This window comes from Nelumbo nucifera, chromosome 5 (genome assembly GCF_055504915.1).
Source record: "Nelumbo nucifera cultivar China Antique chromosome 5, China Antique-T2T, whole genome shotgun sequence".
NCBI lineage: Eukaryota > Viridiplantae > Streptophyta > Magnoliopsida > Proteales > Nelumbonaceae > Nelumbo > Nelumbo nucifera.
The window spans coordinates 34,148,246-34,252,938 of record NC_142653.1 but is presented as its reverse complement, the minus strand read 5'-3'; the positions used below and the strand labels follow the sequence as shown (position 1 = coordinate 34,252,938).

The 104,693-nt window shown below is 40.4% G+C and overlaps 7 protein-coding genes across 11 annotated transcripts; 4 read left to right on the top strand and 3 right to left on the bottom strand.

The window, feature by feature from the left end:
* Window positions 1-10,611: 10,611 nt before the first annotated feature.
* LOC104599877 (actin-101-like) lies at window positions 10,612-13,431 on the top strand. The gene is made up of 5 exons (XM_010262622.3): window positions 10,612-10,824; window positions 11,456-11,526; window positions 11,640-12,033; window positions 12,148-12,761; window positions 12,871-13,431. Exons 2-5 carry the CDS (start codon window positions 11,467-11,469, stop codon window positions 12,934-12,936), a joined length of 1,134 nt encoding a protein of 377 aa, XP_010260924.1. The 5' UTR covers window positions 10,612-10,824; window positions 11,456-11,466; the 3' UTR covers window positions 12,937-13,431.
* Window positions 13,432-25,154: 11,723 nt separating this feature from the next.
* On the top strand, window positions 25,155-28,072 carry LOC104599879 (histone H3.2-like). The gene has a single exon (XM_088889131.1). It carries the CDS (start codon window positions 27,368-27,370, stop codon window positions 27,776-27,778), a length of 411 nt encoding a protein of 136 aa, XP_088745257.1. The 5' UTR covers window positions 25,155-27,367; the 3' UTR covers window positions 27,779-28,072.
* A 21,157-nt stretch (window positions 28,073-49,229) lies between these two features.
* LOC104599882 (ubiquitin interaction motif-containing protein) lies at window positions 49,230-56,775 on the bottom strand. 2 transcript variants are annotated; one of them, XM_088886999.1, is made up of 8 exons: window positions 56,547-56,775; window positions 55,822-56,429; window positions 54,531-54,609; window positions 52,359-52,513; window positions 51,545-51,671; window positions 51,229-51,414; window positions 50,590-50,661; window positions 49,230-50,473 (listed from the first exon to the last, which is right to left on the bottom strand). In XM_088886999.1, exons 2-8 carry the CDS (start codon window positions 56,289-56,291, stop codon window positions 49,646-49,648), a joined length of 1,917 nt encoding a protein of 638 aa, XP_088743125.1. In that variant the 5' UTR covers window positions 56,292-56,429; window positions 56,547-56,775; the 3' UTR covers window positions 49,230-49,645. The 2 variants fall into 2 exon arrangements, with proteins under 2 accessions (XP_088743125.1, XP_010260928.1); XM_010262626.3 differs by having other exon boundaries at window positions 56,630-56,752.
* A 16,521-nt stretch (window positions 56,776-73,296) lies between these two features.
* FBP (Inositol monophosphatase family protein) lies at window positions 73,297-77,964 on the top strand. Its single transcript, XM_010262627.3, has 13 exons — window positions 73,297-74,023; window positions 74,131-74,301; window positions 74,812-74,859; window positions 74,943-75,017; window positions 75,102-75,163; window positions 75,263-75,329; window positions 75,506-75,619; window positions 75,954-76,040; window positions 76,159-76,229; window positions 76,329-76,394; window positions 77,118-77,204; window positions 77,286-77,361; window positions 77,677-77,964. Exons 2-13 carry the CDS (start codon window positions 74,143-74,145, stop codon window positions 77,788-77,790), a joined length of 1,026 nt encoding a protein of 341 aa, XP_010260929.1. The 5' UTR covers window positions 73,297-74,023; window positions 74,131-74,142; the 3' UTR covers window positions 77,791-77,964.
* A 367-nt stretch (window positions 77,965-78,331) lies between these two features.
* On the bottom strand, window positions 78,332-88,917 carry LOC104599886 (protein WHAT'S THIS FACTOR 1 homolog, chloroplastic-like). Of its 4 annotated transcripts, none has more exons than XM_010262630.3 (2): window positions 86,916-88,917; window positions 78,332-78,460 (listed from the first exon to the last, which is right to left on the bottom strand). In XM_010262630.3, exon 1 carries the CDS (start codon window positions 88,198-88,200, stop codon window positions 86,947-86,949), a length of 1,254 nt encoding a protein of 417 aa, XP_010260932.1. In that variant the 5' UTR covers window positions 88,201-88,917; the 3' UTR covers window positions 78,332-78,460; window positions 86,916-86,946. The 4 variants fall into 4 exon arrangements, with proteins under 4 accessions (XP_010260932.1, XP_088743498.1, XP_088743499.1 ...); XM_088887372.1 differs by lacking the exon at window positions 78,332-78,460 and adding an exon at window positions 81,513-81,899; XM_088887373.1 differs by lacking the exon at window positions 78,332-78,460 and adding an exon at window positions 84,489-85,331.
* An 8,348-nt stretch (window positions 88,918-97,265) lies between these two features.
* Window positions 97,266-97,968, bottom strand: LOC104599884 (histone H3.2). The gene has a single exon (XM_010262628.3). It carries the CDS (start codon window positions 97,871-97,873, stop codon window positions 97,463-97,465), a length of 411 nt encoding a protein of 136 aa, XP_010260930.1. The 5' UTR covers window positions 97,874-97,968; the 3' UTR covers window positions 97,266-97,462.
* A 2,449-nt stretch (window positions 97,969-100,417) lies between these two features.
* Window positions 100,418-101,395, top strand: LOC148791388 (uncharacterized). The gene has a single exon (XM_088888159.1). The coding sequence runs from the start codon at window positions 100,418-100,420 to the stop codon at window positions 101,393-101,395; it is 978 nt and encodes a 325-aa protein (XP_088744285.1).
* Window positions 101,396-104,693: the final 3,298 nt, after the last annotated feature.

Genomic DNA, 104,693 nt, shown 5'->3' with positions numbered 1-104,693 from the left:
ACTTGTCACTTCTTCTAATCAATACTGTAGATGGACTTATGTGATGGACATCGATGGAGATGGAATTAATTGTTTAATCTCAAATTAAATTTAAGTTAAACATCATATGTATGGTTCAAAGTTGCAATAACTGACTGATTTAAGGGGCGTCTCAACAACAAATGACCAATGTAGAACTGGTCAAAATAAACATCCAAATTCCTAAATCCTAATCAAAGCTGAAGTCTAATTAAAACAGGGCGAAGTCTAACCAGTGGGCCGAAGTTCTGAGCCCAGACCCAAGTGGCCAAGTGGGCCAAGCTTACATCCATTTTCCTTCTAGAATCATATCCAATCCAACTCATCAAGACATCAACCATTGCTTCCACCGGTAAAAAGTGCAACTGAGCAAAGCTGTTGCTACTAGAGCATTCATGAACTATAATACAAACGTACCAGAAAAGAAATATACTAGTACTTCAATAATAGCTTGACATCGAACATTTCCTCTTCTTTTCATTTTTAACAGAAATGCATCTAACCATCGGATGGTAAAAATAGGGCCACATTGCCCTGTTATCATGTATGAAGTTTAAGATTTTCTATCTCCACTCATCCACCCTTCAAAGGTCTTCATTTCCTATTAAGAAGACGTCATTGGGTAGACAAGGAAGTCGATGGTTGCAACGTGAAACGTGAAGATGGGTTTTGATTTCTGAACCCCAGTTTAGTTGATATTATTATATTGATTTGGGCCTTCTTAAGTGGGCCCCCTGAAAAGGGGTCCAAGCATCCAAACGCCTGCCAAGTGTTCATATTCCATATTCCACTTAATTGGATGGGTCAAGGCTGATATTTCCTTAAAGACTACTCTGACAGACAACTAATTCATAGTCATTATCTCATTATGTATACATATATTATATACATAGTTAATGACTGCCGAAGAAGTTGTAGAAATTGTCTAATCTCGATTTTTTTTTTTTAAATCCATGAAAAGTGCATATCACCAACCTCAACCACAATCACAAAGCAGTCAGATTAAGCAGGTTTACTTTTGGAAATTTGATTAGAATAGAAGATTGGCGCAAACTTCCTTATTATTACGTACTATTTTTTCAAGTTGGGAAAGGTAGTAAATTAAGTGGTATGAGATGCAATAAATAGTCGTGAGTAGTGCCGTTTAGGTATTGAGGTTATTTGGTCAAATAAGCAATTGACTATCATTCCGTGTTAATTACTTCTCCTCTTCAAAGGTGGGTAAGTAATTTATGTTTACATTGATAACACGGTTTCCTCTCTTATCTCTCTTTTTATCCGGCTAACATGTATTGTACAAGAACACTAGAACTTTATTTACCCAGACAAATGAAGTCTAGAAAACACTTGCTCGGGTATACGTACTTACCCAAATAAATGAAAACAAACAGGACCTTAAGACCAAATATGAGATGCCTTCAGCTCAGTCTATATACCCATTTTTTTTGGAAGAAAGGATTTTTGTAAAATTGCTTGTGTTGATGGAGTTCTCCTAAGTTTCAATAAAATAGATAATGTAGGCTCCCGACAATATAGGGTCTTGGGAGTGATAGATATATGCCACCTTACTGATATCTATAGATACATAGAAAAGCTATTTCCAATATTTGAACCTGGTCACCTAGATCACAATGCAGCAACACAACTGTTGTACTAAGGCACATCCTCAAAGACAAACAATCTACTTAGTAGAGCAGCAATTGACAGTTTAAATTGAATGCAAAGGGAGAAGGTGCAACTGGCTCAATTGGTAGAGATGAGATTTCTTGAAAGTAAAATGATGTGAACACTTTGAGAGTGTGTGCAGTTGGATGCCTTGCATTCAGAGTATTTGCATGATTTTTGCATTTTAGAGATCTAAACTCCAGTTGTTTAAGTGTATGGTTGGTTGCAGCAAAGACTTAGATCAAATCCCAGGGGTTATGAATTTGGGAGATAGACTGCGCACCCCTTGTGTAGTCCAAAAAATAAATAAATACAAAGGGTAGGAAACAATTAAGAAACTAAAATCACTCAGCCACTCAAAGATGGGGTTGGGCCAAAGCAGGATGCACATGAGGTTCACTGACATCTTTTTTAGAGGGACACCAAATGACCATGGGAACCATTGGGTCCTGCACTCAAGAGTCAAGAAGACAGATAGAGATAGATCTAGACAAGCTGTGATCTGTTCCTTTTTGAGAGAGAGAGAGAAAGAGAGAAGTGGTGGGTGATGCAAAAATACTATCAATTTTGGTCATTGAGTCATTTTGATTATTAGCTTATTTAGGGGTCAACTATGATGCCCAAAAGACATAATACTGAAAAAACTCTTAACCAATCTACATATATCATAAAAGAGAACCACCAATCAGGTGATATGTATCATAGTTTATAATAGGTTTTGATTGGTCAAAGCTCTTTGAATGTTATGTCTTTCCAGTAGCATAGATTTTTCTTGTATTTCGAATTTGTGTTAAAATTTAATATAAAACTATTCTGAATTTTTTTTCAAACTTATTATATAAAATAAGCATAAAATATAAATAATATAGTTCAAAACTTTCATTAACACTTGTATTTTTAAGGTATTTGACCAGGTCAACATTTTTAAGAACCCAACAACCAAAAAGAAGTTGTTTCGATTGCTGGTTTCTGATTTTGACGCTTCAACCATCTGATCCAGCCTAGATCTGAAAAAATTGCTTCTAGTGGTCATTTTGGATTGCCGCTGGGAGGAGGGGCTGATGAATTCATGAACATCTTTTATATATATATATATATATATATATATATATATATATATATATATATATATATATATATATATATATATATAAATATAAGAAAAATATATTTTATAATATATATTATGAAAATATATCTTTATATTCTATATAATATAAGAATATACTATACTATATAATATAATCAATCTTAATGGTTTTAGTCAAATTGAGCCAAGGCATACAGAAATTTGGCTTGGCTTGACTAGATTGCACCCCTATCCGCTGCTGCACTCCCATGTGACACCCAATGAAAGGCGGACCTCCTTTTAATGGAAATTAAAAGCAGTTCACAAATTCCCATCTGTTGATTTTGAATTTAATTCCATTGCTGAATTGTCTTTATTTCATTGTATTTCATTGGAAAATGGCAACGACCATGTCTTCTTATTCTTTTTCCCTTTTATTTGATCTATTCTTCTTTTCTTTCTACATTCCTCATCAGTTGAATAGTTGTGCAGCAATTAATAAAGACACTTGATTCCTAGAGAAAGAATGCTCCACGATGTATGAGGTCTCCTCTTACCTGGTTTGGAGTGTTGTTGGAGAAGGATCTTCTCTGCTTTTGTATGTTAATATACTGCAATTGACAATTTTCTTGTTTTAATCATTTGTTTTCTTCCAAGGGTCCATTTGGTTCATGGGAATAGAGATTTAGATTCAGAATCAGAATGATTCTGTAGAATGGCATTCCCCAATTTGAGGGAATTGCCATTCTCTACCCTCCCTTGAGAATGAGAATCCATTGCAATTGAATCCAATTCCAATTCCAGTTGAACCAAATAGGCAGAGAAAGAATAGAGCATTCTGATTCTGATTCTGATTCTGACTGTTAACCAGACCGATCTTAATCTTTCTTATTAAGGGAGAATTGCTTAGTTGAGACCTAACAGTCCAGATTATCTGAACATGATGGTTATCTCAGGAGCTAAATCTATTCCACATACATACATTCCTTATTCAGTCGTAGTCATATGAATGTCTCAAGAAGTAAGCATTCAATTCCTTTTTTGTTCTTGTTATTTTCCTTCCTCTCCTTTCTTCTAAACTTTAGCTGTTTAATTATCAAAATTAAAATTAAAAAATAAAATAAAAGAAAGAACTTTCGGTTGCCCAGTCGGCTGAAACTCTCCATCATGAGAGATGATGACGTGGCTGACAAGTGGAGCCCTTTGAAGCTGTGAATTAATAATGAGTCGGTCCATGAAATTAAAGATTCGTGCGCCACCATTGTTTCTTAATTGGCTCAGCACTTGGACTGATAAAACTTAAAAGTCATCCTTCTTAATATAAATGCTTCTATATATCGAACCAGATGGTTTGTCCCCACTTCAGCCAACCGAAAAAGAATAGCCCCCAAAAGGGGTTTGATAGACAAGACTGAAACTTGCCATGAGCAAAAGGTGGTGGAACCACAACTGTTGGGAGCATTTTGGGCCCCATATAAACTAAGCTGACAACTACATCACCTTGGGATCTACTTTGGTTGGGTGGAAATTAATTTTAAAATTGTTTTTTATTTGTGCAAATAAATTTCCAAGAAGAAACATTTTTAAGATATTGTTTTGTTTTTGGTGTTTAGTGGAAACCCAGGAAAATTAATTTTTCAGTTGTTGAATCAATCAATATTGGAACAAGTCCAGTTATTAAAATAATGGTGGTGCCATTAGTCAATATCGTTTTAATTTGCAAATATATCATTTATATACCTTCTGAGAACAACTAACCCCAATCTAAATGTTGCTTTATTTGCAAATGTTGTGATTTTAAGCACTACAATGACAGTAAACTTGAGTTGGATGATTATATCATATAGTGGGTTTGATCCTTACATTATTAGAGTTGGTAGATCCAAACCCACCAAGCTGCATTTCAATTGGAAGGGAAGCAACAATTTTTGAGTAAAGCATAAGAATGTATGAGAGGGGCCCGGGGGGTGGGGAGAGAGATTGATTAATGAGAACAATAATAGATAATCAAGTTGAAGGGGCTACATGGGTTAGGGGCAGATTGAAAAAGGACTAAATGGTTCAAATTATCATACACTCCGATGTATCCAAAGGGGTGTATCGGTAATTTGAACCTAATGCATCATATTTTTTAAGTTTTATTTTTCAAATTTCAGAAGAGACTTATTTTAATGTTATTTAACTACTAAAAATAAAATATAGGAGTTATTGTATCAAAATATTTTGAACCTTAGGAATAATAAAAAAATATTTAAGTGCCAATAATTTAACAAATAGATATAGCACTAAACATAATGAAATATTAAAACAGGATTAAGGCATCCGACCCTATATAGTTGGGACAATATTTAGATGATGATGATAACAAATATATTGAATATGATCAAACCCACCAATTATGATACCTAATTCAAAAAAAAAAAAGCTCCTTACACACAAACATAGCTGGCCCTTAATTTTTGCATACTTCTTAGGTTTAAAATTTCAAGCTCATTTCTGTACGCTTCAAACACTTCTAGGGGCTGTCAACGGGATGGGTCTGGGTCGGGATATGGTAGAACCGGTCCCAAACCAACAAGGCAACAAGAAATGTCAAGGTCTTGGAACCGAACCAGACCCTCTAGGGTCTGTAACTTTAGACCTAGAACCGAATCAATCAGGTTTCTGGTCACCGGTTATAATAAACCTGCTAAACACACACACATATGGCTCAGATCGGATCTAAGACGGTTTGAGACATGGTAGAACCAGTCGCAACCTGATAATAATTGAGACTAAAAAACAAGAACTAGAACCAAGCCATTGGTCTAATTCTTGGAACTGGAACGATACAATCGGTTCAGTCCATCGAGTCAGACCCGACCCATCGAGGCATCGACAGCCCTAATCCCTTAATTGTGTTTCCAGTAATTTTTATTTCACTTGTAACGTCGAATTTACGGACTCACTTTTACAATTATGTCATTTGGAGGCCTGAACTTGTATGTTCCCCTTCCCTCCACTTATGATGTTGACAACAATATACAAGCTAAAGGGACAGACCAGGCCTTTGCTCTATTTCCCAATCAAATATTCAATTGCATAATTTATTTTGTATTTTACTTGATCATTATAATATAGTAGTCTTCTCACTTTAGTTTCTTAAGAAGTACACTTCTATTTCTCAAAAATGGTGGTACATAGATGGTGAATAGTATAAATATGGCTGCAAATGGAAATACCATTTGTCCTAATTTGAATTCAAATACAAGCTGAACAAGGCAATCCAAAATTGGCCTATTTTATAATTGGATTGAATATGGATCCATTCAATTTAAGTTGATATAATCCTATATATATACATTTAAATGTAAAATCTATGATGCTGAAAAGACATGAAACCAAAAAAGTTTTGACCAATCAAACCCTCCTCCCCAATGAATTTTGATGAAAACTTACTGTTACTATTTTTATGATGTTGATTAATTGATTATAAGTTTTTCTGATATCATGTTATTTAGGTATCATAGTCTGCATACTTACCTGCACACAATAGATTGAAGTAATTTTGAGTCATTTTATTCACAATATACAATACTAAAGTATTTTCTAGCTCATTTTTATTAATATTTTACTTATTTAGTTTAATATATTAATGGTATATAATATCTGAATCCATCCCAAAATAAGGATCTACGTTAATCTGATTCAAATTCAACCCATTCGCTCTCATAAATATTAAATTGGTGGAAGATAATCCTTTTCAGTCTTGGGTGGTTATACCACACCTCGATTATATTACTATAGAAAATTATGTATTAATTGGTTGATAGCTTTTGAGAGAGAGATTACAAAGAACCCTCTATAAAATAACAGTATATGGATCATGAAGGGAAGCCATATGAAACCAACAAAACATCATTTTTGAATATACGTACGGCACATTGCCCATTGCCCATTGCCCATTGTTTGATTTCAACAAAAACAAAAAAACGAAAATCATGAAGGGAGGCACCCTCCAAGGGATACACAACGGTGTAGGCCATCCCACAAACCCATAAACACTTCAACCCATGTGCAGGCAGGATTTGATCCCAAATTTCCAGTTACAAGATCTTATTAATCAGATTGAAAGGAAAGATAAAGCAACCTAGCGGCTTGATTCAAAATATTGATACGCTGGAAGGTATGCATGGGTACATATATAAGGGTGTCAATGGACCGGGTTTAGACTGGACTCCGTTCATTCCAAAATCAATTTGGACGGATTGGATGAACCAAAAAGATATAGTGGATTGGATCAATTCGGTCCAAAATATTATTATATTAGATCTGGTCTGTCTATAATAAATTTATATTGGATTTGGTTAGATTAAGCCAATATCTAATCCATTGATATAAGGTAAAAATATAGGTGTCAATGGACCAGATTTGGGTTAAAACCAATCTAAATTAAAATGAATTTGAACAAATAAGATGATCCAAACATTGAATTGACCGATCCAAAATGATCCAAATTATTCGTTGGATTAGATTGGACCTGATCCATTTATAATGGACTCACATTGAACTGGATTGGATTGAACCAAATCATGTCCAATCGACACCCCTAAGTACATGCCTCCCTTTTTTTTAAAAAAAAAAAAGTTCGGGAGCTGGTCTTAGTTCCGCTTACCCTTTGAAATTGGTCAAAAACCCAAAAGAGTCTGAGTATTAGTAACCTGCCAATGCAATATGTTGTTAAATTTTGATCCTTGATTTAAATAACTTTGTTTAAATTGGTTGTATAACTCCTATAAATTGGCGATGCTCTCTTGATAATTAGGTAATTTTTGTTACAATAATGACCCAATTTCTTATTACATGGATGTGATATTTGTCTTTATGGTAATGCTGGAAAGACATGATACCGAAAAAACGTGCAATCAATCAAGCAGATGAATTTTGATTGTTATAATTAGTCCAAGCCTTTTAAATATCACTTCTTTCTGACATAATAGATTTTTCCTTTTTTATATTCTTATTTTTTTTAGCAAAAGTCATTTAAATGGCATTTCCTTGCGTAAGAAAAACTATTTAAAACACTTTGCCAACTCTGCTAAATTTCGTGCCATTGTTTTCCTGTATAATATAGGCTTCCTAAGGAAAATCAATGTTTCATTTTTTTTCTTAAGCAAGGTTTTTAAAATCGAATCGGATAATAAATTGGTTAAGGTCTGGTTTTTGGGTCGAATGGTCCAACCATTTGAATCAAACGGATGGTTGGTTTTGACAAAAAATAAAAATAAAAACAAAAAACAAAAACAACCAAAATCATAGGACTGTTCAAACAATTCGATCACCTAGATCAGCAGTTTGATGACCAAATCTAAGATATTTTACAAAATAATGGTTATAGGGTAAAATGGAACCAATCACCTGACTAATTCCCTATTTTTCGGTCCGACCGTTCAATCCGGTCCGATTTTGAAAAGCATATTCCTAAGAGTGAAATAATATTTCATTTTCGTTTACCATCTATGAACCTGATGGAGCAGATAGCTGAGGCTAACTCGGCAAATGAGTTAATGAGGTGGTTCCACAAGCCATTTATACTATTTGATTGATAGCCCGAACCCCTTTTGGCGTGTCCATTTGCTGAGCTATTAATTATTCATAAGTTTATAACCATGAATGCCATTTGCTGAAACCACGGGGAATTTCATTAGATTATTTAATCCACTACCACATTGACTTAGGCATGGCAGTGAGGCACTGTCTGACTCGTGAGATCAGAAAGACGGGTGGCGGTGCCGGCGGCAGTGGAAATGGAAACCGGGCAATTTGGGTCCTGTTTGGCAATATTTTCATAAATTTCTGCCTTACAACAACAATTTATTTCTTATTCTTGGAGGACAAACTATTTTTTAATATCAGTTTTGTAAATCCATCCACATTAAGCATAAAATTAATCATACAAAACGCGTGTCATGCCATATAGGGGGGCTGGAGGCCTAGGGATTTAAATCAACACTCTATTCACTTCTTGAGACAAGATCTATAGTAATAGGAGAGGTTTCACCAAATTGGCATATAGTAAATTGAGTTCGTGAAGATAACAACAAAGGAGAAGATGCTTTTAGGAAGAAATAACAAAGTATGAAAAAGTTTTAGGACAAAAAAATAGAGCATACAAAGTTAGAAACACCAACAACAAAGAAAACCTTACCTGTGTATGAGATTATGACTAGAAAATGGTTGTTGGAGATAGGGGTGGATTCGAGCCGAGCCGAATAGTACCAGGCTTGAGCTCGAGTTTAGCTCAAGTCAAAAATTCATAAGCTCGAGCTCAATTTTGAGAAAAATTAAGAATTATAATAATTAATAATAATAATATTTTTATTATATATATTATTTTCTATCATTATATATATATATATAGTCGAGCTCTAGTAGGCTCGAGCTTGGCTCATTTAATAATCGAGCCAGTGAATTGGGCTCGAACTCGAGCAACTCGTGTAAAGCTCAACTCGTTGCCACCCCTAGTTGGAGATGATAAATTGGTCGTTCGCTGTTGGTTCTTAACACAATGTGGGTTTATAATAGGAGCACTGGGAACCAATGAAGAAGATTGCTTGAGGACTAAGGCTTGGAGGGGTGGGGAGTTTATGTCGTCAATGAAAATGACGATGTTGTCCATTCTCTCACGTGGGAAGGGCAAATATGTGTTTGTAAATAAATTGGAACGATGTGGGAACCGCGCATTCGTTGAGAATGTGTTATCCGAGAGTGTCGATTTGTCACTCCCAAGGCTGCATTTGGAAACGATGCAAATAAGTGTGAATGCAAATTGTAGAGTGTAAGACGGTCCATATAAATTGCAAAGTTGGGCTAGTTTTGCATTGACAATTTTACCTTTTTACCAAAAAACTTTTAGCCGTAACGGATGCAAACACGAATTCCAATAAAGCATATGCCTTTTTTTATCAAAAACCCACTTGAATGCAAATTTATTTATTTTTTATTGATGTACTTTTACATCTTATTATCAATGCACATATTAAAAAATGTATTTTCTGTTATATGTTGCTAAACATGGTAAAAGTAAATTAGAATGCAAATTTACCCTGAACCAAGATTTATAATCCATTTGCATAGTTTCCAAACACATCCCAAAAAACACAATTTTTAGGCATTATTCTCATTCAAGAATGACTTGTTTCTCGCGTTTTTTTTTTTTTTTTTTTTGCCAAATATATTTCTATTCGAAGGAAGCACTGAGAACAAGAGAAACACTCCCTCACAGCTTTACCAGACAAGCCCCAAATCAAATCATCCCTTCTTCCTTTACGAGTAGGACTGTATGCGAGTCGAGATCTACTGATCTACTCTACTTATACGGGGGCTGAGACCCATCATTGATGGTACCATAACGACAATCATGTCTGCCACGCATACCACGTATAAAGGAAGTACGACTACATGCCTTCATCCACCAACATGCAATTTAGAATTTACTTGCAAAAAATAAATAAATAAACAAAAATTATTTATAGAATTCAAGCCAAGCCAAGCCGAGCCGAATTGAGACCAGAGCCTAGACTCGAGAGGATGGAGAATTTTCTGTAACCGGCTGGGCCGGCGATTAGTGGTTGTCAAGGGAAAGCACACTGACTGGACGCACGCCAACCCGGACGTCCCGTTCTGGCCGCCCAATTACGTGGCAAAGGTCAGTCGAGACCGAAAGCTAGAACGGTCGGTGGGGATCCAATATGACCAGGCAATCGGACGGTCGTGGGATCGCAAAGGCTGTCAGCCAGGTCATCCCATCTTTTCTCCTGGTCGAAATGATTCTTCCACTTTTTTTTTTTAATAAATTTGGTTTCATTTCATTTGCATTTAAATTCACACCCCCGATTTGGCCTCTTCGCCTGCCCACTATATAAATATATATTGTCCATTTAGCCTTTTACTTCACCGTTTTCGGTGTTTATTCCGAGAAGAAGAGGCAATACAGAGACGGAGACAAAGCTCATCGTCCTTTTGGATTCTTCCGTCTTGATAGCGGAAGACGAAGCCGTGGTTGCGCTTGGATCCTAAGGTTCTTTTATTAGGTGAGTTATTTCCTTTGTTTTGAAGTATTCCTTATTCTTTTTGAGAAATGTGTGGGGATTGGAAAGATTCAATTTTTTTAGAGGTATTTTTTGTGAATCATGCAGTTTCATTAGGAAAAGAATCAATCTTTTGTCACCCATCTTTTACTCACTGTTTTTTTTTTTGGAAGATTTTGATCTTCAGGATCTTTGTGCATGTTAATCTGATCATCTTGTAGTGTTAGCAATTCTGGGTTTCTTCATATATGCTCAACTTGTGAATCCTTCTCCTAAGCTTTCTGATTTGTTGATCTATTGCTTTCATGCTATCGGATTTTGATCTTTGGGAATTCTCTGTTTGAGGTGATTATTTGTTTTTTATTTTGATACAATATGTTTAGCCATTGGAAAAAGTTATATGATTTTGCAAAACTAATCATATTTTTTTTTTCTTTTTCAATTTGAACTTCGAAACCTTTTGGGTTTGCTAATCGAGAATGCTGAGAATTGATAAAATATAAAATATAATATATATAAAAAATAATTAGTTGATCTTGCGACACTGATCATAGTGGATTGGATCATTTATTATTGTTCTTTCTATCTATCTCTCTCTCTCTCTCAGCACTCAACACCTTCCTTTCACATACAGGTCTATAAAAGATGGCCGATGCTGAGGATATTCAACCCCTCGTCTGTGACAATGGCACTGGGATGGTCAAGGTTAGTGAGTCATATTTTGATAAGTTGTATTCCTGTATCCTTTTGTGGGATTTAAATGGGCTAGTTAGATTCATAAACCTTAACCATATTTTGTAATTTGTATCCATCCACAGGCTGGATTTGCCGGTGATGATGCTCCCAGGGCAGTGTTTCCCAGTATTGTTGGAAGACCTCGACACACAGGTGTCATGGTTGGGATGGGGCAGAAGGATGCTTATGTAGGAGATGAAGCCCAATCCAAGAGAGGTATCCTCACCTTGAAGTATCCCATTGAGCATGGCATCGTCAGCAACTGGGATGACATGGAGAAGATTTGGCATCATACCTTCTACAATGAGCTCCGTGTTGCCCCTGAAGAGCACCCAGTTCTTCTTACAGAAGCACCCCTTAACCCCAAGGCCAACAGGGAGAAGATGACCCAAATCATGTTTGAAACCTTCAATGTGCCTGCTATGTATGTTGCCATCCAGGCCGTCCTCTCTCTATATGCCAGTGGTCGTACAACAGGTTAATTTGCAATTCATACCACCCTGTATATATATTGAAATCTTCATTAATTTGAGTTGGGGTTGGTGTTTCTTCATGTACTAAAATTGGGTATTTGTTTTCAAATTTCAATAGGTATTGTGCTGGACTCTGGTGATGGTGTCAGCCACACTGTCCCAATTTATGAAGGGTATGCCCTCCCTCATGCAATCCTCCGGCTGGACCTTGCTGGTCGTGATCTTACTGATGCCCTCATGAAGATTCTCACTGAGAGAGGATACTCCTTCACCACCACTGCTGAACGGGAAATTGTCCGTGACATGAAGGAGAAGCTTGCCTATGTGGCTCTTGACTACGAGCAGGAGCTGGAGACGGCCAAGAGCAGCTCAACAGTGGAGAAGAGCTATGAATTGCCTGATGGGCAGGTGATCACCATTGGAGCTGAGAGGTTCCGATGCCCAGAGGTGCTATTCCAGCCATCTCTGATTGGAATGGAAGCTGCAGGCATCCACGAGACTACCTACAACTCCATCATGAAGTGTGATGTTGATATCAGGAAGGACCTCTACGGCAACATTGTGCTCAGTGGAGGTTCAACCATGTTCCCGGGTATTGCAGACCGTATGAGCAAGGAGATTACAGCTCTTGCTCCGAGCAGCATGAAGATCAAGGTGGTGGCACCACCTGAAAGAAAATACAGTGTCTGGATTGGAGGGTCAATCCTTGCTTCTCTCAGCACCTTCCAACAGGTAAGCTTATGCTAGCTGTTTTTGTTTTTGTTTTTGGGTGTAAGTCTATAATCAATTATCGGTTATGGTATTGACTCTTGTATTTTTATGTGTCAAATGGGTACAACAGATGTGGATCTCCAAGGGTGAGTATGATGAATCTGGTCCCTCGATTGTTCACCGGAAGTGCTTCTGAGTTCAACCAGAGTGTTGGTGGTGAGTCGGTTTCTTTCATGCAGTTGGCTTTCCGTGTCATGTGTCATGTGAACTTGAGCGAGTTCTGGGGAGTTTATGGGGTTAATTGGGGACTGAGTAAAGAGGGGTATAGCAATATCATAATTTGCTGCTTCATAGTTTTTTCATAGAACAACACGCCACATTCTTAGTAGAGAGGACTGAGAAGCCAAAGTCTATTTGCGATGGTTGGCTGGAAATGGAGCGCAGATTATAGATACTCTTCTTCATTCGCTATGTCCTCTCCTTGTAGTAGAAGGATCTGTAGTAGGCAAGAGAATTGATGCTTTCTTTTTTTTTTTTTAATTTCTTTCTCTTATTTACTGGGGAGGAGAGTTTTGGGACAGCTATGTTAATATTTATTGTATGAGAAATTTGATTGTAGCGTCAGTTTGCGGTTATGAACTATTATTAAAAAAAAAGAGATAATATATATATTATGGTTTAAGTTTTCATACCTGTTGATATACGTTTTCTTATTTCCACTTCATTTCAGAAGCATTCTGGGAAAATAGTGCAAACACACTACTCTGTTCCAACGTTTGCTTCCTGTTGTGAATGGTGTGGGCTGGTTGTTTTGAATCCAGGTCCAGCTTCTAAATGATAACAAATAAAAGGAAATACAGAATCTGAAGTGAGCATTCGGTTTGTTTGGTTAAAAATCGAACTTTGCGAAAAACTGAACAAACCGAATCTAAATTATTTTTCGGTTATTTTGGTTGATTTGGTTAAAGCCGAATCTGCTTGTTACTCTCCATCTTTCCTATGCATTTGTGCAAGTGCATCAAAAATTTACGATACAAAGTTTAAGCAAAACATTTAAAAACTAAAGAATCCGGTGGGCGGTGGCTAATACTTGTACTCAGAGATTCAAATGGTTAAGAAGAAAACAAGGACTGTAGATTAAAAGGAAAAAATAGAAAAAAAAAAATTTGTGTTCAGAGATTCAGATGGTTAAGAAGAAAACAGGGAGTGAACTAAAATGAACTGAAAAACTAAAGATTAAAGAAGACCTCGTCGGACTAATGGGTTTTGGCCTATGGTTAATAATCTTTGACCTTTTCATTATATTTGTATATTTACCAAATTATTCTTAAAAGTTTGGTTTTTTGGGTTTTGACCAAAGGTTAATGAACTTTAGACTTTTCATTATATTTGCATGTTTATCAATTTATCCCCTAAAAATTTGGTTTTTTCGGTTAACTGAACTATTAAATCTCACCAACTGAAACCGAAAACCGAAGTTTGATAAACCAATTTTTAAAATCGAAACCAAACCAATTTTCAAAATAACCAAACTGAAAACACCAAAACCAAATTTTCAGTTCGGTTATTCGGTTTCAACCGAATTATGCTCACCCTTAATCTGAATCGATAAGATTAGGAGAGTAATCGCAACAAATATATGTGTCTACATATTCCTTAGTCATAGCCCTCTTTGACAAGATGATTCAAGTGTAACGTGGCCATAACTTTTCCCAAGGTTGTGTGGTGTATTCTTTTCCACCACGGATTTTGGACAGAAATGGCTTTAATGAACCCACTCTCCATCTGTCGTGAATTGCAGCACACATAGGAAATCCTGTTAGTCTAGGCTCCGTGAATTGCAGCTATACATCGAAAATCCTGTTAGTCAACTGATGCGCTACTATGGTATTAAAATCCAAAGACCAGGCACAGGGCAACGAGTCTTTGCTAGGGGGCTGTAGATCTAATGATAAGGTATTAAGTCAGTATTAAATAACGAAGCCTGTAGGCTCATGAATTTAATATTGGCATGGAAACTCTTCATTGATTCCACAGCCAACAATTAAAGCGTTCAGTAAATCCGAATTTCTCTGATTATATTAATTTATACCAAATCCCTAGCTTCATGTTCACGATACTCTGGAATGACTGAATTGGGATCTCTTGCCAACAAAAGTGAGATCTATCGTGTATGAGACGTCAGGTGTATGATGATTTTGGTAGGGTGTTGAAATGAATTTTGTTGACAAATGACTATTGCTCTTTCTCTCTCTCTATTCAGACATGACCGTATACATGCACCGACTGTTTGATAGAGGTCATGTTCGTTCAGTGGCTTATTAACTTCCATTTAGTGGAAAGGCTACAAATGCACGCAGGAAGACGACGTTCATACCCAACAGAATGCGCTCCACATGCACATCTCAGCATGCATTAAAAACATCTTCCATACTTGTCATTGCCCAAATTTAATTGGGATGTGGTGTGGGGCACTCGTGCGACATCAATGCAAACTCTCATTTTGTGACATTTTCATTTGGATGAGAGGTCAGAGAAGATAGACCAAAACCAAATCATTCATGGACTCAAACCATCCATGCCTGGTTTTTAGACAATTCTTGTACACATCTTCGCCTCTAAAGTCTTCCCTAAGAAACAACAAATAACTTTAGAAATGAACTAAGTTTTTTTTTTTATTTTTTTTTTATAGACATTGTCCAAGGGTATCGACGATACCAGAAAGAAATTATATCTGAAAATGACCAATCAATAGATATCATAAACGTATTAACCAGTATTATCAAAATTCAAAAATGTGTTTTGATGGGTGAAAGCTCTTATGGTACCATGTTTTTCCAGAATCATAGATACTCCCTTATCTAAAATCCTCTTCTTCCAAATTCCCAATCCAAAGGGTTCAAACTTTTAAATTTAAAAATAAGAGGGAAAGGGCTTTAATGACCTCTTCCTACTACATATTACATAATCTCCAAGTCTGCAATATGTTTGCTGGGGATTTTGACCTGTATCTGTTTTTTTTCTTCCTTTTTCTTTATCAACTTTGGAGATTTTGATCTTGAAACCTTTTGGTAGATCCCCTCCCATTTTTGGATTTCTTACATTTTTTCTTCCTGTTTAATTGAAATAGACATTAATTCGAGAAAATTTCCTTTAATTCTTGGTAGAAATCACCGTTGGTTTGGGTATCTACCATCTATGACCACGACTGTATTACTGAATTTTCACTGCATTTTGTAGTTGGGTTTATTAGAAAACTACTGATTGAAACACATTTTCTTTTTGGCTGATTGCTCAACATTGGATTTGTAAAATATTGGTTTCTGTTACTTTTCTTGCTATTTCAATCTTTCCTGAGATCCCATTTAGATTAAAAGTTCAGTTTTCTATAATTCACTTTGCTAGAATGTTGTTCTCTGTTTTCAAGTGCCAAAGCACAGTTTGGATTTACAAGTTTTCTAGTTAAAAAATTGATATCCACAATTACTTCATAGTCGATCTGATGCAGTCATTTGCTGCTTGTGATTGCAGTCGGGATGTTCCAAACCCCCAGCAACATGCAATTTCAAATACGAGAGGCCAATCGTCTGGAACAAAACAAACACAACAAGCATTCTCACACTGTGTTTGGTTTGAAGGAAAAAGTAGAGAAAGGAAAGAAAAAGTTTAAAAACCTTTACAAACTTTGGATGAATTTCCCTACATTTTCCATCAACTCCCTTCCTTTCCCTACATTTTCCATCAAACCAAACATAGTCTCACTAATTGTGATGGAGGCCCATCTCACCCCTAGGGGCGGCAGCTCCTAGGATAAGGTCAATTCAAGATAAGGTTAAGTCCAAGAATTCAAGATAAGCAAGACTCTTCCAAGATTAGCAAGATAAAGCAAGATTCTTTTAAGATTAGCAAAATAAAGCAAGACTCTTCCAAGATTATCAAGAAAGACTCCAAGAAGCATCAAGATTAACAAGATAATCCAAGATTCATGCATCTAGAGAGATCGGAAGGTGGAGATCAAACCAAGGAGAATTCGATCCTATCAGATTAGATATTTGGACCTATCCTAGTTGTTATTTCCTAGTTCTTTTATAATTTCTAAATGTATTATAAATACTGTTATTTTCCCAAAATTATTAATCAATTCACACTTCATATTTTCAGATTTTCTTGAGTTCTCTTCTTTGAGTTTTCGCCACATTTTCTCTCTCCTAGAGAAATCGGTGTTATTCGCTAGGTGCTAGCGAACGCCCGATGCTTGCATAGCCAGCTCCGGTTTCCATTACTTCCACGTTGCGTCAAATTGTGCTGCTTGGGACAACCTCACTAGAAAGCTATGTTTCAATTACTTCAATAGGGAGTTGATTGCCCTCGGGCGGTGTGATTACCAGAACGAATGCCGGTGCCGGAGAATTGGATTACCATCTAAGATGGAAGTGGAGAGAGGGTCGAGCAGGAATGGGGATTTTGGGTTTTTACGGTGAAATTTTGGACTTAATGGGACGATGGAACTCGTGTGAGAGGACAGGTGTCTCCTGTACGGGAGCAGATTTGAACTCGTATATCTCACAACTCCCCTGATCCCTCATCATTTGTGGCCCATTGCCCACCTACAGTCTACAAAGATATACAACTACCTTCTAACACAAGGAATCTTTCCCATCTTCGACAACAAGAAATTATCCAAATTTTTGTGTTCTTTATTTCATTTCATCTCAAATACTAAAAATGAAATGAAATTCCCCGGTACTATAATTGATGTAGCTCGATCAGAACCGGTCCGTGCTGGAGTGATAAATCGGACAGGGAGTGCCTTGAATCTGCGAAGAAGACAAATGTTAGAGAGTCTGGGTTGTGGCCCAGGCGAAGAGGCTCCGACGGTAGAAAGGAGCAGAGTGAGAACTAGAAGGCTTACAAGAGCATACCATTTGAGGGCGAGAAATTACCCTTATATAGACCTCTGAGAACGGTCAGAACATTCTTGACGTGTTTAGAAGTAACGGGCCTTAACCATCAGAATTTTAGGGAATACTCAGGAACAGTCACTAAGTCAATCACTCGTCATTTCTCCAAGAAATGGGGGAGATTCATGTAATAGTTGCTACATCTGTGACATTTCCTTCGAATACCTCGAAATCATTAAATGGCTCAAATGGTACAAAGCGGATAAATCACGTAGGTTGAGCTCCATGAGGTCGGGTAACTCATCGGATGCTTGGGCCGCATAAACGCTTCAAGGTGATGACTAATGTTTCAGGTCGATCCTCCCAATTTGTGTTCAACTAAGCTCGGGTGCATCTGCTTGGCATGAACCGTCCTACTAACGGATGTTCTTCGAGGTATTGCCACGTTAGTTACATGACAACAATCATCAATAGTGATTAAAATTGTATGATAATTCATTTAAGCTCAGTTTGGAATGAGTAGAAATAAAAATATGTAGTATAAAACCCTGTATTTTGTATATAATTATACTGTATATATTTATATTTGTATTTTGTTTTCAAAATTGAGTTTTAATTGAACATTAGGGTCGGATTGACAATAACATTGACAGAGAACTGACACTTGACGAGAGAATTCGATTTTGAGCTCATATAAGCTTATTTTTGGTTTTTTAAATTTTTACCAAATTAGACTTCATAACTTTCTCGGTTTCTAAACTTATACAACGTCCTAAGTTGTTAAATGAAAACCTACCCAAACAGACAACAACTTCACTCCTATCCCGAATTTCAACCATTAAGGGCATTTTACATGTTTATTGGGTTGGGTGGAGGATGTTATGGCCCACGGTCAAAGTGTATATAAATCTAATAATGTGATCCAGTTGTATTATTGTGCATGGTGTTCGTCGTTTCGGTCAATACAGGAGTTGATTCATCTTTAAGCCCACTTCTATGAAATATTGTTGGAGTGAGATTCAAAATTTCAAAAATGTCTTCTCCCTCTCTTATGTTCTTTGGGTTGTCTTTTCCTCTTTCATCTTTTGAATACATGGGAAGACTCCTTGTTCCATATTGCTTGAGGAGGGAGTTGTGTTTGAGTATATCTATAGATTTATTCTCTCTATACGTAGGGATGCATAGGAGAAAAGCATTATAGATGTTTACATGCATGTGAGGGGTTGGGGGTGTTTTTCACACACGCGAGGATAAGGGCGCGTGTGCGTGTACGTGTATGTGTATATGCATATGTACATGCTAAATAATTGACCTAAGTGAGTGTGAAGTGTGACCGTTTCTAAAAGAGATCTAAGGTCTGGATTATTAGAATTAGATTCAAAATTTCAAGAATCTCTCCTCCCTTCCTTATGCTCTTTGGGTTTTGTCTTTTCCTCTTCCCTCCTTTAAATACATGGGAAGATTCATTGTCCCACATTACTGGGGAAGGGAGTTGAGTTAGAGTATATCTATAAGCTCACTCTCTCTATGGATAGGGACACATAGGAGGAAAGCACTATATATGTTCACATGCATGTGAGGGGGGTTAGGGTTGGGTCGGCCAGGTCAAGGCAAGGGAGCATGTATGTGTATGTGTATATGTGTGCTACATTAAATTGTTTTGCTTTTGATCGGTTTAAACAGTTTGACTTTTGAATTTCAAAGTTTATTTTTAAACGTTTTCTTCTTTGAGTCTTTTCGAACAGGTGCATTGATTTGCAGATACATCTCTTTGAAAGGATATTTCTATGTCCATTCGAGTGACTGTGAACAATTTATAAAAGGAGTATTGGTCAACCCAAAAAGACACATTAGTACACACAACATATCTTGCTCTCTCTGTCGAGTGTCAACTTTCTAAGCATCATTCTTGGTGGTTCACAAAAGTTTCGTAAGCGAGTGCACGCCTACTAGTGGCCTGTGGACTGTTTTATCTTAGCAACCAATTTACAATTACCCGACTACACTGTTGGAGACAAATAGGGTTTTAGGGAGAGTGACCAAATGGCATGACTCAACCCTCGTAATTTCTCTATTTCACAGTTCCACATGTTCTCAATTTGAAAAGCAATTACCGATAAGTTACATTCTATCTTTTTTATTGTTTACCAACAAATACAACTTGGGGATCCTTTTTCAGTTTTTCCATCTCTCATATCACATTGAATAAACTATAAAGGAGAGAACACTCAACAATATGGGCTGCAATCCATCCATGCTTTATGCCCTAATCGGTTTTGCTTGCATGCTTCAAGAATTTATAATTGGGCCTGGGCTCAATTTTCGCTTGGGTTTATGATAAGGCCATTGGTGAGTTGTGATTTGTGAGTAAGGGTGCAAGTTGGGTGGATTAGGCTTGGTTCAAGGTTACATTAGTCCCAATTCCAAGATTTGGGTCCAAATCCAGATTGAGTATGATCTTCCTTATATATGTATGGATGTGCATATGTAAATATGTAAACAAATGTGTGTGTGTGTGTGTATATATAGCGGGGCCCTATGGGATGCATAGGATGGGGCACTCCTCTTTGTCCCACACTCCTGTAGTCAAACACTCTACCCCATTCCTAGTCATTTTGGGCCAAAGGACCTACAACAAGTCACTCCCTTCATCGAACTGACCTCAACTCAGGAGTGGGGGGCAATTGATGAGAGAAGATTTGGCCCAAAATGACTAGTTTGATGAGCTCATAAGCATCAATCCAGTTTGCTCCCTAAGCCAGAAGAATCTAAGGGTTGAATGCGACATTACACAGGAATTTGCCATATTGACTATCGAGGCACAGGAGCAAACTCATCTACTCGAGGAGAGGCAGAGCAGGCACTCCGAAGACATCTACCATACTAGGGATGCAATCATCAAAGAGTTCTGCAATTCAGCCGAACACCACAAGAGCGAAGTTCATCATGCCATCTCAAGAGAAGCTTCAAACTATCTGACTACCTCTTCAGGTCTCTCCACTTACGTAGATTTCAATGCAATGTCCCTCAAGCCGGTCCTCGAAGGAGTAGCCGACAAGGTTGATGCGGAGCCTGAAACCTAGGTGGAGGACAATTGTAAAGATGTCGACCATGTTTGGATGTATTCTAAGGTGTTGGAAGCAAACTAAATTTCATTTCCTTTGTTTCTCCGTTTTCTTTATCAGGTTGGCGTTGAGATATCGACGTCCTTTAATAGCAATTTAAGTGTAGTAGTGGCACAGTCAAAACGCTGCCAAGCTAGATAGATGGGGGTCGACTTGCATAGGTCGGCCTACTTGTTGCCGACGTGTTTAGAGGTCGGCTTAGGGGGCCTTGATGCTAAAAGCAATTTATTTTCCCCCTTAGAGTTCGATTTGACCAGGTTGCTAAAGCGATTACTCATAATTTCAACCGTCAAAATGATGTCGAGCTGTTGAACTACCAATGTATCCCAAGGTCGATGTAGGGGGCCTTAGCTAAAATCAATTTGGCTTCCATTTAGTAAATTTTCGCTTACATGTGTGTACTGCGAGTTAGCTTGTCCAGGTCATCAAAGTGGGCCTCAATTAGGCCACCGAAATTTTAATATGCTAGTTTGCTCTTAACACCTCAGCCTACAGACACCTCGTCACCTTGGTAGGGCTAACCTGCAAGGGTGGTTCCATAGTCTACTAACCATCAACTCCGACGGGGACCATAGAGGTCTCGACCTACAGGGCAGCCTCACCTTCTGTTGGTCGTCAACTCCCACAGGAACATGGAGAGCTCAACCTGTGAGGGCAGTCTCACAGTCTATTAGTCATCAATTCTTGTAGAGAGCATGTAGGGATCGATCTGCGTGGGCAGCCTCACAGTCAGGGCTGGGAGATTTTGTCTAGGCAAGACTACTGGAACTTGTCTAGGCTGATCATTCTAATTCTGCTCCCTTGTGATAGCACCGTCGATATGTGCATCGTTGTTGGTGTTAAATGGCAGGTCGGCGCCATGGTTACACTGTTTCAGCCTTCAAGTCAGTGCCATGGCGGGTCCTTGCATTAGCACTCTACTAACATCATGACACATGGCATATCAAAATAGTTGGATGACACCTCAACACCATATAGGTGATGACTTGCATTAGCCAAAATGATGGAGTCTCAGCTGGCGACCTACCTCCACTGGCTTGGTGACCTGCCTCCGCCAACCAACTAAAGAACTAATAATCTACCTCCGCCAGCCTAATGGAGACCTAGCTGGAAACCTACCTCCGCCGACCTAAAGGAGCCTAGCTGGTGACTAGACCGGTACATGGGCCGAGCCGGGTTGGGCTCGGGCCAGGCTTTTATTCTTTATTAACAGAAAAATGTTAGGCCCGAGCCCGAGCCCGGCTCGACCAACGGGCCAACAACTTGGGCCCGAGCATGGCCTTGATAAAAAGCCTGAAGCCCGAGCTCAAAGCCTGCCCTAATAAAAGAAATTCGAATTTTTCCCTATTCAAATGGACATTATCTATTTTAATTCAGATATTTTTCCCCTATTTAACTGAACAATAGGCCTACAAATGAATCAACAACCTTCTTAAATCAAAAAAATTATTCAAATGGACATCACATAGGGTTTTTACTTAGGTTTAACTATAGGTCAGGCTATTTTGGCAAAGCCCGAGCCCGGCTCGAATTTTATGTGGGCCAGGCCTTTTGGCCCGAGGTTAAGCCCACAGGCCAAAAAGCCTTTTCAAGCTCGTCCGGGGGCCGGCCCGGCCCGGCCCGTCGGGCCACCCGACCCATGAACAGGTCTACTAGCGACCTACCTCCGCCGACCAAGTGGAGCCTAACTGGCGACCTACCTCCGTCGACCTAATGGAGACCCAACTAACGACCTACCTTCGCCGACCTAGTGGAGCCTAACTGGCAACCTACCTCCGTCCACTGACCCAACGACCTACTTCTAGAGACTTGGTGACCTACCTCCACTAATTTGGCAACTTATCTCCAAAGACCTAGCGACCTAGCGACCTACCTCCGTCGACCTACTAGAGAATTGGAGACTTACCTCCATCGACCTAATGGAAACTGATGTGACTGTTTCTGGTCACGTACCAATTTTTGTGGTGTATCAATTTTTTTTTGGCTAAGTACCTCGTCATTTGACCTGCTCCCAGGAGAGGATGGTGGAGCTCCCTGATGGTGAAGTGCCTGGTGATGAGCTCCCTGGTGGTGAGCTACCTGGTGACAAGCTCCTTGGTGATGAGCTCCTTGGTGGTGAGCTCCTTGGTGGTGAGCTTCCTGGTGACGAGCTCCCTGGTGACAAGCTCCTTGGTGGTGAGCTACCTGGTGATGAGCTCCCTGGTGGTGAGCTACTTGGTGACGAGCTCTCTGGTGACGAGCTCCCTGGTGGTGAGCTACATGGATGGACTCGTCATTTGACATGCTCCTAGGCGGCCTGTAACTCAGAGGGTGGTGGAGCTTCCTGGTGTAGCGCAACCCGACTGACCTATGCATGAGGTGATCTCCTCTCCTTTGTAGGCGGCGGGAGCTGAGAGACCTACGAGAACTCCATCTTTTCCTCCTCTTTGTAGGCGGTAGGAATTGAGGAATCTGCCAGAACTGAATCAGAGGACCCGAGGGTATTTACCCGGCAAAGACTCTCCGATGCCTAAGTTAGCATTTTGATTGCAGAGAGCTTGGAGAGAAATGAGAGAGCTAGAGAGCAAGGATTACCTCCATTTTTCCATTCTCTCCCCCCTTGTCTTTGGGGGTCGGAGTCCTTATATAGCAGTGTCTAGTCAAATTAGCCATTACTGACAGAGCTGAAGTGGCGGGTGCAGGCAGCTATTGCAGGGTACGGCTCTGCCAGGCAAGGGACAGCTCTCAGGGCTGGCAGGCACGGCGCCGCCTGGCGAAAGACATGGGCGCAGGTGTCAGGTACGGTTGTCAGGCAGGAGATCTTCCTGCGATACGCCGAGCTGCCCCTAAGTGGTGAGCTACCTATGCCGAGCTACCTATAAGTGTCGAGCTCTTTGTAAGACGCCAGACAGCCTGTGGAGTGGTCAGTTGCCTATGTCGAGCTGCCCCTAAGTGGTGAGCTACCTATGCTGAGCTGCCTGTAGGTGCCGAGCTGCCCCTAAGTGGCAAGTTCTTTGTAAGACGCCAGGCTGCTTGTAAGTGTCGAGCTGCCCCTAAGTGGCAAGCTCTTCGTAAGACGCTAGGCTGCCTGTAGAGTGGCCTAGCTAGTTGTCAAGAGACTGCACTTCATTGGCATGAGGTGCCAGGTGTCATATTTTCACTAGAGGGCCAAATCCACCCTCATCAGAAACCTATTTGGTGACTTCATACACAACTCGAGAAACTCGACAGAGCAGCTAGCAACACCTCATCCAAGGTCGGCTTATAGTACCTCTTTGTTTCTGATCCAAGGGACCTCAACATGAGGAGCGACATCCTCGAGGACCTTGCTGACCTGACTGAGGTCCAAGTGGCAACCTACGAGATGTGCTCGCCAAAATCTTCCTTTAACAAGTTATTGTTTCTAAATTCTCTAGGTACACAACTCTTGACCGTTACACCTGTTTTTCCATATCATTCACATCATAGTTGATTGAACAAACTCTATCCCTCTCCTGCGAATATGACGGATGTGGTTTCCCAAGAATCTCGAACATATTACAAGAAGCTCCTGATTCCTTATGCTTATATAAAAGTCTCATTTCCAACCTCAAAAGGTATGCATAATTTAGTTCTCGTAGCTCTCTAGCTTTTTCATTTTTAGTTCTCTTAAAAATCGCTAATTTGTTGACTTAAGTATCAGAATGCCCACCCTAGATAAAACAACCCAAACACTCTGACACTATCTCTTAACAAGCCACCCTAGTAGACTATATGACTCATCATTATTTAGTTCGACATTATTCAACTAAGCATCCGAATCACCTTCTAGCTCAGAATTGTCCAATTCGACATCCGTGTCATCTACTAGCAAGGAGCTGCCATATATATATGAATGTGTATAGTCAAGCTGAACTTGGTTGAGACAAGATTGGTCTAGGTTTGGGCTACCTTAGGGCAAGACCTAGGTCTAACTCGAAAAACAAAAAACCAACTTCTTGGATTCGAGCCTCTTAACATGATGATAAAAAATCCAAGCCCACCCATCTAAAATTTGGGGTTGGGTAAGTTCAAGCTTAGGTTTGACCTGCTCAAGTTTCACCCATGGAAGACGAACTAAATAACGAATTTTCACCTGCACCCCACAAGTGCCCCACAACACATCCTAACCGTGTATGAGAACATTTCCCGTACTTGCTATTGGGAGATTCTTTCAATACAAAGTTGGGATGTACTGTGGACACGTGGGGCACCCTCTATTAGGGCTGTCAATGGATTAGTTGTGGGTCGGAACTTGCCAGATGAATTCGGCTTCAGTCCAAGCACCTCCAGTCAAGACACCATTCACACATTGGGAAGACGCGTCACGCATCTCCGAATCGTGTGAAGGGCTAAAGCATGCGAGAGTTCACAACCATCCGCCCTCCTCTCCTCTCGCGTACAAGACATCTCTCCTCCTTCACTCTCTCCCCCATCCATCCAGCGACGACATTACAATTATCACCGCCGGCGATAAATAATCATCACCGGCGGAGGAACTATCCTAGCTTCAGCGATTTCAGACCTGGGCATCTCGAATTCAGCACCTCCAACGCGAGCCCGGATCTCCTGCCCACATTTATCGCAGCCACATGGAGAACATCTCACCCTCTGCATAGGGTTATGCAGGGGGAGATGTTCCCAATTCACGGGAGGTGGTGTATTGTGGGTAAATGTGGGCAGGAGATCCGGAGTCCTCCAACGCAGGCCCCGCATCCATGACATTGCGGCAAATGTCAAGGGTCAATTCTTCAAGCAAGGGAAGGACGGCAAAGAACTCCTCAAGAGCTGTTCGACTGATTCTCGCATCTTCTGCGGTGAACCCATCATCGTCTGGGTCGGGACGGGCACTGGAAAGGGAGGAGGGTGAGGCGGGGGCAGTGAGATGTAAGAGCCAGCAAGGCTTCGTCCCGACGAAATCCATGAACCTGAGATCGAAGACACAGGCGGCGAGGAGGTGGGTGAGGTTGGGACAGGCGCGGGTGATGGCAAGAAGTTCTTGCAAAATGAACCCCTCGGAGGAGATGGTGAGAAGATTGAGGCGGGAGAAGGAAGCGGCGACAAGAAGCCCTAATTAGTCTCGATTTATTCCTATCTCAAACTCCATTCTCAATCACCGGAACTCATCGTCAACATCACCGGCGGTCACTTGTTTTTGTTCTCGTGCACTTTGCTGCAGTTAAAACGGCCAAACTAGCGCCTCAAAGCATCCCCGCCGCCACTGAATTTGGAGAGGAGTCAAGGGGCGATTGGCCCCATGGCGAAAGCAGGGAAAGGTCGAGGTGGGTGACAGCCCTGAAGCTGGTGGGAATGAGGAAGAGGTCGTGAACCCTTGACTCACAGGGTGATGGAGGTGCGCGACGACCGCTCCAGAAATAACCATTTCCGGAATACCAGCGACATGGCGTTTCGGGTCCGAGTGTCGATCACCAGGGCGAAGATGTTGGACAGTATCACGTCCGGCAAGTCATGGAAGCGGATGTTTCCGGCGGCCATTTTCAGGTGGATTCTCGACGACGATGTCGAGATCAGGCACACATTACATAACCAGAACTCAGAAAACAGAGAAAAAGGGAAGGAAGAAGTTCGTGTGTGTGACGTGGCGCGTCTGAAAAGTCATGGAAGTGGATGCGAGCTCGCATGCTTCAGTCTTTTACACGATTTGGTGACGCGTGGCGCGTTCTCCCAATGCGCGAACGGTGCCCTGATTAAAGATGCCTGGACAGAAGCCGAGCTCTTGATAGATTCGGTCCCGGAACCAATTAGAGAAATCATGGACCCAGACCCTATAATTTTGGACCCAGAAGTAAACCGATCAAGAAAGCTGTGAAGAGAAAAAAACCGATGTAGTTCAACCGGCAGCCGGACGGCGAGAGATGAATGATGGACTATATGCAGTTCAGCAGTTGCAAATCAGTGATCAACTCAGCAGATGTAGCCAGAGTTGACTCTTGACGGACGGTCGGATGAACGGTTGCCGGTCGGAAGAATGAGAAGAGAAACTGAGAAAGACTCGTGTCTGTAACTTCTATTTTCTGGTTTGTGTGATTTGCCTCCAGCCTCCACTCTCCAAAACAGCAATACTGTCTTTTGAATGAGAAGAGAAATTGAGAAAGATTTCAGTTCAGAGACGAAAAGGAATTGTCCCATCAGGACATGTTCTAGAACCACAGTCGGTCCAATCTGTATGGGTCCATCGAGTCTGACCCGATTCATTGATAGCCCTAGCGGTCTAGGGCTCTGTAGGGCGCAAATATGAATTCCTAAATAACCCGATTTCTTTGAAGCAATTAAAAATTGAAGAAACAACTTTTAAAGATCCCCGAAAGAATGAAAAACCAGAGGTCCCAGATCGCGATCCGTGTACTCTGAAATAAGACAATCCTGATCGTTTCTTGCATTCTAAATCCAACGTTCATAATATACTCGCGCCACTTTTCCGAAAATTTAAAAAATTTCACTCCTTGCCAGGTTACCTATAAATATTACCAGGCTCCAGGCAATCATACTCGGCCCCAGTCGAGCCCAAACCATTCTTCCGTCATCGGTTGCACCTCGCCCAGAAAAGGAAACCCTAATTCATTTTATCCCTTCATTCTTGGAAATGGCAAGAACTAAGCAAACTGCCAGGAAATCCACCGGAGGAAAGGCCCCAAGGAAGCAACTCGCGACGAAGGCCGCTCGCAAGTCTGCTCCGGCGACTGGAGGAGTGAAGAAGCCCCACAGGTTCAGGCCTGGAACGGTGGCTCTTAGGGAAATCAGGAAGTACCAGAAGAGCACTGAGTTTTTGATTCGAAAGCTTCCTTTTCAGAGGCTTGTTCGTGAGATTGCTCAGGACTTTAAGACGGATTTGAGGTTCCAAAGCAGCGCCGTGTCTGCTTTGCAGGAGGCAGCTGAGGCTTATCTGGTTGGCTTGTTTGAGGATACAAACCTATGTGCCATCCACGCTAAGAGGGTTACTATTATGCCCAAAGATATTCAATTGGCTCGGAGGATCAGAGGGGAAAGAGCTTGATTTTGTTCAATTTCTCTCTTTTATTTCCTTTACCATCTGGGTTTATATGTATCTCTCCAAAAGGCTTTAACTACTTGTTTAGATTTGTGTGATACTCTAGAACGAAGAATACAAGGACTATTAGCAAATTACAGAATTAAAAATATTGTTCAGTGTATTTAGTTGTCGAAGTGATGCTCTTCAAAATGTTTAATCCATTAGTCATGGTTTGCTTGGTTATTCTCAATTTTTCTGATGTTGCAATTTGCAAAGGATTAAATTTGAAATAATTCTTATGCATTATTTTTTGGGCAATTAGAGGAGTTGCTTTCATTGAAATCAAGATCCAATGCAGACAGCGGAACCCATAAACTGCAGCTTCCTTATAACACTCTTAGCCAAGGAATTACGGCTACTAAAAACATGTTTAGAAATACAAGCTTCAAATTGGCTCATTCCCCTCTGATCCTCCGAGCCAGAGTGAAGGGTTTTCAGGTATAGCTGAATCGTGTAAATGACATCCTTCAAGGTTAAGATTCAAAAACAATCCGCACCTGATCAAAACTAGCCTCAACATTTCCTAGACTCTTTGACCCAGTTTCGGTAAATGGCAGTAAGTAATTTGATCAGTGCAAGAATTGACCAATTTATTTATGTTTGTCTTTTAGTATTTAATAATCTTGGGTGCATCAATTACCTGGACAACAAATATCAACTCCATTCAGTATTGGTAAATGTAGTTACTAATAGAAACAAGGGTACAATTACCTGAATAAATATCTCCAAAAATAATAATTATTACCTGAATCTCAAAAGCAGAAATTTATCCAAATGGGGCTAATTAATCTATGCAGGCGCGTTGTACTGGTTATAATGTTATATGTGTTTCTTATTTCTTGTGAGTAATGTCTTTTTCGATGATACGGAGGATAAAGATAAAGACAATAAAAAAAAAAGATAAAGAGGATAAAGAGACGAATCTTTTTTTTAAGGGAAAAAATAATAAATAAAGAGAAATTTTTTAAGGGGGTGTTTTTTTTTTTTAGATTTTGAGAGAGGGGAAAGTTAGTTAATGAGATTTTGGTTTTCATTGTCCAAAAATCTCATGTTCTTTTTTTAAATTTATGTGGGGATTTGAGAAAGTTTATTTTTCTAGGTATATCCATCTCTTAGGTGGATAAATAATTTTCGCACCTAGGGGGAAATTGCCCACACTTGAATGGGATAATGAGAACATTTATTATGTTTGACCCATTTTTCTATATTTCTAAATATTCCGGTCATTATTCCACTCAAAACCCATTTTGCATCTTCCTTACAGTACTTTCAAACAGTACAATGACAGAATGATTGGCCGTTTAATCATAAAAATATGTTAATAAGAATGATTGGCCATTTAAGGGCAGTTTAATCATGAAAATTGCATTTGTTATGATGTAGACGACTTCCGTCACTGTACAGTGCTCTAACGGATGTTGAGAAGTTAGATTAGTGTAGGAGAAATGCGAAAAGTCATTTTATTGATTTTTTAATTTAATTTTCTAAAGTACTTATTGACTGTGCTGTGTTTCATCAAAACCATAGAATCTATGAAATCATTGGCTGAGAGAACACATCAAATTGGTTTTTTAATTAAAACAGTGGTGTTTCATGGGGAGGGTTTCGCAATTCGCAACTACCACCGGGTAAGTTCTTACCTTCTCGGTTCCTAAGGCCTGCAAATTCAGAAGCGACCACCGGCCGGCTTATATAATCACCTGGTAGAGTTCTGTTAATGGGCATAGCCAACTTCTGAGGCAGACTTCTTGGTTTTGATCAGAATGGGTACTCCCCAGCAGCAGGCAAACGACTCTACCCCGAAGCATTCATTTTTCAGGATGCCTTCGGTTTTGAAGAAGTTTCTGAAGGTTCTCTACAGAGACTACACTCACGAGACTCGGAATGTGTTATTGGTGGTGGCAGCGCTGATCGCAACCGTGAGCTTCCAAGCCGGAGTCAACCCTCCCGGAGGTGTTTGGCAGGATGACGACGGCGGCCACAAGGCAGGAAGATCCATCTATGCTGATCATCCGGTCGCCTTCTCTCTGTTCTTGACCGCTAACACGTTGGGTCTGTCTGCGTCCATCAACATCATTGCCTATCTCACTTATGGATTCCCTCTGTACATGGAGGTTCTTATCGCTATATACTCCATGATCGGTACTTATGCCTCTGCAGTAGTTGCAGTCACACCCAAGGGATCGGTCAAGTTTCGCTACATCTTGATCGCGGCTGCGATACCTTACGCTCTACGGTTTGGAAAGCAGCAGTGGTTCTTCAAGGAGGACACGACAAAGAACTTACAGAAAGGTCCAGAACACTGCTCAGATCATCGGCCAGCAGAGCCAAGCGGCCCAAGCGAGTGTGAAAACGGTAAGGTGGTTAAGGAAGTTCCTACCAGCAACAATAACCCGGAAAGTGCTTAACTTTGATGTCTAGTTGAGCTGCTGTTGGGTTCCGGTCTAACTCTTTCTCTTTCTCTGGGCTTTAATTACAGTTTGAACGTTTGATTTTTCTTTTGTAATTCGTCCCTTTTTAGTGTAATCAGCCTGGTTTGTGCCCATAGAAACAAGGGGAAATATATTTAAAAATTACTGCTTTTTCATTATTAATGAACAAGAAAATCTGAAACATTGCTTTACGAGAGAGAGAGAGATGCTCAAAGCCGAATTGCCATTAAATTCAAACTGAAGCAAAACTGGTTCTTGGGTGGAGAACCCAACTAACCAATTTGGTTGGAGCTTGAATTGCAATCTAATATTCTAATCAAAGCATTCAACATGCATTCGGTTAAAGAAATATATTAATTAGGAGAGCTATTTTGTGAACAAGATCGATTAATAAAACAAAAGTTCACAGAGAGAAAGAAGATTTATCCTTTATTCAGAATCGATGTTTCAACTTGTGTCAGACCAGGGTGGTCGCAATTGCAATGCATCGGTGCGTGGGGTGTCTCTATGTCTATGTTACTACTTCCAAGTTCCAACATAACAAACCCCTTACATGTTTAACCTTGAACCATCAGTGTGGCTTTATCGCCCAGCCATGTGAATTAGGATCAGTCCTGTCGCCCTTAGAAACGCGAAAGTGTTATATTACCTACATAAATAAATAAATAAAGGATAAATTGCATATTAGTAATTTGGGATTAGTGTCATGCCCAAACATTATACTATCAAAATTAAATAAATAAATTACATATTAATACTTTATACTGTCAGAGTAACTTTAAAACATGCTATTGTAATACTTGAACGAGATTGGCTTCAATCAGTGTAAGATCTGTACAGCCTTGCAATGGGAACATCTCCCTACTTTTATGTTTTATTTCATGAGAGGATATTCCCATTACAAGGTTATAAAAGTTGTTGGAACGTACTGTTCACTGAGTTGAACTCCACCAATTGAGTGGTTGCCTTGACTGGGTAGTCCCAACAGATATGTGGATGCAACTATTACCACTTACCTCAATGAGTTGTTAATATATTATGTTAAATACCCAAAAAATAAATAAAAAAAAATAGTATTACTTAGGGCATGTTCGTTTGCTCTGAAGTATGACATCTGAAAATGCAATAATTACATTAAGAAATATATTGGTATTGGTAAAATTTTCTTTCCTCTGAATTCTAAATTCTGAAAATTACCAAATATCTATTTTAACCCCATATATTAATGTTTTTGTTTGTCTTTTTGAGGGCATCATTAAAAAACAAAAAATTGTATGATTACACTTTAAGAGATAAAAGATAAGAGGAAACGAACAACCATTTTTCTTTTATAATTAAAAAATTTCTCTTAAGAGATAAGAGTTAAGAGGAAACGAAAGACCCTTAACCTATACATGATACTAACATAATGTGTCATTAACCTATAAACCCCATATGACTAATACATCCTAGAGATTATTTTTTATATTTTATTTTGAAATTTTTCAAAATGATGACATTATAGATTCACCGGGTGATAGGGCCAGGTCTAGCGTGTATTTTCGTAAAGATATAAGCAATATGTCATTGATATATGCTAGCTTCAGTGTTGTCCATTTTTTGGTTAGGCGTCAATTCATTTTGGATTTTGGTCACTAAGCCATGGATCAGAATGGTTCAATTTCAAAGTTAAACCGCTCAGATAGCTCAAATGACAAATATAAAATATTACTCTCTTCTTTATACTGAAGCCCAGGTATTGGTGGAACAATTCAAATTAACAATTCTCTCATATTTATCCTAAATTATTGTAATACAAGATTACAACTCTACAGAAAGGTCATGCCTTCGTATGACGTCACTAGAAGGTGATCGATGACTTGGTCCTCAGTCTCACACTGCCAGATTACCATTTCAACCAATTCTAACAGACAAATTCAACGTTTGAAAGAGTCAAGGAAATATATAGAAGTAGCAATTGGGGGTATTACTTTTATATTATATTATGATAAAAGAAATAATCTCATTGATTTGAATTTTTCCATTAAGGGTCCATTTGGTTCGCAGTTAGAATTGGAATTGGAATGATTCATTCTCATAATCTGTTTGATTCATCAGACAGAAATGGGAATGGAAATTGAAATCAACAGGAATAGAATTATTCATTCCCATGAGAGGGGCAGGGAATAGTCATTCTCTCAAATAGGAGAATACCATTCCAATAGAAATAAAAATGAGATTCCGATTTCATCCAACCAAACAGTTGAAATCAGAATAGCCCATTCTAATTCCGATTCCAAACCCCTATTCTCATAAACCAAATGGGGCCTAACTATTCTAAATAACCAGTTTTTAGTTATACATGAAAAGTAATGATCACCAGTCAAGGTTCCAACTAGACAGAATCTATATAGTTGAGACTGCTCTTACTTATAACCATTGTAAATAAGCAAAGAGGGAGTAATCCGGGGTCCGACTTGGTTAGGAACTTCAGTGGTTTGCATGGCCTTAACCATGAATAAATTTCAACTCGATGGGCGTATCGTGTATGTTAAATGCAGATGGATGAAACTGGGCACAACTTAATGTTAATTGTTATGAACAAAATCTGCTGCAAACAATTTATCATTGCTCCAGAGAAACTTCAACAAACAAGACTTCTGAAATCTCACTAAAGCTTATTGATGGTGTGCAATCCGGCTGGTCCTATCTGTCAATGACCTTGCCTCTGAACGGAGCTACAGGGAGCCTGAAACGGAGAAGATGAGGAAGCTCTGGGGGGGAACCCGGTATGAATGCTCTGAAGCTCAAGTTAGAATTCTCTCAAAGGCAAGATAAAACCAGATGGCGCAAATTTCACATACCTCGTTCTTGGGGGGGGGGGGGGGGTAGGGAGCCTTTTATAACCACCTCGTGCACTCACTTCTAAGCTTCTGCCAGGTCGGGTATGAATACCTCTGGGCCCTTGCCAGTTCGGGCGTCATCCCCTCTGCTGGACAGAACCGCCACTGCTCTCTTTGTCGGAGCCGACTCTGCGGCTAGCGAGGACGGTGGTAGGTGGCGGTGGCAGGTGGCCGTTGAAGTGCGGCTGTCAAGTGTCAGATCCCAAGTCAGTCAGGTGCGCCGCCCTTGGATACGGACCTCAGTGTCAGGTATGGTACGTTTGTTCAGCTCGGCGTCCTGGAAGCGAAGTGCCGGAGTGGTGAACGAGGTGGTCTTGCGTTCGGATAGGGGAGTGTCCCGAACTGCCATGAGGCAGGCTAGTTCGGGTCATTGCCTTGTGTCAAGCTCGGGGCCAAAGGGAGAGTTCGGGCTCTTAGTAGGGAGTTCGGGCTCCTAGTAGGGAGTTCGGGCTCCTAGTAGGGAGTTCGGGCCCCTAGTAGGGAGTTCGGGCTCCTGGTTCTTCCCTTGGTGCTCGCGCCTTGGGCGTGCTGTTGTGCTGAGTTGTTCGCATTTGCCACGTGTTGAGTGGTTACGAGGTCGAGCCAAATCTTCCTTCATCAATAGCCCCCCACTCCTCGCGCTAAGGGTCTTGCCCCGGCGCGGGGAGTTCGCGAGCTGGCCGTGGATTTGTCCCGTACTTCGAATCTTGGTTGACTGATAGCACGGAAAACACGCCGACCTGCCTACAAATGCTGACAGATGTGGCAGCGCGCTCCTTATTTCAAAAATTCAAAAAGCGCGCCGTTGGGAGATGTGATAGCAGGCATCTTTTCAAATTTGAAAATGTGCCGCTGCCGCCTTTAATGCGAGGAGACGTGCGCTGGAGCTCTGTCAGTTTCAAAAAGACGTGTGTCGGCGCATGTCAGTTTCAGAAAGACGTGCGCCAATCACGTCTCGGTCTCAGGAGACGTGCGGTCAGCGCGACTGCGGGCCGTCGGATCGGCTTTGATCTGCGCTGTTGCTTCTCAGTCACTGTGGGTATAAATAGTGGGGGACCCCAGTCGCTTTGTCACTTCTGCGCTGCCTCTTGAGCTCGCGTCCAGGCTTTCAATTCGCGTTGAAGGTTTTTGCTCGTTCAAGTTCCCAGTCTCGTTCAAGCTTTTTTCCGGGTGAGTACCTTCCTAGAATCCACCTTCCCTCCTTGATCTCTAGCTCGGATAGCTCAGATGGTTCTTCAAGTGGGTCAGATGTAGGTTCCACGAACCGAGTTGCATCCCCTGATAGTTCTAGCGAGCCGGAGGAAGAGCTCGAGGAAGAGTTCAAACCCATAGGTCGAGTCGCCTCGGGTAATTTGACGTCCACCTCTCATCGGGGTCAGACGTTAGACAAGTTTGGCCCCTCGACCATGACACTTGAGGGGCTCCAATCCCTTATTACCTATTACAATTTGCCTGGGGAGTATGCTTATTTCATACCTTCGGGTAGCTTTCCTTGGGAACACGGCCCTGATGAGATCGTGGTATTTTGGGAGCAGCTCACTACGGGGCTGCGATTGCCTTTCCATCCCCTCTTTGTCGAGGTCTTGAATCACTTCGGCGTTACGGTCGGCTAGCATCACCCAAACTCCATTCGTAATTTGGTGGGGGCAATCTCTCTGTTTTGCAAACAAGGCTTTCCTTTAGACTTGGAGATCTTCTCTTCCATCTTAATGCTTAAGAAGCAAGCAGGTCTCCTCCCTGGGCGTAGGTGGGCGTACTACTTGTCTCCTCGCCCGAGTTTTAAGCTTTTACATGAACTTCCTAATAAGGTCCCGGCGTGAAAGCGGGACTACTTCGGGGTGCGAAGTGTGCTGGGGTGGCCGTTTCAGACCGGGTGGGGGATGGCCGCCCCTAACTCCGGTGTTACGCTTAACAAAGAGACGGCGAAGGGCCTCTGGCAATGGACGCGGCTTGGGCTAAAGTGCCAACAGTATCTGACGGAGGCCAAGCCCATTGCGGCCGGCCTGAGTTCGGGTAGGTTCCTTACTTAGAGGTTCTACTTTGCTCTGTCTCTTGCTTTCTTCTAATGCCGAGGAGGAAGCGAGTTAAGAAGCAAACTCACGCCAAGCTGCCCCGGGATGCGAAGCCCGAGGTTCCAGGCTACCCGTCAAAGGATCCGCCCAGGGAGCCCGAGATGGCTCCTCCAATGCAAGAAGCGGCAGGGGGCCCGTATGTTGAGACTACTTACACGAGGGCTCCCACCTACTCTGGGTCTGCTCATACGCGAGTTGGGCCCTCAGGCTCGGGGGCCCCAGGGGAATTCAGGAGTGTGCTGTCACCGACCCACACTCTTCAAAAGAGTAAGGAGGCCATTTTTCTTGAGGAGGTCGCGGTGTGGACTGATCTCCCTCTGCACCAAGTGGCCTGTCGTGTTGTTACTTATGCCATGGTGGTAAGTCAGACTTTTTATCGAGCTCTTTTGCTTTTATCCTTCTTATTGTCGTTCTTTTGATCACTTGTTCTTTCTTTTTGGTAGGTGAACTCTTCTATTCATGCCTTGGTGGCCCAGGTGGAAAGGAGCTCGAGGCAGGCGCAAGCTACCAAAGAGGCTCTTCGTGCTGCTGAGGCGGCTGCTCGTGTTGCACAGTCCAGGCAGGCGAGGTCTCAGAGAGATGTCGAGGCCATGGGAGTCGTAGTGAAGCGTATGGCGGACTTGAGGCTGGATTTGCAGCATCAGGTCGAGTATCTTCAGGAGGACATTAGGGAGAGGATGCAAATCTTCTCTCAAGGTATCGCAGATGCCAAGAAGAAGGCCGTCGATGAGTACATCGCCTCGTCGAGCTTTGACGACATGATGGTGGACTCGTGCAAAAGGGGTTTTAAACTAAGCCGGTGGATGATCCGGAATACGTACCCCGAGCTTGATATCAGTGCCATATCCACTTCGCGCATAACTCAGGAGATGGCCAATGCTGCAGATGGTGAGCCAGATTCCGAGGGCGAGGCGGGACCTTCGGGTATTGTTGAAGTGCCTTCTGATAATGAAGAAGTAGCTCCGGGCTTGTAAATTTTTTTTTCTGAAATGTACTCCCTTATTTTGAAATGGAATGACTTTCCTTTTGGTTAAGTGTTGGTTGTTCTTTCTCCCGAACTGAACGTATTTGTCGAACTGACCATACATCCGGTCTGTTTCCTGCCCGGGTTACCGCACTCACGGCCCGTTTTGGTGCTCTGAGATGCCAATGTTCCTATTAGTTCGTTGTCTCTGTTTCACCTTTGGCTGACTTTTCTTTGCTTGCCTATGCCAAGGTTCCTTCGTTAGCTCGGCATCCTAGCCCTTAGGCTTTGGTGGCGATTTCATCCACTTCGCTTGGTGGTCTATAGGTAGTATCGCCTTAAGTTGACGATGTTCTATGCTCGGGGTACTTGCTTACCCTCTAAGGTTTCGAGCTCGTATGCCCCCCGAGTGCTTTCTTTACTCTGTAGGGTCCTTCCCAATTTGGTCTGAGTTTGCCCACGCCAGGTTCGGGTACCATGATCTTACGGAGGACCAGGTCGTCGACGCGGAAGCTCCGCTTCTTTACTCTGGCGTTGTAGTATCGAGCTACTTTTTCCTGGTAGGCCGTTGTTCGGATGTGCACGAGGTCTCTTACATCATCCAGTAGGTCAAGGTTGGTGCGTAACTCATTTCCGTTTGTCTGATCGTCATATGCTTCTAGTTGCAGTGTAGGTATTTCGATTTCCGCCGGGATTACCGCTTCGGTGCCATAGGTGAGGTTAAAGGGGGTCTCTCCTGTGGCGGTTTTTTCCGTAGTTCGGTGAGCCCATAGAACACTTGGTAGCTCGTCCGCTCACAACCCTTTAGCTTGGTCTAGTCGTGCTTTCAGTCTGCGGATGATTGCTCTGTTCATTACTTCTGTCTGACTGTTTGCCTGCGGGTGTGCGACCGATGTGAAGTTCTGACGAATTCCCATATCTTGGAACTTGATATCCTCGAACTGTTTGCCGTTGTCGGAGATTAGTACCCGAGGTAGCCCGAAGCGACATACTATGTTCTTCCAAAAGAAGTTCTGTATGTTTCGGGTTGTGACTGTTGCCAGAGGTTCAGCTTCCATCCACTTTGTGAAGTAATCTACTGCCACCACTAGGAACTTTCTCTCACCTGTTGCTAGCGGGAATGGCCCCAAGAGGTCGATGCCCCATTGTGCGAAGGGCCATGGACTGGTGAGGTACTTGAGGTCGGCAGCAGGCTGATGGTGGATATTGGCATGCTTCTGACACTTGTCGCATTTTCTGACAAGCTCGACAGCTTCTGCCTTCATCATTGGCCAGTAGTATCCTTGTCGATGTGCCTTTTGGACGAGGGCTCTTCCCCCCAGGTGTCCGCCGCACAGACCTTCATGAGTGTCGCGGAGTACGAGCTCGGCTTCGCTAGGTCGCAAGCAACGTAGGTAGGGGAGCGTGTAGGACCGTCGGTACAACCGTTCGTCTATTATAACGTATTTGGTTGTCTGGCGCTGCATCCTCTTGTCTGCATTGCGGCCCTCAGGGAGGGTTCCATCTAGCAAAAAGCTCGCGAGTGGGTCGATCCAGCTCGGCTCTGCTTTACGAACGGGAGCGACCTCCTCTGCCCCACCGAGAATGCTAGGCCGAGGTAAGTACTCTATGTACACGGTTCTCATTGTTGTGACTCGTGCTGGCTAACCGGGATAGGGCATCGACCTCAGTGTTCTCTGACCTCGGGATTTGCTTGATAAAGTGTGACTGGAAGTTGAGTAGAGCCTCCTTTACTTTTCCCAAGTATGCGATCATAGTGAGCTCGCGTGCTTCGTATTGGCCCGTAACGTGGTTGACCACGAGCTGGGAATCACTACAGATAACTACTTGCTTTGCTCTTACCTTGTGTGCTAGGTTCAGTCCGGCTATCAGTGCCTCGTACTCCGCCTCGTTGTTGGATGCCATGAACTCAAAGCGTAGTGCATATTCCAATTTCGTGCCACTCAGGCCGCGTAGCACTATTCCAGCCCCGCTACCCTGCTGGTTCGAGGAGCCATCTACGTGAAGGATCCAGGGCTCCTCATCCCAGTTTGCGTTTGGCCTAACCAGGAGAGATGCCACCCTGGCTGCTACTTTATGGGGTCCAGACCCTATTGGCTTAGGAGCTCCGGGATCGCCCGAACTGGGGATCTCGGGCTCAACCAGCACAGGGTTTTTTAGGCTAAGCGAGCACTCGGCGAAAAAATCTGCTAAGGCTTGGGCCTTAATAGCAGTTCGTGGCTTGTACTGGAGGTCGTACTCGCTGAGTTCGATGGCCCATTTCGTCAGTCGACCGGAAACCTCAGGCTTGAGTAAAACTTGCCTCAGAGGTTTGTTAGTCAAGACGATGACAGTGTGAGCCTGGAAGTACGGGCGGAGTTTCCAGGCAGCTATTACCAGTGCGTATGCTAGCTTTTCTATCTGCGGGTACCTTATCTCTGCTCCCTGCAAAATTTTACTAACTTAATAGATGGGTCATTGGACCCGATCTTCTTTTATTAGTACCGAACTGACCACCTCGTCACTTTCCGAGAGGTACAGTTCCAAGACCTCGCCCTCCTCGGGTCGGGCTAAGGTTGGCACACTAGCGAGGTAGCTTTTTAGCTCGTCAAACGTGAGCTGGCAGTCTCGGGTCCACTCGAACCCTTTGCCTTTGATTGCTTTGACGAAAGGCAGGCAGCGGTCTGCTGACTTGGACATGAAGCGGCTCAGAGTGGTTATACGGCCGTTTAGCCTCTGAACTTCTTTTACTTTCCATGGTGGTCTCATATCTAGGATGGCCTTTATCTTGTCCGGGTTGGCCTCAATACCGTGCTGGTTGACAATGTACCCTAGGAACTTGCCCGAGGTGACACCAAAGACACATTTGTTAGGGTTCAGTTTCATGCTAAATTGACGCAGCATTTGGAAGACAGAATCTAAGTCTTGTATTAATCCCTGTGAAAACTGCGTCTTGACGACCATGCCGTCTACATAACATTCTATTTCCGTGTCAATTAAGGGCCGAAATAGCCTATTTACAAGTCTTTGGAAGGTCGCCTTGGCATTTTTTAATCCGAAGGGCTTGACCTTGTAGCAGTACAGGTCAAACTCGGTTATGAAGCTGGTTTTTTCTTCATCGGACTGGTCCATCCTGATTTGGTTGTAGCCCGAGTAGGCGTCTAGGAAGCTTAGCAACTCATGTCCCGAGGTCGCGTCCACTAGGCGGTCAATTCTAGGGAGGGGGAAGCAATCTTTTGGGCAAGCTCGGTTCAAGTCGGTGTAGTCGATGCACATGCGCCACTTATGAACTTCCCTTATGAAGCATGCTGCGAGCAGCTTTTCGATCTCCTCGTCGACCGCCCTCCAGCGTTCTGGGGCTAAGTTGCGTTTCTTCTGTCTAACGGGTCTGACTACAGGGTCAGTATTAAGTTTGTGAGTTATAAGGCTGGGGTCAATACCGGACATGTCAGCCGCGGACCAGGCAAAAATATCTAAATTTTGAAGTAAAAAACTCACCAGTTCGGTTCGTAGTGGTTCCTCGACGGAAGCATCGATCTGTAGTGTGCGAACTGGGTCTGTAGCCGAAGTCGGGACTACGACCGTTTCCTCTGTGGGCGAAGCTCGTTCCTCGCCTTGCTCCGAAGGCCGCTCCAGTTCAAGGTCATCGGCTGCCTTGGTTTTTCCCTTTAGGGTGGCAACATAACACTTGCGGGACTTAAGCTGGTCGCCCCGCGCTACTCCCACACCGAAGTCTGTAGGGAACTTCATTGCCAAATAGTATGTGGAGACCACTGCCCGCTATATATGCGTAATTGGCCGCCCTATTATGGCATTGTATGGGGAGGGGGTTGCGACCACCAAGAAATCGTGGTTGAGTCTGACCGCACAAGGCCATGTGCCGACTTCCACAGGTACTATTATCTTTCCGAGGGGCCTGACTTCCTCTCTGCTGAAGCCCACCGGAGGAGTGCTTGCGGGCTTCAGCTCGCTTCTCCGCAACTGTAGCTGGTCAAACACCGACTTGAAGAGGATGTCCGCCGAACTACCCGAATCCACGAGTACGCGCCTGACTTCGAAGTCGCTGATCCTTAGTTTTATGACGAGCGCGTCATCGTGGGGGTAGTGGACACCTCGCGCATCGTCTTCTGTGAAGAAGATCGGTTCTTCTGTCTTCAGCCACTTGGGAGGGTTATGTTCTTCTCGGGCTGCCTCGCGAACCGACGTCCGGTCTGCTGCCGAAGTACACTCTGCTTCCACCGAACCTCTCACTATCACATGGATGGTTCCCCGAACTGGCCTCACTTCCGAAGGCTGTTGTTGCAATGCTTCGGCCAGTCTGCTGCTGGATTCGGGGGCGTCCTTTCCGTCCTCCCCTTGCCGACCTGCCTTATTGTTATTATTATTATGTTGTACAAAATTTCTTAAGTATCCACGACGGATGAGTCCCTCTATCTCGTCCCGGAGATTATTACATTGTTCGGAACTATGATCGTGATCTCTATGAAAACTACAGTACAGATTTTTATTTCTCTCGTTTGGATTCCCCTTTAGGCGAGGTGACCACTTAACGTATGGGGAGTCTTTGATCGTCATTAAGATCTCGGCCTGCCTCATGTTTAACGGCGTATAATCCGTTCGAACTGCTAATGGAACTCAGAACGGCTGGCTCGACTTCACCTCCCGGGCCGGGTTTCTTCGGTCACCTGGGTTGGAGGGTTCACCTTCTCTTTTCCTTTTCTCGACCCCGCCTTCGGTCCTTTGGTTGATCTCTTTCTCTGTTCTCATGAACTTATCCGCGAGCTTGACGAATTCGGCCACGATTGCGGGCTAGTTAGCTACCATGTGCCATTTGAACTCTTTGTGCGCTACTCCTCTCTTGGCCGCCGCGAGCTGCACTGTGGGGTCTAATCGCGGTATCTGCAAGCACGCTTCATTGAACCGCTTGATGTAGCTCTGGACGGATTCTCCTTCTCTCTGGACTACTCTGAAGATGCTTTCCTCTGTTCTGGGGCACCGCTTGCTGGTGACGAAGTGTGCGGTGAAGACCTGCACGAACTGGGCCCAACATCTTATCGACCCAGGGGCCAGGTTCCTGTACCAAGTGCGGGCTACCCCCCTGAAGGTGGTGGAGAAGGCCACGCACATGCACAATTCACTGGCCCTGGCGAGGTGCATTTGGGACTGCAAAGCGTCAACGTAGCCGTTGGGGTCGAAGGACCCATCATACTTGTCCAAAGGTGGGAGCTTGAAATCTCTGGGCATGGGGACTACCAGGAGTTCTGATGTGAGAGGGGAAGGAACTGAGAGAATCGGGGCAACTTTTACCTCGTCCTAGCTCGTCTCTTCCTTACCTCTAAGCTCGGGCAGGACACGGGTGGCAATTCGGCAACTTCGCCGGCGCCTCCGTTGTTGAGTGGGCCTGGTACGGGCGCTGCTGACCTCTGTGTTGCCGAGCTCGATGGGCCCGGAATGTTGGTAGTCTGCTGCTAGGGCGCTGAATCAGTTCTCTGTGAGCGAGAACTTAGGCTTGGAGCGCCGAGGTGCTGACTTTGCGGGCGAGGTTCCCGACCTACCTACAAGCTGCGAGGCGGGGGTGATTCTTCTTTCCCTTCGGCCTGGGGAGGAGGCCTAGCTGTTAGGGGGGTTTTGGAGTTGGGAGGCTTCTCCTCGGCGAGGGCATCCACGCTGAGGGGAAGCCTTAACTGGCTTCGGAGCAGGGTGCCGAGGTGGAAGCAGTGACTGGTTCAGGGGCAGTTGGGGGAACTGCTGCTGATAGTGATGTTGAGAGAGGTGGTGCAGTACTTGGTGCTGCTAGAATTGTTGCATTTGGGCTTGCATTGCCCGCATGCATTGCATCAGATCGTCAAACTGGTTCTAGCGGGTCGCTAGGGGGACAGCAGTTGATTCAGCAAAAGTTGTTTCGATAGGAAGTGGAAGGGGGATGCTCATGGCAGGAAGGTTTACGGGCGCCACTGTTTGTGGCACATTCAAGCTGGGGATCCCATCCACTAGAAGGGGGATGGTGAACTGCCCGATGCACACCACGGGGACTTAAAGTTGTTCCCCGATGGTGTTTGTCTCCATGCCACGTCTGGCGTTGCTGGAAGAAGCCATGAGTGTTGGGGTTTTTGGAGAAAAGAGGTTATGAAAGTTTAGAGGGAGGCTTTTAGAAGCGTTCCCACAGACGACGCCAATTGATGGTGTGCAATTCGACTGGTCCTATCTGTCAACGACCTTGCCTCTGAACGGAGCTATAGGGAGCCTGAAACGGAGAAGATGAGGAAGCTCCGGGGGGAACCCGGTATGAATGCTCCGAAGCTCAAGTTAGAATTCTCTCAAAGGCAAGATAAAACCAGATGGCACAAAGTTCACATACCTCGTTCTTGGGGGGGTAGGGAGCCTTTTATAACCACCTCGTGCACTCACTTCTAAGCTTCTGTCAGGTCGGGTATGATTACCTTTGGGCCCCTGCCAGTTCGGGCGTCATCCCCTCTGCTGGACAGAACCGCCACTGCTCTCTTTGTCGGAGCCGTCTCTGCGACTGGCGATGACAGTGGCAGGTGGCCGTTGAAGTGCGGCTGTCAAGCGTCAGATCCCAAGTCAGTCAGGTGCGCCGCCCTTGGATACGAACCTCAGTGTCAGGTATGGTACGTTTGTTCAGTTCGGCGTCCTGGAAGCAAAGTGTCGGAGTGGTGAGCGAGGTGATGTCTTGAGTTCGGATAGGGGAGTGTCCCGAACTGCCATGCGGCGGGCCAGTTCGGGTCATTGCCTTGTGTGAGGCTCGGGGCCAAAGGGAGAGTTCGGGCTCTTAGTAGGGAGTTCGGGATCCTAGTAGGGAGTTCGGGCTCCTAGTAGGGAGTTCGGGCCCCTAGTAGGGTGTTCAGGCTCCTAGTTCTTCCCTTGGTGCTCGTGCCTTGGGCGTGCTGTTGTGCTGAGCTGTTCGCATTTGCCACGTGTTGAGTGGTTACGAGGTCAGGCCAAATCTTCCTTCATCACTTATGAAACAATTTTGAGTGGTAGAGACAGATGCAACCCTTTCTTCCCACAAAAATGGAATTGGGTTTGTTGGGGCAGGTGGGCGCCATATGCATGCTATCAGTTATGCGTGTGTTTGGAAGTGTAGACACTTTTTCAATAAAATCTGCCACATAAGTGTCACTTCAGCATTAATTTCCCCTCTCATGAATAGGAAAAGATAACTTCGGTTTCTGTGCACTCCTACAATTTGGGGAAGTTATTTTTTAAAGCTTCCCCCAACAGTTAAGTGTATTTTCACTGTTATGCTGATGTGGCGCCTATTTGTCATAAACGATTGCAATTATTACCTTTCTCGATTTTACAAGCAAATAAAATATAAACATTGGATGAAAAAACACCCACAATTGCAAACGCATACTATATCCCGCTGTTGATTGATCATGGCAGCAGGTCAAGTGGAGATTTGCACTTCAGTTCTAGTGGTGGAACTCTGTGTCATTCGGTGAGGATTCTCTAAAGCTCTTGAGCAGGGTTTGAGTGCATTCTGATACCCATTTCCTAGGAAGTTGTTCAGCTAATTAACCAGTAACCCATGGCACCCATTCTATCCTTGTATCTAGGGGTGGATACGAACCAAGCTTTTCACGAGGTATTTGAGATCGGCTCGGTTCGGTCCAGACCCAGCTTTGAATCAAATTCGAGCCTGAGTACCGAGCTCGTTTACTAATCGAGTCGAGCTCGAATACTATGCAATTCAGTTCATTAGGTTCACGAGCCTATTCAAACCCTATATATAATATTATATTTATATATAATATTCATATATAATTATATAATTTATATTTAATTTTATTAGTGTACACACACTTATATTGTGGTCCCTATTGTATCTTAGATTTTCTTTGTCTAATGAGGATGGGAGAGAGAGAGAAAAAAACCCTCCTAACATTCGAATGAATCTTGAACTACCAAACCGGTTTGAGAAGTGAGAAGAGAAGACTGAGAACATGCTGCCGCCAAAGAGGATTACCTATGGTCTGCAACTCTACAATTTCAAGTCTCCTCCTCCTCCTCCTTCTTATTTCAGATTTTCTTATGGCTTCTACAGGGACTTTGTGACGAATAAAGGGCAAGTGCGAGTGTGCAATAAGCAAAGACACCACCACCGAAGAGACCTATGGTCAATGACCCTACAATTCCAGGTCTCCTCCTCCTCCTCCTCCTCCTCCTCCTCCTCCTTCTTCTTCTTCTTCTTCTTTTTCTTCTTCTTCGTCTTATTTCGGATTTTCTTATGGCTTCTACAGGGACTTTGTGATATCGGGTAGGCTCAGATTCGAGCTCGAATTTGAGCTCAAGTAGGTTCGGTTCATTATTGAGCTCGAGCCGAACCGAGCTCGAATGTAAGTATTTTTTATTCGAGCCGAATTCAAATTGATATTTCTAGTTCAAATCGAGCTCAAGCCCTAATTCGAGCTTGATATTTTATTGTCGAGCTGAACTCGAATAGTCAAATATTTGGCTCGGCTCGATTCGTATCCACCCCTACTTTATCCAGTGGTCTAAGATATTATGCTAAGAGGAGTTTATGAGGAGCTGGTCGACTGTATTTCAATTCAAGCATAGAAGAAGAACTTCTGAGGAAAGGTTAAAAAACCAATGACTGCGAGTTGAAAAGATTTAAGCTGAGTTGAATTTGAGTTAAGTGAAATCAAAGGAGAGAGAATTCCATCACCAACATGAATTTTGGTATATTTTAAAATTTTGAAATAAATATCAGAATACATTTAAAGTCGATTTAAAAACCATTTAGGATATATTTTAAAAGTTGTCTATTTAAAAAAAGTCAGGTATGTCTTACCTTAAAAACCAAACGTTTAGAACTAGCCCCCGCAGAAGACTGGCAAGCTTACAGGGCTAGCGTCTAATATAACAACGGACCCAGAATTGAGCCAATTATTAATTGGGACTATCGGATTTGGCCCAATAAGACCCAATTATAATTGACAACACTACTTCTAAGTTCTAAGTTCTAACATGTAGGGAGTAGGGACCAGGAATTTGATCAAAAACAATACTACTGTAAATAAATTTGTATTTGAGTTTTGGATTCGGATCCACATAACATTTAAGCAAACATTCATGTAGCCTATTCACAATTTTCTTTTTATTTCTTTTTTCTATTTTATAATGATCAGGGGTTGGAAAAGAGGGCCGGGATGGTTTAAACCTATTAAAAAACTAGTAATTAAGTACATGCATTGCACTGTGGGAAATTTTTCTTCATATTAATTACTTGAATTTTAGATACATCATAGTTAAGATAGAAATTGAAAATTAACAAAAGTAACAATATGATTAAAAATAAACTTAAATGCTTATACCAAATAACAATTATTATTATTATTATTATTATTATTATTATTATTATTATTATTATTATTATTATTATTATTATTAAATTTTGTGTTCCATTTCTATCATAAATAAAAATAACTTTTATTTTAACATTTATTTTTATTTAATATGATGAGTATATAACATTAAAAATGTTCTCAAATGTTTTTGACAATATTCTGTACATTTTCATTTTTGGTGTTCTCTCTTTTTTTTAAATATTTATTATTCAATTAATGGCATTATGGGTTTCTCAGAATATTGGATCATTGACCCACCATCTAGATAAGTAAATAGCTTTGCTTCCGGATTAGTTTTAAATTAGGGAAAATTATAGTTAGAACTGGTTGTACATTTAAAATTAGGCTACAGGTTAGTCCAGAAATCAACAAAACTTTGACAACCGACTCTACATTTCAAATTATAAAAACCCCAACCATGTCATCAGAGGCTTATGTGGCTATTGCCAACATGGGACTCTTAATCTATATTTGACACAACAAAAAGCTTATACTGAAATTACCCTTTAATGTTGGGTGATTAGAAAATAAGAAAATGGTTTTTAGTTTCTCTCTCTCACACACATTCATCTCTCTCTGCTTAATGTTTGTGATTTAAAAATAAATAAAAATGGTTTTCGTTTTCTGTATTTACGTTCTCTCTATTAATTTCTCTCATTCTCTCTCTACTTATCGTTCTCCCTCAATCTCTCTCATTTCTTTCTTAGTCAATCTCTCATTCTCCCGTAATTTCTATCGTTCTCCTTTAGTTTCTCTCACACTGCTCTTGCTCTTTTTTATTTTTTTATTTTCTTATACACTTATATGGTATTAATCAACTCATATAAAAAACATGAGACCAACTTGGTATAGTTCAAAAATCATTACACCAATTTGATAAAAATTCACAAAAAAACTCTTGCCTATGAAATTTACACCAATTTGATATTAATTTATAACTTGATTGTACAAGTGGTTTGGTCTCTTGGTTCTGGTCTCAGAAGAGATGCAGCATTACGAGCCATTCGTAGAAGTGGTCTACAATTAAGTTTTGTACGGGATGTAACCCCTATGCCACATAATGGATGTAGACCTCCTAAAAAAAGGCGTGTGTAGAAATAAGAACGGAACAGATTTCAAGAGAAATAAATGATTCAATGATCTGATCAAATAATATTACTATGGTTCAAGAGGAAATAGCAGTATCTACTCGGACACTATAGTGGAAGTGTGTTGAATCAAGAGTAGACAGTAAGCGTCTTTATTATGGACGTTTTATTTTGTCTCCGCTTATGAAAGGTCAAACCGATACGATAGGCATCGCGATGCGAAGGGCTTTGCTTGGAGAAATAGAAGGAACATGTATCACACGTGCAAAATCTGAGAAGATACCACACGAATATTCTACCATAGTAGGTATTGAAGAATCAGTACATGAAATTTTAATGAATTTGAAAGAAATTGTATTGAGAAGTCTAAAAGATCTACTACTTTAATTCCTATTTCAAAAATAGATAATTTGGTATCTAACTAGATCGGGTAACCATTCGAATTAAGAACAGAAGCTGATTAATATTATATTTTTTTTTAAGAAAAAAAAAATGAGAGAGGTAGCGGAAGAAAGACTAAGGGAGAATGATAGAGATTAAGGGAGAAAAAGATATCAACCGAGAGGAAGAATGAGGAATAAGAATGTGTGTGTGTGTGTGTGAGAGAGAGAGAGAGAGAATGGGAGATAGGCTGAGGTTTTGATTTGGCTACATACCAAAGCTAGGAGAGTGGGAGATCAAGAGATGACTACGAGAGTAAGAGAAAAGGGAGGGAGATTAAGAGATGGTGGGAGTGAGAGAGAAACTGAAAATCTATTTTCGGTATAGGTTTTTTTTTTTTGTGTCCAACATGGATTAAGAGTCTCATGTTGTCAACAACCACATAAGCCTCTAATGACATGGCAGGGGGTTTTATAATTTGAAATGTAGAGTCAGTTGTCAGAGTTTTGTTGGTTTTTGGACCAACCTACAACCCAAACCACTAACCCACCACCCAAAAAGAAAAATGGATTGATTTTTAGGTTGACATTAAATCTTGTATTATATTTTCATCATTGAAAAACTTTTTTCTTATGTATAATACTTATTTTTGTTCAATATAATGAATGCATAATATTAGAGATGTACCCATTATTTTATTTTTATAAATATATAACATTAGATATGTGCCCAAAATTTTCTCTATCTTTTTTTTTATTTTTGTGATTCTTTGTATTTTCTATTTTTTAAAATTTTATTATTTGACCATTACATCATTTCATTTCTAGGTAGATTTTAAATTCGGCATTCCATTTTCATCATTAATAAAAAATACTTCTTACATTTCATACTTATTTATTTTAAGTTTTTTATTATTTAATTATGGAATTATTTATTAATCCATTTGACCCCAAATGATCAATTGTTTGCCCACCACCAAGAGGAAAGAAAATGCTTTTGTTTTCAAATTACTTTTCAAAATATTTATTTTTGTACTATTAAAATTAATATTGCGGATTTAATTACAAGAATTTAATGATGAGAAAAATATATCTTAAATATAAGATTTAATAAGAGAGAATAGGAATATATTTTTATTTCCAATTGGTTTTAAATTTTACATTCAATTTCCATCATTAATAAAAACATTTCTTATTTATCATATTTATTATTGTTTAATATGTATGTTAAAAATGTTTCCATTTTTTTATTTTAACTATTTTTTAATTTTATTATTTAATCGTGGCAACATGGATTAGCCCATTTGACCCAAAATGGTTTAATTTCTTACCAACACCTAGATGAAAACTCTAATTTTTCAGTAGATTTTAAAAGTATAAGCTTTTATGTTATTATAATTATTAATTTATTAAGTATGGATTTACTTAATAGAACTTAATGATGAGAAGAAACAAAAATGACTTAAATATAAGATTCATTGAACATGAATGCAAGTTAATAAATTAAATATTGGATTTATTGAGAGGGAATTGAATGTATTGAATATCATAAAATTACCTCTTTTCAACTTATTTAATATCAATAACCAGTTACCCTATTTGCCCTCACTTTTATCAATAAATTTAAATGTAGAAGGGTAAATTTTGTCCTAAAAAATTTCAAAAATATTCTTGAGGCCATTCGTGTTTTTTAAAGTAATATAATTTTGTGCATCAATATATCCAAACGTATCTGGTACACTGATGTCAATAAGATATGCACCATATCTATATTTTAATCCTTGGCCGCCCACCAATCTAACCAAACCAACATCCTACTCAGGCTGAACTGGACTAAAGTACTTATCCCTCAGGCAGTCAGGCTTGGCAGTGATTTAGATATCACATGATCTGAGAACAAAGAGCTTAGGAGTTAGGACTGCCAATGAAGCAAGGCTTCCATTGCAAAAATGACAAGAATATTACGTGCCAGCTCAGTCAATCCTGACTTGGGTCCTGCGGATGAATGTGGAGTATTACAGGGTAGAATACTCAATTTTGATGCACACAACCTATGAGTGAGGAGTCGATGATGGAAAATGTGAAAAAGGAATACTGGCCTCGAATTTAATCGAGCTCCTTGAGGCTCCAATTCAAAGCCAACGTGCCCAACCAAACCAAAGAAATTGTATGAAGTTGATATTAATAATGATTAACACATGTAAGATCATCAAAGAAGCAAAAAGAAAGCAAAAAGGAAGCAAAAAATTCAGAACCAGAAAAGAGGAAAGAAGAAAGTCCAAATTCAATTCATTCATTCCTTGTAGATGCCATGGTATAACAGCATAACAATCACAGAAGGCTTCTCTAGTTACAATGATATAGGGAAAATTAAACAGAATATTATACATCTGGTTAGGGGGCTCATTTCTTCCCTTTCCCTAATTAACACGAGAATTACAATGTGAAGGTTACAATAATACACAGTAGATATGGTATTGCACATGCATCTCCCTGGGCTTGCCAAATCATGCTCTCTCTTATTGGTTATCATGCAACTGCAAATTAAGGAAGACCCCATCTGCTGGCACTTTTGGTCCCCTTGGCTGACTTTGCATGCTTACCAGTTACCAGAACATCTTATACGGAAAGGTGTCATTCATGCACTCGTGTTTCAACTAAAAACTTCATTATCCAACCAGTCAGACTATACTAGGGGGATCTCCAACCCAATTGCAAACAGCACGAGGCCAGCGAGTTCTGATGCAATCCACTAGTGGCGCATGCTGTGGAGGATCAGGTTGAATCACTTCAATAACAGTATCTTTACCACTGTCATTCCCACTTGGACCAGGGGAGACAACAACATCCGCCAAAAATTCCTCAGGTGTCCACCTGGGTGGCACTGAAACTTTTAATTTGGTGAGTCTCGGTCTCTGTAGTGGACTCTCACCTCCAGATGTTGTTTGACTTCCATTCAGTACAGACTTCGCAATTCCATTAAAATGGTAGAGAGCAAAAACTTTCTTGCCCATCAATCCTGTAGAATCTTTCAGACCTCCTGAATTCTTGTCCAACTCCAGCACAACCTGCCAAAATTCACTCCATACTATAAAGCCTGTGCTGCAAAGGTGATTAAGCTTCTCAGGTGGCAGAGTGATGCTTGTTTCCCTGAGAACTTGATGAAACCCTTCCACACTGATGAAGCCTCCTCCTCCACTTTGGTCTTGTGCATCAAATGTTTTCCGGATCTGTGATTCCCGCTCTTCAAGTTCATTCTCATCTTGGACACTGGTATCAAGAGCAAAGAGGACTGTGTAATGTGATTCACTTCCAACTACCCATATTGGCCATTTTGGGCATTTCAGATTCTGCCCAACCTTACAGAAATTGAGAGACTCTAGAAGAGTGAGAAATCCAACTTCTACACTTGTAGGTATGCCCTTCAGAAACATGCCACCTCCTAGATCCATCCTCCCATCAAACACATTAGGGACAGCCTGCCCGCAAAGCAGTAGGTTTACAATTTCCTGTTCCATGACCATCAAGCAGCAAATAGTATTATTGTCCAATTCAACCAAATTAATGAGGGCAGCCAACAGCCGGAATGAACCTGGCAGAACAGATATTACAGTGAATCATGTACCTGTGAAGCATGACCAAACGGTGCAGTGACTAATGGTAAGCTAGGGTCATCTCTGTCTGCTTGAACAGACTCCTGAAACAAGAAAAATTTTAAATGCTTTAAAATGATAAACTGGAATTTTTTACAAGACTATAGTATCTACCCAAGCTGCATAGAGATCAATCAATAGAGTAAATTTGGCCCCATTAGAAATTCCCAGCTTCATGAGAGCCAATTCCTCTTCTTCTTTTTTTTCCTTTTATTTTTGATAATTAACATCAAGTAATTCATTCACATATCATGCTACCCAAAAAGCTGGATAACAGGGAAAAACAGTAAGACAAATACAATGCCGGCCAAAGCTGAAAGTAAAGCAAGACAGAAATCAGATGCTATGCAAATCCATTCCCAGCCCTTGAGTTTCCTATACAAGGTTTTCCCTAGTAACCATTCCTCGTTCATAGAAGAGCTCTCCTCATTCAGTAGTAAGAGAAGTGAAAAGCAGTTAAGAACAGGAAGAAACATCAGTTGATACTGGGGAAGGTTCTCTGGCTAACATTGGGTTTGCTTTGTGCTTTGTAAACTGAAGCTAGGAGAGAAATTTAACTCACAAATGCATGAGAGAGAAAAAACATGAATGTTATGAACTGAAAAACATACCAGTCCTCGAGAAAGTAATGCAGAAATGAGAAACAGTATTGCTCCCATACGACTTTGGAAAACAGGAAGCATTGACTTAATCCCATGAAAAGCATCCATCTTTGAATTATATGTCTTTACTCTTAAAAATTTATGCAAGTCTGAAGCTGATTCAACCTGAAAACCTTCCAGGGATTTTGCAATTGTCTGTAGATTAGACATAATAAACTCACCATAAGCAAATCAAGACACAGATGAGACAATATAGAAAAATAACTCTAAGATTGACCTATATGAGTGAAAATGCAATGTCAACTTAAAGATGACCAGCGACCACCTCATCCTTTTGACCATCTTCAGAACCTTCCTCGGCATACAGGCTGAAAACACTCAAAGTTGCAACAATAGCTCTTTTCTTACTTCCACATGAAAATAATATTTCTACCATACTTCGAACCAAAGCTCTGCAAAACATTAAGAAAGATGTCTAAATATTAAATGTCCCATGCAGAATCCCGGCAAAAGTTTCAGGAAAGCACTTGACTATGAACAATCGTCCAAACCTCCTAGATATTTGTTATGATTGGTTATAGACTCAGACAACACTGCCAGTGTGATATTGTCTTACAATGCCAGTCCCAAGACCAGATAAAGGAGGAAGGTTGTGTCAGGTTAGCAGCCAGCACTAAAACTTTGCCAACCTCCTATGAAGATGACTAAAATTGTTTGAAGGCAATCTATTGACCATTTCTGATTATCCCCAAGAAGAAAAATGACTTAAAAATAATAAATTACATAGATATTTCCATTTCCAGGCACACTGATTTTTCATTAGTTAAGTTCAAGAAGATTGAAAAAACAAGCATTGTAAGGGAACAAAGTTAGTCAAAGATAAAAAATTGATACATAAGCAAGATAGCTAGGAAAGTAAAAAAGAATAGATGAGCACATATAAATAGCAAATTACTTTACACTGACAAAAATTAATGAATCTTTCAGGGGGTTAGTAAACCAAAACCTTTGATGCATCCATGTACTGAATTCTTTATTTTCACACTATAGAAGAAACACATACAATTATCAGGAATCACACTATAGAAGAAACACAAGCACATGCAATGATCAGGAAATTATTGCAGAAGAATAATCACCTTGCCCTTACAGCTTCAGTTAGAGAAGCAAAATTACCCGACGTGACACATTCACTTTGAGACAATCTCCTTGCACCCGTATCTTGTGACATCAGGTTGGTTGCACTTTTACCTGCTTCACCAGGGAAAAACAAAAGGTATTTGAGGACAAAGGCCTGCACGAACAAAGAAAGACAGCATTGTAAGACAATAACAAAGGCTATAGAAGAAAAAAGATCTGCATAGGCATCAAGTACTGAAATATACCATCAAGGTAAGCAGCATAATGAACATAATCTCATGATTCATCATACCAACAAGAATAAGTTGGTCATATATGATAGATAAAGATCAACACAACGAATATGGATCCAACTCAAGATGAACAACAAACAAAATTAAGAAAATGAATGATCCAGAGTTACAGACGAAAAATATTCATACAAGATCTTTACATCAAAGACAACGGCAAAACATCTACTCGTAATGATCAGCACTAAAACCAAGCAAAGAGAAACACATTTTTTGTAATAAAATAAAATTTATTAAAAATAAAAAGAGAAAATACAAGGGAAGTGACCAATAGTCACCTAGTGAAAACAACAATACAACCCTACAAACCAAGAACCATGAAGATCACACAATGAACCAAGACAAAGGCGCAACACACCCAACTCCATCAGCAATAGCAACCAAACCAAATCCCAATCACTGGAGACCCGAACTAGAAAAATGAGAAAACAACCAGCCACAAAAAGAAACTCCTAAGATTTCCCCGCAACCTTGGAACCTTGAAACCCAATAAAAGCAAATAGAAACTCATGCAATTATTAACCAGATTCCCTGGCAGCATGAATCAGAAGTTCTTTAATCCTCTTTACCTTCCTACTAGGCCCAACCCCAAAGAATACCACCTTTTAACCTTGTGAATACTTTCAAGGGATTGTTATGCTTCAGCCATAAAGGTTTGGTTTAAAAGCATCTTCAGGAGGAGGAGTCTAACCTATAAGGGACATATCTTTTCAGAAATAGGGGTAGCTACAGAATTTCCTTTCTGAAATTTGAATAAAGTCAGATGCCAAACATATATCAGCACTTCCACTTAGATGGCAACAGTTTGATTTGTCATATCTATATACATATACATATGCATCTCACTTTCTCATCCACCATCTATTTTCTGAAATTTGAATAAAGTCGGGTGTCAAACATATTCCGGCACTTCCACTTAGATGGCAAGAGTTTTATTTGTCATATCTATACACATAGATGCATGCACTTTCTCATCCACCATCTACATAAAGTTTCAGTTACATCTACTATCCCTATTACATTCTTTTAAATTGCACCATAAAAGCCAACCAATTTCAGATGTGTCTTTTAACATATCAAATTCAAAATAACCATGCAGACAGTTTGCATTTCAATATTTTCCAAAATCCCCATGTCAAATAGCAGAGGTGCCAAACTTGTAATGTGGGCCTCTAGAAAGTTTTTGGTTTTGTAAATGAACTTTATTTTGGTGGGTGGGTGGGTGTACGTGGGTGGGCAACAGATAGAGAGAAAGGCTGCAAACAGATAATATCGAATTTGGTAAGGGGTATATCCGATTCTATTCAATAAGAAATTCAACCGATCTGGATTCGATAAGAACCTGTCAGATTTCTACGATTATAATTCGGATTTGAATTTGATTATCTTATTGGGCATCCGATTTGATTTGGATTGTAGTAAAAAAAAACTTGATGATATAATATAAAAATATATTGTATTATTTATAAAATATAAAAATATATTATTTATATAATATATAAATAATATATAATGTATAATATTTCACAACTATCAGATAGAATTTAGATTCAAATCAGTTCAGATCCAACTTATTTGAAGCCCAGAGAAACAGAGAGAGAAAGACCATCAAAACTTCATTAGGGCAAAAAAGAAAAGGTAAGGTTGTTACTTAAAGACTTAGCAATTAGGCATGGATGGAACAGGCAAAATTGCAGGGTCTACCGGTCTAGTACTAACAAACAAGTATAAGTTATTCAACATTAATTTTGGATGCATTGGCTGTTCTTATAGAAAATAACATAAATTCAAAAACATATTCTTCAAGGAAGTCTGAATGCATTACATGGGTCGATCAAATTGCAAATTGACAAGGATGCAAATAGAAAATTATGGCATCACCTGAATGGTTGCTAAAACGCCACAAGGCCCACCTTCATGTTGCACAAGGCCCATGGATGTTTCTGGATCAGAGCTAAACCTATAATAAAGTTTTATGAAGCAAATAAATAAAGGAGCTTGAAACCACCATTGTATTATACAGGACTACAAATCAATAATTAAGAAAGAGAAATGTGAAGCAGAACTCTAAAACCTCTATATAAAAGCAACACAAGAAAATAAGGGAAAGATAACACACAATAATGAGATTATTTCCATAAGAGAATAAGACAGCTGCTAAACTTTGCTACACTCATTCTTCCACTGTGCATCATACAATACTCCCGCAGTTGGATTTCAGCTTTCAGTACAGAATATAGATAGTTAACCTCATAAAAGGGAAAAGACAATGGAGACAACAGGGGTGAGGGATCAGAAAATTAGTGGTCTCGAAAGAGAAAGAAGCAATGCCAAGGAGACATATGAATATAGGAGTTTTAAAGAAATACAATAACTGAACAATGTACAATTGTTAATTGGTTATTTGTCCTGAACTGAACTTGTATGAGGTTAAAATTTAGGAATAGGGGATGGAACCAGAGCTTCAGCAGAAAACAGCACAAGGTTCTTGTAACTAAGGGCAAAGCAGCTTTTGGAGAGAGAGTGGGGGAGCAGGGGTGGGGAGAGTAATATTTTCTTCTGCTTGCAATGAAAAAATATCAGACTTGTCATTTCATTAACCTATTATATGTTTTCACTTAATACCTTTCTGATTCTCCCAGTAACTCAAAAAAGGATGGAATCAGAAATATAGTATGTAATATCAAGTATTTTAACCCATTGTGTCTGCACTTTTATGAGCACCACCACCTAGTTGATAGGCAAGAAAAATTCATTAGGGTATGAATGGCTGAAACCATAGATCTAACATTGATATTATCAAACAATTGAGAATCATGGTGTTGGAAAACATTAGGTGTCTAGGTTTCTAGTTTCTACAGGCAGGTTTCTGTATCAAAGTCCAGAAGAATTTCCACAGTGTAGCATTATGATTGGAAAATTAATGTATATATGATATTTCTAATACAAGGCATAGTACCACAAAGTCAAAAATTTCACTTCCATTTTCAGATGTGATTTTAAAGAATAAAGAGCCAGGTACTAAACATCCATGACAATACAAATGATAGCTCTACAGTCACCAAAAACGCAAAAAAAATTACAAAACTGATCAAACAAAGTTGGACTCCTGATACTCATCCAATTAAAAAATCAAAGATTTGGAAAGCGAAAAAGCAATATATGCCCTTACCTTATACCCTGATTACTCCATTGAGCAAGAATATCCCTCGAAACGCAACCTCCAAAAACCATTGAAAACAATTGTTCTGCTTCTGCAGGCAATAGTTCTTCCCCAATATTCCCATTCTTTGCTTCCTCCCCCGTATACAGCATCTTGGATTTTTCTCCTACAAAGCCGGAAGTAACAATCTTTTCCGCCTTTAAAACGGGATCGCTCGGCTCCGGCGCGGCAACCACTACGCTCTTCTCTGCCTTTGCGGTGGCAGCGTTCTTTGCCAACATCATCCTCTTCTCTGCCGCCGCAGCCATAAGCTCCCGCTGCAACTTTCGATTCTTCGCCTCGGGGGACTCCTCCGGATTGGAAGAAACACTTGTAGTACCGGCATTCTCCCTAGGTTTGCTCCTTTTTGCCTCAGGGAGCGATGGTTGAAGACTCATACGCAAAGCCATCTGCAGGTCTTCTTCTTCCTGATCCGCCATGAAAAGCTACTTCTCGTCCAGATCAGAAGACAAGCCCTAGCGACTCCGATTCAAAATTCCCAATCGGTCTAAAAGTTGCATATAAAAATCAAATTGTCCACTGATCATCACTGTTTGTCGATCCGTCTTCGTTAGTAACTATTAAATGAGAGAACGAGAGATCAAATATCGAAACCCTAAAAATTCAAGAAAAGCAAAAAAAGAAATTTTAATTGCTTGACAGAATAATCAGTAAACTTTTCATCTTAATTTCACCGTCAGTACGCCGGCCAGGCCGGGGAAACGGAATATATTGAAGTAACCTTAACCAACGATCTTTTACGTTATCAGGAGGATACTTTGTATAAAATGACTGTTTTATCCCTGCTCCTCAAGCATTAGTAGTACGAAGTGTCGAAGTAATCCGGGAAAGGCTAACGTCTGTAGAAAAATACCGGCGGAGACTTGCCATTTATGAAAGGCTAACGTCTGTGTTTTGATATCAAGTCCATCAGGAAATTGTTTTTAGCAGTTGATAAGCAATTTGAAGAAAAAAGAAGAGAGAGAGAGATACGTTCTTTGCGGTCAAATCGGCATCTACTTCGGGGTGATGAAGTTAATTGACGAATCAATTTTTGGTGATGTATCAATTTTTTGTGCTAAGTAACTCGTCATTTGGTCTACTTCCAAGTGGTTGATGACTCAGAGGCCGAATTAAATTTTTGTTGGATGGGGACCTGGATGCTGAGCTGACCAAGCCGAGCTGGGGGTAGATTAGGTGTCGAGTTAATTGGGCAAGCTGGGCAGGTTAGGTGCCGAGTTGCCTATTAGTTGTCGAGCTGACCAGAGAGCCAAGCTGCCTATTAGTCGTCGAGCTGACCAAAGGGACGAACTGCCTAGTGGCGAGCTGGATTGATTGTTGAGCTTCGTAGTTCTTTAGAGACCTGCAAGGAATCAATGTTAGAGGACCCAGGGTGGTTAACCCGGCGAGATCACTCTGATGCTTAAGTCAATACTCTCATAGTAGACTGCGAGCTAAAAATCACAAATTATGAGAACTAGAATATGCTTACTTGCCCCCCCTATGCCATTGGGGTTGGTGCCTTTATATAGGCATTGTTTGGCGTGGGCTTCACACACCGCATCCAAGATTTCTAAGAAGTCGTCTAAGTGGTCTGATATTCCCTGAGGCAACCGTCATGCACATTGACCACCCTCTGGATCGTTCGACACGTGGGCCAACTTCCAAGAATCGTATGAGTGTTAGGATATGCATGCCGAATTTGTCGATGAGCACATCTCGCGGGTCACTAGGTCAACGCTTGTGCCAAGCTGCCAGTTCGGCGCCTATGCCAGGCCGCCAGTTCGGCGCCTGTGCCAAGTCGCCAGGTCGCCAAGTCAGCGCCTATGCCAGGTCGGCGCCTGTGCCAAGCTGCCAACTGGGACACCATCATCTTGGATAAGGCAAATTGCTACCTAAGTGGTTCCGGATGTCACCTAATTGTTCCGAGATACCATGTGTCACAATGTCATTGGAGGGCCAAATCTGCCCTCATCATTAATAGTTCTCATCATCTACAAATTAATGGTCAGATCACTTGTAGTCTTATAACGTGAACCAAATTCTGCATGTAATTGTTTGGTTGAAGTGCAAATAAGTTTGTATTGATACAAAATTATGGTAGTGCAAATGATTTGAGCGTAAATTCTAATTTATTTTTATTCTAAATTTTACCATATTTTGTTTGATTGTAGTACAAATGAAATAAAATAAGACGTAATAAAATCCAAAACAAACAAAAATTGTATTCTTTTCAATTGCACTCCTATGCATGTATATTAATACAAATAAAATTGCACTGCAACAAAACACAGCCAAAAGAACAAATGAAAGCCCGCTTGTTTGTGGTGTAATTTCATTTGCCTTTAGCATTAGTAGAGATGCATGAAGGTATAAATGAAAACAATGCAATTTCTGATTTACCTCTGCTTTGGATTCTGCCTTATTTTTGTTTCAGTTTTATTACTTTATTGCAGACAAATATGATGAGGCAAAAAACAGAAGTAAATCAGAATTTGCTCCCAGATCGTTTGCAATCTCATATTTTTGCATTGAAAATAAAGTTGCACTGCAAACGAATTACGCTTAACAATCATAAGATATGACTCATTTAGTTATTTATAGTTTGGGATGACTAATTTATATGCACTCATGCAAGTAAGTATTTAAGGTTTAAGAGCTGCATTGGAACCAAGTATTTAAGTATTTATATGATTAATTTATGTGCCATATGATATATGGCATTTGGATTTAAGGTTTAAGAGCTGTATTGGAACCAAGACAAGTATATTTTTATAGAGATTAATTCATTTTCCCTTGTTACTTAAATGAAATAGAGTAAACCCATTACTTTTTTTGTTCACTTTTTTTAACCCATTACTACTTAGATATCTTATAAGGAAATCCTAGAAATCTTCAAATATAAATAAAAAATAATAATGGCTTAAAAAATAAAAAATAGTTTACGGGACAAACTTAGGGTTAATGCTATTAATTAACAAATAACCTATGTAAGAATATTGCCTTTTTTTTTTGAGTGTTACAAGTAGGGGTGGCAACGAAGTGAGTTTTTCAAGAGCTATTCGAGTTCAGTTCGGTTCGATTTAAACTGAACTTTGAGTCAAAGTCAAGCCTAATTTACAAACTCATTTGTTAATCAAGTCAAGCTCGAGCATAATAAAGATCGGCTCATGAGGTTCACGAGCCTAATCGAGCTTCTACATACATACATACATACATACATACATACATACATACATACATACATACATACATTATAATATTTTTATTTTTATTTATAATAATAATAACTAATTATTAATTTTTAAATATCAAATAAAATACTTTTTTTATATATAATATTTTTACTTTTATAAAGCATTTGACTCATTGTTGAGCTCGAGTCGAGCCGAGCTCAAGCTCAAGTCTCTAGCTCGAGCCTCATACGGTCTTGGCGAGCCAAGCTCGAATAACTAGCTATTCGGCTTGGCTTAGCTCGAATCCACTCCTAATTTCAAGTTTAATTTAAACCATTGTTTTGAAAACTTTGTCAAGCATTAAACCTGAAAAATAGGGTCTTGCTTAGGGTTGTCAATGGATTGGATTCAGCCCAATGGACCCAAATTGATTGGGCCGGCCGAATCTAGTTTCGAGATCTGATGGATCGGTTCCAGCTCATGATCTATTGTTACAATTATTATTGATTCGGAACCAGTTCTACCCAGTCCCAAGAGTAATGATATCTTTGATTTGTGTCCTATTTAACACCAAAGTATGAAAGTACATCTTATTAAATGAAAAAAAAAATACATTAATATGTACAACATAAATACATATAAAATATAAGGCTTTACACTCTATATATTTAGATTTGTAAAACACGAACCAAAAATACATAAGGCTTTGCACCGAAGTTAAACTCAAATAGAAAATATATGAAAAGAAAGACTCAACATTGGCCATGGGCGTGTTCACTCATTGATTTCGTAGCCTGTTAACCGTGTATGCCTTTGTTCATAGCTCATCCGATACTCAAAAAGAAATATACCAGGTTCCTGGTTCAACTTGGTTTAGGTAGTTCAATTCTAGTTAAACTAGAATGCAGATGGTTTAATAATGTACTTGGATCTCTCTTACACCTCTCGTTATTTACTGCCCTGGAGTCTATTGGATATCATGTATAAATTTTGTACCTGATGGTTATCAATTTCAGGACATAGGTAGGGGGTGGATTGTTACCTGAAAAAAAAAGGTAGGGGTGGATTCGAGTTGAGTCAAATTGAATAATCTAGCTATTTAAGTTTGGTTCACCAAAAAAATGTTAGGCTCAATTTCGACCTTGACCTTAATTTGAAATAGAGACTTGAGCTCAAATTCAGCTCGGCTCAAAAGCTTGTACACAGTTAGGCTTGAGCTTGATCGTAAGCCAAGCTTCCTATAAAAAAATAAAAATTATACATATAAAAATTATTTTTTATTTTGCATACAAAAAATAAAAATTATTTGTTATTATACATAAAAATAAAAATATTATGTATAAAAAATATTATTATACATATAAAAAAATTATGTATATATGCATGTATTAGGCTCAAATAAGCTCACAAGTCAAAACTGAGTTTCATTAGGCTCGAGCTCAGTTTAAATTGAGCCGAATCGAGCTTTTTACAAGCCAAATTCGAATAACTCGTGAAAAGCTAAGTTTCCACCTCTAGACATAGTCACATAGGTGATGTTCTTTTGTTGAACCAATTATGGCAAGCAAGAAATGAAGCTATATTCAATGGAGTACCTCTTAATCCCTGCAAAGTCATCATTAGAGTTCATGACAAATATTGAGTGCATGTTGCCCTCTATTCATCAAAGTGTGAAGTTGTCTACCATCATTATTAGTGTTGAGTGGGGTTATTTCCTTCTAGTCTCAAATCTGCTACCCACAAGATGTCCCCATATTCCTATTCATGAGCAAGGTTCAAAATTTCGTTATGACCGATACGTATCGTATCTTTGAGGTTTTGGTACGGGGAACGGTACCAAATCTTTAGTACCGTTCCTTTTCGCCGTTCTGGAAATATATTGTGTCCGTATTAGTAATGTTTCGGTGAGTATCGGCCTATTTCGGTGTTGTATCGACTGATACAATGCGATTTTACTGTTGTAGAAAACCAAAAAAAATTTCATTCGAAAGAGGGCTTCTAATTCTTCCCAAAACACTCTAGAAACCTTCATACCATTCTTGGAGATTGAAATCTAGCCAAAACCCACCAAAGCATCCACAAATTTCTAAGATCCAACAAGTTTTTCAAAATTGTTAAAAAACGAGCAAAAATATGTATGTTTTTTCATTTTTTTTTACAATCTCAGCCAATGTTTTTGTGTTTTCTTAGTTTGGATGCTTAGAAACATCTTTGTGTATGTTGATATGTTATTCTTGTACAAAAAATCCCATTTATTTTGCTCCTATATATAGATCTTTGTGAATATTTGAAAATTTTCTAGAGTATTAAAAATCTGAAAGAAATGAAAATTTTAGGTTTTTTTTGTGATCTACCTCTAAATATTGATTATGTTGTAGATCTATGGATGATCTATCATGTCCATATATCAATTTAAATTTCTTCTAAATAATTAATTTTTTTATTTTTAGAATAATATATAATATATAGATAATTTCTTCAGTTATTTTATGATCTAACCCTATAGGTTGAATATGTTGTAGAGCTAAGAATGACATCAATACATTGAAATATCATATGAAATATTTAATTTGTTTTTTTTTTTTATTTTTATATTATAAATATTTATTTATTTCTCTAATTTTTTGCTATGATGAAATTCTAATAATAAATATTTACAATAAATATATGGATGATATGTTCATAAACCCATTCGATTTTTCTGTTACATATTTACTTTTTAAATTTTAGTTTATTTTTTAGAATAAAACATGCAAAATAATTATTTAGTTTTTAGAATGAAATATGCAAAATAAGCATTTCATCTATTACTTCCATAAATTCATTCAAATTTTCTATTACATATTTACTTTTTTTTCATTTTAATTTAATTTTTAGAATAAAACATGAAAAGTAATTATTTGAATAAAAATAAATAATTATTTAGTTTTTAGAATAAAACATGCAAAATAATTATTAATTTTAGAATATAAACAATAGATGTCCATGAAGCCATTCAAAAAAAATATTTGTTTAATTTTTAGAATAAAACATGCAAAATAATTATTTGAGTAAAAATAAATAATTATTTAAAAAATACAGAAAATGTTTGATTCAATAATTACAAATTTTACATAATTATTTGATTCAATGATTTTTAATTTCTTAAATGGATTAGATAACACTTGGAAAAATGTTTAAAACAATTAAAAATATTTTTTAATAATATTTAAAAAATATAAAATAAAAGGCATTGATATATTTCACATGATAATCTATAATTTGAATGTGAATATAATTGTGGCCTCAAATTTTTGAAAACAGTTTTTATTTGTTTAATTGGATATTTGTATTAGATAATAATTGAAAAAATATTTAAAAATAAATAAAATTTTTCATAATAACAATTGAAAATTAATTTACTAACACATTAACACTTAAAATTGGATAATTTATATAATAATTGAACTTTTATGTGATTCATGACTTCATGTAAAGTTTTAACTTTGTAAATTATAATAGATTTAAAATTTGAAGTTGGAACTTGGAAGATTGGAACTGAATTAAGTGTTTTATTAAATAGTATGTTTTTGTTCCCATTTGTTGATTATAATATGTTTTTTTTATAAAAACCCATTAAAACACGTGATTTTTATGTATAAATAGCTCCTTTAAGTCTTATATTTAGTGATATTGATGTTTATTTATGATTTATTAGAATATTTATAGCATTTCCATGTGTTTTCATGCATATCTTAATTTTTCGTCCGTATCCATGCGTATCCCGATACGTCTCTTAAATTTGTCCTTCCAATACGCATAGTGTTTCCAATACTTTGAACCTTGTTCATGAGACATTAAACCAAGGTTTTTAAAACCGACCTGGACAACAAACCGATCAGGGGTCCGATTCCCAAGTCGAACGGTCAACCCGTTCTAACAAAAAAATAAAAAAACAACCAAAACTGTTGAATGGTTCTAACGGTTCAACCGCCTGGGTCAATGGTTTGCTGACCAAGTCAACGTTTTTTGACAAAAATCCAGTTTGGAGAAAAATGGAACCGATCACCTGACCAATTCCCGATTTTGAAAACCATAAATTAGACATTACAACTGCACATTGGAAATATTTCCCTTGTCAATCATGGGAAAAATATTCCCAATACATGACCGTAGTGCTCTGTAGGGTATGGATATAGGAACAATTTGTGGTAGTAGATCAGAATAGTGTTTCTTTCTGCCCATTTGATACCCAACTACCCATCCCCATTTTGCAAGCTGAAGTGACAACGTTGAGGGTCTAGCTTTTGTTATTGAATTGCAGTTATCTAACAATGTACATTCTTGAAGGTGATGTTCAATTCATTGTCCATCTTCTTTTGGTGGCTGATTTTGATCCACCAAGACCGTTTTGAACTGTACTTGCTGATTGTAGATCTGTTTTTAATTGTGCTTGACTGCTTGTTGTTGGTTGTACCCCAAGAACAAGAAGAAGAAGAGTTAGATCCCCTATGCACGGGATCTAACTGCATATCATAAAAATCTCCCATAATTGTACGCAATAGATTTGTGCTTCAACGAATACAATTGGTAAAAGATTTTAAAGTTTTGTTTCTTTATACTCGTACAAAGGCACATTACATGTGCATATAAAGATAAAAGGGTAAAGATAAGAAAAAGAGGAAATTTCTTATTAGTACCTTGTATTTTGGGTTTAGTGACATTTTGGTCCTCCAATTTTAAAATGCGAAAATTCAGTATCTGAACTTTTAAAACATGTCAATCCAGTTTAATCATCTATTAATCAGTTGTTAAGTAGCATTTGAAAAAGACACAAATGTCTTTTGAGTGTTATCTAATTTTCTTGATCAATCATTCAAACATTGACAAAATTAATAGTCCCAAATTCTTTAAGAAAGTTGGAGTCACCAGAATAGCCACTAACACATGTCCCCAACTTTCTTGAATAGAAGAGGCAAGGATTTGGGACTGTTAATTTTTTATCAATATTTTGATGATTGATAAAGAAAATTAGATGACAATTGAAGGGCATTTTGTGTGTTTTTCATATGCCACTGAAGGGCTAATTAATAGTAGGTATTGGATTGACACATATTGAATTTCTGCCTTTTAAAGTTTGGGAACCAAAATGACTAGGCTCAAAGTACAGGAAACACATTCCGTTTTAACAATGAGTAATCCGATTCCGATCAGCATGACAACTCATCATTTGTCCAAAAAGAAGTTTGGAACTTGTGCATGCAACCTGGGTGAGGTAGGCCCCACTCAACATGGCCCAAATTGAAATACTGTCTGCATCACCTCAAACCATAGGGCTAAAAGTCCAAGACCAGAGCTTGGGGGCCCAAGGGGAGTTAGTTACGGCATTCGGCAGAAGCGAATAGTTGTCACAATTTGTTTTCTTTTTCTAGGTAAACAAATTTAAGTAATGCGAAAAGAAACCCCACCTGGAAACCAACCTTATGCCAGTAGGCGAAGATTGGTCAAGGTCCCTTGCACTGAAATTGTGTCTATACCAACCAAAGGCCATAGCCGTTTTTATATGGGCTGGCTAGGGGTGCAATCGCATCGGATTTGGTTCAATTTGATCCAATTCAATATGAATTTATCATAAATGTACCAGGTTCAATCGAAAACAATGGATATTATAGACCATTTTGGACTTCATTGTCTGGATTATCCAATCTGTTCAAATTGGCATCTGTATTCTTATCTTTTATTGATGGACCAGAAATTGGTTCAATACAATCCAATCTAATAGAAATCTAATCAAATCCAATAAATACTCAATTCCTGTCTTACTGGTTCTTTTAATTCATACAAATTGATTTTGATTTGGATGTTATCCAACCCAAAAGCGGTCCATTGACACCCCTAGGCTGACTCAAGTGGACTTCGGCCCAAGAGTGTGCAACTTTGAACGTGGCCCAGTTATGCCATAGGTTTTACTTATTTATGTACTACTAGGTATGGGGTTAACATTAGCAATCGATTATCAATTTGCTCTACAACTCCACTAGCAGAAAGGGCCCGTTCTGAGCACGGGCAAATGGGAAGGCAAGGAAACAATTTTGAATAATTCTTTATTGAATAATTGGGAGATTAAAAATGAAGGAAAAAGTTAATATAATTTTCAATTAAAAAATCGAACTTCAGCAATTTGATCATTGAGAAATGAGAACTGTGAGCCTTGATCACTTGATCATTATTTTTACTCTAAAACTAAATTGATCAACCAAAAGAATCTAACTTATCCAGCTGTAGTCCTTGTTCTTCTCTAGTGTGTTCTTTTTTGGTTTTCAAATGTTAGGGTTTTTGCTCTTTCTAGTTCTTTTCGTGTTAGAATCTGATCAATATCTAGGGTTTCACTTCCAAAAATCCTCTTTTACCATCTTCAGTTTGTGAAGCAATGGCCAATTCATTTCAGTACTCGTCGGCCAAAAACAGTTTCCATACGGCGATTTCGACGCTCCCTCGTCTATGGATCGATCTCGTTCCAGAGATGATTGGCTCGTCCTTATCTCTTTGTCGTCTTCAATTTTATAATCATCGTCATTGCAGCTTTGTCGAACTTCCAACAGAAGCTCTCGGACAAGAGCGGAAAAGAAGAAGATGAGAGTCGACCCGAGAAGCAAAGGCGGAAGGTTTCGCAAGGAGTTTGGTTGGAGATTAACAAAATGGAAGAAATGCAGGTGGAGCCAGACGAGAAAGCAATGGTTTTCGTTGAAAAATCTGGTGTCATCATCGGGGGTTTGGTCAGATGTGTCCTGCATGACCGATTTTGACGAGAAAACAAGGTTGAACTCCTCGGCCTCTTCTGCCATTGTAAAAACAACGGGGATGTACCGGAGAACCGCCAGAGACACTGCGACAGAGGCGAAGCCTGTGGGAGCGAGGCAAAGCGGGAGGAGAACGACACGCTGGATGCAATGTGGAAATCGTTCGCAGACAAACGGAATCCGGCGACACGATAATTGAGAAAGAGTGACACGTGGGACACACCACCTCGAGTGGTGGTCGGAGCAGAGTCGGAATTAATGGCGGCAGCTAAGGAAGTCGGAGACGTTCAACGACACTGCGTCGTTAGCATCATCGGCTTCGTCTGGGTCGGATTCTTCCTGGAGGAGTGGGGGGCTGGAGGAGGGAGATAGTAATGAGTCACAGCGAGTTGAAGCATTCATTGAGACGTTCAGACTGCGGAGGCTGGAGTCTTACAAGCGTCATCTTTTATTAATGGACCAGAAATTGGTTCAATCCAATCCAATAAATACTCAATTCCTGTCTTACTGGTTCTTTTAATCCATCCAAATTGATTTTGATTTGGATGGAATCCAATCCAAAAGCGGTCCGTCGACACCCCTAGACTGGTTCAAGTGGACTTCGGCCCATGAGTATGCAGCCTTGAACGTGGCCCAATTATGGCATAGGTTTTACACTTTTACTTATTTATGTACCATTAGGTATGGGATTAACATTAGCAATCGATTAACAATCTGCTCTACAACCCCATACTGTTATTGCTTTTGGTGTTTGGGTGTTTTGTTAGATAGTCTCTTGTTGAGATTTGATCTCTGTTGGAGGCTTGTGGTCCTCCTTTGTTCATGTTTCATGGTTTTGTTCTTTGTGCAAGAGATCTCACACGGTTCCCCTTTCAGTGTTTAGGATCAGTATTACTGCTGATCTTACTGATTGTAATATCCTGACTATATTCTAAGCATTTTTTAATGAAATTTGCCTTTTCAGACTAAAAAGAAAATAACTAAAAACCCGTTTGTTTGATAAATTCTTATATGTCATTGTTTTATTTTCAGTTTTATGCATCAAGTTGATATACATTCTTTCACCAAACCTGGTTAGACGAATAAAAAGAAAAAAGGACCATGCACTCCTAAGAAATTCTCTATAAAATTTATCCAGAGATTTTCTCCTCACAACACTTCAAACTGAGCATTCAAACCATCTTCCATGAATGAAAATATTAATGCTCTCGATGCTCGGCTGGAATTGCTACGAGTACGGTGTGAACAAATTTTGTGAAGATGAAACCTGATTGGTTATTCAAAATTCCAGTCATGTTGGCACGACAAATAAGTGGAAGCTGGGTATCAACCGAGGATCCCCTTTTGTTTGATATTTAATAAACTCAAGCACACTCCCAGTGACCTTTGCTCTTTCTATTCTGTCCATACTCTACACGAAGTGACTCTTTAATTTGTCTCACCTGTTTCACTCATGGCTAAGTTCTTCTATTCCTTCTTTTTCATGAATTTCAAATAAAAAAACAATCAATGAATCAGTTTTGTGTGGTTTGTATGAATAAAGGTCTGAAATCGGAATTGGAATGGCCCAATTGTTTGATTTAACGGAATCTGAATTCTATTCTCATTCTTAGAGATGCTTTTTCGATGTAGCGGTATAGATGCTTTTTGGACAACAAAAATATCATTAGAAATTCGATTCTCGGGCAAAAGATGATTAGATTCGTCTCATCTGTATCATCCACAGGGCATTTTACACAGTTGCACCCACTCCAAAGCTCCACAAGCTAGAGCATCGGAATCCTATCCATGAAAGAATAAGACTAAAAGGCTGTGGCTTTCAGATCACATCAGTAATCCACAGAGTACATCTCACATGCGTCCCACATGTATATCATGCATTGGGAATATCTCTGATACTTGTCATTAATGTTTTTAATATATTGGAATGTGCTGTGGGGTGCTATATAGGGCGCCAGTGTGAACTCTATCGATATTATTATATTAGACATCCTAAAAATGCATTGATGCGTTAGCCTTTCCTACCCAAATGGGCCAAATTTTTAGAAGGCAATTTCCAGCAAATCAGCGTCCTGCTGAAGTATATCCGTATATGCTCAAACAAGTTTTTTAACAAGGCAGTGGAAATTAGGCTCCGTTTGGTTTACAGGAATAGGGGTTTGGAATTGGAATCGAAATGGATTCCTTCATTTGGTTGGGTGGAATCAGAAATCCATTTACATTTTTGCTATTTGCCCCTCCCTTAAGTATAAAATTTCATTCTTGTTGATTATTTGATTTCAATATCCATTTTCATTTCTGTCTGAACCAAACAGACTATGGGAATAAACTATTCAAATTCTAATTCCAATTATGACTGCAAACCAAACAGACCCTTAGACAGTTAGATGGTCTCAACCCTCATGGGCTTTCATAAGCATGGAAGAGAATCATATGAGTAAGCAATCAATTAGAATAAAAAGCTAAGGTTTCAATTAGATATGATGCACCTGTCATGATATGGGGCATATTGTATCATATCTTTCGGTTTCTTATACACTTATTTAAAGGTGTTATGAGAAAACTGCTTTTATTATTGATTATACAATATAAAAGCAGACCTAAAACTGAAATTTTGAAAAAAAAATGGGGATAATAGCATATAAGGGCAACTTTTGGACCCTAATATCAATAAAAATAATGTTTTTGAAAGAATTTCAAAAATAAGTTAACTTTTGAAAAATAATATCAATAAAGGGCAAAATTACTGTTCATCTTCTTTCTCTTGCAATCTATTCACTAGCACCGCCGCTCGCCGCCGCCTCCGACAACGTTGCCGGTGGTGGGCAGAGGCAGAGGCAGCAGCGGCGGCGCTAGTGGTTATTTCTCTACCCAACGCCCACCTCCGCCTCCGACAATGTTGTCAAAGGTGGGTGGAGACAAAGGCAACAACGGCGTTGGTGGGCGGAGGTGGCGGCGGTGGGTAGAGAAATAACTACCAACACCGCCTCTGGCTCCACCCACCTCGGACAATGTTGCCAAAGGCAGAGGCGGAGATGGGCAGAGATAGGAGGAGGCGTTGTCAGAGGCAATGGTGGACAGCAGCGAGTGGCAGTGCTAGTGAATATATTGCAAGAGAAAGAAGATGAACAGTGATTTTGCTTTTTATTGATATTCTTTTTTCAAAAGTTAACTTATTTTTGAATTTTTTTAAAAAAAAATATTACTTTTACTGATATTAGGGCCCAAAAGTTGCCCTTATATGCTATTATCCCAAAAAAAGAATACTAACAAAAATAATAAGCATGAGTAAAAAAGTATCGATACATTCCTTCAAACATTTTCCAATATTTTGTGCTCTTCAGGCTGGATCCATTCAGATTTTGACGAAATTAAGCTCAACGAGAACCCACTCAAGTTGCATCCTTAGTGAACGATACACGTGTGAATTTTGAAAAAAGGTTTGATTATGATAATGGAAAGACTTGATATTCGAATTTTTTGTGACTAAATTAATAAGCATAATGGGATTTATCAAAATTGATGTATGGATTTTAATTGGTCAAAACTCTTCGAAGGAGAACGATGATTTTAAAGTTAGTTTTGAAAGACTTTCATAAAGAAGAATGCCCTCCAGGCCTCCACATCAATACCCTTTTTTTTCGATATTATATACTTACACGTTAAGAGGAATCCAGGATGGGAGAGAATAGAATACAAGAGAGGCCCACTATAGTGAACCTGAATTTGGTCCTAGGCCTCCCATTTGGAGGGTGCCGAGTGACCATTTCAAGTTTTCAACTACTTGGTCATCATCAGCGCCCATATCAATACTTTGAAATCAAGCTAGATGAAATCAAAGCATGCACACACGATGAATAGGTGAACAAACAAGCTGTTCAATCGTCAGCAACCATATTGATCAGTTTTCTATAAACAGGGATATTTGATGACTCGTGTTATAGTTGGCTTCTTTATCTACTATACAATAAATCTGTTGATGGGGTTAGGTGTGGGCACAGCTTGCAAGCAAGAACCTAAAAGGCAACTCTTACAGATCAGATAGGATGGTCATGAATATTTATATATATATGTTAAGCTGAAATGTGTACGTCAGACGAGGGAAATAGAATTTAACGGTATTTTTTGTTTTTTTTTTTAGAAATTACAAGAATGCTACTCTTTAATAATTCTCTCTTTATTTTTTTTTCTCTCAAATTATAAGAATATCACTCTCTCCTACCAATTTTTTTTCTTTGTTTTTTTTTTCTTTCAAATTATGTCACTATCTCTCCTATCAATTTTCTCTCTTTTTTTCTTATAAATTACAAGAATGTCATCTCTCTCCTTATAAATTACAAGAATGTCACTCTCTTTCCAACTGAGGGAGACCTCAACTCGACATCTCAGCTGCTAGGGAACCTGCAATCAAAGGTGGTCAAGTTCGAGCCGAGCCGAGCTTGAACTTCTGAGCTCAAGCTCAATTCTCTAATTCAAATCGAGCCTGAACTAGACGACACCTCGACCACTAAGGGAGACCTCAGCTCGGCACCTCGATCACTGAGGGAGATCTCGACTCAGCAACTCAACACCTCGCCTGTTAGAGAAACCTCAGCTCGACACTTCAACAGTTGAGGGAGACCTCGGTTTGGCACCTCGGCAATTGAGGGAGACCTCGACTCGGCACCTCGACTGCTTGAGAAACCTGCAATCAAAGGTAGCCAAGCTCGAACTTCCGATCTTTTGACTCGAGTCGAGCTCGAACTCGAGCTCAAGTTTCTAATTTGAATCGAGCTTGAGCCTAATAGTTTATAAGCGAGCCCCTGCAATGCAGGGCCCCCTCCGCTAGAAAATATATTAAGCTAAAATGTGTACGTAAGAAAGCAAGAAAACATGAGGATGAGGGAAATGGAATCTAATAGTATTTTTTGCCTTTTTTCATAGAAATTACAAGAATGCCACTATCTACCGACTCTCTCTCTCTCTCTTGCTTTTTTCTTTCAAATTACAAGAATGCCACTCTCTCTCCAACTGAGGGAGACCTCAGCTCGGCATCTTGGCTGTTAGGGGACTTGCAATCAAAGGTAGTCGAGTTCAAGACAAGTCGAGCTCAAACTTCTGAGCTCAAGCTCAAGTCACTAATTCGAATCAAGATCGAACTAGATGACACCTCGACCACTGAGGGAGACCTTGGCTCAACACCTCGGTCACCGAAGGAGATATCAGCTCAACACCTGAACAACTAAGGGAGATCTCATCTCGGCACCTTGTCAACTAAGGGAGAACTTAGCTCAACACCTCACCTGCTAGGGAAACCTCAGCTCGACACTTCAACAGCTAAGGGAGACATCGGTTTGGTACTTCGGCAATTGAGAGAGACTTTGGCTCGGCACCTCGGCTGCTTGAGAGACCTGCAATCAAAGGCAGCCGAGCTTGAACTTCCGAGCTTTTGACTCGAGCCTAATAGTTTATGAGTGAGCCCCAGCAAAGGGCCCCCTCTGCTATTAAATATATTAAGCTAAAATGTGTACCTAAGAAGGCTTGAGGATAAGGGAAATGGAATCTAATAGTATTTTTTGCCTTTTTTTCATAGAAATTACAAGAATGCCACTATCTACCAACTCTCTCTCTTTTGCTTTTTTTTCTTTCAAATTACAAAAATGTCACTCTCTCCTACTAACTCTCTTGCTTTTTTTTTTCTTTCAAATTACAAGACTACCACACTCTATCCTACCAACTCTCTCTCTCTCTCTCTCTCTCTTTCTTACAAATTACAAGAATGTCATCTCTCTCCCCTTATAAATTATAAGAATGCCACTCTCTCTCCAACTAGGGAGACCACAGCTCAACATCTCGACTGCTAGGGGATTTGCAATCAAAGGTAGTCGAGTTCGAGCTTAGCCGAGCTCGAACTTTTGAGCTCAAGCTCAAGTCTGTTATTCAAATAGAACTCAAGCTAGACAACACCTCGACCATTGAGAGAGACCTCAGCTCGACACCTTAATCACTGAGGGAGATCTCGGCTCAGCACCTCGACAACGAAGGGGGACCTCAGCTTAGCACCTTGTCAACTAAGAAAAACCCTAGCTCAACACCTCGCCTGATAGGGAAATCTCAACTCGACAATTCAGCAACTGAGGGAGACCTCGGTTTGGCACCTTGGCAATTGAGGGAGACCTCGGCTCAGCACCTTGGCTGCTTGAGAGACTTGCAATCAAAGATAGCCGAACTCGAACTTCTGAACTTTTAACTCGAGCCAAGCTCAAACTCGAACTCAAATCTCTAATTCGAATTGAGCTTGAGCCTGATAATTAATGAGCGAGCCCATACAAGATAGGACTCCCTTCGCTAGTTATTGTATTGATTCACAGGATGTACTTCTTCGACCGAAACCAAAGCCGTACGACCTAATAACCAAAATTCGGGTGGATCGATTTGGTCGAGTTTGGAATTTTCTCCACATGCAATTTCATCCTTATCAACATCACTAGTTCACTACATGCCTGAACTAGCATTAGCATGTGCTGGTGGGCACATTCAAAAGAATCTATCTCAGTCCGCATTTGCTATCCACACGCTATCTACCAGCAACCTAATTTTGCTACGACATGGTTTTAGCGCCGTGCAAGAAGCAACGCAATATCAAACCATCTATGTATTGTTGTGGGGCCCCATTTTTAAATACATCCAAGGTCGTGATTCCCAGCTTTAGTCCCGTACTAAAATCATGTGGGTGTTTGGTTTTGTTGTGTTGTGTGTCTTTTGCATGTCATTCGTTTTCAGCACCATATAGGCCATTATGCTTTGGTAGGTTCACTTGGTGTAAATGTTTTTACTTTTTAATTTTGGGTTATGTAAAGTTAGAAAACATTATTTTGATGTTTTTACTATTATATTTTCATGACTAGACTGTTCTATTTTTCTAAATTTCAATGTATAAATGCGACATATATATAACACCATAATAACCAACATCCATCCCCATGTCTTAGCAAAATTAAATTCATCAATAAAACAGCACATGTGCGCACACCCACAACTTCTCCCCATGAATGACATATATGTTCCCAAGGCACAGCTTGCAAAGAATACAAATGCAAAATACAAACATCTCCTTACGTTACAATTCCTTTTAACAGTTGCAACATGCTTTGAGGTTAGTGTGAGACATGCTCTATGAAGAGTAAATCCAAATTCCTAATGTACAGTCGCAATAACTTGTGGATAGCAAATCCAAACTACATTTATTGAGTTTACATCCAATGTCCCTTGGGGTTTTGTCTCAAACCAATAGCAATATGACACACCAGCCTATTTTTCTCATTTCAAAATTAAAGTGATTTTTTTAAATGATGCGGCATATTAATATTGGTTTTGAAAAGAAAATTTTCTGTTCCCAGGGATAACAACGTAGTATTTTACAGAATTAAGATCTGTTCCTCACAGAGCACACCTCATAGCCCCATCTTGCCATATATTTAGAACATCTTCCCATGAATAACAACACAAAAGATCAGAGCTAAGGAGATATAGATGGTGGGATGGAGCTGTGAGGTCTGTGTGAGGAACAGATCCAGACTCGCTCTTACATATCATGTCCCCTCTGGTTTAGCCACATGTAATCCACGTCAGCACAAGAAGGTGAATAAATTCAGGTTTTGGTTTTAGGGTTGGAATCTTTCAATATTGTGGCCAGTTGCCACGTAGCAAGTGGGACAAATGGAAGAACCCCTTGTTAGGTATCAACTCTGAACGAATATCTATCTATCTGCACTAAACCCTTCTCTTCTGTCAAAGTCTATCCCACTCACTCGCTCTGTAGTTAACTCTGCACCGAGGGGCCAATGCATTTGTTCTCAGCAAATCAACTTGCGAGGAATGCAAGGCTCCCCTTCAGCTAAATGACAAAAATAAAATTAAAAAAACAGAATATATGTCTTCCTAGAAGTCCGCCGGTTCGTCGGCTTCAAATCCGAAGACAAAACCATAACTGCCGAGAAGACGCTATCTTCGGTGACGACTGACGACCACGAGAGGGTTGATCAATGGCGAAACAACCACGTGTCAGTCGGAACTTCCATTGGCATCAGATAGCCCTATCTCTTCCCTTCCCCATCACTTCAGTAGTCTCATGATCGTTAGACTCATCATCGACGCTTACATATATAAAGAACGCACGCAACAGTCAGCCATAGCGAGCAGGACCAGTACCAGGTTCTTCAGTTTCAGTCCTAAAAGGTTGAGCTTGGATTCTTGCGATCATCCAAACACTGAATTCAATCTTTTCTATGGTGATATTCAATATACAGATGTTCTAAAACCCCCTTTCTTTCTTCTTTCTGAAGGTTTCGGTCGCCATGGATCACGCGGCGGATGCTCACAGGACTGATTTGATGACCATCACCCGTTTTGTTCTTAACGAGCAATCCAAGCACCCCGATTCCCGTGGAGACTTCACCATCTTGCTCAGTCACATTGTTCTCGGTTGCAAATTCGTCTGCTCCGCTGTCAACAAGGTGTTCTGACTGACTCATCACTTCGAAATCAGATTCTTATCTTTAATTTAGGGTTTTTATCATGTTTTTAATTTAATTACGATAAACTTCAATTCTGTGTTCTGCTATTGTTCCGATTTTCAGTTCTTCATTTCTTTGGTACATTCTACGTTGGAATATGTATTGAGGAGGAGACAGGGGAATCCTGATTCCTGAATTTGAACAAACATTTTGCTTTCCCTTGGATTAAAAAGTTACACCTAATTGGGGATTCTAATATTGATATTGTCTATCGAGCTTCGTCCCAATTTTTCTGCTCTGACTGATTATTCTTCTATACGCTCTTAATCTTAAACAAGAAGATCGATGCATTTATCTGCCATGTGGTAATGAATGAATCAGACATTATTTGCTGTTGTTGTAAATCAGAATTGACTTCTGAAAATGGGATAGGAGTCCTTTGTCTGTATTCCTTGGTCTACCTATTCTATTTTATAGGTATCGGTCATCTATAGATTTCTATTTGTGCAGGCGGGTCTTGCAAAACTTATCGGACTTGCTGGAGAGACCAACGTTCAGGCATGTCCTACTTGCATTTTAAACCAGTGATTGTTTTATGCTGTGTGCTTTATATAGCTGATGTGTGCCTATTCTGATTTCAGGGTGAAGAGCAGAAGAAACTTGATGTGCTTTCCAATGAGGTTTTTGTCAAGGCTTTGATAAGCAGCGGTCGAACAGTATGTCTGAAATTTTGGGGCTTATGTATTGAAAAGAAGTATCAATGAGTTATTTCACTTAAATAAGTGAAATTTCTTTTGCAGTCTATCCTTGTTTCTGAAGAGGATGAAGAAGCAACCTTTGTGGAGCCATCAAAGCGTGGAAAGTGTGTGCTGAGACCATTTTCTCTACTGGTTCATTTAGATCTCGATTCCTGGAGCCTTACTAACAAAATTAATGTTTTGAAATATTGCTAATAGTGCAGGTACTGTGTTGTTTTTGATCCGCTGGATGGATCCTCTAACATCGACTGTGGTGTTTCCATTGGAACCGTATGAACCTAATCTCACAGATCTCACAGTTACTTTGAGATTGTTTCTGGGAATTACTTTAGGGTCTAGATTTTAATTTTTTTTAGTAGTTTTTGTTTTGAATTGGGGTTTTCATTGATGGGATCTCATCTTTTCAGTTGTTAATCTATTTGCATATTTATATATTTTTCATTTAGATATTTGGAATCTATACGGTGAAAGATAGGGAGAACCCAATTCTAGATGATGTGCTAAAGCCTGGGAAGCATATGGTAGCAGCTGGCTACTGCATGTATGGAAGTTCTTGCACGGTACAAATATCAAACTTCTCCCAAGTGTAGACACCATTTCTTTCTTTAGTGGATCTTGCATTTTTTTTCTCCTTGCTTTCCTTTTATGGCGGTTCGGTCCACACCAGACACGGACCTTGTAATGTCCCAGTTCTGTTTTGGAATTCCTCTAGCTGTGTCCAAGAGTGCAGCTTTCATTCCCAAACTTGGTCCTTTCTTAATGAGAAATTTAATTCATGTTTGTCCTTCGTTCTTTATATGAGATAAATGGTGCATGAGATTTTAGCCTGTAGTCTAATGCATTTTAGTTGATGTTATCTTTTTTTTTTTTTCTTTTTGAATTTGATCATTGCAGTTTGTCTTGAGCACTGGAAGTGGTGTCAATGGTTTCACACTTGATCCTTCTCTTGGCGAGTTCATACTAACTCATCCAGATATTAAGGTTTGTACCAAAACAAAGAAGAATTCTCATAAAACATACTGGTATCAATAATTTAATGCCTTAATCTTTTTAACATATGGTGTGTTCATTATCTGGTTGTAATTCTTCTATTTCACAGATCCCAAAGAAAGGTAAAATATACTCAGTAAATGAAGGAAATGCGAAGAATTGGGATGAACCAACAGCCAAGTATGCCCCTACAAATTTTATGTTTTCGTTTTTTTTTCCGTTTGTTACTACTTATTAGATATGTAGGCCACAATTCTCTGACGCTCTTTTGACTTACAGATACGTGGATAAATGCAAGTTTCCTAAAGATGGTTCATCACCAAAATCCCTTAGATACGTTGGAAGGTACGTGCTATACTTATTTAAAATCTTTTTTATCTTTTTGCTTTTTTCCGTGCCCGGGAGGGAAGGGGTGTTATAAGAGGATCATGCCTCTACTGCCCCTGCTTAATTAGGCTTGTACATACTGCTACTTAATCAGGCTTTCAGTAGCTTATTCTCTTTTCCAAATCAAAAATAAACCAGATTAATAATCTGGTCAGCCCAGAACCTATCGTTGTTTTATATGAAGGTTAGCCTAGCATTCCCAAGTTCTATTTATCAAAACCTTACTTGATTTAGGTCAAATTTGGGTTAAGCGCTTCATGGACCAATCCACTAGTTTTGATGCATGTGGAGGAGCTTGATACTTGAATGCGTTGGTAGAAAAGTACTGAACTTGCAAATACAATATAGCAGCTAAGGAGGCAGTGGTGCTTTACCTATATGTTATTTAACATGCAAAGAAAGTATCCTGTGCTTTATCTAAGAACAATTCCTTTTAACAGTTTGACTTGGTTCGAATTGCTGTGTTACATCACTTTAGCTCCATTAATGTTAATAATCCGATGTCAAAATTCTCATACCAAATCCACTGCTTATATGAGATTTTTAAGTGGATTGATTGAATTTGGCTCATCATTGTAAAGAAATTATTTTTGGTAAGACCTTTTTAGCTTTCAATTAAATCATAAGATAAAGATGATCCATTATTCTCTCAGATTCTAATGATAATGGCATGGTTCACAGTATGGTAGCTGATGTCCACCGCACATTACTTTATGGGGGTATCTTTTTGTACCCTGCTGATAAGAAGAGCCCAAATGGAAAACTACGGTATGTACAGAAAATCATAGCTTGGTCCTCTATTATCCTGTTTTTTCATACAAATGAGTGATAAATAAACCTGTGGAGCAGTGTTCTCTATGAAGTCTTCCCAATGTCATTCTTAATGGAACAAGCAGGTGGTCAAGCATTTACTGGCAAGCAACGGGTATGCCCCCAGATATCATTCATTAAAATTGGCACATATTTTATCCATTTTCATCCCTCGTCACTGGATAGATTTTTCTTTTTGTTTATTTTTCAGTTTATTCCCTAGTTAAACCTACCAAATAGAATCCTCTTAGAACCTAATTTTTTTGCTAGAAACATTTACAAATATAAATTAAGCAATAAACCATCAAATTAACCTCTTGAATGGCAACAGGCCAGTTTCTTAGCAGAAGTTCCGTACTTGAACTTCAAACCACCTTGTGAGGACAAAAATTGGAGTCTCTGCTAATCAATCATGTTGGTCATATTGCAGGCACTTGACTTGGTTCCAAAGAAGATCCACGAGCGGTCTCCAATATTCCTTGGTAGTTATGATGATGTTGAGGAAATAAAAGCACTGTATGCTGCTGAAGGGAAGAAAGAATAACCTGCAAACTGCAACCCCTCAAACTAAAATTTTATTCTTTGTTTTGGTAGTATATCAGATCCATTCTCTGATCTGCTTATAAGACGAAACATTCCCTAGGATCTCTTTGTAATCCAAGAAACAATTTCCTAAAGGAAAGGTTAGGATTCAAGATCCATTTCTATTTCTTATAAAGTGATTGTGTCATGGTCTACTGGAACAACAGAATATCTGCATGAAAACGAGTTCATGGTGCAATATCATGCATAGTAGGCTAGGCTTGGTAGCAATAACCTCCTCGGCTTTAGCATTCAACCCTGAGCCGTTGCTATTTCAGTATTTTGGTAGAAAATTGAATTGACCTTGCAGTGGTTACTTGTTAGGGCCAGATTTGATTTGGAATGGGATCAAATGCACAAAAAGGGGTGGCAAATGGATGGGTTGGCTGAGGGTTGAAATATCAACCCATTCATTAATGTGAATATGAGAACATGATATTGCACATGTTGGTGAAAAATGAGATTGAACATGCAGCTTATCAATTGGCATAGGGCATGTCATGTAGGGAAGGATTATCCTTTACCTGATTTTGAAACATTTCCTCGTACAAAGAGTTATTCTTCCAAATCTCCTCCCCACCCAATGAAGAAGATAATCTGATATAGAAATTGTTCCTTGGGTCTCTGTCACCCTGAAAAACAGATAGATAAATAAATAGTATAACATCGCAATCCTATTAAGACTTGAAAGAAAAGAAAAAGGTAGATAATCATTCTCAGAAAAAAAAATTAATTACAAAATAATTTACAACAAATCATATTTATCAGAATCCAACAAAGAATGAAACATTTGGCTTGTAATTGCAGTAGTAAAGATTACAGAAGCACATCCACTCGCACAAGGCACACATTGCTCAATTGGCTTATCTTATATTTGTAAACAACTTTCTCCATATCTTCCCTATGCAGAATGTCATGTTGTCTTGATTCCAAGAAGTTGGTATCTGTTAGTAAACCCTAGCAGATTCTAGGTTGAAGTAGAGAAGAAGAAAGAAAAGAGAAAGAAGAAGAAGAAGAAAGAAAGGTTCGGTCAGACTAGAAGAGAGTCTCAATCTATCTCTCCCCTAGCTGACCCACTTGTATTTATTCAAAAACATAGAGTTACAGGAAAGACCATTTTGTCCCTCATAGAAGATGGGACACATAACTTAAACTCAGATACAATAGACCTTTCACTCTCAAGCAGATAATCCAGAATGACCAAAATACCCCTGACTCGAGCATTCTAACACTCCCCCTCAAGCTGGAGAGTATATATCATATAGTCCCAGCTTGTTACAAATGCAATCTATTCTTCCCCGAGACAATCCCTTTGTGAGAAGATCTGCCCACTGATTTCCTAAGCTCACATGAGATGTGGTTATCACCCCACTTATTACTTTATCTCTTACAAAGTGACAATCAACCTCGATATGCTTAGTTCTCTCATGAAAGACGGGATTGGAAGAGATGTGAACAGCAGCTTGGTTATCACAGTATAATTTCATGGGTTTGTCAATTGAGAATCCCATCTCTTGAAGCAAGTTCTTCAGCCATACTAGCTCACATGTGGTAATGGGCCATAGCCCTGTACTCTACTTCTGCACTACTTCTTGCCACCACTGTTTGTTTCTTACTCTTCCAAGTTACAAGATTGCCACCGAGAAAGGTACAATACCCTGTAGTTGATCTCCTATCTGATATAGAACCAGCCCAGTCAGCATCTGTGTACCCTACTATCTCAAGAGTTCCTCCACTTTGGTATAACAAACCACGACCTGGAGCACCTTTTAGGTACCTAACAATTCTCATAACAGCTTCCCATTGCATAAACTGGCTCACCACACTCACAGCAAATGATATATCTGGTCGGGTAATGGTCAGGTAGTTCAATTTGCCCACCAACCTTCTGTATCTTCCAGGATCATCAAACTCTTCACCCGCATCAACACTCAGCTTGGCATTGAGTTCCATAGGAGTCTCTGCTGGTTTAGCACCTAACCACCCTGTTTCTTCAAGTAGATCAAGAACATATTTTCTCTGACATAGGTTGATCCCATGTTTTGACCTCGCAACCTCTATTCCCAGGAAATATTTCAGCTTCCCCAGATCTTTCGTATTGAAGTGATCCTGTAAGAATTTCTTCAACCTGTTGATTCCATTGCTATCACTCCCAGTTATGACAATATCATCCACGTACACGACTAGCAAGATTTTCCCATCCTTTGAGTTATAGCTGAACACAGAATGATCAACCTGACATTGTTTCATCCCAAAGGCTTTCATCACTTCACTGAACTTGCCAAACCAAGCACGTGGAGATTGTTTCAGTCCATAAATTGCCTTTTTGAGCCTACACACTTTGCCAGACTCCCCCTGAGCAACAAACCCTGGTGGTTGCTCCATATACACCTCCTCAACTAGATCACCATGCAGGAAGGCATTTTTTATGTCAAGTTGTACAAGAGGCCAATCATACATAGCAGCTAATGAAATCGGCACCCGAACTAAACCAATCTTAGCCACAAGAGAAAATGTCTCCATATAGTCCACACCATACATCTGAGAATAACCCTTGGCCACCAACCTCGCTTTCAATCGCTCCACACTGCCATCAGGAAGATACTTCACTGTGTAGACCCATTTACACCCAACTGTGTGCTTACCGGAAGGAAGAGCGGTGAGTTCCCATGTGTCATTATGTTGTAGAGCAGAGAGTTCTTCTTCCATGGCTTGCCGCCACCCTGGGGAGGCAAGAGCTTCCTGGACAGTCTTAGGAATGGGAACAGATGAGAGTAATGATATAAATTTGCAATGGGAAGCAGAAAGGTGAGCAGTAGAAACATAGTGTGAAATGGGGTGAGTACAAGTGCGTTTACCTTTTCGCAGAGCAATAGGAAGATTAGGATCTGAAGGAGAAGGAGCAGTAGTAGGATCTGTCAACAGGGGCTGAAGTGGAGGAGGGCCCGATGCACTTCTGCGGGTATACACTTGAGTGATTGGCGGCTTCTCAGTAGTAACAGGCATAGGATGTGCATCTGCAGTAGAAACAGGAGCTACTGGAAGGATGTCCACAACAGGTACAGGAAGGGGAACCACGGAGGGAGAGGAAGAGATCCCAGCATCTGAGAAGAACGGAACTGACTCAAAGAATGTGACATCAGAGCACACAAACGATTTATGGGATTTTGGGTTATAACACTTATACCCTTTCTGAGTCCTTGAGTAGCCAAGAAAGATACACTCAGTAGCTCGAGCATCTAGCTTGTCTAACCCAGGCCCCAAGTGTTAAACAAAACAAACACAACCAAAGATTCTTGGGGTAAGAGGAAATGGAGATAAAGTGGGAAACAACACGGAGAAAGGGGATTGACTTCCAAAGATTGACATGGGCATCCGATTGATCAGAAAACAGGATGTAAGAACAGCATCACTCCAAAAATGTTTTGGGACATTCATATTAATCATCAAGGATCGAGCAGTTTCAAGAAGATGTCGATTTTTTCGTTCAGCTACATCGTTCTGTTGTGGGGTGTAGGCACAAGAAGTTTGATGAATGATCCCATGATGTTCTAGGTATTGCTGAAATGGTGAGGAATTGTATTCTTTGGCATTATCGGAGCGAAGAATTTTAATATGAACACCAAATTGAGTGCGTATTTCAGCATAAAATTTTTGAAAAATAGGGAACAACTCACTACGATCTTTCATAAAATAAATCCATGTCATCCTTGAAAAGTCATCAACAAAGATTACAAAATACTTATACCCATTGTATGACACCACTTTAATTGGACCCCATACATCGGAATGAACTAAAGAGAAAGGACTTGAGACACGACTATCAACTCTTGGACTAAATGAGACTCTATGATGTTTACCAAATTGACATGACTCACAATCTAATGATGAAAGATGACTCAAGGAAGGAACCAATAACTTCAAGGCCTTGAGAGAAGGATGACCAAGTCTGCAGTGCCATTGAAGATGAGTAAGAGATGACTGAAAAGCTACTGGAAGACCACCACCATCAAGGTAATATAATCCACCTGCTCCATGCCCTCCACCAATCTTTCTCCCCGTCTTGAGATCCTGAAACACACAAGAAGAAGGGTAGAAGGTTATAGAACAATTAAGAGACTTGGTTAATTTGCTGACAGACATAAGGTTAAAAGGAAACTTAGGAACATATAAAACAGATGATAAAGGCAAGGATGAGAGATTAACATCACCAACACCACAGATAGGAGATGTAGAATCATTAGCAAGTGTAACTGTTTGAGGTGTAGAGGAGTGGGAAAGGGAAGAAAATACATCATGAGTCACAGACATATGGTTCGAGGCCCCGGAGTCAATGATCCAGTGTGAGTCTTTGGAAGCTAAGCAAGCCATACCTGACTGGGCAAGTGTAGCGGTGTTCTGCTGAGATGTTTGAATGAACTGCTCATATACTGCACGTGGTACACTCACCATTTCCTTCTCAGAAGCACAAGTAGATGTGGAGGGGATTGGGTCAGTTTGCTGACTTTCAGTAATTGTGTCACTACCCTTAGTCCTAGCATAGTTAGCCCAAGTGTTGGGTGCACCACGCAAATCATAGCAGAAATTAACTGTGTGCCCGTCTAAACCACAATGTGTACACTTTCTCTGAGTATAACTCCTTCCTCTTCCCCGACCTCCCCCTGAGTCTCGACCTCCAGTCCGACCACTAGCCCTGCTAAACATGTGACCACCATGGTTGCTTGGGAGTCCACTCCTAACACCACCACTTCTATTTCCACGACCACCCCCTTTAGTCACTACCAAACCAGATCTGTCAGAGAGAGAAAAATGTTCTACCGACTCAATGGATGTCCTCTTAAGACGAGCAAAAACTTCTTCAAGTGAGGGAAGAGTAGATCCTCCCAATATTTGTACTCTGACAGGCTCATACTCAGCCTTCAACCCAACAAGAAACCTTGTCACATCAAGCTACTCACGTTGTTGTTGTTGGATCTGAACATCTGATGTTAGAGGATGATACACATTAAGCTCATTACGAATGTTCCTCAAACTTGCATAGTACTCTTCTAAGCTTTGACTCCCTTACTTCAAATTGAAATACTCTTGGTACAACTGATACACCCTAGTTGTATTGTCTTGTCCAGAGTACAACTTCTTAGCATGATCCCAGATTTCCTTAGCTGTATCTAGGAACACGAAGTTCACACCAATCTTTGGTTCCATGCTGTTCCAGAGCCATGTCATTATCTGTGCATCTACTTGTTCCCAGTCACTGAACGCAGGGGAATCAGAGGGAGGTTTCTCCTCTCTTACATGTTTTACCTTTCTCTTAGCCTTCAAGAATACCTCCACAGATTTTGCCCATGGTACATAATTCTCACCATTCAACTTGATGGATGTCATTTGAACACTTGGATAGTCTGGGGAAAGCATGACACCTGTTTTGTTATCATTCCCATTTTCAAATGAAGCCATCTTAATTATTTCACCTTCATATATACAACACAACCTCACACTCTTTCACAAGACTTATCTCACTTATAACACCACCAATTCCAGATTCTTTAAATACACATTACACACCACACACTAAGGCTGAAATCACTCAGTCTTCACATCAAACACCTGGGCTGCATACTGCAGAACCATTCACCATCAACACACTAAGACTGAAATCACTCAGTCTTCACATCAAACACCTGGGCTGCACACTGCAGAACCATTCACCATCAACACACTAAGACTGAAATCACTCAGTCCTCATTTCAAACACTTGGGCTGCACACTGCAGAACTGATTACACACAAGGTATAGGAGATCACTTTTAAATATTTTGAAACATAGATACACCAATCACCACGACACAACCACCACCAATCTACTGCTGTTGTGAACTTCAACAGTCGACAACTCTTCTTTCAACATACATACGAAGAGAAATGCAGAGGAACACGACTGAGATGCATATCAGTCACACTGAGCACCACCACCACAACCAAATTTTGAAACAAAAAGAAACATTCACAATCCCTTGGACAAACAGCAGTAGTGTTCACACCTGTCCACATTCAGCCCTCTTTGATACTGAATAGAGGGTTTAGTATACCACTCCAACGACCACCACAGCAACGACCGGAGGCATCCTCACCTCCAGACCCACAAAACGACAACTCCTTTTCAGTCCCTTATCGAACCTCCACTCAGGTCAGTCGAAAAGGAAGAAGATGACTGTAAAAGTTGGCGGCGAACCCAGAAAGAGAACAACAGCAAGAAAGAAATGAGGATACGACCTTACAGCTCTGATACCATGTTAGTAAACCCTAGCAGATTCTAGGTTGAAGTAGAAAAGAAGAAAGAAAAGAGAAAGAAGAAGAAAGAAAGAAAGGTTCAGCCAGACTAGAAGAGAGTCTCAATCTATCTCTCCCCTAGCTGACCCACTTGTATTTATTCAAAAACATAGAGTTACAGGAAAGACCATTTTGTCCCTCATAGAAGATGGGACACATAACTTAAACTCAGATACAATAGACCTTTCACTCTCAAGCAGATAATCCAGAATGACCAAAATACCCCTGACTCGAGCATTCTAACAGTATCATCATCAATTCATCATCTGCCTTCTTATCCCCACATACATGGGGCCAGCAGTCTATCCTGTTGATCCATTTTGTTTTAAGGAAGGCCACACCTTTTTCCAGGAGTAAAGAAAGGAAAAGAAAATATGAATCCAAAATTTAGTCAAATAGATTTGAGGCTGAAAATGCACAATAAAATTTCTATCTTACCAACATGGATGACACTTACAAAAATCATCCCAAACAAAATGATCCAGCCCTTGGTAAAATTCAGTTGTTGGTCTTACCAAAGTAATACTATAAGGAAGATCCAACAAACAAATGCATTCTTGAGAAAAACACTATTTGCTAGCAATATATAAAGTTACTAGGCTTAAATCAATGCTGCTGAAACTTCAGACCCAAGTGGAAAAAATGAATTAAAAAAAAAAAAGCAATGTCTTAAATTGAGAACCCATCAAATGAAACTATGAAACAGCAATTAATTTAAAACATCTAAAATGGCTGTCCATAAGCTGGAGGATACCATTAACAATATTAAATATGCCTCTGCCACATGAGGGTATCTTTCTATGGTTTAGGGTTTGTTTAGGCACCTAAGACAAATAAAGCCCAATAAAATACCTCGAAATAGCAGTCTTAATTCAATTAGTACCAATATTTTGGCTCTTGGCCCATTTTGAATGAGGTTGGTAGCCCTCGGCAATGACCAGGTTGAAATTGATACAGCCAATAGATCAATATCTTATTCTTACCAAAAGCCAGCAGCTTGGTAGTTGGGTCAAATTACAGATAGTGAGTATCTGAGTGATCTGTTTCTTTGCATGCATTAAAGCCCAAATCAGCACAGTTCAGATCACAGAAGTTGATCCTTCAACCAACAAAGTACAACCAGTTGTAACCACTCACTATCACAGATGTTCTTAGCTCTAAACAAAATCTCCATCTGTTAAAACACTGACAAATTAGATGAGCTTCTCTTCATGATCATTAGCAAGATCTAAAGAAACCATTATAAATAATGAGTGAAAAGAACAACAATCTTTCACCACTATTAGTCAGAGGAGATGCCAAAAACTTCCTCAGCTGCCTGACTCACAATATAGAAAACACAGAAAAGAAAAAAAGAAAATAAATACTAGCATGGTATATTTCATCCTTCAATACAAAGAATCATTCTGTACTCTTCTGGATAGACATAAGCTAGGGTAGTTGCTAACCTTAGTACACATCTAAACAAGCTGTTCATCCTTGTAGTCATCACTCTTGCCTCTCTAAAATGTATTGTCTTAATGACCCAAGGCCCTCAGATGGCTAAGAGTTTCCCCTTCCAGCTATCTGAGAATCCCCTTCTACTTCAGGTCTCTCTAGACTCAAGGAGGTTGAATGATCTCTTTTGACAAAGATGAAACAAAATATAACAAAGAATACATTATACATGAGGTTGCCATATATAGAGAAAATAAAGAAAGTCCATTCTCTTGCAACGTGCAAAGAGCTCAGTTAGTTAAAAAGGAAATAACTCATACATGCCAAATGAGTTTAGACAACTTTGGGCTCTAGTCCTACTGTGCCAGAATAGACTCCAAAGGAGATGAATGCCACGATAGATGGATAAGTTACATTCGGGTCCATATCAGATATCAGATGAGCCTATAGTGAATCTGAATTTCCACAGGAAGCTTATATAGCCTAGCTGCATGCTTGTAAAGCTTCTAGCTTGGCTCATGATTTCTGTTTTTCACCCCTTGTAGTCCATCTTGCACAAACTTGTTTTTGTTTTTGTTTTTGTAATCTACCCATTCTACTAATAAAATCCTTTTAATCAAAATTTAGGAACTCCATAGACGCTCTACTGGCCACTTGAAGATGATTCTCGGCTGCCATATTACGGAGAAATGTTTTAAGTAAGCAATACCTCAAAAATCTGGAATTGAAGATTACTAATTTAAGATATTAATGATCATGGCTCATAAACCAAAAAGGGAAAGCAGGAAACCAAGCAGTAGCTGTGATGCAGTGAGTATCAAATGCTGGTGACAGAGAATAGGAGAAGGTTTGATGGTGCATAAAATCCATAACCCATACTTGACAATTGACATTTCAATGTCTCCTTCTCAAAGTTCAACTTGCCAACCCAAATGCCTATAGAGGCATTGACTTTAGAACATCCATGTAGGATGTAGCACAGTTTGTTTTGGAACTCATGGTCGTGGGCCTAAACAGTTGATAAAGAGACATAGAAAGCAGATTTTAGTAGGCATTTCTGAAAAGTTTTCTCAAATGTTCAGACTTTGATTTTGACACCACCTACAACATTATGCAGTTCTCATTATCCTTCTAAAACAGTTAGAATTGGACATGACCACCATAAGAACCATTAACTGTTGATGGCCTGGGCAAATGGTAAGAGCACCTGTTCCTGATCCTACTCCTGGTCTGTATAATCTTACTCACCCAAAAAATACATCAGATTTGTACTAAGATTTCAAGCTCAATGTTCTTATTAAAACACTTCAAATTTGGATACCTGATATTCTTTCACAAGCACAACTGTGAATCTACCGGGCATCATCATCAAAAAGAACTTTATAGAACCGCTTTCTCTCTTCAGGATCATATAAAGTTCCTTGCTGGCCCCCATTATCATCTTGTTCTGATGTTTCAGTGGTTTTTTTCCCCCTTTTCTCTGGTCTAACCAAAATTGCACCTTTCTGCCTCTTCTTCTCCAAATTCAATGCATGCCGTCTCCGATTATATTCATGAAGCCCCTCCTGCATGAGTTCCCCAAATTTCTCCTTGACAACAACAATTGGATCCTTATTAATCAACTCTGAACCACTGTAACCTTCTCTGAGAAGAACTGTGTAAATCTGATAACGATTAGAAACATAAAATATGCCCGGATGCTGTAGAAGCATGACATTCAATCTCTCTGGTAAATTTAACTCTCTCCTAAAATGACCTACTTTTATGATTGACGCTTTCTTCCACAGAGTCAATGACAGTAATTCATGCACCAGACCCACTGCCCTCTTCTCCATCTCCTTTGATCCTTCACCAAATCTACCATCTGCATAAGGCGATATATATGGGCTTTCATTAAATTCATGAAATCTCTCCCATGATTTCATCCAAGTCGAAGGCAGAGAACAAGAAAAGAGCGGTTCAGTCCCCCGCTCTCGAGCTTGGGTTTCTATTACGGAAACTGCTAAATTAGGGTTCCATGATACAAGCTCAATCTCCATGGAGCTCCGTCTTCCACTGTAACTGACAAGTCGAAACATGTCAGGATATTTCGGTACAATCCTAATTAAGTAATCATCTGGAAACCCAAAATTTCTCTTCAACTCATTGAGCTTCACCACATTTAACTTTTTATTGGAGCTCATCATCAATAACTTCGCTAATCGCTCGACGAGCACCGGCTCCTGCTGATCCTTCACGGATTCTTCCTCCTCTACCAGGGACATCATCCGTTTTGTTAACCGGCAATACTGGTCACCGTTCTCGAGATACACCTCGAAGCAGCATGGATATTTGTTGAGCCAGTTGAGGGCTTTACCTTGAAGATCGAGAGTCTTGAATTTCTTCTGGAGAAATCGAACTGGTGCAACCTGATTAGGGCATCGAAGGATGATATTCTTGATTTGGTTGTTCACGATCCATCGACGGTTCCTAGAGAGAGCCGATTCAAGAGATGGGTCCTTTTTCATCGACCATAGAGAAAAGCTACGGAGGAAAATAATGCATGGTTGAGAGAAAATACTGGGGTTTCGAAGATGTAAAATTATACGAGATGCGATAACCGCCATTTCTGTTCCTCACTGTAACAACTGGCGCTTTCTTTTACATCTTTCAAATTTGCGCCGAAATGTTCAGTTTTATATCTTGTTTTCGCTCTATTCAACTTTTTTTAGTTTCAGATCAGAACGCAGACGACGGGCGCCGAACGCCGCCACCGGACACCCCAAGAAGCCGAGTAAGTAACCAAAATATTTAATCTAAATTCGATCCCATCCGTTTGCATCCCTTAATTACCTCATCTCATTGGGTATCTGCGACGGCTTGAAGTCTCCAACCGATCCAAAGGCACTCTCACTCCCCTTTCTCCTCTCTGTTTATCTGCATGTATACGAGCATGAAAGCGGGAAAGCCTCGGTTTCCTGAGTTCTCTCTGTACCTGCCTCTTTGGCCTTGTTCGCTTTTTCAGAAGGCTATTCACCGGTAGGTTCAACTTCACTTACCCACAATCCGCGTATCTGTTTTAAATCGGATTCGAATCGGACTCGAACTCGGAATCGGGTCTCAAGCCCACAATTCGCTGTTTGTACATTTGATACTTTTGTTCGGGAGTGTAAGAACCGAGAGGGAGAGAGAGAGAGAGAGAGAGAGAGAATGGCCACCAAAGCTATGCAGTTTGCGGTAAAGAATCCATTCCATTTCTCACCTGGAACATCGCCAAATCCTGTAAAAGCTGAGGATTTCACTATTAGGTGCTCCGTTTGTCTCCCTTGGTGGTGGTGCTGTTGGTAAGTCGTAAGAATGGCCATCAACTTCAGCTTTTTGCTTCATTCTTCCTTTAAGATCATGGTAGTTTTATGTATAAAACTTTGAGCTTGGTATTCTTTAATTATTTTTGTCCTGTTTGAGCTTCTGACTCCTTTGGTTTGCAATTGTATATAATTGATGTAGCCTGCACTATATCAATATTATAAAACACATTTTCAGTAATTTTAGAACTTGCCATTGCAATAGGTTCACCAGGGAAACTCTCCAGTACCTGAATTTGTCCTAATATGATGCTTAATCCTGAACGTCCAATTTGTCAAATGCTCAAAGACATTAAGAATACTTTACAGAAGAATCTGTTATATGGTTATATGGCTGAATGAGGAGTTGACACAGAATCCTTAGGCCATCTAAGGGCATGCATGTACTAGGTTGTAGGTGTTTATTCCATTGACATGAATAAATATGTCAAGGGAGCTTCTTTCTTTTTATTTTTCACTTAGGCTGTGTTTGGTTTGAAGGAAAAGGTAGGTTAAGGAAGGGAAACGTGGGGAAACCTATACAAGGTTTATAAAGGTTTTCCTACCTTTCCCTTCCTTTCCCTACTTTTTCCTTCAAACCAAACATAGCCTTATTGAATTTAGGCTGTAAGTAAAGAGATCTTAATTGTTTAACTGATTCCAACTAGACATGCAGCTTTCATATCCTAGAAAACATGAAATTCCTGTTTTAAGTTATTTCTCCACATATGGAAATTTCTACATTTACTCACGTTTGTACTTTGTATTTAATCACAGTATATTCTGTTCAAGTCAAATTGATTTAATTTTTCCCTTTCCATCCTAATGTAGACTTGGGGGAAAGACCATAGAAGGTAGCAGATGCTAGACTTGTACTAGAGGATGGTTCCACATGGAAAGCAAAGTGTTTTGGTGCTTCAGGAACCCAAGCTGCTGAGGTGGTTTTCAATACATCTCTGACAGGGTAGATTGCCTTATTTCTACTTTTTTCCTCGCATTTTCATTTCTTACAGGGATTTCTGGTTAAAAATGATTCTTTTTACTAGATGGCAAGCATATAATTTTTTTAGCAATCATTCCTTCTGACTCATTTCCCTAGAACTACTGTTTAGCAGGTTTGGGGGTGCTAATTACACTGTTTCAAGTATGATTGGAGTTCTACTCTCACCATTGCATGTACAGCTCTAATTCTCTTTTTTTTAACTGTTATACAGCTCTATTTTTTTCTGAGGAGGATTAGCATTCCTCTTTGCAGGTTTCCTGTCTATGAATGACCTTTTTCCCCTGTAACTACTTTTTGAAAGTTTAGTGCCAATAAAATCATATAGAGGCCCATTCAAGGTTGTCAATTTCCTCCATCATTTTGTTGGAATACGTGTGCCTTTTCCTAATTTTTTGGATCCTAGTTCCTAGACTTCGGTCTCTTTAACCTAACTGCTATCTTCCTAATCTTTCTTGAAAACCTTATTTTCATATATTTCCTATTTTTTGTTATAAGAAAATCTAGAACTTCCATGTTCTTAGAGCCAAGCATTTGCCTGGCTGATAAAACCAATAAGATAAATTCTTTTGATTTACTTAGAGAAAGAACGCTGATCAAATACACACACACACAAGAAGAAAAATAAAATAAACCAGTAAACCTTCTTCATAAAATAATCGAGTCTTCAGAGGAAAGGAAGACTTTGGCTGCTATAGTTGTTTCTGAAGGGACTGTAAAGTGGTAGTAGTATTTTCTAGTATTTTCTTTTAATTTTCTAGTATTTTTTTATCAGAAATAAAGATTGTTTCATTAATTAAAATATGTGGAGTTAATTACAGTATTTTCTAGTATGTTGCACAATGTTTTTTAGCTTCTTTGTGGTAATGTTATTCTCTAATGCCTCATTTTATATCCAAATTTCTTGTTCAGGGCCTTTGGGGTAATTCCCCTTTCTCCTCTCCTCTTTGTTCTATATTCCTCCTTTTTCTCATTCTTAGAGATAATTTGATAACAGCTGAAGTGGTTGATCTGAATGACTTATTGCTTTACCTTTATTGGATGAAATGGTATTATAAATTTATAATAAGATATTTGAGGGTATAATAATAAACACAACATTTCATTTGGATATTAAGGAGATCGTAACCTACTTAGGGCCTGTTTGGGAGGGCTTAAGCTTAAGTTAAGCTGTTTACCAATAGCAGTTGGTTAGTACTTGGAAGCTTTAGTCATTAAAAAAAGGGAAATTTCCCAATTAGTACCCTGTACTTTGGGCCTAGTGTCATTTTAGTCCCCGAACTTTAAAATGCAACAATTCAGTACCCGAACTTTTAAAACGTGTCAATCCAGTACCTACCGTTAACTAGTTGTTAACCAGCCATTAAGTAGCATTTGAAAAAGACACAAATGCCCTTCGATTTTCATCAAATTTTCTTTATAAACCATCCAAACATTGACAAAAAATTAACAGTCCCAAATCCTTGTCTCTTCTATTCAAGAAAGTTGGAGTCATCAAGATGCCCACTGAGACATGACCCCAACTTTCTTGAATAGAAGAAGCAAAGATTTGGAACTGTTAATTTTTTCTCAACGTTTGGATGGTTTATAAAGAAAATTAGATGACACTCAAAGGGCATTTGTGTCTTTATCAAATGCCACGTAACAGCTAGTTAACAGTAGGTACTGGATTGACACGTTTTAAAAGTTCAGGTACTGAATTGTCGCATTTTAGAGTTTGGGGACCAAAATGACACTAGACCCAAAGTATAGGGTACTAATTGGGAATTTTCCCTTAAAAAAAACATTATGGTAGCTTAAAAGAAATAAAATTTAATGAAAAGAGAGGAAAGATAATTTATCTTATATGAAATGTTTAAAATGAAAGACACTAAAGCTGTGGCAAAGCTACAAAAAGAAGCTTCAGGTGAGAACCAATAATGTGGATGAACAAGGCACCTTTGGCTCCTTGTATATAAAGTTGAATATTGCCGTTCAGCTTCATGTGCTTCAAAATTCATAAAAGCTGAAACGCAGTGATGAGACCAACTGATGGTGGCTCAGTTGGTAGAATCACAGACTCGTTGTATGTTAGGAACCTGCCTAACTCAGGGCTCTTCGAGGGGCCAACCTCCTGAATTCTTGGAAGGAGAGGGGGAGAGAGAGAGAGAGAGAGTTTAATGCTGAAAGAGTCCTCCTCTATTCCTTTTCTGCTCTACTACTTATAGTGTTACAATCTTGACTGTTACAGCTGTTACAAGTGAATGGCAGTTGTTACAAGTGGCTGGTTAGTTGAGCTGATGTGGCCTCCTCTTGTAAAACTGACTAACTGCCTTCTGTTGGTCTGTTCCAACAGTCTTGACAATCCAATTGGATGGCAGTGGTTACAAGTGGCTGGTTAGTTGAGCTGATGTGGCCTCCTCTTGTAAAACTAACTAACTGCCTTCTGTTGGTCTGTTCCAACAGTCTTGATAATCCCCCCTTCCTTTAGGGCGACCTTGCCCTCAAGGTCTTAATGTAGGAAAATTGATTGCAGACTAAGTAGGAAAATTTGAGTCCATGTGCATGAATATGGGCTGATCTGGGTCTCCTCTTTGCTTTGTCAGTGTTGCAAGACTAATGGGCCTTGGGCCCTTGCATGTCTGCCCTTGTAGATGGACTGTAGAGTTTCCTGATGTGAAGTCCATGGTGAGACGGGCCCAGTCACAGACCACGGGTCCTAGCTGCCTTAACCATTGAATGCCTAGCACCACGTCTGCTCCACTGAGATGGAGAGGATATAGGTCCACCGCAAACTGATGACCCTGAATCTTTAGTGGTAGGCCCATGCAAATGCTATTGCAAGAGAGGTTGTTACCGTTGGCCACATGAACCGTAAAGGTCGTTGTTGGTTGCACCGGAAGTCCCATTTTATCCACCAAGACTTGAGTTATGAAGTTAAGGGAGCTGCCACTGTCTATGAGGATTGACACTTGGTGTCCTAGAATCAGCCCTGCAACTCTCATTGTTTGAGGGGACGCAAGTCCCGTAAGGGCTTGTAAGGATATTTCAGGCGTGCCATTGGACTGTATTTCCCATCCTAGGTTAGATTCTCCGCACCCGGGGATGTCGTCTTCCTCTTCGGCATCTGTTTGGAGGAGAAACGCTTGTTGTTTCTTGCAGCGATGGCCCGGCCCAAATTTTTCTTCGCAGTTGTAACAAAGACCTTTGTTTCTGCGGGTTTGCATCTCTGCCCAAGTCAGCCGTTTGAAAGGAACCAGTGGGCCTGGGCCCAGTACTCCTTCCTCCTTGTCTGGTGTTGTTGTCTTTTCTTGCTCCCTTATTGCTTCTGGACCCCATGGTCGCTGCACCTTTCTTGCTAGACTGAACTTGTCCTCATACAATCTTGCTAGTGCTGCCACATTGATGACCGAAGTGGGCTGCATCGCCTTCACTTCCAGTCGTAGTTCTTCTTTTAGGCCGCCGACGAAGCTTCCCACCAATGCCTTCTCCATCCACCCTTGGACTCTCACGGCTAGCCTTTCGAACTCCACCTGGTATTCTTTTACTGATCCCACCTGCCGCAGCTTTGCCAAATTTTCATCAAGATCTTCGAACCCAGATGATTCAAAACGGACAGTCATGGCGTCCGTGAAGTCTGCCCAGGTTTGACGAGGGTGCCCCCTTCGGTACCATTGAAATCAGAGGATGGCTTCCCCTTCAAGATGCGCAGAAGCCAGAGCTACCCTATCTTGCCCTGGTGTTTCATGGTAATCGAAATACTTTTCTGCTCTGAGAATCCAGGGAGTTGGGTCGCCGCCTGAGAAGATGGGGAAGTCGATTTTGGCTATTCTTGTAGCCGCCCCTGTTCTGCGGCTGTTTTCATTGCTGCGCTCTTCTTGGCTTCCTCTGTCAATGTTTGTTGCCCCCTGCTCTAGTCGAAGGAGGAGAGCAGTGAAACTTTCCTTCATTTCTTTGAGATCTGAAGACATTCGATGGATCTCGACTTCCATCTGATCCACTCGGGTGTCTACTGATGTGTTTCTTGTGTTGGTCATGCTGGCTCTGATACCAAATTGTTAGGAACCTGCCTAACTTAGAGCTCTTCAAGGGGCCGACCTCCTGAATTCTTGGAAGGAGAGAGAGAGAGAGAGAGTTTAGTGCTGAAAGAGTCCTCCTCTATTCCTTTTCTGCTCTACTACTTATAGTGTTACAATCTTGACTGTTGCAGCTGTTACAAGTGGATGGCAGTTGTTACAAGTGGCTGATTAGTTGAGCTGATGTGGCCTCCTCTTGTAAAACTGACTAACTGCCTTCTGTTGATCTGTTCCAACAGTCTTGACAATCCAATTGGATGGCAGTGGTTACAAGTGGATTGCAGTTATTACAAGTGGCTGGTTAGTTGAGCTGATGTGGCCTCCTCTTGTAAAACTAACTAACTGCCTTCTGTTGGTCTGTTCCAACAGTCTTGACAATCCAATTGGATGGCAGTGGTTACAAGTGGATGGCAGTTATTACAAGTGGCTGGTTAGTTGAGCTGATGTGGCCGCCCCTTGTAAAACTAAATGCCTTCTGTTGGTCTGTTCCAACAGTCTTGACATTGTAGCAGAGACCTGGGATCAAAATCATCAAATCCTGCTGCTACCAGGGTTGGGGGTGGGCCACCCCCTTTGTGTAGGCCCATGAAGCCAAAAAAAAAAGAAAAGAAAAACAGTGACGAGAGGTACTCATGTTCACTAAGAGACATTCATTTAATTCTGCCACTTCAGCCATTATCAAACGGCCCCTTAGTGTGTGTGTGTGTGTGTGTTTTGATAAGAAGTATAGTATCAATTCATTCAAAAAGAAAAGTACAACCAGAGGCTGTAATGAGATACAAGAATAGATTCAAACCACATCACCATTGGGGGATACAAACAGACTTTCAAAATTAAACAGAGAGCTACAAAAAGAACTGTCAACTTTAACTTATTTGATGACCAAGAACAGAGCTTCCCCACAATCTTCTGCCACACTTCATCTTCTTGACAGCTTTTGTTTCGAAATATCCTTGAATTTCTTTCTTTCCAGATCACCCATAACACTGCTTCATTACAAGTGCCATAATAATGCTAGTTTGCATGAATAGAATTTGTAGCAAGAGTTTTAGACAATCAGTCAGTGAAAAATGATTACAATGATGAGTTATTGACAATTATCACAGATGTGGTCAATTGTTGTTGGACCGAAGTTTGGTGCTGACAATATCCAATTGTAGAAATGACAAAATTGCAAAAACTACCCACCCACCCCCCCCCCAAAAAAAAAAAAAAAACACTCTAACCAACTCTATATGTGTTTTCATTACAGATACTGATAGTGCTTATATGTGTGTTATTCATAATGTGGCGTTTGCTGTGCTATGGACCAAAAACTGTATAGGCCCTTACTTTGAGTGTGTTTCTGTAGGTATCAAGAAATCCTTACAGACCCTAGTTATGTTGTCCACTTTGTCTTGATGACAAACCTGCATATTGGGAATACCGGCATTAATTTTGATAGGTTTTGTCGGTTCAAGTTATGACCTATATCTTCTACTGTCATACAATGCTTCCTTGATGGTTTAGTGATTAGAAGTTTAAGTATCAGGTAAGCATACTCTGCTATTGCTCTAATATTACTTTAGAAGCATATATGATTTCTGATGGTATTTTCAATGAACTGTTCTCCAGTACCTCAAACTGGTGATGCAAAGAAACTCTTGGTGATTATTTGGCACAAAGGAACACCATGGAATAAGTGACTCTATCAGTATTTTATGTGCTTTTCTTTTCATACAACTCATTAAATATTCTCTGGTTATCATAGATCCTTTCTCCTGATTCTTTAACTTTGCCCTCCAATTTATTATTTTCAATGTTATTCTCGTATATAATAGATGTTGTGGACACTAGAGCAATTACACGTAGATCAAGAGATGGAAGCCTTATAGCTGTTATTAAAACACTGATGAATCCTAACTGTTGGAATTGTCCTGCAGATGGGATATTGTTGGTAAGATTTGGTTCACTGGTTAAAAAGTCGAGAAGCACTAGTTTTGATTCACATTGTTGCAGATTTCTTCTATGATCTAATTAAGATTGTAAGGAAACTGTCTGAGAATCAAACCTCTTGATATTTCTTTTGCAATTTTGCAGGTGTTGATTTGATTAGTGATGTCTTCTGCAAGGCCCCATATAAATGGGTTGATAAAACAGATTCAAAATGAAAATTCAAGAATTGTGCTGGAGATGGAGAAAGCTTTCATGTTAGTAGTATAACATAGACTTTGCCATGCTGAGACACTCTTGTGACTTAATTTCTCACCCTTATTTATTAACTCGCTCGGCATCTTACAGATACAAAATAACAGTTGTCCTTTCAACATGGCCAGCTTGAAAGACACTGGAGATGAATCCAGATGGAGTTCTTTTTAGCAATGGCCAAGGAGATCCATCTGTTGTTCCTTATGCTGTTGAAACAGTGAAGGAAATGAAGCTTGGCCATCATGGAGGAAACCACCCAGTTCACAACCTTAGAAATGGCTGTGTCAAGATAAGTTATCAGGCATGTTCATTTTCTTGTGCATTTATGTGTATTTGTTAATAAAACCCTCTTAATTTAATTTGAATTTAAAGGTAGATGGGTATTAGCCTGGTAATTACTGTAAACATCACCTCATATTTAATATTAATCCAAAGATAATATGGCACATCAGTGTCTTTTTCCTGCTTATTGTCATTTGTTCTGTTCAAAAATCTGTGTTGCAGAACCATAATTATGCAGTTGACCCTGCATCTCTTCCAGGGGCTGGTTGAAGTAACCAATCAACCTGAACGATGGAAGTTATGCTGATCTTGCTTTCCCTGCTTTATATATCATGTCTCTGCAGTATCACCTAGAATATCCTGGACCTCATGATTCAAATCCCGGTAACGAATTAATCTTAAACCCTTAATCCCCAATTAGAACATGATTAACATAGTTAAGTATGCCACGACATAGTTTTGCACTAGCACACTTTGGGCTTTCTTGTAGAAAAAAAATGATGGGGTCAGGTATGGAGGGTTTGTTCTTCTACACACACACTGCATTACTTGACATCCATGCTTCACCATGTGGAGCTGCTGGTGTTGCAGGCATACACATTTGCTTGCTCCGCATGCACTAACGTGGGCATATTCTCACATAAGTTACTATTTTGTCGCATTTTTACTCATTTTGTAGAACTGCAAATATCACATAATGATTGATCGGATCGGCTGCCCACTGAGCGCACACCACAGCCCAATTCAACTACCTCTCCTCTGGAGTAATGTCCAACAGACCAAAGTTAGTTTAGAAGCTAATAGATTCTGGAATTACGGATCAGTAAAGAAAAGGAGAAGAAAATCCCAATTTAAGTACGATACGCAGGTTTGGTAACAAAAGAGAGTAAGAACTAACTAAACTGAACAATCGCTTCGGTCATTACATTCTTCATTTGATGTTAATAGATAAGTCTGAATCCTAGACAGAAACATATAAAACCAAGTAGCAAAGGAAACAAAAGAGAGCAATTGAGTAAAATCAAGCCCTCTCTCCTCTGATTCTCCGAGCCAATTGAATATCTTTGGGCATAATAGTAACCCTCTTAGCGTGGATGGCACACAGGTTGGTATCCTCAAACAAACCAACCAAATAAGCCTCAGCCGCCTCCTGCAAGGCCGCCACAGCACTACTCTGGAACCTCAAATCCGTCTTAAAATCCTGAGCAATCTCACGAACAAGCCTCTGGAAAGGAAGCTTTCGGATCAAAAGCTCAGTACTCTTCTGGTACTTCCTGATTTCCCTAAGAGCCACTGTTCCGGGCCTGAACCTGTGGGGCTTCTTTACTCCTCCGGTCGCGGGAGCGGACTTACGAGCAGCCTTCGTCGCGAGTTGCTTCCTTGGAGCCTTTCCTCCGGTAGATTTTCTGGCAGTTTGCTTGGTTCTTGCCATTTCTCAGAACAGAATGATGGATAATGAGAGAAGATAAAAAGGATCAACAAAGGATTCGCCGAACTGCTTCGATTGGAGTTCTAGAGGGTTGCCTAGTTTATTTATAGGCAACCTCTCAAAGCGTGAAATCTTTTAAATTTTAGGAGATGTGGCGCGAATAGATTATGATCGTTGGGTTTAGAATGAAAGGAACAATCAGGATTCTCTATTAGAAAGTACACGGATCGCGATCCGTGACTTTTGGCTTTCCTTTCATTCTTTCGCGGTCCTTTTTCTTTCGTGCCTCCTACCACGTTTATGATTCTCGTTTATTGTTGATTTTCGGATATCATATCTTTTCCATATGATAGTCGAATCCTAACAGAAAAAAGGGAGGAATAAAGAAGTCTGTTTATAAGAATAAAAAGTCGGTAAAGCCTAAGCCATGACAATAATTAGGAGAAATGGAAAGGAGGGAGGAGCAATCAAAAAACATCGACACCCTACAATATATCCCAACCGTATGTTTCCAATGCACACTGAGATATGCCTATGGGGCATGGAGCGATCTCTATGGGGGCACACTGAGATGTCCAATTTGGTGCGGTTTAAAGGAGAGTGCCTATGATATGCACAAATCAGCTCCACAGAAGTCATTTACAAAGACTAATTTCCTCTTTTACTTTTATTCGGTTTGTACATATAAGTAGGAACTACAACAAAACAGCCACCTTTTTGCTTATATTTCATACTATGATATCTCTCCCACTCCTCATGTAAGATTGTTTTAAGACAAAAAAAAAAAAAAAATCATGTACGAAAAGAGCTAAAGATACCAACAGAAAATAACTAAAAAAAAATGATGGACAGCCACTAATCAAAAAAGGAATTAGCAAGCACGTCCATAAAAAGCTTCGAGCACCTAACCCAACTCAGAAGCAGCCTTTCCACTTTTCCAAGAACCTCCACTTCAATGGATTTAGACTCAAAAATCCTCTAGCTGCGCTTTTTCCACACCACCTAGAAAATTGCTAAAGGCTGATACTTCCACAAGAATTGGCCTTTGTTTGAGAAGCAATTTACCCTCCAACCTGAGATTAGATGGGCCACAAATGTGGGGAACACCCAAGCCACTTGGAACAGCCTGAAGAAATGGCACCAAACTTGGTAGGTGTAGGAGCAGTGGGTCAAGATATGATGGATGGACTCAGAAGCTACTCCATAAAGTCTGCAAGTGGAATCTAGCTCCATTATGCGTCTCAACAGAGATTTAGTAGATTGAGCCTTGTCCTTAATAGCCAACCAAACAAAGAATTTGATATTTGAAGGGACCTGAACTTTCCAAAGCCAGAACCATGGACCCTGACCACCCCTGTTAGTAGAAGCTTTGTAGCAGCAACTAATTGAGAATTGACCCTCCTTCCCGATTGCCTGACATCCCTAGAGTTGGGATTGGGTTGGATAGCACTCAAGCTGCTTAACAACACTCCTAAGAGATCCACTTCCTAGTCATTTAAATTCCTAGGAAATCTGGGAGCCCACACCAATTACCCACTAATAAGTTCATAAAAATCCTTAACGGCATCGTCCCTACTCACAGAAAGCAAGAAAAGAGGGTGGAACAATTACGCCAGAGGAAGATTTGAACACCAAGTATCATTCCATAAAGAAGTCCCCCTAGACGAGGCTGAGTCCGATAAAACAGTTCACAATAGGTCCAACATTCCCCTGAAAAGTCTATTTTCTTAGAATTAATGTCGATGTATTTGTTTGGTTTGCCGTTGACATGCCTGGAATTGACCCTTCGGTCATTACTGAGCGTAGACACAAGTTCTAAGCCAATCCGACAAAGAAAGATGAACTTTGCACCGAAGCGTTGAAAGCTATAGGAGAGGAAGGTGACGAGCTACTCGATGTCGGGGGTTCATCTGAGAGGTACATTACCCTAACTGGTTGTGGTTGTCAAATGTGGTTATGGTAAAGAAAGTTAATGGAAAATGATGGATCTATATTGACTTCACAGACCTTGACTGAGCCTGCCTCAAAGACAGTTTTCCTTTGTCGATAATAGATCACTTCGTCGACACCACCGCAAGGTACAAGCTACTCAGCTTTATGAATGCCTTCTCCAGATATAACCAGATCAAAATGCACCACGAGGACGAGGAGAAGACTTCATTCATCAATAAGCACGGCACTTACTGCTATAAACTCATGCCCTTCAGTCTCAATAATGCCGAGGTTACCTACCAGCACCTTGTTAACAAAGTGTGCCTTCGGCTATAAACTCATGCCCTTCATTCATCACTAAGCACGGCACTTACTGCTATAAACTCATGCCCTTCAATCTCAAAATCTACGTGGATGACATGGTGGTGAAAAGACTGAAGGCCAACAAGCACACGGTGGACCTAGCCGAGACCTTCGACACCTTGCAAAGATACAACATGAAGCTCAACCCTAGAAAAGTGTGCCTTCGGGGTCACATCAAACAAGTTCTTAGACTTCGCCGTCACCCAACGAGGCATAGAGGCTAACCCAGAGAAGATCCGAGCTATATTGGATATGGCACCACCCCAATCGGTCAAGGAAACTCAAAGACCTACCAGTCGAGTAGCCGCCCTCAGCCGCTTCATGTTGAAATCGGCCAACCGTTGCCTACCCTTCTTCCAAGCCATCAAGAAACTAAAAAATTTCCAATGGACAGAAAAATGTCAGCACACCTTTGAAGAATTGAAGTCCTACCTCGCCTCACCTCCCATCCTCACTCAACCACTTCCAGGAGATGTCTTGTACTTATACTTATTAGCTGAAGTCATCATCTTGGAATTGATCAAAGAAGACGGAGTACAAAGACCAATTTACTATGTCAACAAGGTTCTATTCAACGCCGAGACCCGATATCCCGAGGTGGAGAAGTTGGCCTTCGCCTTGGCGGTCTTGGCCAAGAATCTCGGGCCAGATTTTCAAACCCACACAATCACAGTCCTAACCAATCAACCCCTCAAAGCCATCCTCACCAAGCCCAAGACCTCAGGACGACTAATCAAGTGGGTTATTGAGTTGTTTGAGTTAGAACTCCAATACCAACCGAGGCCTACAATCAATGCCCAGACCTTAGCAGATTTTGTGACAGAGTGCACCTTCAGCCAAGCCCTCCGTCGAGCCCTCGAAGAAGAACTAGAAGAAAGACCTCGGTCGGATGAAGGAGCTCGGCCCACCTGGAAGTTGTTCATCAATGGATCATCCAACTCCAAAGGAAGTGGAACCGGCCTCATACTCCTCACCCCAGATAACACCAAAGTGAAATACGCGTTGAGGTTCGACTTCTCGACCTCCAACAATGAAGCCAAGTATGAACCCCTCATCGTCGGAATACAACTCGTAAAGGACCTCAACTCACAGCACATTGAGGTCTTCAGTGATTCCCAACTGGTGGTGAACCAAGTTAACGGCGAGTACGAGGCTAGGGAGCAGAGCATAACCAAGTACCTCGTCAAGGTGCAAGAACTAACTCGCCACTTCCAGCACTTCTCCTTGTGATAAGTTCTACGGTTCGAGAACATGAGAGCCGACACCCTATCCAAGTTGGTGAGCACCTCGGGTGCAGCCGTTAGTCGCACTATTCACGTGGAAAAGTTAGCCTGGCCCTCCATTGAAGAAGTCCAAGTCCTTTTGGTATAGGTCGAGCCATTTGTGGATGGATCCTATCATCAACTTCCTTATGACCAAGTAGTTGCCCGATGACAAAAACAAGGCCAGACGAATCCGACATCAGGCCCCACACTACACTTTGCTTGAAGGGAATCTGTACCAAAGATCATTCCTTTTGGTACAGGCACGTCCATAAAAAGCTGAGAGTGAGTACGTGCTCTAAGAGATTCACGAAGGCAACTGCTGCAAAAAGCACTAAGGCAAGGGTATTTCTAGCCAACAGTTCAGAAGGATGCAGCTGAGCTGGTGCAAAAATGTGATAAGTGCCAAAGACACTCCAACATCTCCCATCGACCGGCAACAACCCTATCGGCCTTTAAAAGCCCTTAGCCCTTTGTCAAATGGGGCATGGATCTCCTTGGCCCCTTCCCACAAGCCACAGAAAATAGAAAAGTACCTCGTCGTCGCCATCGACTACTTCACCAAGTGGGTCGAAGTCAAGCCCATAGCCACCATCACAGCTAGGATGATACAAAATTTATTCTAGAAGAGCATTATCTGCCGCTTCGGCCTCCCCCACATGCTAGTCATTGACAATGGAAAGCAATTCAATGATGCGTGATTTCGAGAATGATGCGCCTCCCTCGGCATCAAGCAGCAGTACACCTCGGTAGGCTATCCTTAGACCAATGGCCTAGCTGAGGTCACAAACCAAACTAATTTAGAAGAGCTGAAGACCATACTCGACAGAGCCAAAGGCCTATGGGCCAACGAAATGAACATCGTCATGTGGGCATACCGGACGACACCTCGGACAACTATGGGAGAAACCCCGTTCAACCTAACTTATGGCACTGAGGCCATCATCCCAATAGAGATTGACCAACTGATGCTTCGAACCGAGGCGTACAGTGAAGCCGAGAACAATGAAGAACTTAGAACAAATTTAGACATGTTGGAAGAAGTCTGAGAACAAACGCAAATAAGAGTAGCAGCCTATCAACAGAGAGTAGCTTGCTACTATAATTCAAGGTGAAAGAGAGACACTACCAAGAAGGAGACCTCGTCCTCAGAAAAGTCATGGTGCCCGAGCCTGGTGTAGGCAAGTTCGGCCCCAATTGAGAAGGTCCCTACAAAGTCAAGCAAGTCATCGACCTCGACACATTTTGGTTCGAACACTTAAATGGAAGACCAGTCCCTCGGACGTGGAATTCGGAGAATTTTCGGACATATTACCAATGAATGTAACCCTTAATGACCGAACAATGGATGCTAGTGCAAAGTTCTTCCCCCTTGGCCCAGTGATTTAGTATACAAGTTCTTTCTTTTTACAAGCGGCCAAGACCCCTCAGCCACATGACTGGCCGACGCGTATAGCCTCCCCAGAGGCCCCACGCTCGGACTGGACTATGGTCAGGACATACACTTCTTTACGAACTAAACATTCGCCTAGCCTTTGCGCTAAGGCAAAGAGTAACAGAGGCTTTGGCTGCAAAGATTGGCTAGTATCCTCAGCCTATAACAAACAAGCACACTAAAAATAGTCCAAGTACCTTGCCAAGCAGGAAAAGATAAGCCAGGTCGACCAAGGTATTACACACCTCCCCCCGGTCCTCGACGGCAGCAGGCCACCTCGGCTTCATAATACTTAGCGCGACAAAGGTCCAGTGGGATGCAACCCCGAGCACCTCGACCTCAGCAAACCGATCCCTAAGGGGACAAGGAGCATGTCAAGAGAGTTGACTTCAGCCAATGCCCTCGACGGCACAACTCGACCTTGGCCAATACCCTTCAACTTCCTAGAACAAGCGACTAAGTAATGGGCCACTTCGGATAACAACTTTTACTACAGCAAAAAAAAAAAAAAAGAAAGAAAGAAAGAAGAGAAGAGAAGAGGAAAAAAACAACAAAGGCGCAAAAAGATGAACATAAAAACAAACAAAAATTAAAGTAGAAAGGCGGGCCGCCTACGTACTACCCTCGGAAACAGAGTCCTCGACAGCAGTAGGGACCTTAGGGGGAAGGGTGTCGATGTCCGGGAGCACCTTCAACTCTCCACTTGGAAGTCTGGCATCAGCCTCAACAACTCCTTCTCTGTGTCTTCAATCCCTTCCAGGTAGGCTTCGTCCACGTAGTCGACAAGGCATTTTTGATACTCCGTTGTCATCTTCCAAACAAGGATGGTGTCTCGAAAGTTTGCCTCGGCCTTCGTAGCCCGCTTTTGGGCCTCCAACGCGAACCCGTCAAGACGGGCACGCTCAAGCTCGTACTTCTTTAGTTGCTCTTGAAGCCTGGCAGTCTAAGCCTTCTTCGCCTTCAGGTCGTCCTCCAACATCTGCTAGGGCTGCTTCTCTCCCGGAGCTGAGAGGGTCTCATCTCGACTACTCTTAGCCGAAGCCACCCGCATTATGAGCTACTCATTTTTCTTCATAGCCCGATCCAAATGATCGAGGAGGAGCCCGAATCGATCCCCTAAATGATCAAGAAGGCAAACAAGAGCAAAAGTTAGCCACAACTCACCTTGGCCAGAAAGTCTAGGCCTTGATCCCGGATGATGATGGGGTCCGCATTCATCATACCGAGACGATCCCCCTAAGTGATCATCCCCTTAATTAAAGCTCTACCGACCCCCTTGGTATCAATAGAGCCCCCTCCTGGACATTCCATCTAGGGCGGAACACTCATGTGAGGAGTTTCTTTGACAATCTCCAATGAAGATGATGGTCAGACAAAGGCCAGGTCACGGGCCCCCTTGCCAAAGGCCCCCTCAGAGCAGCATGGGCCTCCTTCCTTCGCTCACTGCCCCTGATCGAGTAGTCTTTGTGTGCTAACCTCTTCCCGGGAGGAGGATGAGGTGCCTCGGCCGGCCTCTTCTTACCGGTCCCCTTCGGCTAGTCTCTTCCCTTCATCACCCCCTCCACTAGCGGGGGCTTGAGGCCAGGATGTCCTCTCGACAGGTTTGGACCCCCTCTCAACAGGCCTCCTTGGCATCTACCTCCCCGACGTCACCTCAATTGGGGCCTTCTTCTTGGCCATGGTGCTCTCTAGTAGCATCATCTTCGCATCCACCGACATCTCTGCAAAAAGACGAAGTGGGGAGTCAGTACCTCCAAGTAAAAAGAAAGATCGACGTGTTAAAAGTCGGCAATAGGACTTCTCCTGCCAAGGGGGGCAAGGCTGAGCCCAG

Excerpts from the sequence above, each read along its gene's own strand:
- LOC104599877 (XM_010262622.3), top strand. The coding sequence starts at position 11,467 with ATGGCCGATGCTGAGGATATTCAACCCCTCGTCTGTGACAATGGCACT. Across the intron at positions 11,527-11,639 it reads ATGGCACTGGGATGGTCAAG|GCTGGATTTGCCGGTGATGA; the intron begins GTTAGTGAGTCA and ends ATCCATCCACAG. Across the intron at positions 12,034-12,147 it reads TGCCAGTGGTCGTACAACAG|GTATTGTGCTGGACTCTGGT; the intron begins GTTAATTTGCAA and ends AAATTTCAATAG.
- LOC104599882 (XM_088886999.1), bottom strand. The coding sequence starts at position 56,291 with ATGGCGGATCAGGAAGAAGAAGACCTGCAGATGGCTTTGCGTATGAGT. Across the intron at positions 54,610-55,821 it reads TGGAGTAATCAGGGTATAAG|GTTTAGCTCTGATCCAGAAA; the intron begins GTAAGGGCATAT and ends ACTTTATTATAG. Across the intron at positions 51,415-51,544 it reads AAGATGGTCAAAAGGATGAG|ACAATTGCAAAATCCCTGGA; the intron begins GTGGTCGCTGGT and ends TCTAATCTACAG.
- LOC104599879 (XM_088889131.1), top strand. The coding sequence starts at position 27,368 with ATGGCAAGAACTAAGCAAACTGCCAGGAAATCCACCGGAGGAAAGGCC.
- LOC104599886 (XM_010262630.3), bottom strand. The coding sequence starts at position 88,200 with ATGGCGGTTATCGCATCTCGTATAATTTTACATCTTCGAAACCCCAGT.
- LOC148791388 (XM_088888159.1), top strand. The coding sequence starts at position 100,418 with ATGGCACCACCCCAATCGGTCAAGGAAACTCAAAGACCTACCAGTCGA.
- FBP (XM_010262627.3), top strand. The coding sequence starts at position 74,143 with ATGGATCACGCGGCGGATGCTCACAGGACTGATTTGATGACCATCACC. Across the intron at positions 75,164-75,262 it reads GAGCCATCAAAGCGTGGAAA|GTACTGTGTTGTTTTTGATC; the intron begins GTGTGTGCTGAG and ends CTAATAGTGCAG. Across the intron at positions 76,041-76,158 it reads TAACTCATCCAGATATTAAG|ATCCCAAAGAAAGGTAAAAT; the intron begins GTTTGTACCAAA and ends TCTATTTCACAG.
- LOC104599884 (XM_010262628.3), bottom strand. The coding sequence starts at position 97,873 with ATGGCAAGAACCAAGCAAACTGCCAGAAAATCTACCGGAGGAAAGGCT.